At 39.6% G+C, this 144,179-nt stretch overlaps 1 long non-coding RNA gene across 1 annotated transcript; it reads right to left on the reverse strand.

The window, feature by feature from the left end:
• Nucleotides 1–13,703: 13,703 nt before the first annotated feature.
• LOC149198412 (uncharacterized) lies at nucleotides 13,704–14,516 on the reverse strand. Its single transcript, XR_016253210.1, has 2 exons — nucleotides 14,069–14,516; nucleotides 13,704–13,963 (listed from the first exon to the last, which is right to left on the reverse strand). It is a non-coding gene; the product is annotated as an uncharacterized LOC149198412 (long non-coding RNA).
• Between the last annotated feature and the right edge of the window lie 129,663 nt (nucleotides 14,517–144,179).

The following is a 144,179-nucleotide window of genomic DNA, read 5'->3' on the forward strand; positions in this document are numbered from 1 at the left end:
ACTGAAAAGCCTTTTCAACAATGGGGCCTTCACTTCATTGGAGAAATCCATCCCTCTTCCTCAGGCCAGCACAAGTGGATTCTAACAGCCACCAACTATTTCACCAAGTGGGTTGAGGCCATCCCATGCAGACAAGCCAATGACACCATCATTATCCAATTCCTTGAGTGCAATATCCTTTCTAGATTTGGCTGCCCTGAGAAGATCATTACCGACAACGCTGTTGCTTTCAAATCCAAAAGAATGATCAATTTTTACCATAAATTTCACATCACCTTAGGGCAGTCCACAGCCTATTATCCCCAAGGTAATGTGTTATAGACATTTTTGTGCCTTACAGCATTGAGCATGAAATGTCCATAATCTAAGGGATCCAAAGTCCCTAAACATGTTGTTCCTACCCCTAGAGGAACAAGGCTAACAAACCACAGCAATTCACAGAAGTTCTCCACCTGAAACTGCTCAAAAACAAGTCAATTCAGGATCATGTCAACTGCTCCACTGACCATCTGCGCTGAATGTCAATGGCTCCACTGGCTACCTGCGCTGAATGTCAACTCCAACACTGGCTACCTGCGCTGAGCGAGATTGGACAAGTGGCAGACTCATTCCTCAAGGTGTCAGAGCCCAGGAAGCTTCCAAAATGACACTTGCCCCAGGGAATTCGATTGGTGATGAGTAAGAGGTTCCAAATCTCCAAGTGGAAGCAAGAACCTCCAAGTGGATTCAAGAACTGAGAGAGGGAGAGGACACTAGTCAGATCTCAAGCTGACTCATCCTTTCTCCAAAACATCTATATATAGATCTCTCCTCCATGAGATCTAGAGGCTGGAATTTTGTTATTGCAAAGAATTGATGTTGGTTTGAGACTGGAATCATTGGGTGCTTAATGCTTTTAAGGGAGGTAAAGGTAGGAATTCCATTCTGCTGGGAAGGAGATGCTGGATTGGAGCCCTCTGGGTTGTATCTCTTCCTGAACCTTGTTATTTATCAATAAAGCTATCTTGGTTTTCTCCTATATACTGGTGTATTTGTATGATTGCATTAGTGTATTTGATTTACTTCTAATCCTGAATCATTTATGAATATGAATATTTGCCTTTGTGTTGTGTTCTTCTCTTGTCGCAAGTAGCTGTTCTCTTGTCGCAAGTAGCTGTTCTCTTGTGATCTCGCAGGAATCAAGTAGTTGTTCTCTTGGGCGAGCAAGGAGGCAAGTAGCTGTGAATACCCAAAGAGAAGAGGATCTAGATCGAGGGACAAACGGAAGACACCGGTAAGTCCATTGATCTCCCCTCTTTCACATTTCATAAAGGAAGAAACCAGAATAGCTGTATCTGTTTGTTGCTAAGGCACTGTCACACCTTAGGTGGATAGGATCATCCTGCATAGGCATTTTTCCCCACAACAAATTGGCGACTACGCTGGGGACATTTGTTTTAGTCATTTTATTTATGTTTACATCATTGTTTATTTCATAGACTCAACAGCAACAATCGAACTGCTTTTGCGAAGTAGACTGTTGCTGCCTTGATCCTTCACTGGATTTTGTCTATGATCTGAACAATGGACTCACAAATGATTTGATGATCCTTTGTGATAGATCTTAGTACCCTCTCAAAGCATCCCTCTGATTATACCTTGCTTGTGTTTCTGATTTGGCTTGAAACTGTTGATTTTTGAGCAATTTGTGACCCAGAACCCAGGAGAAACGAGAGTTTCTCCTTCAGCGCAACTGCTGTGAAGGCAGTCTGCATTTCAACGCAGGTCCCGTGAAGGCTACCTACGCTGAATGTCAAACCCACAGTGTTGAGGTTGCACTGAACCAGTTTGGCCTTGTGTAGCTGGGGTTCTCTGCTGTCTATTGCCCTGTTTTGATCTCTGTTTTTGCAGCCTTTAACCAGCATAGGTACCAGTCTCATAACCCCTTTTCTTTGCTTGAATTCTGCTTCCTTTGGTACAAAAAGAATGTAAGTGTTTTATGTGTTTGTGGCGTCATTTACAGTTTTCCTTCGCATGAGTGAAATAATCATCCTGTAGCCCTTGATTCAGATCTGTTGATTGTGATCTTAGGAGAGAGTTCATTGGTTGTTTGCAGTTGATTATACATTTGCTTTTGCTTATTGGTTTGAGTTTGTCTCTTTTAAGTGTCGAAACAAGTATTCATTTCGAAAGTCGCAAAGTGATTGTAATCTCTTCTACCCTTGTTGATTTCGAAAAAGTAAACTTGTTTGTACTTGTCATTTAAAAGCAAATTCAAAGTTGTACAAAAAGCTTTCTTTGTAGGCATCAATACTAAGAAAGCGGAAAACAAAAACCTGCATTGTGCATTTGCATTTTGATAAGTTTGCATGATTGATTTAGGAAGAGTGCCTTAGAGTGTGCTGATTGCTCTTTAAGAAAGATGATGTCTTTCTTTTCCCTTAGTAGCTAGGATTTTCAAAGTTGAAAAGATAATAAAGCTTGCTTATCATCTTAGACTGCATTTAGGAATTGTACCATACATCTCGTGGTGATCCTGAAAGGCAAACTTCTAAAAAGATCAACTTAAAATAAACTGAATGAACCTAACAACGCTTTGCAACATAACGTACAACATAGAGGTCTAGGCTAGAGACGTGTTTCGGCGTCGTTAAGCCTAGTGACTGTCGATCTCATGGAAGGTGGGTGATTCCTCCTGAGGGACGATAGTGCTAGTACGGATTGTGCTCCCACATACCGTCACGTATATATTGGGAGACCCCTATAGGCATATATCCTTTATCCTTAGGAAGCCGTGTCGGCCGCCCTACTGATCGCAATGCAGTGAACACAGCATTCACGAAGATCGACCGCCCGTACCTTAAAAAGTATTCTGCGGTTTTGCGAAAAGTTTGGCACACCCTCTGCCTAGAACTCCAGAGCAGTTTCTTTTGGCCTTTTTTAGACTCTATAACAGAAAAAGTCCATCCGAGCATTTGTCACTTCGGGCTCGTTAAAACATCGAAGGAGACTAGAGTCATCTTTAGCTTTTTCTCGACTCTTTAAAAGTGAAAAAGCAAGTTGTGTCTAAAGCGTCGTTAACAATTTATTTTAAACGGAACAATCACCCTTTATTCCCGCGTTGATCTTTAGGTTGAAAAGATGGAGCACACCAACCAAGGAATTCCCCTTGGTGGAAATCCTAGTCCCTTCTCCTCTTGGGGAGATGTTGGTGCGCCCCACAAGGCCACATTGTCGCTTCCAGGACTGACAATTGGCCTACTAGTCTGGCTCTTTTCAACCAATGTCATTCAGAGCACCACAATTCCTGAACAGTCGTGTCAACAGTTAGATCAGACAAGAATTTCCCACCAGCCTTCCACTTCATCTTCCTCTCCTCCTTCCTCTTCGCTTGATGGAACTGGTAGAACAAAAAATCGAGTTCCTAAGGAGAAGAAGGAGAAGAAGAAGAAAGAAAAGAAGAAGAAGGAGCCTAAGGCGACTGCGGGCAAACAAGTGTCATCTAACAAAAATCCACACACAGCACTCGTAAGGCCTAAATCGCCATGCGTCATATGCAAGGGAGACCATTTCCATAGAGATTGTCCCTGTATCCCCCGGATACTAAGGGACTGGTCCCCCCGTTTTCACAATTCGGTAGCATCGACCTCTGATAGCCATGTCGACTGCTCGCCGTCAACTAGTGGGAGTGAAGCCCCAGGACAAAGCGGGAAAGCTAAATTTCCCTGCAGACTGTGTGAAGGCAATCACGCCATCCACCGTTGTCCCTTCTTAGACGAGGCAAAAAGAGTTCTGGAAGATTGCCCGATTTTGCGAGCGCAACTTCCTCCTGGATATCAAAAACTCTTGCCAAGTCCCTCGCTAGTTGAGAACCCGGCTGACCTGCCCAGGTGGTCAGCCGAAGCACCTGTCATTGAAGATGAACCATCTGAATCCATACCTGACGAAAGTCTAAAGGTTGAAACGGCAGTTGACCCGGTTTTGCCTTCAGAGGCTCTATCTTCGAATGACACCATCAGAGAGGAGAATAAAGACGACACCGTCCAAATTCTCTTCATCAGCACTGACTCTGATGATCAAGGGGGCAATGCCACCATTCCTTTATCGCAAGAAGGAAGTTCATCAGAGCGATATCCGGCCATCTATTCGGTCCCACCACCAAGAAACCTAGTTGTGTCCTTTGACTGGAACCAACTAGGCAGACCCCGCTTGCCAGCTAGCATACCATTTAGAATTATTGTCCAAATATACAGAATGGTAATGGCTGGTACAGTTATTGATGAAGGGGCATCTGTGAGTATCCTTTCCTCTATTGCTTGGAAAGCGCTTGGTTCACCTGCGCTTTTGCCTGAAATGAGAAATCTATCAGGCTTTGATAAGGGAACCAGTCGCCCTTTAGGGATCCTCCCCAATGTGCCCATAACATTGAAAGGGAAGACCGCTCAAATGAACGTGATGGTCGTTCAAGGACCCTTGGATTATAACCTACTCCTTGGACGAGACTATATATATTGCATGAGAGCCATCGTCTCATCACTCTTTAGAGTAATGTGTTTTCCGCATGAAGGAATAATGGTCAAGCTCGTGGACCAACTTTCATTCCCCGGATCACACATCGCAAATAGTCATATACCATCCCTAAATGGTCTATTCACGCAAGAAGTGTCTCAACCCACGGTCCGTCCTCCTGATGAGCGCGAGTAATCCGGGAGGATATGAGTGGAACCCAAGGGGCATGCGTCCTGGCCTGCTTCGGCAGGGAAACTTTGGGTATAGGGTAGGTTTCCGCGGGAGAATATGACTAGTCCATACCCCGTCCGTCTAGGAAGAGGGTTGTTCTAGAATAAGATTCTTTTGTCAAAGTTATGTGAGTTGGCGGGCTACGTCACTCACCTTTGTCTATTTCAGTAGACACTGCCGAGGAAGTGTTTTGTTTGAAAGATTAACGAGACAATCTTTGAGTAACCTGAAAGAGGTAAGCCTCTCTCGTTAAAACAATTGTTTTGGCGGAAGTGAAGTAGAGGTAACCTTGAAATCGTACTCTATGCCTGGGGGCATGCAAACCTTTTGGAGTGCAAGCAAGGGGCGACTATTTATTTTTTAAATTTTTAGGACCTCTAACCCTTTAAACTCGTAGGATTAGCCGTTTCCGAACTTGCATAAAGAAAGGATGCGGAGCAAAGCTTAGTGAGATGAAGCTCCATAAAAAATAGAATCTTGATGAGACACTCTTATCATATGACTGGTATTAACGAGCAGTTTTAGCATAAATTTCATGCTCGTTAAAAAATAAACGCAAGATACGAGCAGTTTTAGCATAAAGTTCATGCTCGTTAAAAAATAACGTAAGATCCGAGCAGTTTTAGCGTATAGTTCATGCTCGTTAAAAAATAAACATAGGTTTGAGCAGTGTTTTGGCGCATTCAAGCTCGTTAAAAAATGAACCTATTCCGGTAAATAACCATTGTGTATGTAACTTTATCAGCCACTAAAAGCCTTGGTCGTTTTTGCACCGTCACCTCCACTTTTCATTTGGCCGATCGTTCACCTCCATATGATTGTTTACCCATTTTGAGGAACAGCTGCAAAGAGTGATTTCACCTAGCCATCCTTGTGACACTGCCGTGATTGGAAAATTCCAACCTGTACCTGGAATTAGCTGCTAACCCTGTTCATCACTCGTTCCTCAGAAGACGAGTCTTCTTTAAGCTCTTTTCAACTGACTTGTAAAATATGAAAAGATTGCCGAGTTTTGGCCTTCGAGCTCGTTAAAGCGACCGGAAGTGCTATCCCTCCTCTAGATTTTAATCTTTTTTGACCTGAGGGATTATTGCACAAAAAGATCGAGCGCTTGTTTGTTCGGCTCGTTAAAACTATCGAAAACTCATCCCTTCTATATTGTTTTATACTTTTTCGGACTTAAGGGATTAGATGACGAAAAAGGACTTTTGGAGTTAACTTTATGTACCTTTTCAGACTCTCTAAAAATGAAAAGGACCGAGTTATTTTTGTCGTTAGACTCGTTAAAATCACTAAATAGTGACAAACTTGTCTTTAAACGAGAACGAGTTTCACTATCGCTAGGCTCGTTAAAACATAGCGATGGGCTTGCCCGAAGGGCAGGTTATAGAACAAGCATATGTTATCCTCCTCAAGCTTGACAAAAATAAAGAGGTACTGGTCAGCAATGACTGGGGAAAATTGGGAGAAAATCAAGAAAACTTTGATGGTAGCAGGTCGCTCTTGAACATGACACTTTTCCTCCGTACCATAATCGGGTTGGGTTGTTTCAATCACCGGTCACATCACCATGGTCTTGCCATACCATCCATAATTGGGGTAATGCTACCGATCCATCGCATCAGTGTCACCATATGTTCAAGAGAAGTCGTTCAGAAAGAGTCAACCGGGTCCCATCCACTGCCATACATTATCCTTCATCCATTCATGACCGCCACCCTGAATCATATCTCACTGATTGTTTTCACCTCCATTAAAATCATTAGCTCTGTTCCGTGTCACTGATGTGGGATTCATTAAGGCCCTCCTTTGACGGATCGCTTCTTGTTGACATCAGCTCATTATCCAAGAAGTTGATCTCGGTACAACCCCTTCAGTACTTTGAAGCTTGCATGCCTCAATGGCAAGTTTCTCACTTCCGGCGACAGATATACATCAATGACCTTTGACCAGAAGATTTCGCGTGGTGTTCGACGCCAAGTCCTTTATTCACACCACGTGAATTGTACTGCAGTACCTTGAGGGTCATTATCATTATCGGTGATTCCTCTCGTGCTTGTTAACGGTTTACCTCATTGACCGGTAATCAAGGGATGTCTTTCCATGTTCGACTTCAGCACAATTCTCACATGGATCGACTTGTACTTAGAGTGAAGATCGAACGAGTTTGAAGACCCCGGATCTAGTTTCATCCATCTGGGCTGCAATATATATTCAGGAAAAATAAAGACATTTGACATGTACATCATTGCAGCAGATGATCATCCTACTCAAAGGATGATAATTTCACCAAAATTATCAGTCTACCATCAGACGATCGTCTGTTCTATGTACAAAAATGAATTTATAAAGCTGAGCATGGGAATGCCCACCTCAGCTCAGTATGAATCATAATGTATTGTATTGTATCTTATTACAGGTCTCCTTCCAGCAAATGGATGAACTTCGGACCCTCCTGGATAAAGCATTTCACCCGATAAACGGCCTCATACTTTAAGGGGCAACTGTTATAGACATTTTTGTGCCTTACAGCATTGAGCATGAAATGTCCATAATCTAAGGGATCCAAAGTCCCTAAACATGTTGTTCCTACCCCTAGAAGAACAAGGCTAACAAACCACAGCAATTCACAGAATTTCTCCACCTGAAACTGCTCAAAAACAAGTCAATTCAGGATCATGTCAACTGCTCCACTAACCATCTGCACTGAATGTCAATGGCTCCACTGGCTACCTGCGCTGAATGTCAACTCCAACACTGGCTACCTGCCCTGAGCGAGATTGGACAAGTGGCAGACTCATTCCTCAAGGTGTCAGAGCCCAGGAAGCTTCCAAAATGACACTTGCCCCAGGGAATTCGACTGGTGATGAGTAAGAGGTTCCAAATCTCCAAGTGGAAGCAAGAACCTCCAAGTGGATTCAAGAACTGAGAGAGGGAGAGGACACTAGTCAGATCTCAAGCTGACTCATCCTTTCTCCAAAACATCTATATATAGATCTCTCCTCCATGAGATCTAGAGGCTGGAATTTTGTTATTGCAAAGAATTGTTGTTGGTTTGAGACTGGAATCATTGGATGCTTAATGCTTTGAAGGGAGGTAAAGATAGGAATTCCATTCTGCTGGGAAGGAGATGCTGGATTGGAGCCCTCTGGGTTGTATCTCTTCCTGAACCTTGTTATTTATCAATAAAGCTATCTTGGTTTTCTCCTATATACTGGTGTATTTGTATGATTGCATTAGTGTATTTGATTTACTTCTAATCCTGAATCATTTATGAATATGAATATTTTCCTTTGTGTTGTGTTCTTCTCTTGTCGCAAGTAGCTGTTCTCTTGTCGCAAGTAGCTGTTCTCTTGTGATCTCGCAGGAATCAAGTAGCTGTTCTCTTGGGCGAGCAAGGAGGCAAGTAGCTGTGAACACCCAAAGAGAAGAGGATCTAGATCGAGGGACAAACGGAAGACACCGGTAAGTCCATTGATCTCCCCTCTTTCACATTTCATAAAGGAAGAAACCAGAATAGTTGTATCTATTTGTTGCTAAGGCACTGTCACACCTTAGGTGGATAGGATCGTCCTGCATAGGCATTTTTCCCCACAACATAATGGCTTGGCTGAGTCATCTAATAAGAGCTTGATTAATATCATAAAGAAAGTGCTAGAAGGAAACAAGAAGAACTGGCATAGAAAGCTCAGAAATGCCCTATGGGCAGAGAGACTTTCAACAAAGAAATCCATTGGGATGAGCCCTTATGAGCTAGTATATGGCATGGAGGCCAGATTTCCTTCATCCTTGGGCATCCCTACTATCAAACTGTTACAGGAGATCCAGGCTGAACCAAATGATATTCAACGAAGAATCAATCAGACCATTCATCTTCAGCAAACCAGAGAGCAAGTTTATGACAGAGCTCAGATTTTGCAAGAGAAGCTCAAAAATATGTTTGATAAAAGAGCTAAGGTGGAAGATTTCTGTGTTGGCAACAAAGTTCTAAGGTGGGACTCACGAAGAGAAGACAAGGGAAAACATGCAAAATTTGATTTTTTATGGAAAGGGCCATTCGTTATTTCTGATGTTCAGGGAAATAACACATATTTTCTCAAATCTGTAGAGGGCAGCACGGCTAAAGAAGGCCCTATTAATGGCCATATGTTAAAACATTACCATGATCCCTTTTAAAGGATATAATGCAGCTTTGTATATATCTCTTTGTACATTGATATTTGTATATATCAGCACTTTGTTTATTTTTTTGTATAAGCAGTCTAAGTATTAGAGAAGTAGCAGTAAAGCTTGCTAAGACACAGCTAATGCCACTATTCCATTTTTCAAGCTCTGTCTCTGCATGAATCTCAGAAAAACAGCAAGAGTATCATTGTCATATCACAAAAATTCATGGGAAAAAGAAATTGTTTGCAGTTTGTAGTCTTCAGTCAAATGGTATCAATAAGGGAGGAGCATTTTTTAGCTTCACATCATCAACTATTTCCAGATCAAAGGCTAAGGAAATACATCGGTTCTGATCTATGTTTTGGATCTATTTCAAAGGCAATGCTCAAGCAACATTGTATATAATATCAAGCACGCAGAAGAAAATAGGCAGTGCTATGTATTTCACAATATTTCAGTTGAGGAGAGGGCTGCTCACATTTTAAAATTTCACACTTTTAGCAGCCAGCACAAAGAAAAGGTTTCAATCTACAGCAACAATAGAAGATCAAGGCAGTCTGACCTACTATTCTTCGCTTTTCACAAGGAAAAGCCATCCCCAAGTGGAGCCACTGTTAGCCTCCTGTTGCAACAGGTGTTCATCTTTCATGATTGACAGTTTTACATGCCAAATATGTCATACTTTGCATGATGCAATGCTCCATATTTCCAGAAAGAGGTCAAAAAGAGACCATGAAAGTGTGCCAGTCTAAATGCCACTGTTATATTCCAAATTTTGATGAGTTAACCATTTTTGAAGAATTTTCTGTTAAGGGAACTCCAAACAACCAAATCTTGGTTTCCCTAGGTTTCAATTACTTTTTTTAGAATATAGAGAATGAATATCTATCCAAACAGTTTAATCTTGGTAGATTTGTAGATAGGTAGAGAATCAAAGGATCCCAACTGCTTAATCTGGGCCCTTGGCAGAAATAAGTGTAGATTTAGATAGGAAGGCAGTCAAAAGAAAAATTGCAAAGCAGGGTTTGCAAGTCTAAGTGCACCCAAACCAAAAAGAAGAAAAAATGCTAGGTAAGTAGGCTGGGTAAGGAGTTTTGAGGTTGCAGAATGTTGATCTGTGATCAATTTTGTGTTTCAAAGTGATATTGTATTTCAGATCACAGGTATAAGGCAGTTTTCATTTGGAGGAGCTCAAGCGAGGCATGGCTAACTCCCCTTTCTTCTCATTCCCCAAATCACTCACTAATTTTCCTGAAGAGGTCAAGATCTCCTTGATACCTCTTAGTTTCATCATTTTCCATATCATTTGCCTTGGTAAAGATCTGCTTTACTCAAGGAGTGTTCATACTTCCTCTATAAATCATTTTCCCCAAAATAGCCTAAGCTTCACACACTTAGTGTTTTCTTATCACTAGTAGTTATTATCATATTAACTACTAATTTTACTATGTAGCTCCCTATCTATCTTCCCTTCCCCTATTAAAACTATGTTAATAACTTCCCTATGTATATATCCCCTTCCCCTTGGCACTATAGCCATATGTTTCAAGTCCGGGAAATAATAGTCCATCTGGGGCTACTACTAACCATCCGCGTCCTAACTGGAGTTAGTCTGACATCTGGTCAGACTAATAATCATTCCCCCTTAACCCTAACCCTACAAATACCCATGTTCCGCCCTTGTCCTAAAGTTTTTCCTGTAAATATCTACCCCGCTCACTCATAACCGCGTAAACCCACTTTCCTAATGTTTAAACCCCCCTCCCCCGCCATATAATAAATTAATCAAATGTGCCATGGGCCCCGTCCATTATCCCTCCGCCGCCTCATCTATTCCGTCGGTCGTCAGATCTGGCGCGCCACAGATTAACGGTGGGCGGGTCTTGTCATCTCCGAAGCCGTCGATGGTTAGCGCCCGGGAGATGGGCGGTTTTCCCGTCGTACTCCCGCCACGTGTCACCCTCTCGACTGTGGCAGAGCCCCCTCTGCCGAAACTGGATACCGCTTCCCCCCCTCCTGCGTCAGCGCCACGTCATGCTGGCATCACCATCCCACGTCACCTCCTCCACCGTACTGCTGACATCACCCTGCCACGTCACTGCCATACTGGGACCCACTACTGACGTCACCATCAAAAAGTGCGAAAGGCGCAAATCACAGCCTAGTAAGCCCGGAATCAAAATCTAAGGCAGTTTTTCATGCGCGATTAGCACCTAGCACTAATTGTGCATGGCTACGGGAAATAGGCCAAAATGGAAAGCCCCTTTGTGACTCAGCCTCCAGCATGCCCGAAAGGCGCAAAATGACCAGAATTTCTTCGCGAAGCATTCAGAAAGGGGCAAACACAGTTTTTAAAGCAAGAGAGGGCCGAACAGCTGCCATGAAAGGTCGATGGGACAGTCTAAACTACTCAGAGGAAATTAAAGAGGCCAGGTTCAGCGTCAAAGAGTATCAGTTCAGCAACATCAAAGCAGGTGAAAATTAAAAACCTCCACCAAAGTTAGCAAAACAGTTAAGGCCATTTAAAAACTTATCTAGTCAGGATTAGTGCACATTAATGCCACCGAATAGCAGCAGAACTAAGTTAGAGGTGGAGATAAAAGACAAACCACAGTTATTACAGAAAGACTGCAATGAGCCACCCAGGAGAGACATTAACTCAGTCTGATACGGCTGCCCTCAGCACAGCTCAAAGATATTTTCATGCATTTATTTCTGGATAAGATTAGGTTAAAGTAATCGTTTTCTTTCAGACCTGTTTAGGTCGGCTGTAATAGATTAATTTTGGATAATTTTCCCTATTTATACCGAACCTCTGTATTGTTTAAAGGGTTGGTTGGTTGATAATCTTCATGAGAGACTCGCACTGTATATCTAATATGTTTCTCTTAATCAAAGATTGTTGAAAGCTTGGAGAATGGACTGTTTGATGTGTTGTTAATGGTTCTAAAGGATGAATTTGGAATTCTTGTGCTGCAATATGAATCAATAAGTGTTCCTCACCTCTGTTATTTCAATTTCATATATGCTCAAGTTACAGAACGAATGATTGGTTTAGAATTTGCTTAGCTGCACTCTATGCTCAATTTCTGTGGCTTCTTAATGTTTTTCCTCTTAATTTAGGCATAAATATGAATTCTTTTATGGCTCATGTTTGATTTATTTCACATATGAAACACTGTTATCTAGGAATTCTTAGCTGCTCCTAGATAGGGCTCATTTATCTTCCCCTTGCTAACCTGAATGGGAGATTCTTAATTGCCTCCCATTCCTTAGCCTTTCAATCCATCTCTTTACCTTGAATGATTGTTTCATATGCAGCTGTCTTGCTCCATTTTCCTCTCTTGTGACCAAGAAAACGCACCAGCAGTCTTACTCCATGACTCCATGCCCAATGGTTTGAAACTTACCACACTATGTTTTGCCTCTCTGCTTGAAAGCATCAATCTTCCCTCCAAAATCAAACAAAACCCCTTGAACTCAATCACTAGTCTAAAATCATCTTCAACAAATCTAAATCAGAAAGAGAGAGACCTCTCTGATTGCAGGTGGGCTAGAACCTGCAGTCCAAAGATTGGTTTGTGGTTACCTCGGCTGTATCCTTTCACGAGCTTAAGGACAACCTGAGTGATAACAACTACCATGTAATTTTTTAAATTTTAATTTAAATAACACTAATTATTTAGTGGGTAATAGACACATTCTATAATATTTTTAGTGGTGGTCACAAATTAAAGGTTGATATTTATTTCAAAAGTAGTTATGTCTTTCCTACTCTCTTAGATTATTTGTTTAATTAAAAAAAATTCCATATAAACATAAGTTGCTATTTTTTAGACATATGATATTAGTAAGTCATCATATTGTATAATCTATTTTCAAAAAAAGGAACAATGATTAAACAGAGTGAATCTCCATACCTAAAAATCTTGTTACATATTTTTTTTTTTAAATAGATATGTTTAATTGATGCAGGAGCATCCAGCTCGCCATGACCAGGTGAAGTCTCAACTAGGTTTGAAAGTTGTTGATCATCAGGATTGTTTTTTTCTCTAGAGTCATCAGGTAGTTTCTTTTAATTACTTTTGTTTATTGTCAGAGTCAGCATGTTAAGTTGCAATTAGTTATACATTTAGAATTACTGTGGACTGAACAGTAAATAGGAAATGGTTCGTTAATTTAGGGGAGAGATGACAAACTGCTTACTTAAGTTCTGTAGAATCAAACAGGTAGTAGTTATTAACCATAATAAGTTCGTTTAACTGAACCCTATGGCAGTTTTAATTAACTGTAAATCAACTGTAACAGAAGGATATACAAACAGAGGTGTAATACGAAGGGAGGGTTCCGCGAATCCGAATTGAAGAAATAAAAATAACATTACAGAGACAGGATTTTCTGCCATTGTCCATCCAAAAGTATTATTCATTGTTCATTACTGTAACTAAATTAATGTTTATGCAACAGTTTGATAAACGATAAACAGGGGAAGATCACGGACAGCGTGATCCTGTTGTTATTTGGCACACAGTTGGTGTCCAACCTGAACGGACATTCGCCTACGGAAAAGGGAATTACAGAAAGGAAAGGACGACCTGAGAATAGGACAAAACGACCACATAACAGAGACAACATTACACAGGAGACGACCAAACACAGAGGTACTTCCGTTACGCATTTTTTTGTATTATCGTGAATCAAATATCATCCATTGAAAAGAAAACTATTATCATTTATATTGTCAAATGAAACACATACATTGTTGGTTCTCATCTCCATAGAACAACCAAACCAAATACATAACTGTGACTGGCATTAGGGTTGAAACCCTCGACGAGGGTTTATATATATAACCACAAACATTCTTTCTACCGACGGCGTTGAAAACAACACAGTACAGCTACCAACAGAGACAAACTACAGTACAACAATAATTACAGACAAACTACGACAAGCCGAGGCCACTATCCTACAGGACTTTTCGTATCTCGAAAGCTGGAAGATTCAGGGCCTACCGAAAGGTTCTTCCTGTGGAATAGGAGACGGAAGCCCGCGCGCTCAAGTCGAAACCATAGACCTGTAGAGAAAACAAACCCGAAGGTTAATATACAAAGCGAGTTACAGGAAATAAGCCGGGGGCAATCATACCAAACAATCTGAGAAAAGAACTGTTGTAGCTTACCTGAGCGGACAGAGCCGAATTCGAGAAGTAGAATCATCACATATGGATTTGTAAAACTGCAGACCAAAGGAGCAATGTTGATAAGTAACGTTTCCAGTGGGAGGATAAATTGAAGCATGGAAGGGTGTTGTTACCTGTTCGAGCCGTCGAGCGACCACCAGAGTTTTCCCTGAGTCCATAACAGTCAGTGAATTCGTGAAACAGAGATTGACAAACAGTGAAAGATGCAAGTGGGTTATACTAGAACAGTAGAGCAATAGCCTGAAGCCATTCCTTGATGGGCAAGTAAATTTTCAACAATACAGTTACAGTTGAAATCATAGTAGCCAGGAACTTACCAGAGAAAACGAAGTCACATAAGCACGTCAGAGCCGGAGTAACACCAACACACCGGGCAGGAACGTCCATGAGTCCACAGCCGAGCTGAAGGGAGAAGGGAATGTTCATACACACCAGAAGACACCACAGCTAACAGAATAGTGACTGCTCGACAGAAACCCTCACCGAACCTTTCAATGGCAGAACCATCCAGAATAGTGAAAAGACCAAGCGATAAGGATTAAGAGTGAGGCGGGAACCAAGCCCGAGACGTAGGGTGAACATTTAATGCAACAATAAATCGCAACTGCAACCAACAAGAAAATATCCATGGACAATCTCCACGTAGATGAAGCCATTTAGTAATAGAGCACGTCATACCATGCGATCACATGGACCACCGGGCTAGTGGCTGGGTTGCACCAGAGTGGTATCAGAGCATTAGGTTGATTGAGAATATGGAGGTAGTGCGACGAGGATGAGGCCGAGGTGCTCGCAGATTGGCAGATGAAGGGTTGCGAGAGGAAATTAGAATCCTTGTTGCCCGTTTGGAGGCAGTAGAGGTAGGTAGGAGGAGAGATCCAGAAATGGGCGATGTCAACAAAGAGGAAGCGGAAGTAGCAGCAGATGGACCAAAGGGAGAATCTGCAGAGGTGAAACTACTAAGGTCTATTTTACTAGCAAGTAGTAAACCTAAGCTAGAACTTCTGACATACGATCGTAGCCTGTTTATCGATATTTTGCTGGATTGGATTAGCGAGATGGAAAAGTATTTTGAGTGTGAAGAAGTTCGAGAAGATGGTAGAGTCAAATTCGTGGCGATGAAACTGAAGGGACATGCAGCTCTATGGTGGGACAGTGTCTAGAATGAGAGGAAGAGAATGAATAAGATGCCGATTAAAACTTGGTCAAGAATGGTGGCCAAGCTGAAGGGCAGATTTATACCGAGGGACTATCAGATTGCATTACACAGGTAGGTACAGAATTTGAGACAGAAAGGATTGACCGTAAAGGAGTACACAGAGGAGTTCTACAGAGTGAATTTGCGAGCCGGATATATCGAAGATACAGCAGAAAGGACAGCCAGGTATGTTAATGGGCTGAGGATGGAAATCCTAGATGAAATAAGTATTTTATCCCCAAATAATACCGAGGAGGCATATCAAAGCGCAATAAAAGCGGAGGAAAAAATTACCAGAAGGCAGAATGCCCGGAGAGGACGAGGGGCCAACAGAGGGAAAGGCCAGTCCTATGGCAGGGGCCAGACTGCTAACAGCAGTGAGGAAGCTAGCAGTTCGAAGACATCAGGAACAGCAGATAGAGGAGACAGTACGAGGGGCGGCAGATCGTCCCAGCGCGGCAGAGGGAATGGCCGAGGAAGAGGGGCTGGTTATCAATGTTATAGATGTCATAAGTGGGGCCACCACTCGTTTGAGTGTCCAGAAGCAGATCCAGCTGGACAGCGGGGTGCGTATGTGGCACAGCCGGAAGAAACAGCAGCACTCCCTCAGGAGGCGGAGAATGCTCCAGAGACAGGAGAAGCTTTGGTGCTGCATAAAGTGCTATTGAAACCAGTCAATGAGGACACTGAACAGACACAGCGGAAAGCTCTGTTTAGGACAATTTGCAAATCACGAGGTAAGTGTTGCAAATTAATAATTGACAGCGGGAGTACCGATAATTTGGTGTCCATGGAAATGGTGGAAAAATTGGGCTTGAAACGCTTAAAGCATCCCAATCCGTATAGAGTTTCGTGGCTGCAAAAGGGCCACCAATTGCTAGTGGATGAACAAAGTGAGGTCGAACTTCAGATAGGCAGATATAAGGACAAAATTGTCTGTGACATCATGCCAATGGATGTGTGTCACATCTTATTAGGCAGACCGTGGCAATACGATAGGAAGGTAACACATGATGGAGTGATGAATTGTTATAAATTCGAGAAGGACGGAATCAAGCACACGCTTGTACCTATCAGAGAAGAGAAAGGAGCAGTTGAAACAGGTGAAACCAGAGCATTGCTGGTGGGTGGAAAACAGTTTTTAAAATAGGTAAAAGACAGTGAGGTAGGTTATGCAGTGGTCAAGAAAGCCAGGACAGTTCTGTTGCACACAGAAATATCAGACTTACCCATAGAGATTCAGCAAATGTTAGAAGAGTTTGCAGACATAGTTGTAGATGACTTGCCAGACAAGTTGCCCCCCAAGCGGAGCATTAGTCACCACATCGATTTCATACCCGGAGCTAGTTTGCCGAATAAAGCAGCATACCGAATGAGCCCTAAGGATAATGAAGAAATCAGAAAACAGGTGCAGGATCTGTTGGACAAGGGTTTGATAAGGGAGAGCTTAAGCCCTTGTGCTGTACCAACAGTCCTCGCTCCCAAAAAAGGAGGGGAATGGCGGATGTGCACCGACTCAAGGGCCATTAATAAAATTACCATCCAGTATAGATTTCCGTTACCGCAAATGGATGATATGATGGACTGTTTAAGTGGGGCAGCTTATTTCTCAAAAATAGATTTGAAAAGCGGATACCATCAGATTCGGATACGAGAGGGGGACGAGTGGAAGACGACCTTTAAGACAAATGAAGGGTTGTACGAGTGGCTGGTCATGCCGTTTGGGCTGAGCAATGCGCCCAGTACATTTATGAGGCTCATGAACGAGATGCTGAAGGAGTATATTGGGAAGTTTGTGATAGTTTATTTGGATGACATTCTTATTTTCAGCAGAACGAAAGAAGAACACCTTCGACACGTGCGTAAGGTACTAGAGAAATTACAACAGAACAAACTGCTGATAAACTTGAAGAAATGTACTTTTCTGCAGAAGGAATTAATTTACTTGGGGTTTGTGGTAGCAGAAAATGAACTGAAGATGGATCCGGAGAAGATAGCGGCAATAGTAAATTGGCCGTCTCCGAAAAATCTATTTGAAGTACGTAGTTTTCACGGATTGGCAAGTTTTTATAGGAAGTTCATTAAGAATTTCAGCGAAATTTGTGCACCCATGTTAGATACCATCAAAAAGGCCAGCCAGCCTTTTCGGTGGACAGAAGCAGCCGAGAAAAGTTTCCAGTTGTTGAAGAAGAAGATTGTTGAGAGGCCAATCCTGAGGCTACCAGACTTCCAGAAATTGTTTCAGGTACATTGTGACACCAGTGGGACAGCAATTGGGGCTGTACTCAGTCAGGAGGACAAGCCGGTGACATTCTTCAGTGAGAAACTAAACGAGAGTAGGGATAAATACTCATCATATGATAAAGAGTTTTATGTTGTTGTACATGCATTAAAACACTAGAGGAATTATTTATTGGGGAACGAATTCGTACTATTTTTGGATCATTCTGCACTACAATACGTAATGCAGTAGCACAAACTCAACCACAAACATGCCAAATGGGTAGAGTATTTGCAGAGTTTTAACTTCGTACTGAAGCACATTAGTGGGCAGGAAAATAAGGTGGCGGACACATTGAGTAGGAAGGCTTTACTTCTGTAGGAAATCACTATACAGGTGCTGGGTTTTGATCACCTATAGGATCTATACCAAACAGACACAGATTTCATAGAAGCCTATGAGGCATGCCAGAACCCTTTGGTGAGGAGAAACAGTCCTTGGTTGGACTACAATTTACAAGAAAAGTTGTTGTTTAAAGGAGGACAGTTGTGCATACCTGACTGTTCGATGAGGGAGAATATTATTCGCGAGAAACATAGTGGAGGATTGGCCGGACACTTCGGCATGGATAAGACCCTCGAGCAGCTTAATCACTTTTATTTTTGGCCAAAAATGCGACGAGATGTACAACGTTTTGTGACCAAATGCAAGGTGTGCCAATTGGCAAAGGGACACAGCCAGAACACAGGACTGTATGCACCATTACCCGTCCCAAGCAGGCCGTGGGATTCTGTTAGTTTGGATTTTGTCTTAGGTCTGCCGAAGACACAACGAGGATATGACTCAGTAATGGTAGTGGTGGACAGATTCTAAAAAATGGCACATTTTATACCTTGCCGGAAAACCAGTGACGCCACCCACGTGGCCCACTTGTTTTTCAACGAGATTATCAGGTTACATGGACTGCCCAAATCCATCCTTTCGGACAGAGACGTGAAATTCACGGGACACTTTTGGCGTACCTTATGGAAGAAGATGGACACACAATTGAGCTACAGTTCTGCATATCACCCGCAAACCGACGGGCAGACTGAAGTTGTAAACAGAAGTCTAGGAAACCTGTTACGTAGCCTAGTCGGAGAGAATTCACGGATGTGGGACCGGGTGCTAGCACAGGTAGAGTTCGCTTACAATGACTCGCCTAACCATAGCACAGGTTTCAGCCCCTTCCAGATTCTGTATGGCATGCATCCTCGCGGAGTGCATGAACTCCGGGATCTTGGACTGCAGGAACGATGAAGTGCGGACGGAGAAGATTTCACTAATGCGATGAGAGACTTGCACGAACAGGTGAAAATAAAGTTACAGGACAACAGCTTAAAGTACAAACAACACGCATATCTAAAGAGGAAGGAAGTGCAAGTTGAAGTGGGGGACGAAGTCCTCACCCACTTACGCAAGGAACATTTCCCTAGGGGTACGTACAATAAACTGAAGTATAAAAAGATAGGGCCTTGCAAAGTTTTGTGGAAGTTTTCAGCTAATGCCTACAAGATACAATTGCCACCCGGCATAGGCATCTCACCTATCTTTAACGTAGCAGATATGTTCCCGTACACGGCTGACCCAAAGGAAAAGGAGGAAGATGCACCCAGACAGTCTACACGGAGTACCCAGGAAGATGGAGAAGCTTGGAAGAGACAGATGCCTTACGTTCAACCACCCGAGATCGAAAGCATCCTCGAAACTCAGGTGGTTAGACAAACTCGACGGAAGGACTACATGCACTACCTGGTCAAGTGGAAAAACCGTCCAATCGAGGACAGTTCGTGGCTTGATGCCAGGCAGATCGCTCAAACAGGAACTTCGGTCGAGAAGCTCATGGGCCGGAGCCATGATCTCTTTTTGCCCCGGGAGCCTGATGCAGGAGCATCCAGCTCGCCATGACCGGGTGAAGTCTCAGCCAGGTTTGAAAGTTGTTGATCATCAGGATTGTTTTTTTTCTCTAGAGTCATCAGGTAGTTTCTTTTAATTACTTTTGTTTATTGTCAGAGTCGGCATGTTAGGTTGCAATTAGTTAGACATTTAGAATTACTGTGGACTGAACAGAGATGACAAACTTCTTAGTTAAGTTCTATAGAATCAAACAGGTAGTAGTTATTAACCATAATAAGTTCATTTAGCTGAACCCTATGGCAGTTATAATTAACTGCAAATCAACTGTAACAGAAGGATATACAAACAGAGATGTAATACGAAGGGAGGGTTCCGCGAATCTGAATTGAAGAAATAAAAATAACATTACAGAGACAAGATTTTCTACCATTGTCCATCCAAAACTATTATTCATTGTTCATTACTGTAACTAAATTAATGTTTATGCAACAGTTTGATAAACGATAAACAGGGGAAGATCATGAACAGCGTGATCCTGTTGTTATTTGGCACATAGTTGGTGTCCAACCTGAACAGACATTCACCTACGGAAAACGGAATTACAGAAAGGAAAGGATGACCTGAGAATAGGACAAAATGACCACATAACAGAGACAACATTACACAGGATACGACCAAACACAGAGGTACTTCCATTATTCATTTTTTTGTATTATCGTGAATCAAATATCATCCATTGAAAAGAAAACTATTATCATTTATATTGTCAAATGAAACACATACATTGCTGGTCCTCATCTCCATAGAACAACCAAACCAAATACATAACTGTGACTGGCATTAGGGTTGAAACCCTCGACGAGGGTTTATATATATAACCACAAACATTCTTTCTATTGACGGCGTTGAAAACAACATAGTACAGCTACCAACAAAGACAAACTACAGTACAGTAATAATTACAGACAAACTATGACAAGCTGAGGCCACTATCCTACAGGACTTTTCATATCTCGAAAGCTGGAAGATTTAGGGCCTACCGAAAGGTTCTTCCTATGGAATAGGAGACGGAAGCCCGCACGCTCAAGTCGAAACCATAGACCTGTAGAGAAAAAAAACCCGAAGGTTAATATACAAAGCAAGTTACAGGAAATAAGCCGTGGGCAATCATACCAAATAATCTGAGAAAAGAATTGTTGTAGCTTACCTGAGCGAACAGAGCCGAATTCGAGAAGTAGAATCATCACATATGGATTTGTAAAACTGCAGACCGAAGGAGCAATGTTGATAAGTAACGTTTCCAGTGGGAGGATAAATTGAAGCATGGAAGGGTGTTGTTACCTGTTCGAGCCGTCGAGCGACCACCGGAGTTTTCCCTGAGTCCATAACAGTCAGTGAATTCGTGAAACAGAGATTGACAAACAGTGAAAGATGCAAGTGGGTTATACTAGAACAGTAGAGTAATAGCCTGAAGCCATTCCTTGACGAGCAAGTAAATTTTCAACAATACAGTTACAGTTGAAATCATAGTAGCCAGGAACTTACCAAAGAAAACGAAGTCACATAAGCACGTCAGAGCTGGAGTAACACCGACACACCAGGCAGGAACATCCATGAGTCCACAGCCGAACTAAAGGGAGAAGGGAATGTTCATACACACCGGAAGACACCACAGCTAACAGAATAGTGACTGCTCAACAGAAACCCTCACCGAACCTTTATAGTGAAAAGACCAAGCGATAAGGATTAAGAGTGAGGTGGGAACCAAGCCCGAGACGTAGGGTGAACATTTAATGCAACAATAACTTGCAACTGCAACCAACAGTGAAATATCCACGGACAATCTCCATGTAGACGAAGCCATTTAGTAATAGAGCACGTCATACCGTGCGATCACGTGGACCAGCGGGCCAGTGTGGCTGGGTTGCACCATTAATTCATATATTAATAATAATAATTTAAAACAAATTACTTTTGTATTAATTTGTATTAAATTTTAGTAATATAATATGAAATATTTTGATATCTACTTAAAAAATTCATATACTATTTAATTTATTAAACTGTATTAGTATAATTATATTAATTAATAAAATTATAAGTAATGGGTAAGAAAACCATGTATTATAACGTTTACCAATTAGTAGATATATTATAATTTAAAAAAAAAGAGAGATTACGGTCGAAAACGAAATTTTAACAACCATATAAGTTGAAATATTATTCGCACATAATTAATACTTAAAATTGTAAAAGCATGCATAATAACAACAACCATATAAATTGAAATAACATTCATAATAATAATAATAACATTAACCATAACCATAACAATAACCATAACCATAGAAATAAATCCATGGAAACTATAACTGTAATGCATCGACAGATTCATGAAAACTAACGGAACCCATACCTATGTTGTTTCGCCAGGTTTCATGAAAATCATACCTGGTTTCGCTGGATACAGGAATGGCTCATCCAAAGTGAGGCTTTCTTAGTGCCGACTGTCTAAGGTAATTTCAATCTTATAAAATTATATAAAAGGTTATTGTTTAAGGTAGTTTAAAACTTTAAAATTTATATAAAAGGTTATGGTTTATTTGTTTATCATTAAGATTAATTTATGTTTTAGGAACATCACATTTTAAATTTTATATATGGTAGCACAATTACATTAATAAATGTGATTGATATACATAATAAATATATATTAATCATATTATTAAATGTGATTAATGGTTTATATCAATTACATGTACAATCATATTATTAAATGTGGTTGATATACGATGATAAGTCTCAATGAATGTGGATTTAATATTAATATTATTATTAATATTAATAAATATATAAATATTAATGTTACTATTAAGCACTTATAGTAATTATTATTATATTCTAATAACACAATAATATTATTGATATAATAAAAATTGATATTATTAATCAAACACATTAATAAGATTAGAAACCAAGGCATTATAAGCCTCAACAAATTATATTAAATACAAACAACTAATATTATCAACCCAAGGGATTATTATTATAAACCCAAGGAATTAATATTAAAAAACCAAGGGATTAATATTGAGAACTCAAGAGATTAATATTATAAACCATAGGGATTAATATTATAAACCTAAAGAATTTATACTATAAACCCAACGGAACTATATCAAACCCTAATATTAATATTATAAATCCTATCAATAATACTATACCCAAGGAATATGAACCCTTAGATTAATAAACCCAAGGGATTGATATTATAAATCCTAGGCACAAAGAAACCCAAGGGATTAATACTAAAAAATCAAGGAAATATTATTGAACCCAACATATTAATATTTTAAAGCCAAGGTATATATACACTAAAATAAATATTATAAACTCTAAAACAAACATGGTCAACCATGGTTGACCATGGCTGATTTTCATATTGAGACAATATATGTCACAATGTGATGTTGGACCATGGTTGACCATGGTTGACTATGATTGATTTTCATATTAAAAGAATATTTGTCATAGATGACCATGGTTGACAAAGGTTGATTTTCATATTGAGACAATCTTTGTCACAATGCAACGTTGGACCATGGTTGACCATGGATTGATATTGTAAACCCAAGGGAATAAGAAACCTAAGGGATTAATACTAAAACCCCAAGGGATTATGAACCCAAAGGAATAATATTAACCCCAAGGGATTAATATTATAAACTGAAGGTATATAAACCCTAAGATAAATATTATAAGGCATAAAATAAATATGGTCGACGATGGTTGATTTTCATATTGAGACAATCGTTGTCATACTGCGATGTTGGACCATGTTTGACCATCTTTGATTTTCATATCGAGACAATCTTTGCCACAATGCGATGTTGGACAATGGTTGACCAAGGTTGATATTCATATTGAGACAATATTTGTCACAATGCGAAATTGGATTATGGGTGATCATGATTGATATTATAAACCCATGGGAATAATACTAAAAATCCAAAGGATTATAAACCCATAGGAATAATACTAAAAATCCAAAGGATTATAAACCCAAAGGAATAATATTAAGGAATATAAACCCAAAGATAAATATTATAAACCTTAAAATAAACATTGTTGGCCATGGTTGACCATGATTTATTTTCAATTGAGACAATATTTCTCATAATGTGACGTTGGACCATGGTTGACCATGATTCATTTTCATATCGAGACAATCTTTAACAGAATGTGACAGTGGACCATGGTTGATTTTCATATTGAAACAATATTTTTCATAATCCAATATTAGACCATTATTGACCATGATTAGCTTTAAAAAACATACTTGATATCATAGTTAACCATAATCTACAATCTAAAAACATCACAATTTAACTTTATATATAAAATTAAAAATTCGTTATAATAAAAAATGTCTTACATTTACAAAACAAAACAAAACACAACACAACAAAAATTGTGTGTAAGTTTTAATAGTTGAGATGGTATAATTTAAATGTTTAAAAAATGTTTAATTTTAAAATTATTCACACATTTTAAAATATTATTTAAATAATAAAAATATAAAAATTAAGTTGGGAAAATATTACATATAAATATTTATATATAATTATTCTATTATTATTATATATTTAATGAAAATATTGATATTTTTTTTTATTTTATCAAAATAACAAATTTTAGTGTTATGTATCTAATTTATGTTTTAAAGTTTTGGTTAAGATTTGGTAAAATATTGTTTTGTTAAATTGTGTTTTTTTATTTAAAATGCATTTTTATTATATATATATATATATATATATAGATTTAGTTTCTTGAAAAACCTTAAAACACTTTAATTACAAAGAATTCACCACCCAAATTTATTATTTCACCAAATCTCCACTAAATTTTAAGATAAATATTTTTTCCCGTGGAAAATGTCATAATTTCCATTAATAAAGATGAAAATTACATTATGTATATGCATAAGCATTACTTTGATCTAGCACTGCCTGTCCAACCAAAAATGTAAGAAAATTGTGCATTCCTCCTCGCAGGGAGTACATGTAGTTCAAAAACACTTATAACTTATAAGTTTTTGTCCTCTTATCAGAGGATAAAGAGTAATCGATGACTATTTACATAAATATCAAAAAGATAACAAAAAATATATGTTTTTCATCAAAAAACTGAGTTAACAATGATTCATTTCCATGTTGCTCTTATAGTGCTTCAGGGTCTACGAATGGCCTGTGATAATGCTGATACACGACCCCATCCAAGTCTTCGCAGATCATCCAAGAGTTGTCGTCCCTGATCGCTGCTTCTTTGGATAGGTAGTCAACAGAGGTGTTCCACTCCATGTAAATGTGATGACAAGTGAATGAGTCAAAAAGCAAGACAAGTCTATGAATCTCATCCAGTATATGCCTCAAAGTGAAACCAGAACATGTATTTTTTTGTTGATCCAAATTATAACCAACTTTGAGTCACCAAAAAGGTGCAGGTTGGAGCAATGTTTTTGTAAAGCAAAAAGGATGATTTTTTTTGCAGTAATCAGCTCGGCCTAGTTATTGGTTCCCTGGCCTAGTCCCATTTGAATTTTGAAAAAATGGGTTTCGGATAAGTATAGAATCGGTCCCCCACCACAGCCTATCTCTTGAGCTAAACCATCGAAATAAGCCCAAGGGATTGTTTTGTTGATGACCTCTATCTCAACATTCCTTTTCTAGTTTTTTTGGGACTCTTATGGGATCATATGATAATCTGCTACGATTTTGTTATGTTTGGAGGGCCAATGTGGGACCTTCTATGTGAAAATAATCTCATTCCTGACTATCCAAATCGCCCAACAGATTAGCAGAGGCAGGTTTCTTTCCTTTCCTGATGTATCCCTCCACCAAGAGGTCCACGCCTCCTTTACTGCTATCTCGTGCCAGCTGAAACTGATGGAAAGTGTTGTCCATATGATATTCAAAATATCCTGTGCCAAAGGACAATCCAAGAAGAGGTGTTATGTGTCCTCGGTGTTGCTTCTGTAGAGGTGGCACCAGAACGATCCAATGAAAGATCGCTTCATCAGATTTGGCCCCGTATGGACCTTGTTATTTAAGATGGACTATATGAGCAGCTTTGTTCTAGGGGTAGCCATGAGTTTCCAGAGGAGGTTACATCTTATCTCAAAGTCTGGTGGCTTAAAAGGTTCCATAAGCACCAGGCATCCGGTCTTAGGTGCGTAGTAACCATGTTTTGCAAAATCCCAAATAAGCTCATCTTCCCCTTCCATGATCCTGATATGAGCCTCCGTTAGCATTGTAATGTAGAGGCTCCAAATTTGCTGCCACTGAATGGGAATATTTAGGGCTGCTCCTGATTTCCAGGCCTATTGTGCTAAGGAGGATCGCTCACTGTTTGCAATTTGACTGAGATTAGAAATACCCTGTTCAGCTAGATGGAGTCTTAGGTCTTCAGGGAGTTTGTGAGCGTTGCCACACCCCACCCATAGGTCCACTACCAGACACACATTTGATCCTGAGAGAACTCGCCAAGTCAACCTGTTCCTAATAAGGTCCTTTCCTTTGTTTACTGCTTTCAAAACGTTGGATATGTTCCCGTATGTTCGATGATCATGTTGAATCCAATATAGCGGGTTTATGGGGCTTATATTTTGAAGTTACTACCTTCGTCCAAAGGTTGTCTTTGTTGAGGAGCTGCCAACCCAGTTTTACCGCTAGCGCTTTTGAGAAAAAATCCAGCCTCTTAATTCCCCACCTCCCCCCCCCCCAAGCGTTTAGGTAGAACTAGAGTCTCCCATCTTGTCCAAGAAAAAATTCTACCTGTCTGGTTCCCCTTCCATAAAAATCTACAACATATTTTCTGAAGCCTGTCCAAGATGCCCCTAGGGATCCATGCTAGGGTAATCCAATAAACTGGGGTTGCTTCTAGGACCGCTTTAATCAGAATTAGTCTACCAGCTCTGGATAAGTATTTATGGTACCATATATTCAGGCGCTTCTCCACCTTTGTGATCAGCCAAATCCAATCTGCAATTTTGTAGCCAGATGGCTTCAGACGATATCCCAAATATCTCAGGCCTTCTTCAAATGGATAAGTGACAAAGGGGAATCTCCTGAGAGCAAACAACAACTCGTTTTGAGCACAACCGAGTGTAGACAAGGTTGATTTGGATTCATTTAAAACCATTCCTGTGGCCTTTTGAAAGACCCCCATGACTTGGTGGACAGCCGTGAGGTCACTCAGACTACCATCGAGAAAGATGAGGATGCCGTCCATAAACAACAGATGAGTCAAGGAAAGGGAATCAGTAACTTTTATGCCCTTTAAGCGCCCATTCCTGTGCTCTTCATGGATAAATCTGTTGAGGCCCTCCATGACCGAGAGGAACAAAAGTGGAGACAGGGGACAACCTTATCTGAGTCCCCTTTCTGCATGAAAAAGAGGGGAAGCCGAGTTGTTTATTAACACACATAAGGGAACATCAGTTATGCAGCTCATGATCCATTTGATAAGAGGATAGGGGAAGCCAATATGGGTAAGGAGCATGTAGAGGTATAGCCAGTTGACTCTGTCAAAAGCTTTAGAGAGGTCAATCTTCAGGATCATGCCCTTAGTTTTCTGGTACTGGACTGAATGGAGGAGCTCCTGAGCCGTCCCAATGGCCTCATGGATTTGTCTATTGTGCAAGAAGGCAAAATGCTCTTGGGAAATCTGGAGTGAGAGGACAGGCTTTAAGTGATCTGCAATGATTTGGGCTATAACTTTGTATATGCAGTTGCAGAGGGATATGGGTCTGAAGCCATCAAAAGAGGAGGGTTTGTCAGATTTTGGAATGGGGCGATGAATGTGGCCTTCAAACTGCCCAGGATCCTTCCTCTCTTTCTTCTCTCCTCGATAATTTGCAGGAGGTCCATCCCCAGCACCTCAAACAATGTCACATAGAATTCTAGGTCCAGCCATCCGGTTCCAGGCTCTTTTCTTTCTTCAAAATTTTTAAAGTATCTTCCAACTCTCTCATAGATACTTCTCCCACTAGCTCCTGTTCCATCTCCTGCTCAACAAACCTCGGGAAAAGTTGTACGGTTTTCATCACTTCAAGCCGGGAGGCATGAGGAGGAGCTTTATATATATTTTGAAAATGTGAGCAAGCTAAAGTAGCCAACTCTCTGAAGGATTAAACCGACCTTCCCTCCAAATCCATAAGTTCCCAGATCGTATTTATAGCCTTTCTACCATTTGCATGTTTATGGAAGAATTTAGTATTATCGTCCCCCTCCTTTAGCCAGATAGCCCTACTCTGGAGCCTCCAATTCACTTCTTTGTTTGAAAGAACTCAGGTTCTCTTTTGAAGCACAACACTGTAGGCCTCTTTCTATTCTTGGGTCCTCATGACCCCTGCTATGTCCTCCTCAAATGAAAGAATAGCCCTCTCCACCTCCTGGAGGGATAAGTCGTCAACCTCCTTTTTCTTCCGAGCCCAAGACTTCTATAGGATTTTCAATTCCTTCATATTGAGGAGGAAATTCTAAGTTATGCCCCCGATGCACCAGGGGGGTGTGCCTTCTAGAAGTCCGACACAAGCTTGATATATTCCAGATCTTGCAGCCAGGTAGAATTGAACTTATAAGGGGCCTTTGGCTTGCTAATGACGTCCTATATCTCTAAGTATATAGGCCTCTGGTCCGACAGCCCACCCAAGCTTACGCATTGTCTAATACAGTGTCCTCCATTGATTAGTCCTTCTTTAGTAAGAAATCGATCAAGCCTTCTAGCCAAACTGGGTTCCCCGACTCTGTTGTTCCTCCAAGTAGGCTATTTTTTTGCTGAAGGAAGGTCGACAAGCCTGTGGGACTCTAAGAGGTTCTCAAAAAGACCTGTCAAAGCATCCACCTAGGCATGATTGCCCCAGGATTCAGAGTATCCCAGAGAGAAATTGAGATCTCCTCCTATAATTACATTGTCTAGTAGAAGTAGAGACGAGCTAAGGAGAGGTATCCAAAAAGTCATCCTGTCCTGACAGGGTCCATACACATTGAGGATCTGAAATTCTGATTCTAGGGTTCAAGAGTATATGTCTGCTCCCAGAAAGCCTTGCCCTCCCCAAACGCTCAAAGTTTAATAGATCTATTACAAATGCCCAGGGATAAACCCCTTGACCTACCTAAGGCATCGAGAGAGTGAAAATACCATCCAGGGAGCCAAGAAGCAAGAAGGGAGGATACATCAGAAGCAGAGCCAAGAGATTCTTGAAGGAAAATGATGTCGACATGCTCAGAGGCAAATAAGCACTTGAGGGCTAGTTTTTTTTCTGGGCTATCCATCCCACGACAATTAAAAGAGAGGTGCTTCATGGGGGGGGGGGCGCGAGGATAGGGGCTTGCTCTGCTCTAAGAGCCCAATTTAAAGTTTTCTGCTTGCCAAAAGCAACCTCCTCTCCAGCTTGATGCATGGCTTTGGAGAGGTGGGAGGGCCACCCTCTAGACTTGGGGGGGGGCGAGGAAATGACCTCAAAGCCTATAGAATCAAACCCTTGAGAACACATCTGGGAGCAGAGGGGGTAACGGGGTTCGGGATACTCAGGGTCCGGGAAAGGGGAAAGGAATGCCTTCGAGAGAGAAGGCTTAGGGATAGAGAAAATGGGGGAGGGGCTATCGTGCATTGCTGGACCATGGGGGTCAGAAGAGAAGGTCTAGAGGGGGGGAGAGAGGGTGCGCAAAATGGGAGCTCCGGGGGAAAATTTGAAAAAAATGCCTAGAAAGAGAAGGCATAACATAAGTAACATTGGTAGAAATAACAGAGGAGAGGGAGAGAGAAGACATACCCATGGTGTGAGCATCCCCTATGGCCGCCCGTGCTATGGTTAGAGGCAAAGAGGGAGGCTAGAGAGGAGCCTACCCACACTTCTTCCTGTAGTCTTTCTCGTGGTCCTTGTACACATCGATCGGTTCTGGAGGGGCTTGAGCTTCCTTGATAGCAGATGGAGGATCCTCCTGTGGGGGATGGTTTTTTGGCACATTCTCCACCGGCGATTGCACTCGCTTGTTTACCAGAGGGAAATCTTTATACACGTTCCCCACTTGATGGTAGCGTCGACATCTGTATGGTATGCCCTTGTAATCCAGGGGTTGCTTCCGTGTGAAGGACCTCCATTGTATCATTAAATATTCTTGCAGACCGCATTGAGTGTCATATGAACTAGAATCCTAGCGAAAGCAATCTTTCTAGTGGACAGACATGACTTGTCTGATTCCATATATGTGCCGATTGAATTCCCAATACATCTAAAAATGTCCTCTGACCAAAAATGCAAGGGGAGACTTGAAATTCTTACCCAAATCAGCTCGACTCCGAGTTGCTCTGTGTCCGGATCGAAAAGGGAAAACCATCTCTTTAGCAGGACCGGGGCATGTTCAAAATGCCAATATGACGAGAGTACCTAGTTCATGAGGTCAAGCCTGGAGAATCTAAGGGAAAACCAACCCTTTACGAATGTTTGCACAATAGGAAGCTCTACCAAGTGGTTCCCCCAGACCTCCGAAAACCAAGATTTCCGTCGAGCCACGGTGCAATTGCGTCACCGTATTTTGCCAACCAGTTCCCTATCAGTAAAATCCATGGCCTCTCCCAGCCGAATGTCTTCCTCCAACCTGAGGAATGAGTCCACCTACTTTGTTCTGAAGCACTGCATCTTCTTTGCTCTCATATCCTCAGCTGTAGGGTTCCCATGAGCTTTTGAGATGCGCTCCTGAGTGGGGGGATTAACCGGGGGAGGGGTTGAAGCAAAGGGGAGACTTTCCGCAAGTGGGGGGGATACTAGTGAAACTGCGTGAGGGGGGAGGGGAAGTGCACGACAGGGTCAGAGGAGTCAAGGAAGCCAGAGGGGCATGGGGGGAGGGAGGGTTTACAAAAAAACTCGGGTGAGAAAACTATCCAGGGACCGGGGAGGGAGGGTTAGGGTTAAGGCAACCCGTAGCAAAAGCTAAGGTCACCGGGGACAGTGGGGTAGTTGAGAGTGACGGCTAGGTAGGAGGGTCATCCAGTAGGATGAGCTAGTGGTCCGGTGGTCCAGAGAGCACAGGGAGCCCAGAAATTGTCTCTTGAAAATCCTCGCCAAAAGAAATGGTCCCCAACTTAGCAGATCACTAAGTCATCCAGATGGAGTCCTCCACTATTTTCTCTTCCAAATAATCCACCATATCTAGGTCCATTGTTAACCGGGTAAAAACCAACACTAACTTCCTTGGTAACCGCTAGAGGGAGGAGCATCAAAGTGACAGGAAATGGCAAGGGAGGACAAAGGTCAAATAGCGAAGCCGAAGAGCAGGAACAAGCAATCAGGTAAAAGAAAATAGAGTAAAAACCCTGAAACCACCCATAGTAAAACATAGGAGGTCTGCACGTGCGGTGATGGGGATGTGTGCAATACTGGTACGAATAGCTACACCCTTCTATGGCGTCCACAAAGCAGCTAGCCATGATCACCTGCTACCCTAGCCTGGACCTCCATTTCCCACTCCATCCTAAACCTTTAAGATAAATACTTTTAAAAAATTAAAATATTAAACTTTAATATTTTTATTTCTTTTATTTATAACCTTACCCAAACCAATATACCAAACACTTTGCTTATAAATAAAACTGCCTAAATATTGATAAGAGTACTACTAGCCACTTAGATTTTTCACCTTATTATCTGGATTAAAGGAAAACAAATTCCCCAATTAAGAGAGTGACCAAAAATAGCACATTTATAATTATTCAAACTCCAACTAAGGCAAAGCAATTTAGTCAACGCTACCTGTTGGACATCTCATTGAGATATATTAGTGTTTTTAGGGAAAACATAGTGCGCCACTTATGGTTACCAAACTACCGTGTAGTATTTTGTGAATAATGTACGCATTTTTTTATTTCATCACAATTAAAAAATGATTATATTAAAATTATATAAATCTACTACTGTTGACCCACGCTTGAAAATATCTTGAAGGGTTGATTGATTCTTCATGTGTTGACTCTCACAACCAACCCGACAACTTTTAGCTTATGTTCATTCAATTTTAAATTTTTATGTGTGAAGAAAACTAATAAATTAATAATAACACACACTCACACTCATAAAGTAAATATTAGACATATATAGAGCAGACATGGCAAAAAAGGCCTCAGCCTTACAGTATTCCTCACATTCTCATTATTAATCAATCCAATGTACAAAGAATGATAATAGTACAAATAAATACATGAGGAATTTGGTCTCAAGATAGTATGTCTATCTTGGACACTATGGTTGAGAAAATATCTCAACAAAACACTAATCTAGGAGAACTAGTTGGAGAGAATATCTCATCCTAACTAAACTCCCTAGTTTGAGGAACTAACTCCTAATTCTCAATATTTGATTTATTTAATTATAATTTTGGATTTATAATTGTTTTATTATGAGAGTCAGGCTAACATTCCCCCCCTCAATGATAAATCCAAGTTCTCAAGTTGATCCTCAAAAACCATTTTCCTGAAAAACCACCAAAGCTGGATGCTAAAGAAACTATAATATGAAGATACCACGAGTCAGTTGCATGTCTGTTTCATCTCTGAATATCACTTGACAACTTCATCATGTGCCAAGCTGCAAAAGGATCCAACTGTCCTTTGCTTGAAATTAGCATCCTGTGTCCATTGACAAAATATTGAGAACGCCCACTGGTTGATGACGTCGAAAACTGCTCACTACAGCTTTTTTTGTTGATGCCCACTGGTTGATTTGAAGATTCCCACTGGTTGCTTCGCTGATGTTGTCGAGACTTTTAGTCTGACAACCACTGTCAATTTCATTGACATTTTCCCCCCTTTTTCAGCTAAAAGGAGAGACAATTTTCTTCAAATTATTTCTAAACTCTCCCCTTTAGGTGTAGGAGTGTTTCACTGGTCTACTCCCCCATTCAACTGCACGATAGTACCATCTTCATTTTTACTATTGGTTTCATTATGTGTGAGTGAATTCGATTCTAAAATTATACAATATTCTAACTGTGGATGACCATTCCCAAGGATCAATCCATGAATAATCAATCTTCAATCTGGTTGATTGTTGTTGTTTGCTGCATTATGCTGATGAATGATTTGACTCACCACAATAGTGACAAGGATGGAGATCAAAACACTAATCTTCCAGATGACCGGTTCTTTGACAATGAAGGCATATTGGTTTGACTACAGCTTCAGTTTGTGTGTATTTCTGTTTGTCTGCAACTTCAGTTTGTGTGGATTTCTATTTGTCTTCACCTTTCTCAAAACTAGCCGATGTGATTTGTGAAATATACCTTGCACTGACAAACTTAATGGGCCTTGATAATCTAGGATACGCAATTTGGTGTCATCTTTGACATTTCCTAAGCCTTGTTGATTTCTGTTACTTTGGATTTCTTCCCATGGCTTGATAATTGGTTTGGAAGGAAATTGAACTGTATCAGGGACCACTTCGACAGTTGAAGTTGGTTGGATCAGTGACTTGGAATCAACATCGATATCTTCATCTGTACGGATGAAAGACTTGGAAATATCACTCTTCTATTGCAACTCATCTCTTTGAAGTTGCGACTCCAATTGAAGAAACTGAATAATTTCATGTGTATGTTGAAGATGCACTTGAATATCAGCAAGAGTCATTTTGCTAATGTTCACCATGTTGTCAGCTAATGATAAAATCAAATTGTTAAGAATTTGGGACAGTTGAACGTGTGTCGCCATGTTAACTTTCTCACTTTGAATTCAGGCTCACTTGTATTGTTGCTTATTGTTGATGCTTTAAACACTTGCTAAAGTTTTATAGCTTGGTTACTGGAACTCTTGATTTCATGCTCTCTTGATGACAATCACTTGGCTTGAATGCTTCACTAACACCTTGCTTTATTGTTTGAATGACACACTTTCTTGCTTGGTTGTTTGAATGACATGCTTGCTTGCTTTGTTGTTGGAATGACATGCTCACTTGACTTATTGCTTATTGTACTTGCATTAAACACTGGCTTGATTTGATGCTCACTTGAAGAATAGAATACTAGAATTCACACTCATTTGATGATGGTTGCTTGCTAGATGACTTGCTTGAACTTGCTTGATTGATTACTGACACTTTGTGCTTTCTTGAATGTACTCGGTGAATGTGCTGATTTTAAAAAAAGGAAGGGTGTCGAACACTGTCGAAAATACACCCAAGAGACAAATGATGAGTTCAATCTTGATGACTCAGTTAAAGACTTACTTGACTGAATGTATTCACCTTAACAATTCAAATTAGGGTGTTGGTTACAACCGACAATGCACCTGTATAATTTAGTTAAAAAATGTTTATCTGCAAGTGATACAAAAAGTGTTGATGATGTTGATGTTGTCTTGACTTGAAATGCTTGATTTTGTAGCATCCTTAACTTGATTGCTTTGAATACATGATGTGAAATGTTCTTTCTTGGAAGATCATCTTATGACGTTGATGATGTGATGCTTTGTGTTTGTGTACTTAAGCTTGATTACAAGATCTTCATTAAGCATTCTTATACTTAATCTTGTGCATGTAGTTGTTTAAGCATAATACAAAGAGATAATTTGAACACAAGTCATGCACATGCATTCATTACACACAGTGTACCTAAGATCCCCTTTTTCATTTTCAGGCGGATCTAGGAAATAAGCACCACAAAAATTATGATTTTATTAATTACTCGAGTACATCATTCTTCAATGCCACAACTTTGTCATGGAAACTTCTCAATGAGAATGTCACACTTGCAAACTTTTGGAAGAAAATTGTCATCAAAAACTTCCTGCACTGACTCAATCACTCTCAAAGTAAAAGATTACTTTCAATTAAAACAATGAGTTTCTCTCAAACAAATTCACTTATCAATCCAAATACAAAAAATCATTTCACCTTATTACTCCATTACATAAAAAATTGCGAAATATACTCTTTATTTCTCCATTATATATATATATATATATATACCTTATAATCCACCTTATCCCTCCATTAGACTTTCAACATTCAACTTATCACTCCAACAAAAAACAAATTATTTAAAAAAACTATACTACCTCTCCACTAAAAAACTTGGTTGAATGTATTAAGGTTCACACTGCTAGCGTTTTGCTGCGAGACTGCCACCTCACTATAAATCGAAGATTCTGAGAAAATTTAACATGCTATATGGAAAGGGGTTTGAGACGCTTGCATCGAATCTTCTCCAGCGTAGCTGCAAAAGCAAGAAAGACCCGGAAGCAGCTCTCGTGGAGCAGAAGTGGAGAGAAAGGCATACTAAACACAATTTTACATAAAATGCTAAGCTTTTACGTACGATTTCATTCAAAGTCGAAATTTATTTCACTGGAGAAAGCATGCGGGGTGAACTTTCCAAAGGATTCCTCGACAATTATTTTCACACTCCAAATTCGAACTTTATTCTCCGGAACAGGTCGAAACGTTGAACCATGTGGCGCCTGCCGCACTGCCAGATTTATCTAGTCGTTCTTGTTCTTCTAGAGGTGTTCTCCAGATTGATTCCCAGTTATAGCACAAATGTCAGCATCCTTGACAATACAAGGCCACATGTCGTGAATATTGGTGCTCTTTTTGCATTTAATTCCATGATAGGAAGAGTAGAAAAAGAGTAACAAAAGACGCTCTGTAATGTATGATAACAGTTGGTTGTGAATTTCAATTTCCTTTAAGAATGTGCCTTTGTTACTGGTCATCAAATGGGGCATGCCGCTCAGTGATTAGAGCAGTGTCGCTTTTTCAACGTCGCTAAAGTGAAATAGAAATGGCTCGACAATGGAGACAGAAAAAATGTCTAAAACATCAAACACACATGAAAGGATGTACAAACAACTAACAAAACCCAGAGTAAAGTTTTCAGAGCAAGCCTTTCACACATTGATCCTGAGTAAACGGATTTAGTTGGACGTCGACCAAAAGTGTGCTCAGTAGACCTTGCCGTCTTTGCTCAGAAAATTTCTTTTGATCTTCTATCAACATCAAAGTTGTGTTCCCCATTACCGGAGTAGCCCTTCATAGTGATGTTATCATCAATAATTGCAGATTTGGAGGATTTCATGCCATTCAAGCACTGCAATTCATCAACAAGAAGTTTGAGCACCTTTACTAACGCACTGTACTGATCATCATAATACAAATTTATTTATTTTTTGTCTTGAAGACTTGAAGGTGAGGACCTCTTCTGTCCAGTCACGCATTCGATTCCCCTCTTCAAACTTCAATGCTCACTTTCCAGATCCGCTACAAACAGTACTAACTCCTCCCAGCCTGATTTAGCAAGAATGGTGACTCGAATTCACAGATTGAATTGTTGAATGATTGTCAATAAGACCACGTTTATCGCTCATTTAAACCGCATATATCAGCATATCAATTTTTGCTCTTGAATTTACCAATTCAAAGACTAGTTTGTCAGAATTGCTTCTGAATCTACTGGGAGTTAAGCCAGTGTTAGCTCCGATACCACATGAAGAAAACTAATAAATTAATAATAACACACACTCACACTCATAAAATAAATATTAGACATATACAAAGCAGACATGGTGGAAAAGGCCTCAGCCTTATAGAATTCCTCACATTCTCATTACTAATCAATCCAATGTACAAAGAATGATAATAGTGCAAATAAATACATGAGGAAGTTGGTCTCAAGATAGTACGTTGGACACTATGGTTGAGAAAATATCTCAATATCTCAACAAAACATTAATCTAGGAGAACTAGTTGGAGTGAATCTCTCATCCTAACTAAACTCCCTAGTTTGAGGAACTAACTCCTAATTCTTGATTTGATTTATTTAATTATAAATTTGGATTTATAATTGTTTTATTATGAGAGTGAGGCTAACAATGTGTAATCCCTAATTTCATATTATTATTTGTAAATAAGTCAACAAAAACATAAACTTAATTAATTTAATTTTTGTATATTTGTTAATTAACAAAAGCCATGTGATGGTATGTCATTGTTTATTTGTATACATGATTTATATACATTTGGTTTTTTGTTTGATCAGTTATAATGTTATGTGGGAAGAAGAGAATGAACCTATAATTCAAGTTCATATATACAAAGAAAGTTTAGACTTAACTAATTGCTTAAAAAAAAAAGTCAAGAATTTTGAAACTAACACCAAACTATTATATTTTACTTTCTAATTTCAAAGTATTGAATCTAAATTTCCAAGTGTAATTTTATAAATTGTTCTTAATTGAAGAAAAAACATGGCATTTTCATAATATTTTTTTTTTTTTTTTAAGTCCATTCTATTTTTTATTGGTATTTATTTACATGGAATGGGAAAACAATTTTTTGCATGAATTACTTTTAGTTATGTTTTTGCAAAATGACATTTGTGTTGTTTTTTTTGTTTAATTGTGTACTTATATTTATAGTTATTAGTTTGACAGATTTGCTAAAACAAATAAGCAAAGAACTAGAGAAATTTGACATTTGCTTCACTTTCCATGAAATCAAAAAACAAAAGTAGTGAGTGCAAAAGAGCATTTGTTGGTTATTAGTTTTTAGAAGTTGTATTGTACATGTCATAGTCTTACAAAAGGTTCATGTGTTGCATTGTAAAAATAATGTACATATGTTGTAATGTTTGGAATAAAAGTACAAAGAGGTAACTTAGTCTTAGGACATGGATTGTAGAGTTAGGAATAAAGGATTCTTGTTAGAGATGATACAATTTATTGGGAAAAGAAGAAAACTAAACTTGACGATAAGAATGAAATGCTTAGTGCTCCATGAAGTAAAGGGGATGGTTCATGAGATTACATGGCATAAGGAAAATATTCAGGTCCATTTTGAAATAATACAAGAAGTAAAATGGAACATAATTTATGCACTGGTTATAAGAACAAGGACAGAATAAAATGGGAGGTACAAAAAACTTGATCCAAAAGAAAAAGAGGCACTTGGAAGAGATGATGTGGATAGAGTGTGAAAAATTGGTGACCTGATTCCCTACTACAACAACTGATTAAATTTCTCCTACTTGTTAATTTATAAATCAAATTATTTACAGTGTTACAAAGTAAACATCACAATAAAATCTATTGCAACCTTCACAACATAAAATAATGCGGAAACAAAACACTGCACAGGAGAGAAATAAACACACACACAATTACACTGTTATTTTTGGACCAATGTCCCCGGAAAAATCCAACTTGGGAAAACCAGTGTAGCAGTTGAGGGTTTTATTATTATGCAGTAGTTTGTGAGTACAAATATTTAGATGCCCAAACTAACAATCTGATACATAGAATAAACTGGCAAAGAGGTAGTGAAAAAATATATCACACTATCAATAGCAATCTGACTCTGATCCAGGCTCTAGATGGCTAGCCCCATGCTGCTTTTTCACAGTCTCTACATGGGTTCACGTTGTTTCTGCATCACAACTTCTAGGAGTTGGCCACCCTTCTAACTGATCAATTTGTTGGCTGGAACTCAACTCTCTAGCCCTCTGGTATCACACCCCAGCATCCAGCACTAGATCTCGATTTCTCCCAGCAAAATTAGAGACTCCCTTTGAAGCACGGTGTTGCTTTTGTGTGGCACTGTGCTGCCTCTCTGAACCTCTCATTGCCTTCTCTGCCTTGCACTCTCCAAACTGGAAAAATCCCCTCCGGTCTATTATCCCTACTCCTCAAGGCAAGAAGATCACTCGATCTCTCTCCGACAACTCAGCACTGCTACTATTGAGAAATTCAATCTTTAAATCTCACTATCTAGGTGTGTTCTCCGAATTCCCATCAAGCTCCTTCGTATAATCTCTTGTTGGAACACCAAATTCCAAGATTAAAACATAATTAAAGGGTAATATTAACTGGGAGTTAATTGTCATCTTCTTCTTGAAGATTCGCACTAGATTTAATTAATACCCTTTAATTAATCATATTTACTAAATTTAGACTTAGGAATATATTAAAAATGATTAATTATTTTAATTAAACCGGGGAAGCTTTTTCGTTGATGATGGATGCAGTTGCTGCGCAGGTGCTTCGATCTCCGCCTTCGGCCGCTCAGGTTATGGTTTCTCCCTTCGGCACTTTTAACGGTGTTTACGACGGCCATGGCGGACAGGAGGCCTCTGTGTTTGTTCGTAATAATCTCTACAAACACATCGAAATGGAGAAGGTTTCTGCAGTTATCCTTCACGCAACATTCCAGTCCAGCATTCAGGGCAGCCGCAGCAAGCACAGCTCGGGATCCTTTTGCCTTCACAGCAGATCTGCATTCGCCATTCTGGTCTCGGCCGGACAGTTATCCGTGCGCTTTTGCCATGAACCAGAGCATGAGATCTCAACATTCGCATGGTCTTTGTTTGGATCTGGGGCAAACACTCGCTCTCCGAAACGCAGTCTTATCTTCAGATCTGACAGATCCGGTCACCCAGAAGGTAGAAAAGCCCATGCTCTGGCCAGATCCAGAGATCTGTACACATCTTGGCTCGGTCCTATTCCGAACCGCAGTCTCAAATCGCAGAGAAGGATCTGCATGGAAAATCTGGACAGTGCTGCCTGGAGTCTGGAAATCCCAAATTATTTTGCCGCCCCTACCAGATGAAGTTCAAACAATCTCAGAGAATCGGGGTTCGCATTGCCGTCAGCGAAGGACTCGCAACCCACTTCACGGATCTGCTACCTCAACCCTTGGGAGAATGAGGCAAGGAGACGGGACATTCACTTCAAGCATAAGAAGATATAAAATCCCCAGATCCGCTGCTGATCAATCAGATCGGGCTCTCATCAAACAGATCGGCCAAGATCTTGCAGGTCTGCTCCCCCGGATGGGAAATAGCCACGGCAGATCTGCTCTAGGAAGCTCAAGAAGCCCTCGCATGGGGTCAAGGCCCTTATCTGGATCCTTTCAGATTCAAATTTCTTAGCCTACAGGCAGAACCATCATGAAATGGGTTAGTCCTTCAGATCTGGTGCAGGAACTCAAACTGAATCTAGAACGCAGAATAGGGATCCCGTCAAGCCTTCAGCGACTTCTCTTTCAAGGTAAACAACTTGAAGACCCTCTTCCCCTCTCTGCTTACAGCATTTCCAGGAATAGCTCTGTGGTGGTAACCCTTCGTTTGAGAGGAGGTGCAGTGGGACAGTCATCCTCTACTCAGCCCTTCTCATACAAAGACGCAATTCACTCTGAGAACCCCAAACCCCCGAAAGCCCTTAAATCTAAGGCCTTCTTGGTTGAAAAGATTGAAGAAGTTCCCTCTGTTGAACTCATCCATGAAGATCTGGCATCCCAACTTCAAGAATTTGCAGAAAGAGCCATCATTTGCAGATTTAATGGATTGTGGCCGCGATCTCAGGATCTCTATGCATGGATCCATGCAAACTGGACACATCATTGTAAGATCTTTTTTTGTTCGAAAGGTTACTTCATTGTTCTATTTGATAACAGTAAGCATTATGAAAAGGCCTTAGCAGAGGGCCCTTGGTTCATGGGAATTGCAGGGCTCTTCTTGACTCCTTGGTTCCCAGATTTTGATCCAGCTACTACAGTCATTACCAAGACACCTGTATGGATACGGCTTCCAAACTTACCTGCCCACCTATGGAGTACTCGTGTCTTCAGAGCTATAGGCGACACCTTGGGCAGCTTCATTAGTGGAGATTTATGGCGGGAATCCAAAGGTCTCTACTCATACGAAAGAGTATGTGTGGAGTTAGACTTGAGCAAAGGACTTCCAGAACAAATCAATCTCAAGATAAACGAATTTGTCTGGACCCAGACACTGGATTACGAGAATACTGCTTTTCGGTGCCGCCATTGCCACCAATCTGGGCATTTGCAGAATACATGCCCAACTCGCCCGGCAAAAAAGAACAAGGCCAACGACTCCAAGCCCAAGTCCAAATGATGGGCTCCTTGCTCTCCTCCTCCAGTAGTGGATTCTGATTCCTCCAGCTCTGAAGATGAAGATAGCGATGAAGAATTGAATCAGGCCCCTCATTTCGTGGTCCCTTCCACCGATGGTCTGGCGCCTTCCTCTGACTCAGCCACTGCTCAGAAACGTGTCCATTTGTCCTCCTCCTCTGATTCAGAAAAGGAGGGCTCCCTTGTGGAGGACCCCAATCTTCAAGTTGTTATCGCTCATCCACCCCAAAATGGTTGGGTTGAAGTCAAAAAAAGGAAAGGGGAAAAGCTTCGTGTTGAAGCCTCTACCCTTTCAGGGTAGGAATCAATGCTTCTTTAGGCTCCCAATGACTTGTTGTAGCTCCTTGCTTGCTTTACTCCTCCGGAACCGAGGTTGATAGTCCTATCATTTCCGGTTGCTGGTTTCCTGTCTCTCTAGAATGTATCCTCTTGTACAATATTTTTTGCTTAATAGAATTAGTCTTAATTCAGAAAAAAAAAATTAAACCATCTCTAGGTGGAATTTACCCGAATTTTTTCTGGGTCTTGCAGAATGCATGTGTCTTAGATTCCTTGAAAAATATCGAGACTAGATCACATCTAATGCTACATAAATAAACACTCCCTCTTAGCGAGTAATATGCTCTATAGCTACAACTCACTGAAGCATCACTTTGTCTTTGCACCATCTCTTGTTGCGCTGCTAATGTCTGGCTCTACTAACATCAAGTATTGTGCAAATTTGATTGTTGCATCTGTGTTGCTATTGATCGTTCTAAATTGCTACCAACATTGTGTCTGCACTGCAACCTTCTCCAGCTATTGTTGCTGTAATTGCAAAAACTGCAATGGAAAAACATCCAAAATATTGAACCAACTGTGGTTAGTATGATGCCTTTGTCACCTGAGTCTTGACTTTTGCTAGACTCTGCATTGCCACTAAAGCCTATGCATAGCTACTGACTCTACTCTGTGCCATCTACACTACTGTCAACTCTACTTTGTGGTGCCTAGTATCTGACCTGCTACTAGCTACTACACCTATCACTCTAGCACCTAACTGCACCAACTTCCACTGATCCATCTTGCTACTGAATGTCTTGGGCTCCCATAGCAAGGTATTGATTCATGAGGTAGACCTCCTTGAGAATAATGCCCATCATGTAGCTATCAGGGGCTACAAAACCAAATCACCTCACCTCACCCCTAGATGTAACTCAGTGATCATGGCAAATTCTTCCTCCATTATGGAGGACGAATCGTTGATCTCACCCGATGCAGATTGTTGATCATGTTTCTCCTGACATTAAGTGTTGTACTGGCCAAGCTCACCACACCTGAAGCACTTAATCTTTGAAATTTCCTTCTTCCTCTTGCGCTTCTCTTACTGCCCCTTAAATGCGAGGGATACATCTTCCTCCTCCTTTACTTGCTTCATCCCACTACTACTACTAGCACCACTGGTGGTGCTTTTCACCAGATCTCACCTCATCTCTTCCTGTTGCAGATCAACCCACACACATTCCCAATCTGGAAGTGTCTCCATGCCCAGGATACTTTGTATGAAAACTTTTCATTCTTTGGAAATGTTGTTCAGAGCTAATCGCACAAAATTTGTAGGTTGGGGAGTTTTCCCATCTAAACCCAATTGATCTAGGACATCCTGAAGCCTAGTAAGGAAGGGGTCTATATGCTCCCCTTTCTACATCCTTGTGCATTTTAGCTTCTCCTCAAGATACATCTTCCGCTGCTCGGAAGATCCTTCATACAATGTATCTAGTGCTTCCCACATCCACTGGGAAGTATCTTTGCCAACTATATGAGATACCACATGATCGTGAACCCCATAGAGAATCAACCTCTTAGCTTTTGGCATCTATGCATCGATGAGTACAACTAACACATTATCGATATAAGTTTTGAGATCATGCTCATCTAGAAGGCAGGAAATTCTAGCCTTCTAGATCACATAGTTGGAGGCTCAATCCAACTAATCTTGATCTCTCAACCTAGTTGATGCCATCTCCCTGAAAATGTCGAACTCCTCCTCTTCTCCTTTGTGCAGCAACTGTTGTTGGGAAAAGTATCCAATTTGGAATGCCCCTATCCCACTCTAAGGTGTGATAGTGCCTTAGCAACAAACAAGGAAAACTATCTGAGTATTCTACTTTATGAAATGTAAATGGAGAAGAAGGATGTAACTAACCTGTGTCTTTCGCTAGCTTGTCGATCCAGTCACTATCCTATTTTTTCTTATTTCCCACTACCTGCTCCTTTACTGGTCTAGCTTCACCAAGTTCCTGCAAGATCACAAGAGAGGAAAACTACACAAAAGACATAGATTTGCATTCATAACTAGTTTAGAATCAGATATAAACTAAATATGCAAATATAACAAAACATCATTGATATAAAAGCATATAGGAGAAACTCAAATATCTTTATTGATATGATAAGAAAGTCCAAGAGGAGATACAACCAAGTGAGTCCCGATCCAGCATCTACCTCCCAGCAAAGGAATCCCTTCCTCTCCTCCAACAAAGCATAAATCACCCAATGTACTAATCTCAATCTCAAACCAACAGCAATTCTCTGCAAAGTACAAAATTCCAGCCTCCTGAACCTCTGGGTGAGAGATCCATATATAGATGTAAGCAGAGAGGATGAGTCAACTTATGTTTTGACTTGTGGCTTCTCTCTGTCAGTTCTTGCTTCCACTTGGAGGTTGAGAGCCTCTTACTCATCACTTGGTCGAATTCATTGAGGCAAGTGTCATTGAGGAAGATTCTGGAAGCTTCCAGGGTCTTTCCACCTCGTTGAATGAGCTTGCCATTTGTCATTTCCCGCTCAGCGCACCTTGGTAGTGCATTTAGGTGCGTTGCAACGCACCTAGCTAGTGTATTGGGGTGCACTGCAACGCAGGCAGCTAGAAGAGCTTCTGAATTGATCCTGAATTGACTGTTTCTGAGTGGTTTTTGGTGGAGAACTTCTGGGAGAAGCTGTCATTGGTTGACCTTGTTCCTTTAGGGGTAGGAACAACTCTTTTAGGGACTTTGGATCCCTTGGATTATGGACATTTCATGCTCAATGCTGTAAGGCACAAAAATGTCTATAACAGTTGCCCCCTAAAGTATGAGGTCGTTTATCGGGTGAAATGCTTTATTAGGAGGATCCGAAGTTCTTTCAATGCTGGGAGGAGACCTGTAATAAGATACAATACAATACATTATTTTTCATACTGTTTTCATGATCTAGCTGAGGTGGGCATTCCCATGCTCAGCTTTATAAATTCATTTTTCTGTACATAGAACAGACAATCGTCTGATGGTAGACTGATGATTTTGATGAAATCATCATCCTTTTGGTAGGATGATTATCTGTGCTGCAATACTGTACATGTCAATGTCTTTACTTTTCCTGAATATATATCGCAGCCCGGATGGATGAAACTAGATCCGGGGTCTTCAATCTCGTCCGATCTTCACTCTAAAGTACAAGTCGATCCATGTGAGAAATGTTATGAAGTCGAACATGGAAAGACATCGCTTGATTACCAGTCAATGATGTAAACTGTTAACAAGCGCGAGAGGAATCATCGATAATGATAATGACCCTCAAGGTACTGCAGTACAATTCACGTGGTGTGAATAAAGGACTTGGCATCGAACACCACGCAAAATCTTTCGGTCGAAGGTCATTGATGTATACCTGTCGCCGGAAGTGAGAAACTTGCCATTGAGGCATGCAAGCTTCAAAGTACTGAAGGGGGTGTTCCTAGATCAACTTCTTGGATAATGAGCTGATGTCGACAAGAAGCAATCTGTCAAAGGAGGGCCTTAATGTATCCCAAATCAGTGACACGGAACGGAGCAAATGATTTTGATGGAGGTGAAAACGATCTGATGATATATGGTTCAGGGTGTCGGTCATGAAAGAATGAAGGATAATGTATGGTAGTGGATGGGACACGGTTGACTTCTCTGGATGACTTCTCTTGAACATATTGGCGACACTTATGTGATGGATTGGTAGCATTTACCCCAAAGATGGATGGTATGGCGAGACCATGGTGATGTGACCGGTGAATGAAACAACCCAACCCGACTCAGGCACGGAGTGGAAGTGTCATGTTCAAGAGCGACTTGCTACCAATAAAAGTTCTTTGAGTTTCTTCCCAATTTTCCCCAGTCATTTCTGACTAGTACCTCTTTATTTTTGTCAAGCTTGAGGAGGATAACATATGCTTGTTCTATAATTTTCCCTTCGGGCAAACCCATCGCTATGTTTTAACGAGCCTAGCGATAGTGAAACTCGTTCTCGTCTAAAGACAAGTTTGTCGCTATTAATCTTTTTAACGAGTCTAACGACAAAGACAACTCGGTCCTTTTCATTTTTAGAGAGTCTGAAAAGGTACGTAAAGATAACTCCAAAGTTCCTTTTTCGTCATCTAATCCCTTAAGTCCGAAAAAGTATAAAACAATACAGAAGGGATGAATTTTCGATAGTTTTAACAAGCCGAACAAAACAAGCGCTCGATCTTTTTGTGCAATAATCCCTCAGGTCCAAAAAGATTAAAATCTAGAGGAGGGATAGCACTTCCGGTCGCTTTAACGAGCTGGAAGGCCAAAACTCAGCAATCTTTTCATATTTTACGAGTCATATGAAAAGAGCTTAAAGAAAACTCGTCTTTTGGGGAACGAGTGATAAAATGGGTAGCAGCTGATTCCAGGTAAGGGTTGGAATTTTCCAATCACAGCAGTGTCACAAGGATGGCTAGTGAAATCACTCTTCGCAGCTGTTCCTCAAAATGGGTAAACAATCAAATGGAGGTGAATGATCGGCCAATGGAAAAGTGGAGGTGACGATGCAAACATGACCAAGGCTTTAATGGCTGATAAATTTACATTCACGGTGGTTATTTACCAAAGGATAGTTCATTTTTTAACGAGCTTAAACGCGAATTGAAACACTTGCTTGATCTTATGTTTATTTTTTAACGAGCATGAAATATGCGCTAAAACTGCTCGATGATAAGTTTGCATGCCCCCAGCATAATAACGCAAATCGAGGTGCATAAATTTGTTTCATTTTTTAATGAGGTTGACACAGCAAAAGAACTATCCTCATGACTCCTTGTTTCATTTTTTAACGAGGTTGACACGAGATAAGAACCGTCCTCGGAGTCCAAATCCATTAGATATAGAAGGTTTCATATTCCACTATGGCCACTTCCGCCAGATTACTCGAAGGCGGTAGGGCAAAAGTTCCCATTAAGGCAGGGTCTTTTAGGAGACCTACTCCGATATTTTGGAGCAAATGATTGCTTCCATGGATCATTGGAATGCTTCCTGTAACTTGTGAACTGTTGGGGAGAAATGTTTGTTGGTTGACGATTGTAATTCCTCCTTGGAAGGGAAATGCAATCTTCCTGAAGTAGGTCGACACAACTGCGGCCATGGCATATATCCAGGGTCTTCCCAATAGGATGTTGTAATCAAGGTTTCCATCGATTACTTCAACATCAATTTCTATTGTTTTCCCTCCTAGTTCAACTTTCAAGTTACTTAAGATACCATATGGTGTATATGTCCTTCCGTCGAATGCTTTTAATGTCATCGAAGATCGCGACAAGGTTGGAGATCCTAAAGTTTTCCAGCAACTCATCGACATAATGCATGTAGATGCCCCCTCATCAATAATTGTTCGATGAACAGTTTTGTTGAGGGCTTTCACTTGAATAAGGAAAGCTAGTTGAGCTGGTAACTGAGGGTAATATCCTTTATGATCAAAGGCCACAAGATTGGAATCCATTGGGTCAATCCCACCTATTGCCGATAATAAAGCTTGCTCTTGGGAGAGGCAATTTTGCGGTACCTCAATTGTCGACATAGCGGACGGCGATTGGGCCAGGTCCTCTATTATATTATAATTCTGTGCTATTTTTGCATGAGGATTAAATGTCGATTTGTGCACTACTCCCTTTGGAAACTTTATCATTTGTTCAGGAATGATGGGTGGCACAACTTTGGTCAAAGTTGTTGTCGAACTACTAGGTTGTTCATTAGCCTTGTTATTCGACACCTGTGGATTCCCGTAATCTTTATTCTTTGCCAAAGCATCATTTTGCTGCTTTGACATAGACAACATAAGCACTTGGGATCGGGAAGCATTTTGATTAGCAACCAGTTTGGTTCCCGGGCTTGGAAATGGATCAGTCAAAACTGCTGAGGTTTTTGAACTCTTAAAGAGTTTCTTAACTTCAGCTATATGTGGACAATCTCTCGTCCAATGATCCTCATCGCATATATGACACCCCACAAGGGGTTTCCTTTTTCTCCCTTTCTTTTTCTTCTTGCCCCTGGTTGCTTCAGTTGTTTGCCCTTGTCGGTCGACACGGCATTTACTTCTGAGGCAAGAAGTTCCTCATTTGCATTTTGACTAGAAATCTTACAGGCCTTTTTAGATGTAGCCTTTGTCGATTTCGTGTATGTCGCACCAATCACGCCATCGATGGCATGAGAGTCATTGTTTGATTTAGGAGGAGGAGGAACTGAGAATTCCGGTCTAGGGGCGTCAGGTATTTTATCGTAGAGCATGCCGGACTGAGTGTAAATCAAGTCCAAATATTGCGCACGAGCGATAACTTGCTCTTCTGTGACGACTCCCCCTTTTGCCACATCTTCCGTGATGGAAGGCAGTAATGACTTAATAAACCATTCAGCTAAAAGCTGATCGGGAACATACGTTTTCACCATTCTACGACGACGTCGCCATTCATGTATATGATCAGATATGTGAGTGGCCGTCGTTTGTTTGAAGTTGGTAAGAAGTTCGGTTCCCGTTTCGTACCTTATTGGTAACTGAAAATGGGTTAAAAAGGTTGTGGCTAAGGTACTGAAGTTGTTGAACGAAGCTCTAGGCAATTCGATGTACCATTTTGCTGCTGGACCCGTTAACGTCCTCTGAAAGAGGCGAAGTCTTATCGAATCATCATTTAGGGTGTTTGATTAACACCACAGATGAAATGTCATCACATGATTCGACGGATCTTCACCCGGATTTCCATTAAATTTGGGAATATCTGACAGAAGTTTATACGAAATCGCTGGCCACCAAGGGGCATAAGCAATTGGATCATTCATCAGCCGGTTTACGTCTGGTAATTCTAGAGTTGCTACAAAGGGCAATTGTTGATTCAGGTTAGGCGAAGCATACCCAGGATAAGATGGAATCGCCTGAGCAATGGGTCTTTGCATACCAGCATAATGTATTTGATGTTGGCAACTTTGACAAGGTTGATGGGCACAACCATTATAATATGGTTGTTGATAACCGCTTTGGAAATGCGGTTGCCCAATACTTACAAAGACTTGTTGCTCAGGTCCTTGATATGATTGCTGGAATGGCGGTTGTTGAGATTGAACCAGCCCTAGTTGTTGGACCATTTGTTGTTGTCCAATACTAAATGATTGACCAAGATGAGGATTCATAGTACTTGTCTGAGCCTGAGTTGCTCCAGATAAGGAGGCACTAACCTGAGGTTGTGATTGAGTTGTTAAGACAAGAGGCTGTTGTATTGCAACCTAAGAAACTTGGGGTTGACATACAACAGGTGACGTTTGTACTTGCAATGCAGTCACCATAGCAGGTATAGTGGGAATATTCGACGCAGGGTGGACTAGTTGCATTGAATATACAACTCTTGGTTGCTGAGGCAGTATTGGTACCCAACCACTGGATGTAATTCCAGTTTGACCTGAACTTTGTTGTAAACTCCCACATGGTTGTTCTCCTGGAGGGAACAATGAAAAGGCATACTACCCTCCATATGGTGGCAATCTAGTACTTAAAGGGTAGATTGGCCTTTGAAGACACATTGGATCAATTTGTTGAGTTTCAACATAAGAAATATCAGATGATAATCTGGATGAAGAAATAGGAACTAACCATGTCGTCGAAGCAGTCCCTGATTGGACTCCGGCTTGTTGTTGATAACTTGCCGGGACAAATGGTATACCATTGAACATTGTTGGAGTAGCAGTAGGAGGCTGTGCCACTGCTGTATCGGATGACACAGTCCTGGATGTCGACGGTTGTTCAGACATATCTAGTCTATCCAAAATATTTTCTAGCGATTCTACAAGAACTTGCGATGAAGTGAGACTAACTTCAAAGATCAACGAGGGAAAGGTGATGATTATTCCATTTAAAATAAATTTTAACACGCTTTGACACAACTTTGTTTTTTCAGTTTTAAAGAGTCGAGAAAAAACAAAAGATGACTCTAGTCTCCTTCGATTTTTAATGAGCCTGAAGTGACAAGTGCTCAAATGGACCTTTTCCGTTAAGGAGTCTGAAAAGGAACGAAAGGGACTGCTCTGGAGATCTAGGTAGAGGGTGTGCCAAACCAATCGCAAAACTGCAGAATACTTTTTAAGGTATGGGCAGTCAATCTTCCCGAATGCTGTGTTCAGTGCATTGCGATCAGTAGGGCGGCCGACACGGCTTCCCATGGATAAAGGTTTTATGCCTATAGGGGTCTCCCAATATATACTCGACGGTACGTGGGAGCACAATCCGTACTGGCACTTGTCGTCTCTCAGGAGGAATCACCCAACCATCAGTGAGGCAACAGTTACCAGGTTTTACGACGCCGGAACACGTCTCTAGCCTAAACCTCTATGTTGTGCGTTAAGTTACAAAGCGTTGTTAAGTTCATTCAATTTATTTTAGGTTGATCTTTCTTAGAAGTTTGCCTTTTTGGATCACCACAAGATGTAGATACAATTCCTAAATGCAGTCTAAAGATGATAAGCAAGCTTTTATATCTTTTCAACAATGAAAATCCTAGCTACAAGGGGAAAAGAAAGACACAATCTTTTCTCAAAGACCATAGAGCACACTGTAAATGCACTTTTCCTAAATCAATCCATACAAACTGTCAAAATGCAAATGCACTTGTGCATGTATTTGTTTTCACTTTCTTAATATTGATGCCTAAAAAGAAAGTTGTTGTACAAATTTGAATTCGATTTCAAGTGAAAAACATAAACAAGCTCCTTTTTCGAAATCAAAAAGACAATTACGACACTTTATGATTTACTTGTTTCGACACTAGAAATTCATAAATTCAAACCAAAAGACAAAAGTAAAAGCGTAATCGACTGTGAACAGCAAACAAACTCACTCCTAAGATCAAAACGACACTTACGACAGGTCTCGATCTAAGGGCGACAGTATGACTAGTTTACTTTTGTAATGGGAAACTGCAAATGATGTAACAAATACACAAAAACAAATATAGTTTCTTTATACAACTGAGGCGGAATTGAGGAAAAGAAAAGGGGTTTCAGATAGGTACACACACTGATAACAGGCTGCAAAAACAGAGATACAACTGAGCAAAAGGAAGCAGGGAACCACAGCTGCACAAGGCAAAGGCTGATCATCGCACCCCCAGAATAGAGAAACTAAACTTTAGCGCAGGTAGCCTTCTCGGGACCTGCGTTGAAATGCAGAACCTCTTCACAGAGTTTGCGCTGAAGTAGAAACGAGAATTGTTTCTGGGTTCTGGGTCACGGTTTGTAGTTTAATCTACGGTTTTTGGCCGGATAAAAGCTATCAATTAGGTACAATTAGAGGGATGATTTAAAGGAGGACTAAGATCTATCACAAAGGGTTGTTAGAGCACTTGTGGATCAGCTGTTCAGATCATAAATAGGCCCAGCGAATGGACTAGAGTAGCAGATCTCTACTTTGCATTTGTAAATGGAAAATGCAGTTCGATTCGGCACTCTTGAGTTTATAAGATGAACAACAATAGAAACACAAATAAACTAACAAGATACTTTCCCCAGCGGAGTTGCCAATTTGTTGTTGGGAAACGTATCCAATTCGGAATGCCCCTATCCCACTCTAAGGTGTGATAGTGCCTTAGAAACAAACAAGGAAAACTATTTGAGTATTCTTCTTTATGAAATGTAAATGGAGAAGAAGGATGTAACTAACCTGTGTCTTTCGCTAGCTTGTCGATCCAGTCACTCTCCTCTTTTTCTTGTTTCCCGCTGCCTGCTCCTTTACTGGTCCAGCTTCACCAAGTTCCTGCAAGATCACAAGAGAGGAAAACTACACAAAAGACATAGATTTGCATTCATAACTAGTTTAGGATCAGATATAAACTAAATATGCAAATATAACAAAACATCATTGATATACAAGCATATAGGAGAAACTCAAATAGCTTTATTGATATGATAAGAAAGTCCAAGAGGAGATACAACCAAGTGAGTCCCGATCCAGCATCTACCTCCCAACAAAGGAATCCCTTCCTCTCCTCCAACAAAGCATAAATCACCCAATGTACTAATCTCAATCTCAAACCAATAGCAATTCTCTGCAAAGTACAAAATTCCAGCCTCCTGAACCTCTGGGTGAGAGATCCATATATAGATGTAAGCAAAGAGGATGAGTCAGCTTATGTTTTGACCTGTGGCTTCTCTCTGTCAGTTCTTGCTTCCACTTGGAGGTTGAGAGCCTCTTACTCATCACTTGGTCGAATTCATTGAGGCAAGTGTCATTGAGGAAGATTCTGGAAGCTTCCAGGGTCTTTCCACCTCGTTGAATGAGCTTGCCATTTGTCATTTCCCGCTCAGCGCACCCTGGTAGTGCATTTAGGTGCGTTGCAACGCACCTAGCTAGTGTACTGGGGTGCATTGCAACGCAGGCAACTAGAAGAGCTTATGAATTGATCCTGAATTGACTGTTTCTGAGTGGTTTTTGGTGGAGAACTTCTGGGAGAAGCTGTCATTGGTTGACCTTGTTCCTTTAGGGGTAGGAACAACTCTTTTAGGGACTTTGGATCCCTTGGATTATGGACATTTCATGCTCAATGCTGTAAGGCACAAAAATGTCTATAACAGCAGCTTCCCAGCTATTCACACTCCCTTTTGGAGTGATAAACCCCACACACAGCTACTACTGCTCTGCTAGGAAAATTCGAACTTATCGGCTAGAATTCTCTCAGTGTGTGATCTTCCTTCCTCCTAATTCTATTTACACTAGAAAACCATTGCAAAATATGCATCCCAGCTGAAGATCTTCTTTGCAAAGAAACTATTTCTACTTCCCTTTGCCTCTGGTGATCTTCGATCTAGAAAAACTAATTCTCTGTCGAATCACTCAGAGAAAAAATTTCCACAAAAAACTGACCCTCCTAGCCAAGGAAATACACTTCCCCTAAGGGTTTCAAATTGTTGCCTAGGCAGAGTTTCGAACTTCCTCCTCTCTTCTACAACTGAGCTCTCTGGATTACGATATGTGCTCTGAAACCATGTGAAAAATGAGTGACCCGATTCCCTACTACAACAGCTGATTAAATTTCTCCTACTTGTTAATTTATGACTCAAGTTATTTATAGTGTTACACAGTAAAAATCAAAATAAAATCTACTACAGCCTTCACAACATAAAATATTGTGGAAATGAAATAGTGCACAGGAGATAAATAAAAACACACACAATTACACTGTTGTTTTTGGACCAATGTCCCCGGAAAAACCCAACTTGGGAAAATCGGTGCAACAATTGAGAATTTTATTATTATGCAGTAGTTTCTGAGTACAAATATTTAGATGCCCAAACTAAAATCAGATACAGAGAATAAACTAGAAAAGAGGTAGTGAAAAAATATCTCACATTGTCACTGGTGATCCGACTCTGATCCATGCTTCGAATGGCTATCTCCACGCTACCTCTGCGCAGTCCCTGCGTGGCTCACACTGCCTTTGCATCACAGCTTCTAGGAGCTTTTCCACCCTTCCAGCTAATTGATTTGTTGGCTGGAACTCATCTCTCTGGCCCTCCGGTCTCACACCTCAACTTTCGACAATGGATCTCGATGGATCCCAGCAAAATTACAGACTCACTTTGAAGCATTACATTGCCTATTCGTGGCACTACGCTACCTCTATGAACCTCTTGTTTCCTTCTCTACCTTGTGTCACACGGAATAAGTCGATCTTGCGGACAAGATAGACCTTCCTAGAATCTTAAGAAGACCTAATGACAAGCAAACCAACCAGACACTATCTTTCTCTAAATATGCTTTTATAAACAATGGAAAAAAAGTGTTTTTAGGGCCTACCTTAGGTCCAACGCAAGTTTATGGATGCCCTCACTCCTTCGATCCAAATGAGCTCCTTTGTCGCGAATATGAAAACACAAACAAGGGAAACAAATTAAATAGCACCTGAAAAGCAAATTTCATAAAACATATTCAACATGAAAGTCAAGGAGTCCATGAATCAAATAACATGAGATACTTGTTGAGGAAAATGAGTTTGATTGTATTAATTCAAAATAAGAAGAACTTTACAACCTATGCCTTGACGTTGTACAAGCTCCTCCCAGGGTCCAGCAAGAAGTCTCCTCTACTTTGACAAGTTTCACTCACTCCCCAATGAAGCCAAAAAGGTATGTGATCTCTCCTCTTAAGCTCAACTAGGAATTCTTGATTTCACCAGCATTTACCCTCAAAAATGTTTAGCTTCTAACCTCCCTAGAAACCATCCCAATGCTTGAATTTATAGTGCAATGGAGGGAGGTTACAAGGTCCTCCTTCAGAGGGATAAAGCCCTCCTTCAAAGGGATAGCTCCTCTCATCAAGGGATTAGCTCCTTCTCTTTTGGGATGCATGAACCACCTCAGAGCGAACAATCCACGTCAAAATTCCTTCTATAATCTTCTAGAATTAACCCAAGTGAGTTTTTTAAGATAAAACTTGCATCTTTTGACTTTCACAGGGGTCCGCACCCACACCTTTAGGGACAGAGCGGGCAGGTCCGCAGTTTTTGTAAACAGAAGGTGCGGGACCGCAGGTGACAGTGAGAGAAAGTGTGGAACCAGAGTTTCATTGATTTTCAATGTCTTTCTCCCATTTTCAAAGGTTGACTTGAAGATCTGAGGTCTGAGACTTGCTTAGGAGGATAGTAAAAGTGATGATAGACCCATACTGACTGCAAATAATCATGGTGACGATATTTTTGTGTAACAGATTGCCCCCTAAAGTGCGAAGTCTGTAGTAGATGAGGATTTCATTGATCATTTAGGAAGAGTGAAGTACTTTATCATTTCGAGGATCATCTTGTGGAGAGCCCGGTTGGAACCTGTAAAAACATTCAATGCAAGATATATATATGAGATCATATCATCGCTGAGGTAGGCATTCCCATACTCAGATCAAAACTGACTAGAAAACTAACTACTGCTCTGATACAGGAATGATCTTGTAAAACATCACAAGTATAGACTCATGTGGACACAGTATGGAAGCAACCATCTATTTATGAATAGTCCATTATATAATGAATACAAAATTCCTCGCAGCCTGGATTGTGGAAACTAGCTCCAGGGTCTTCATTTCTACTTCCCGAAACAGTACGATTCTATCCATGCGAATGAATGTGTTGATGTCGAACATGGTAGAAACCACTTGATTACCAGTCAATGATGTAAACTGTTAACAAGTGTGAGAGAAACCACCAGTGATGTCAATGGCTCTCAAAGTACCCAGTACAATCCATGAGATGCGAATAAATGTGTTGATGTCGAACATGTCACAAAATCCTTTGATCGAAGGTCAATGATGCAACATGTCGTCAAGGGCGAGAAACCTGCCATTGAGGCACGCAGATCTCAAGGTACTGACGATTTCTAGATCATCTTTCTAGATAATGAGCTGATGTCGATAGAAAGTGATTCGTCGTAGGCAATCCCACAACACGAAACCATAGATCAAGTCGAAGAAATTTAGTTGCAAAGATTGACTCAGGGATGGTCAAGATGAATGATAGATATTTTGCAGATGAATGGCTTATTGGCAGTGACCTCTTGAACACATAACGACACGACTGATGGTTTGGTGACAATTGACCCAAAGTTAATACCCAGAAACCGGCTGAAGACTTTCAATGTGGTTTGATCAACTGTTAGGCAAAGGATTTCCCAACCCAGGGGAATAAAAGTGTCGTGTTCAAGAGTGGTTACAAAGTATGACAAACAGGCTCATTTTTCTCTCTTTTCCCCCACCATTTCTGGCAAGTACCTCTTTATTTTTGACAAGCTTGAGGAGGATAACGTTTGCTTGATTATAAGCTCATCCTTCGGATGAGTCCAACTTAGTTTAAATTAGAACCCTAAGAAGGAGTGGTTCGTTCCTGTTTGTAATTGAATAGGTTCTTTACTATGAAATTTTAACGAGTCCAGTATAGGAGAAACTCGGCGTTTTTCAATTTTAGAGAGTCTGAAAAAACTTAGGAAGACTCCAGGGTTGACCTTTTTCGTAAATTTGTGTCTCCCAAGCCTGAAAAAGTAAAAAATAATACTTGAGAGAACCGCTTGATCTTTTACGACCAAGGAGTACTTTTCGTCATTAGTGCCCTTGACCCAAAAAAGTAAAAAAGCGATCAACGACACGTCGTTTTATAACCAATATCGAATTTGAAACGACAAAAATCCGGTAATATTTTCATGTTTTTACGGTCGGAAAAGAGCTATAAGTGGACCGTCTTTTAATTCCATTGTAACAAGTTTAAAAGAAACACTCGGCGATCTTTTCATGTTTTAGGAGTCAGAAAAGGGCTTAAAGGTGACTCTAAATTGTTTTCCTCGAAAATGATAGATTTTGCCTGAATAATCCTTTATCCTGCACAAAAACACAAACATTACTCATACCTGTTTGAAATGGATAAAAATTTCGTAAAAATACCTTTCCAAAGTGAAACATAAACAAATTTACAATTTATTTACTCAAAAAACTTATAAAAAGGACCTTCTTCAATTCATTTTTACCGTTCAAGTTTTGGGTGAGAAAATAGTGCTTTTGCTCAGAAAACTTCCCATGAAGATTGTGGAAAATCCAACCGTTGGAATCGAACGTCGTCTTCTCCAGGTAATCCACATCATCCTACTCTTCATTTTTAACCGTTTCAATTTTTGTTTTAGTCATTTATTTCATTTTTGGGAGGGTTTTTAGGCTTAAAACCCGCGCGCGGGGGCCCGCAGGTTTACCACTGCTGGCCTGCGGACCCCGACTTTTTCTCCATTGGGAAAAAGCTCGGGGTCCGCACCTTCCATGTAGACAAGGTGCGGTCCCATGCACTGTGTCTAACCCAGAGGGTGCGGTCCACGTCGCAAGGGTTTTTAACCCAAAAATTCTCAAAAATGGACCAAATAAAATAATTTCTAGCAATTTAATTTATCCTTATACTTGATGCAGAGTACATCATTCTAGATTGGCGTGAACAAGAGCATGAGGACGTAGATGCTGCCGCATGGAATCATCAGCCTTCACTTGATGCTTTGAGGGCATGCGGCTTGTACAAATTCTAGGCCATTCCTGGCATGAGGGCTCAGGTGGATTTCTTATAGTGGTTGGTTGACAGATGGAGCATACAGGACCAGTGCTTCTTCATTGGTGGCCACCAGCTCGAAATCGAGCCGGCAGACATATATTTCTTGACTAGTTTGCCTAAGAGAGGCAAAGACTTGACTCTGTTTGGGGCTAGTCCAGGTGGCCAGTATGTCGATAGCCTCCGGCTAGAGTACTGCAACAACCAGGCTAGAGACAAAGGGATAGACATAAAGACCATATCCCATCCTGAACTCATGGTGATTGCGTTTACTGTCACCAGACTTTGTGGGGCTACCGCATTACATATTGCCACCGGATCCCAGATGCGTATGGCAGTTGATTGCTTCCGAGGCACCATCTTCAACTAGTGCGATGTCGTGTTGGCCAATCTGAAATTCCAACTGACCAGGGCCAAAATCGGACAACTAAAGACCTTTGGTTATGGGGCTTTGGTTGTGAGTTTTGGCCTGGAGAGGGTTCCTATGTTGATCCCGCAGCACCTTACTGTTGGAGCTGGGCTTCCTCGAGAGCCCAAACTGATGCGATGGGTCACAGTTATGACCCGTCACCTGGACGAGAGGACAGAGGTTGCTCAATTCAGAACTGAGTATTTCCAATGGCTGGAAAACCAGGTCTTTTCTATTCAGGACTTCCCTTACACTGGGGTAGATTTTCGTGGTGACCAAGACATGGCTCTTACACTAGGAGAGCAGTGGGATGACTCAGGTAAAATCATTTTCAACATTTTTCCTACTTCAAATTTTTTATTATTTTTCCATCGTCTCAAAACTGATAGCAAAAGTTTCAAATGCAGATGTGGGTCCATAGTGACCAGCTGCTCTCCGGCCTTACGAGAGGAAACAACCAGTTGCACCCACGCCAGCCCCACAAGATGACTCAGCAGAGGTTTTGGACGAGTTGGAGGGTCATCTCGAGCGCTTGACAGGAGATATTCCGGAGACCACTATAGATGACATTCCTCGTTGACTTCAGCGCTATGTGATTGGGGTCTCGGGACCTTTTAGGAGGTTCCTTTGCAAGGTGGCCCGTGCAGTGGTTTCTTATAGAGATCATCACCAGTGATAGGATGATTACCTATTGTGGGCACATATGACATTTTTGTTTTTTGTACTTATCATTTTTTCCGATCATAAGGTGTTTTTCAACCTATGATTGAGGACGATGTATTTTTTGACACACTCCTATATATATCACTATTACCGGCTTATCTTGTAAATCATGTTATGGAATGGTTTTAAATTTACGTGTATGATTATTGCAAATGTCTATTTAACATTTGAGAAGCAATTGCATTTGCTAATGTATTTAAAGATCTTGGAATATGCTGATATTCAATATAATCAAATTCACGTTCCAAGAGACGCACTCTCAAAAATAATCTTAATAACACTGGATTTCTAATGGCATACACTCTATTAAGTTGTAATACAATGAGTTTAGAATCTAACCTCACTATCAAACTCCGAATCCCAAATGAAATATATTCAGATAATAACTCAATCACTGCACTATACTCGACAATGTTGTTCGTTGTTTGACCGAGGCTAACCCCATGCATAGATACTAACTCGTCAGAGGGCGAATAGATAACCCAAGTGTTGGCATTATGATTCAGGTGTTGTCCTTGATGGCAACCCATTCAGGTGATAGATCACTATTCTTGATGATCAGCTCTCTATTTTTAAGAAGGACGCAGGCAATATGTTCAGAAAGTGCGTCCTTGCAGGTATACCATGCAGAACCCGCGTCCAGGGACGCAGGCCAGCCGTTCAGGGGGTGCGTCCACCCAGTGCACACATTTCAAGACAGAGAAAAGCACGTGGGGGTTTCTTGTGTGGTTTCTAGCCGACGGTTTTGTGTTTCTATGGTGTCGGCTCGTGGTATTGTTCCATGTTTTGGGGAGGAGCTTGCCTATATAAAGCAAAGGAGTTCATTTGGATTAATCATGTTTTTGGTTGAACATCTTATGAGGGTAAGATCTGGTCTAGATCTAAACAAGGCGAATCTGATGGACCGAGATCTCTTCGGCTCTTGCTCGGATCTGTAGATCTGATTTTCTGGGTTACTTCTAAAGTCTTGAAATCATCTTTGCCCAGAGGGACGCAGGTGCAGTGAGGGTTCAGGTGCGTCCGGGACGCAGGAGCGAAGCGTTTCAGGTGCGCCGGACGCAGGTGCAGGAAGGGTTCTGGTGCGCCGGGACGCAGGCAGTTCAATAGACTCAGTGCGAGGGACGCAGGCTAGCAGTTGAGCAGAGTGCGTCCGGGACGCAGGCTAGCAGTTGAGCAGGGTGTGTCCAGGGACTCAGGTCAGCAGTTGAGCAGGGTGAGTCCAGGGACTCAGGCTAGCAGTTGAACAGGGTGAGTCCGGACTCAGGCTGGCAGTTGAGCAAGGTGCTTCCTTCTCTTAAAATCCTTGTTTATCATTGTTGTGTTCTGGGTTTTGGTCCTATTATTGTTGATCTGGTTACTACAGTTGATTGGGTGATTCTCTTACTCTTGATGATCAATTAATGCTTATGGATCCAGTTTGAAAATTTATGAAAAGTGGTCCTTGTATGAAAAGAAGTAGGGGGTTGTAGCTCCCTTCCAGGAGAGACTGGAAAACGAGAGAGAGTTGTAGCTCTCTGCAGGTTGCAGCCTGCGTACTGGTAAAGGACTGCACCAGTACAAAATCATTGTAAAAGAATTTCTAAATTGAAAGAAGATAGAGACATATTGCAGCAGGTGGTTTTCTCCCACATTGGGTTTCCACCTTACATCTTGTGTTCTTTGGTGTGACTGTCTATTTTCTTTATTCATGCTCATTATTTTATGGTACTGATATGCAAGAATAATTCAAAAGATCAAATAAGGAAGATTTGTTAAATTGCTAGATAATACTGATTCACCCCCCCTCTCAGTATTATTTCCAACAATTGGTATCAGAGCAGGTCCTTCAGAAAAGCTTGATCGCTTGAAGGTAGATCGTTCATCATGAGCAACTACGAGAGAGAAGCATCAATCAGGCCACCGGTTTTTGATGGGACAAACTTCAATTATTGGAAGGTAAGAGTTACTGCATATCTTCAATCTCTTGGTACAGAAGTTTGGGACATTGTAGAAACAGGCTATGCTTTTCCTTCAGCTACTCCTACAGATCCAGCTGAGAAAAAGAAGTATGAAACAAATGCAAAAGCAGTCAGTACTCTATTAGGAAGTATATCCCAAACAGAATTCATGAAGGTGATGCACTTCAAATCAGCAAAAGAAATATGGGACAAAATGATCACAAGCTATGAAGGAGATGAACAGGTAAAACAAGCTAAACTTCAAACTCTCAGGATTCAATATGAGACTCTCAAGATGTATAATGATGAAAGTGTGGCTAATTATTTTCTTCGGGTAGATGAGATTGTTAATTGTATGAAAAATTTGGGTGAAGAAATAAAAGAGTCTATAGTAGTTCAAAAGATTCTAAGATCATTATCTCCCAAGTTTGAATCTAAAGTATCTGCAATAGAAGAAAAAGAAAATCTCCGTGTTCTCACTATGTCTCAGCTACATGGAATTCTAACTGCTTATGAAATGAGAAAGGGAGGTCCATCAGACAGAAGGGAGGCTGCTTTTAAGGCATCAGGCAAAGAAGATCACTATGAAGCAAGCCTTGTTCCAGAAGAAGAGGAAGAAGAATCAAATTTTGTCAGAAATCTTCAAAGGGGTTCTGGAAGGTTCAGAGGTAAGCTACCTTTCAAATGCTTTGCTTGTGGAAGAGTAGGTCATTATGCTGCAAAATGTCCTTATAAGGATAAAGGAAAGGAACCAGCTAGATGGAACAAGAAACAAAGTGCAAATAAGAAAAGCTACTACACCCATGAAGATAGTGATGGCTTATCAAACAGTGATGAAGATGAACAAGGTAATAAATATAGGTTGTTAATGGCATTTGAAGATGATGATTATGAGGATGCTGTAGATGTGGATAACCTTTATGATGAAATTACTAGACTCAAGAGATGTATAGAAGAAAAGAACATGATCATTGATACTCTACAATTTCAAATTGATGAAAAGGAAAAACATCTTGAAAAATTAGAAGGTGAAATTGTTGGTCTTAGAAAAGAAATTGAGAAAACAAAAGCTATTAATCTCAAGTTTGTCAAAGGATCTGAAACTTTGGATGAGATTATCAGTGTGCAGCGGTCTCCACTAAATAAGACAGGTCTGGGCTATAATGGAGAAACTTCTCAAGCATCCACTTCAAAAAGTTATCTTGATGCAGCAAGAAGAAATGAGCAAAAGCACAATGAAGATCATCAGGTAAAGCAGGGACAAACTTCAAACAGAAACTATCAGGGGCAATCCAGCTTAAGGGTGAACAAAAGCCACAACCAGCCACAGGTAAAATCTTCCCAGTTTGGTTCAAGAATAGATGAAAATAGAAATTACAATCAGTTGGCTAGTAGATTCAATAACCGCAGAAGCTTCTTCAATGGACAATGCTTTTCTTGCCATAACTTTGGTCACAAAGCAGCTCAATGTGTTGCGTATAAAACAATCATGACTAGGGAAGCTCAAAAACAAAGAAGTATGACAGGGATTACAAAAAAGACCTATAACAGCTTTTCGGCTCTTGAAAATGAAGTTGAATGTTCTATTTGCAATAATTTTGGTCATGAAGACTTTGAATGCAGAAGCAGGTTTCAGGAAAGAAAAGAACAAGAGCGGAAAAAGGAACAAGCCTCAGGAACCAAAACATGGAGAATAAAGGAACCTCAAACAGAAAGATGTGGGATAGCATTTTATGCAGAAGGACAGGAAAATCTATGGTACATTGACAGTGGATGTTCGAAGCATATGACAGGTGATAAAGAAAAACTTGAGTCTTATTCTATTTTAGAAAAGGGAAAGAAAGTCTCTTTTGGAAATGATACTCCTGCAACTATAAAAGGAAAAGGTATTGCTCCTTTAAAAGAAGATGTTAAGGCTGGAAATGTTTTGTTTGTTGATGGATTGAAGCATAATCTACTAAGTGTCAGCCAGATGTGTGATCAAAGAACCGAGGTTATATTCAGATCAAATGGATGTCTTGTTCGTGATCTTGATACAGGTAAAACAGTTCTCAAAGGGAAAAGAACTCCAAATAATCTATACATATTTGAAGAAGGACAACAACAATGCTATCTAAGCAAGGATGAAGAGCACTGGTTATGGCATCGAAGGTTGGGACATCTAAGCTTCTCTCAAATAAGGAAAGCATGCAAATATCAGGCAGTTCGCGATCTTCCAGATATCAAAATTCCTGACAACACCATATGCAGATCATGTCAGTTTGGAAAACAAACCAGGACTAACTTTCCAGAGAAAGAAGGATCAGCTAGCATGCCTCTTGAGCTAGTACATACAGATGTATGTGGACCGTTCAGGAAAAGAACACCTAGAGGAGAGGAATACTTGATATTATTTATTGACGATTTCTCCAGGTTTGTTTGGTTAGGACTTATGAAGCACAAAGATGAAGCATTCGAAAAATTCAAATCCTTCAAAGCCTTGGTTGAAAATGAATCAGGTCACAAAATTAAGTGCCTCAGATCCGACAGAGGTGGGGAATTTACTTCAAATGAATTTTTCGATTTCTGTGATGAACATGGGATAAGGAGAGAATTATCTACAGCTAGAACTCCTCAGCAAAATGGAGTTGTTGAAAGAATGAACAGAACAATCCAACAAATGGCTCGTGCTATGCTTGATGAATCAGGAACTCCCGCGAATTTCTGGGGTGAAGCTGCACATGCTGCGGTTATTATTCTTAACAAGACAAATGTTCGGGTGAACAGCACTCAAACTCCTCATGAGCTCTGGAGTGGTAAAACTCCTTCAGTAAAGCATTTCAAAATCTTTGGGAGCAAATGCTATATCAAGAATACTGAGGAGCAGCTTGGCAAACTTGATCCTAGAGCAGATGAAGGCATTCTTCTTGGCTATTCTCCACATAGCAAAGCATACAAATGCTACAATAAAAGACTTGGCAGAATTGTTGACAGCATTGATGTAGTGGTTGATGAGAAGGGATATATTCCTAGGCAAATACATCGTGAAGACATCGAAGAAGATGAAAGCTACCCTCAAAGACAGAATGATGAAGAAGAAGAACCTCAAGAAGAATCTCAAAAAGAACCTCATGAAGACGCAGAAGAACGAACAAGAATAGAAGAAAAGACTCCATCCAGATATGTTCAGAAGAACCATCCAGAATCTCAGATCATGGGACAGAAAGAAGCAGGTATACAAACTAGAAGAACAGTTGCAGAAGCTTCAAGTTATTTGGCATTACTCTCCTCTACTGAACCACAAAATGTGAAAGAGGCATGCAAAGATGAATGTTGGGTGAAAGCAATGGATGAAGAACTTGAGCAAATCGAAAAGAACAACACTTGGGAGCTGGTTCCTAGACCAAAGGATAAGAATGTTATCGGAACAAAATGGGTCTTCAAAATTAAATTGAATGAAAATGGAGAAGTAATTAGAAACAAAGCGAGACTTGTTTGTAAAGGGTATGCACAGCAAGAAGGAATAGACTTTGAAGAAACTTTTGCTCCTGTTGCAAGACTTGAGGCCATCTGAATGTTCCTTGCTCTCTCAAGTTTTCAGAACTTCAAAGTATTTCAAATGGACGTAAAATCAGCCTTTCTGAATGGAGACTTGGAAGAAGAAGTGTACATTGAACAGCCAGATGGGTTCATTCTTGGAAATGATCCAAATCTTGTATGCCGATTGAAAAAGGCTCTCTATGGTCTCAAACAAGCCCCAAGGGCTTGGTACTACCGGTTGGACAAATATCTTCATCAACAAGGTTTTTCAAAAGGTTCAGCATATAGCAATCTATATATAAAAGTTGAAAATGACAAATTGCTAATACTTGTTGTGTATGTAGATGACATTATTTTTGGCAGCAATGAAGAAGCTATGAGTCAAAGCTTTGCCTCAGTCATGCAGAAAGAATTTGAAATGTCCTTGCTAGGAGAACTGACATACTTCCTTGGTTTGCAAATCCAACAAAAGGAAGGAGGAATCCTTTTATCTCAAACCAAGTATCTCAAGAAGATTTTGAAGAAATATGGCATGGAAGATGCAAAACCAGTATGTACACCCATGGTCACAGGATGTAGTCTCAGTGCAAATGATGAATCAGCAGCAGTACATCAAACAACCTACAGATCTATGATTGGAAGTTTACTATATTTGACAGGTACCCGACCGGACATCATGCATGCAGTTGGAATAGTTGGAAGATTTCAGGCAAATCCGAAGGAAACTCATCTTCAGGCAGTGAAGAGAATTTTCAAATATCTTCAAGGGACTCAAAATTATGGCTTATGGTATCCTAGAGATACAGATCTCACTCTTCATGCTTATACGGATGCAGATTGGGCCGGAATCGTGGATGACAGGAAAAGCACAAGTGGTGGTGCGTTCTTTATGGGTTCTAGACTGGTATCTTGGTTCAGCAAGAAACAGAGTTCAATTGCCTTGTCTACAGCTGAAGCAGAATATGTTGCTGCTGCATCTTGTTGCACCCAACTCCTTTGGATGATGCAGACTTTGCAGGATTATCAAATCACTTGTACACCTCCAATCCTTATCTTATGTGACAACACAAGTGCAATCAGCATCTCAAAGAATCCGGTTATGCATTCAAAAACCAAGCACATACCAATCAAGTACCATTTTCTCCGGGAACAAGTACTTGAACAGAAGGTCAAGTTGGAGTATGTTCCTTCTAAGGAACAAGTTGCTGATATTTTCACCAAACCGTTGCCCAGGGACACTTTTGAATACCTCAGGCAAAAGCTGGGGGTTGTTGATGCATCATCTTATTGTTAAACATCTTCTTATTGGTGGTATAGGCTCAGGGGGAGCACATAATGCATTGTTGGCATTATGGAGAAGGAGATCTTGGAAATAGCTGCAATATGTCTCTATCTCTTTCATGGTGGTACGTTGCTGCAGATCAGGTTCATAGGGGGAGCATGAGCGTAGGGGGAGCATACCCTTTGCCCTTGATGTCAAAGGGGGAGAATGAAGCTGAAGATCATGAGGTTGCCATCAAGTCCAAAGGGGGAGATTGTTGGCATTATGATTCAGGTGTTGTCCTTGATGGCAACCCATTCAGGTGATAGATCACTATTCTTGATGATCAGCTCTCTATTTTTAAGAAGGACGCAGGAAATATGTTCAGAAAGTGCGTCCCCGCAGGTATACCATGCAGAACCCGCGTCCAGGGACGCAGGCCAGCCGTTCAGGGGGTGCGTCCACCCAGTGCACACATTTCAAGACAGAGAAAAGCACGTGGGGGTTTCTTGTGTGGTTTCTAGCCGACGGTTTTGTGTTTCTATGGTGTCGGCTCGTGGTATTGTTCCATGTTTTGGGGAGGATCTTGCCTATATAAAGCAAAGGAGTTCATTTGGATTAATCATGTTTTTGGTTGAACATCTTATGAGGGTAAGATCTGGTCTAGATCTAAACAAGGCGAATCTGATGGACCGAGATCTCTTCGGCTCTTGCTCGGATCTGTAGATCTGATTTTCTGGGTTACTTCTAAAGTCTTGAAATCATCTTTGCCCAGAGGGACGCAGGTGCAGTGAGGGTTCAGGTGCGTCCGGGACGCAGGAGCGAAGCGTTTCAGGTGCGCCGGACGCAGGTGCAGGAAGGGTTCTGGTGCGCCGGGACGCAGGCAGTTCAATAGACTCAGTGCGAGGGACGCAGGCTAGCAGTTGAGTAGAGTGCGTCCGGGACGCAGGCTAGCAGTTGAGCAGGGTGCGTCCAGGGACTCAGGTCAGCAGTTGAGCAGGGTGAGTCTAGGGACTCAGGCTAGCAGTTGAACAGGGTGAGTCCGGACTCAGGCTGACAGTTGAGCAGGGTGCTTCCTTCTCTTAAAATCCTTGTTTATCATTGTTGTGTTCTGGGTTTTGGTCCTATTATTGTTGATCTGGTTACTACAGTTGATTGGGTGATTCTCTTACTCTTGATGATCAATTAATGCTTATGGATCCAGTTTGAAAATTTATGAAAAGTGGTCCTTGTATGAAAAGAAGTAGGGGGTTGTAGCTCCCTTCCAGGAGAGACTGGAAAACGAGAGAGAGTTGTAGCTCTCTGCAGGTTGCAGCCTGCGTACTGGTAAAGGACTGCACCAGTACAAAATCGTTGTAAAAGAATTTCTAAATTGAAAGAAGATAGAGACATATTGCAGCAGGTGGTTTTCTCCCACATTGGGTTTCCACCTTACATCTTGTGTTCTTTGGTGTGACTGTCTATTTTCTTTATTCATGCTCATTATTTTATGGTACTGATATGCAAGAATAATTCAAAAGATCAAATAAGGAAGATTTGTTAAATTGCTAGATAATACTGATTCACCCCCCCTCTCAGTATTATTTCCAACACCAAGCTGTGGAAGAAATGTTTTGTGTATTACGACAAGCACCATCAGCAAAACCAATGTATCTTTGGAGAGGCATCGACATCTGCAATATCAAGAGTAAAACCAAGATAAGCAGGAATAATGACGAAAAAACACTCTCTAAGCTAAGCACACTGTTTAAACTAAAACATGCCAGCTACAAAGAAAAAACTATCTTAACTAAAAAATCTCCATACCCATTCTTTAAGCATAATACCTCTTCAAGTAAAGACCATTTCTGGGTTTACCCAAAGAGTCCCCGTCAAAGTCTACCAATTCATAGGCCCCTTTTGCTAGCTTTCGCTTGACAACATAGGGACCATGCCACATAGGAACGAATTTTCCAGCGCCTAATTTATCATTAGCTTGATCGTAAACTAAGACTAGATCTCCTTCCGAAAAATTTCGAGGGGTCACATTTCGATCATACTGAGCTTTCATGCGTTTTGCGTGAGTCTCAATCGCTAATGCAGCATCACGTCGATTCTCATCTAATTGAGCCAAGTATAACAAACGCTTTTCCTCTTCGGAAGTGGCTGGAAGTAACTCGATGGCCATTTGCAGTGACGGTATTTTGCATTCAATGGGTAACACAACTTCCAAACCATAGACTAGTTGGAAAGGAGTGAACCCTGTTGATGTTTTTGCTGAAGTTCGGTACACCCAAAGCGCTGAAAATAGCATGTTATGCCAATTTGATCGATGAATCCCAATGATTCGTCGAATCATGATAACTAAAACTTTGTTGATGATTCAACCAGACCATTAGCTTGTGGATAATAAGGGGTTGAACTATCGTGACATAAACCAAGCTGGCCTGTAAGTTTGGTCATCACAACATTTCGAAAATGACGCCCATGATCAGTGATTATCGCTTGCGGGACACCAAACCTAGCAATTATATGATTGAACACGAAAATTTTAGTTGTCTTGCCGTCTGCCTCAAATGTAGGCATCGCCTCGTCCCACTTGGTAAAATAATCTACCGCAAGGATGATATACGCATGCCCCCCGGCCGAGTGAGGGTTACATGTAATAAAATCGATACCCCATTTGGCAAAAGGACCAACAACAATTATAGGGTGGAGAGGAGCAGGTGGAGTGCGCATCTTTCGATCAAAAATTTGGCAGTTGTGGCATTTTCGTACCACCGTAATACAATCTTTAAATAAAGACGGCCAGAAGTAGCCAGCGCGCAATATCTTTTGGGCTGTGGCATACCCAGACATATGACCACCACATGCTCCAGAGTGACAGTCATTTAGAACCCTTTCAGCTTCCTTGTGAGTTAAGCAACGTCAAAACACAGAGTCTGCCCCACGGCGATAAAGAGTATCTCCAATAATCCTGAATTGTTGGGATTGGAATCGTGTTTTCTGACGTTCTGACCTTGAAATTTCTGGCCGAAAGGATTGGGTCTGGAGATAAATGATGATATCCCCATACCATGGATCTAAAGTGCTGATTAGAAACAAGGATTTGTCTGCAATGGGCTCTTCCGCCACAGTTTCCGTGTCAGCACGCGGGAAGTCACAAATTAACTCCGCAAAAACTAAATATTTCTTAGACTTAGATTTCTCAAATTCCAAATCGAACTCCTGCAGGATCACAATCCATTTAGAGTACTTTCCCCCTAGGAATTGCTTGGTCAAAATATAGATCATAGGGTTGCAATCCGAAATTACTGTAGTTTTACGTAGTAAAATGTAGTGACGAAAACGTTGGACAGCTTGAACGGCTGCCAATGCCAATTTCTCCACATGTGAGTATTTTAGCTCAGTTGGATTTAAAGTTCGACTAAGGTAATATATCACATGTTCAGTTCCAGATTCATCTTCCTAAACTAAGACCATTCCAATGGTGGAATGAAAGGCGGCGAGATACAAGAAGTAATCTTGGTTGTAGTTGGGAGGATGCAATAACGGTGCATGGGTCAACGCGTGTTTAAGTGCATCAAAAGATTTCTGAGCTATCTCATCCCAATAGAATGGAGTATTCTGCTTCAACAATCGGGTAAAACCCTTTGTAACCTCAGCGTAGTTAGGAATGAATCGTCGTAAAAAGTTTGCTTTCCCCTGCAAACTTTGGAGTTGGCGAAGACTCGAAGGAGGAGGCAATTTGACGATAGCTTCGACCTTCGAGGGATCAACGCGAATGCCAACTTTTGAAACTACAAACCCCAGCAATCGACCCGTTTCTATATAGAAAACACATTTGTGTGGGTTCAACCGAATCCGATAATGCCTACACCTCATAAAGATTGCTCGTAAATTGACGAGGTGATCAGCTCGATGTAATGAATGAGTAGGCAAGTCATCGAGGTACGGTTACACAATGTGCTTGATGTCATGAAACGCATAAGACATCGCCCTTTGAAAAGTTGCTTTGGCATTCTTGAGCCCAAAAGGTAATTTGCAATAAGAAAATGTCCCCCATGGACAAATGAAAGCCGTTTTTGGTTGATCAGCAGGTAGAATATTGATTTGATTGTATCCAGAAAAACCATCCATGAAAGAGAATATTTCGCTGCCGGCACAATCATCAATAATTTGATTGATATAGGGAGTTGGGTAATTGTCCTTTGGACATGTAGGAATTTACAGGGTAAGTTCCTCAGACAGAACAGCAAAGGACACCGCTCACAACCAGATCACAGATCAATACACCAGTATTTTTGACGTGGTTAAAACCCTCAAAGAGGGAAACAGTCCACGGCCTGAGCCAACGCCGCCACTTCAGGAAATTTATTAATAAAAGAATGAAAATTTACATATGTTTCTCTCATGCACGGATTACCCTACAAATGACCCTCCATGCGCTTTAAATAGAAATCATGGACCAATCGGGTGTCAAGCCACGGATCAAGTGTCGGTAATACCGAGGAGAGAATGAACCGTCGGATCACTACATATCGTGATCGTCAGATTGTAAGTTACAAAATGTACAAGGTAAAGAAACACACTTTACCTAACTCTATACATAACTCTATACTAGACCAAGTTGCACTTAACTACTTCCTATGTGTCGGAATATCCTAACATCCCCCCTTACGAACAACTTGGGATAGGATTGAAGGATTTACAAATATGACACAATAGGAGAAGGAAGGAGGCACTAGAGCCTATCCCCCCTTAGTGACAACTTCCTGAACTCCAACCATAAATCGAAGTTTAGTGAACTTCGCCTCTGTGAGAGCCTTTGTAAAGATGTCTACAACTTGATCATCTGTTGAACAATATTGTACTTCAAGAACATGGTCATGAATGAGATTTCTGATGAAGTGCATGTGCAGTTCAATGTGTTTGCTACGCTGATGTTGGACTGGATCTTTGCATAGCTGAATGGCACTTTGATTATCACACCAAAGTGTAGTCGGATGCTGTTGCTGAAAGCCAAACTCTAACAGGATCTAACAAAGCCACAAGGCTTCCTTACTAGCTTCTATGGCACCACGATACTCTGCTTCTGCTGATGAAAGAGAAATGGAACCTTGTTTCTTGCAAGCCCATGTAATAGGTCCTGAACCAAGAGTGAACACATAACTGGCAGTAGACTTCTGATCATCAAGGGTCACCAGCCCAATTGGAATCAGTGAAACCAACTGTTGGCTAGTTGATTTGTTTATTGATTAACAATCAAGTACCACATTAAATTGTCAACCTGGGAAAGTCTTTTATTTCAAAGGCTACTGCGTACTGTATGTACTTAACTCTAAAAGCATTAAAAAGCTATAGTATACGTAATTCTCACGTTATGTGATAACAGTGTACTGTAAGGATAAAATGAAAGCAGTCAAATTAAGATGACAAATCTGAAAAGAAAAGTGATGGATGCTCTGTTATCAGAGGATCAGGACCCTATCCTCCAAACAAGGACGTTCAGCACCTGCCCCTGTAACCAGATTGCTAACACACACTGCAATTCTAATTCACCGGTGAAGCATAGTTTCAAACGATTAACAAAACAGAGTGCCAGCAAAAAGGAAACTATCAGAGATAATGCTACAGAATCCAAAACAGAGTACCAGCATAAAGAAATTACAAAACACACTTACACACTTGACAGAAAAGTAAATGGGTGAATCTTGTGAGGAAGGTGGGCCCAGTCCCTCTCACAAGATTCCCCAGAACGCAAATACTAGATTAGATGCTTAGAACAGTCTTCTATTCATCTGCCAAAAGATTCAATTACAATGAGAGTTCAGACTTTGCTATTGTCTTCCAAAATTCCCTTTACAAAACTATTTTTCTCCCCCTTTTCCAATGTAGATGTCTCCTCTTTATAGAGGAGACATCTATTACAATAGTTTATCACAGTTCATTCAGTTAGATCTTTCTGTCAAAAATAAGAGTTACAGGATACGGTTACAATAATGTATTCTTTCTTGGGCTTCTTGCTGTTACAGCTGGTAACCGACCTTTGACCATCTTCTTGGGATCCTTGCCTTATCCTTCGCCGTTTCCCCATGGTTGTTGGTTTAGTAAACCCGTGCTGTTTCTGATATTTTAGCAATTGTGTTTGCCCTTTCTGGACAGTTGTTGATCATGCTGTGTCAGCGCGGAATTCTGGCCATCTTCAGATAGTTGCCGTTTGTTGTTTCCAGTTGTTGCAAAATATCATTCCCCCGCTTTAGATAGTTTCCGTTGCTGGATGTAGCAACTGCGTAGTTGTTGCTTCTGGTGTTGCAGCAACTGCTTAGTTGCTGTTTCTGGTGTTACAGCAACTGCGAATTGTAATTCCTGCAGACTTTAGATAGTTCCACGGTTACTTGGCACTTAGTTAGCTTTTCCAAAGATAAATATAAAGATAATCATGAACATGTAATGAACAATTAAACATATAGATATGCGGAGAATTACTTCATACCTTGGGGTGATTAAGTCATCATGTAATCAAGGCTTACAACTATTGAACTGAAAAAGGATAATATTATGGCCAAAATATAAGGTCAAAAATGGTCAATTCTGAATCCTAACATCCCCCCAACTGAAGAGATTGCATGTCCTCATGCAATTCTTACTCTGAGTCTGAATCGGAGTACTGGGATGAACAGTGTAGATTACTGAGACAATAGTTATAGGAAGTGGCATAAAACTTATCTCTGAACCCACAGACAGTCTGTATTTGCCTCCATGCTGTTGCTTCTTCCTTTTTGGATGATCCAAATTGACCCCTGTATTGTTCACCAGATAACCATAGAAGTGGAAATTTAAATCTGTAGCCAATCCAATTCTCAGCACAGTATTGCATGCATATAACATAGTAAGGTACTCTTGAGAGTGCTGCCTGTAAATTAGGTGGATTATAAGGGTGATATTCCTGCCTCTCCTTGGGGCAGTTTTCCCAGAACAAGTTATTTGCCTTGACAACCAAGGGTGCCTTAGTTCTCACATAGTGTTGACAGTCTCTCAGGACCACTGCTTGTAGTTGCCTGACGTGGTCCTTCATTTCAGGATCACTTATCATTCTCTGATGTTGTGCAATGAAGGTGGCTGCGTTCTGAGGTTCAGCCCTAATCCACAGAAGGCAATTCTGCTCATTATGTTGAGCTGAGGTAAAAGCGTTCTGCCATGTAAGTTGATTTGCTAAAAAGGAGATGAAAGCTCTCAGCTGTATGTCGCCAACCACAGGTAGCATATTCATGTTTCTTTCTTCGGTCATGGCTTCATTATGGAGATACAATTCGCATAACAAATTTTGATCATTTTTAGGTGCCTCTGCAAAGGTTTGCATAAATTGCTCTGATGTAACTACCTGATGAGGTCTACCTTCTTTGACAGCCTTTATCTGTAAAAATGTGAGTCTTTCCCTCAAAAATGTTGCATAATTGAAAGAGGGTTTCCTTGTGGCAAGTATTCTTTGGAATAACTCAAACATCTGGGACAATCTGGCTTTTAGTTCCTTAATTTCTTTGTACTGGGCTCTGCACTGCTCAAGTGCTTCCCAGTTCTTATATGCATAATTGAACCAGGTCCCCTTTTGCTGTTGGAACGCTTTGCCTTGAGACAACTCATATTCTCTCCACCATTTTCCTTTTAGTTCTTGAAAACTATCTGTTTCTGTGCATGCATCACTAACAGAGGGAAGTTATGTTTGTGTAAAGGCATCAACAAGGGTAATCTGCTCTGTGATAATTGGAGTAGGCCGGGATGATCCAATGTCTTCCTTTCCATTTCCAGCTACTGTTTCTTCTTCATGTTCTATATTCTGTACTGATTCCTGTGTATCTGCTTCCTCTTCTTGTTCTGTGGCGATTTGGGTAGGCCGGGGTGAGTCTATATTTTCTTCTTTATTTTCTTCTGTTTCCATGGCAGTTTGAATAGGCCTGGGTGAGTCCATATTCTCTTCTTCATTTTCTTCTTTTTCCATGGCAGTTTGAATAGGCCTGGGTGAGTCCATGTTTTCTTCTTCGTTTTCTTCTGTAACCATTTCTTCCTCTTGGGTAGGCCGGGGTGAGTCTATGCCTTTTTCCTCATTTCCTGCTGTAACTTCTTTTTCTTCTCGTTCCATGGCAGTTTGAATAGGCCTGGGTGAGTCCATGTTTACTTCTTCATTTTCTTCTGTAACCATTTCTTCCTCTCGTTCCATGGCAATTTGGGTAGGCCGTGGTGACTTTTTCTCTTCTTTATTCCATGTTACCTCCTGCATAGTTTCTGGAGAACTTGCTGGTTCTTGTGTTTCAACAAGTTCTTCTATTTGTTCCCGTGTAGTTTCTGGAGAACTTACTTGTTCTTGTGTATCAGCAAGTTCTTCTATTTACTCTGGTGCAGTTTCTAGAGAGCTTACTGGTTCTTGTGTGTCAATAAGTTCTTCTGTTTGCTCTGGTGCAGTTTCTGGAGAGCTTATTGGTTCTTGTGTGTCAGTAAGTTCTTCTGTTTGCTCTGGTGCAGTTTCTGGAGAGCCTGTTGGTTCTTGTGTGACAACAGGTTCTTCTGTCTGCTCCTGCACCTTTTCTGGAGAGCCTGTTGGTTCTTGTGTGACAACAGGTTCTTTTTTCTGAGCGGAGGGTTGTGGTGTTTCCATCTGTGTAGCAACAGGTTCTTTTGTTTCAACCACAACAGCAGGGTCTTCATTCATTGGTTCTACCACTATCTTGTATCCTGCTTGAGTATATATGTCACCACAACTGGTACACACATATTCATTGTCCTTACTCTTCTCTGCTGCAGATGCTACTCGTGCTAAAATATGCAGGCTAAATTCATTTTGATAGGCTTCCTTGACCCTTATAATTTCCTCCTGGTAGTCCTGAATTTGATCTTTTAAAAATTCAATTTCTTCCTACAGAGCCGATATGGTGGGCTGAGCTTGTGGAGCAGCAGGTTCCAGTGGAGGCAGAGGTTGTGTTTCAACATTAATTTGATCCCTTATACCCTCGATAGGTGGTTCTTGTGTCTCACCTGGGGTAGTGGTTGTTTCTTGTGTTGCAGCTTCTTGGCCAATATTACCTTGGGTGTCGGCAACTGGTTCTTGTGTGTCAGTTGCCTTAAAATATGATGTCACGAAACTGTGAACACTCTACATCTCAGCCTCCGAGGGTGAGGGAGAGGAATTTCTAGGGCTGGTGGCAATGCGGGTTTTTAAAGTGATGGGTGGTGAACTGGGAGGGGTGTGACTAGGAGATTCAGCTATTGCAGACGACCAAGTCCTTTGCTTGGGTAGAGAAGCAGGGAATTCTGACATTTTTCTTTTCAGGCTGGCTTTCTTTAAGATAGGGACAGTGGCAGAAATAGTAGTTGCTTTAGCCGAAGCCCTGGTTCTTCTTCTTTTTGGTGGGGTTTCAATTTTCCTCTGCATTTTTCGTTTGAGCAGGGTAATAGGGATATTATCATCAGATTCATCGGTAGAAATACCAAGTATGGGAATGGATGGATTGGTTCTATTAGGGGATGGGGTTGTTTCCGCGGGTATTTCTACTGCTGATTGTTCATTTTCAGCAACTTGTGGGGGTGTTTGCTGGAGGACTTCTTTGGGAATTTGTTCTGGAATGTCGTCTGCTTGCTGAGGGATTTCTTCAGGTATTTGCTCAGGAATATTTTCTGTTTGCTGAGGGATTTCTTCAGGTATTTGCTCAGGAATATCCTCTGTTTGCTGAGGGATTTCTTCATCTTGCTGAGGTATATCTTCAGCTTGGTGAAGAATTTCCTCTTCTTGATGAGGGATTTCACGTTCTGGCTGGGGAATTTCTGCCTCCTGATGGGGATTAATGGGGGGTGGAGGGTTATTTAAAGCGAGGCCTCTATTTATCAGCAATTGAGCTAGACGATGGTGTTTTAAGGAAAGAAGCGGACGCTTTGCGTTGACAGTGTAACGTGACATATTTTTAAGACATCCCAATAAATAATATGGCATATTTATCAACCGACCATTCTTCAAATGATTCAACAAGATGAAATCGTGCTGGTAAATTACCTGGTACCGGCCTTCGCACGTCAGGTATTGCTTCACAAATTCAGCAACGTTCGGCCACGGTTGAGGCAATGACTGAAGTGCTACACCTTTGCCCTTCGGTTCCACCTGCTCGCCTGGTTGAAGAAAATCCTGCTGCGCATTAAGGATCAAGTGCTTCCTACTGAACCATCGTATGCCATTAGCTGGTAGTCCGGTAACTTGGGCTATGAATTCCTCCGTGACTGGGATTTGGACTCCTTGAACAACAGAAAATCCTTCTGTTAAATTGCATGCAAACTCGAGGACTTGCTGCGCGTCGAAGTCTGGAAGTCTCCTGAAGTAGTCTAGCCATCCCGCTTGCAGAAAGATTTGATAAACTTCGGGATAGAGCTCAAGAAGTGTTGTTGTGCCAGGTTCATGTGTGATGAGATTTCCTCCCATAGCTGTTGTTTCAGTGAATTTCACAGTTCAGAGCCGAGTTTCCGAATTCAGTTCAGAGTAAACCATTGCAAATGGCAACATGCCATGATAAGGTGACTTTTACATATTACCGGGAGAGTTAAGGGCGGCGGCAGTTGGCGTAGTATGCAATTATGAAAGCGCTTTGGTAATCCCCCCCCTTTCTATGCGTAAGTGATATGATTGGAAGTACAATTATTTGGTAGTCCTATCAGCTTCTCCGCATTAACTATTATTTAATGTCCATACATAATCATGCGTACCTTTATGTTTTACCTTTTTGGTTGCTGCGTCAAAAAGTCTTGTCTTATCTTTTGCTGGATCATAATGATTACCGTGGATCTAAGAGAATACCGGCGATTTTTTATAATAATGACGGGAAGTGATAGTGGAGTATCGTAATCATCACAAGAAGTGGTGTATTTTATAAAAAATTCGTTTCTTGGGGCTGAAGTGGAGAGACTGGTGTTTTTATAAATGAGAGAATTGCTAAAAAGGTATTACGGGATCGGGAAGTGGTGTTGCAGCAACGGGGTTTGGTGTTGCAGCCACTGGAAGTGATGTTACATCATCGGGAAAAGATGTTGTAGTAACGTGAAAAGGTATTGCGGCAACGGGAATTGGTGTTGCAGCAACGGGAATTGGTGTTGCAGCAACAGGAATTGGTGTTGCAGCAACATGAGTGGTGTTGCAGCAACGGGAATTCCAAGTCCGCAAAGTGATTCCTTTAAAGCTTTCATTCTCAGCTATTTTCCACAGCTCCAATATGCAAAATACTGAAATATAATATGGTAACCCTTGGCAGGGATTATTAGTAATTAAAAAGAATATCTATCCTAAAAAAATGCATAAATAAATAGAAATTTAAGTGCTTTGAGGAACAGCAAGTTCCCCTGGAAAAGAATATCGTTTAATTGCCATGCAAGTGGCTTTAAAATCTTCTTTAGAAACAGGCCTCTGATATAAATGGAGTCGATAGCCATTCACTAGTAGTGGTGTTCTGCTTCCATCAATTGTTAAAAGTCTAACTGTCCCATTTGGAAAAACAACATCCACTTCATAAGGCCCTAACCACCTTGTTCTTAACTTACCTTGGAAATTCTTGAAACGGGAGTCATAAAGTAGAGCCCAGTTACCTTTCTGGAACTTCTTTTTCTTGATGGTTCTGTCATGCCACCTGCTTCTTTGTTGTTGTATCATGGTTGTTTAATGGATGGCATCCAGTCTTTTCTCGTCCAATTCTTGAAGTTGCTGTAACCTGGCTGTCTGTGCATCAGTTAAATCAAGGTTAATAGCTAAAGCAGTTCTTAAAGTTTTGATCTCAAACTCTACAGGGAAAATAGCATTCTTTCCAAAAACTAATTCATAGGGTGAAAAACCTGTAGTATTCCTCCAAGTAGTTCTATAGGCCCATAATGCCTCGGGCAACCTTTGAAACCAGTCCCTTCTATTCTCCTTTTATTGTTTTTGTTAAGATGGCTTCTATGACTTTATTGGTACTTTCTACCTGCCCATTTGCTTGGGGGTGATAAGGTGTAGTCATTTAATGCTTAATATGATATTTCTGGAGCGTATTTTTGAAGCCATGAGAGTTGAAAGGAGGTCCTCCATCTGTGACTAATTCTCTAGGCAGTCCAAATCTAACAAAGATTTCTTCAAATAAGAATGTTAGTACTTCTTCTTCATTAGCTTTAATGAGTTCCTTAGCTTCTACCCATTTAGTCATGTAATCTGTGCATACTAATATGTACACTCTTTGATTGGATGGAGGATTAATGGGACCTATGAAGTCTAATGCCCATTTCTCAAAAGGTTCAAGAATTACCTGGGGATTGAGTGGCATTTCATCCCTGTGATTAGGCTGGCCCATTCTTTGACAACTATCACAGGCCTTGACATATTTTCTAGCATCTTTGAAGAGTGATGGCCAATAATAACCCATTCTGAGTACCTTGTGTGTTGTTCTTTTATCTGCAAAATGTCCTCCACAAGGGCCATCATGACAAGATTTTAGTATATCATAAATTTCATCTTCACCAATGCACCTTCGGATTTCCGGATCGATTCCTATATGGAAAAGACACTCGCTTATCCAGCTGTACCTAGCACTTTGCTGAATGATCTTTCTTCTTTCCCTGTGTGATAGGTGTGATGGTAATTTTCCTGCAACTAGATAATTGGCAATGTCTGCATACCAAGGTGAGTGAGCAGATACTGCAAATAAATATTCATCAGGAAAAGAATCATCTACTGGAGCATTTTCATCAGTTTTTAATCGAGAAAGGAAATCAGCAACTACATTTTCTTTCCCTGGCCTATCTACAATTGTGATGTCAAATTCTTGTAATAATAACAACCATCTGGTGACTCGGGCATTTGTAACTGATTTATTCATCAAATATTTAATGGCCGAGTGATCAGTATGCACAAAAGTAGTGTAGCCAGTAATATAATGTCAAAATTTATTGATAGCATAAATAACTGCTAAAATTTCCTTCTCAGTTACTGTATAATTCAATTCAGCTGGTGTCATATTCTTACTGATAAAATAAATGGCATAGGGAAGATTATTTTCTTCCTGACCCAAGATAGCTCCAATTGCAGTGTCTGAGGCATCAGAGGATATATGAAAGGGTAGTGCCCAATCAGGTCCTCTCAAAATGGGAGCTGCAGACAACTGATGTTTGATTTCATTAAATGCTTTTTCACAATCATCAGTCCACTTAAATTCAGCATTCTTTGTTAATAACACAAATAGAGGAGAAGCTATTTTGGAAAAATTCTTAATGAATCTTCTATAGTATCCAGCATGTCCTAAAAAGCTTCTTACATCAGTTTGTGTTTTAGGGATAGGGAGGGTCTGAATTACCTGTATTTTAGCTGGGTCAACTTGAATTCCTAGGAATGAGACAAAGTGACCCAATACAATGCCTTGATTCATCATCATATGACACTTTTCAGTGCTTAAGGCAAGGTGTGCTTCTATACACCGCTTAAGTACTTTTTCAAGATTCTGCAATGCATCCTCAAAATTCACTCCATAAGGAGTAAAGTCATCCATAAATATTTCTACTGAATCATTTAGCATATCAGAAAAAATCCCTATCACTGCTCTTTGAAATGTTGCTAGAGCATTACATAGTCCAAATGGAAGTACCTTGTAAGCAAAGGTCCCCCATGGGCTAGTAAATGTGGTCTTGTCCTGGTCTTGGGGTGCAATCTTAATCTGATTATATCCACTAAACCCGTCCAAGAATGAAAAGAATTTCTTACCTGCCAAATTATCCAATACCTGATCAATGAATGGTAAAGGAAAATGGTCTTTCTGGGTGGCTTTATTCAGTGCTCTGTAATCCACACATACTCTCCATTTGCCATTTTTCTTGGGTACAATCACAATTGGGAAACCCACTCACTATCAGATATAGGATATATAAATCCTGCATTCAAGAGTTTTTGAAGTTCCTCCTTCACAATTTCCCTTAGATTGGGATTCATTCGCCGCTGGGGTTGACAGACTGGCCGGGATCCCTCTTTAATATAAATATGGTGAGTGCATAGCTCAGGGGAGATCCCTTTCATATCTGTATAGTCCCATGAAAATGCTTCTTTATTTTCCTCGAGTAACTTTATTAACTGTTGTTTTTCATTATCAGTTAAGTTAGGATTTATATTTAATGTTTTTCCAGGCTCAATTTCTATTGTTGTACTTTTGGAGGGGTTGCCTACTGTTGTCTGAAATAAACTTTTATCTTTCAGGTTCTGCTGAGGTTCAAATTCTAAGATTGCAGTGAAGTGATTATACATTTCCGGACTGACCGAAGAAGGTTCAGAAATGAAGCTGCTGATTAATTCATCTTCGGTAGAGTCTTTGAAGGTTAAGGCTTGTCCGATAGTCAATATAGGTTGGGTTTATTCATCCTCATAATCTACCCATACAGAATTGTCATTATTAATCATGGGTGTAGCATGAGGATAGAGGGTAAGCTGTTTGGTTTCCTGCCCATTAGAGATGGTCATTGATCCTGATCTACAGCTGATAAAAGCATCTGCTGTAGCCAGCCAAGGTCTTCCTAGAATCAGCGGATGACCCCCCAACTTTGTTTTAGTTTGTAACACCACAAAGTCAGCTGGGTAATTCCAGGATTCTACAGAAATTATTAAATCCTCAATGACCCCTTCCGGTTTAATTGTAGAGCGATCAGCCAATTCTAGGATGGTTGGAATTTCCCTAATAAAGTTTTTTAATTGAAGCAATTGTGCTATTTCAAGTGTCATAATATTTATTGCAGCACCTAAATCTACTAGAACTTTAGAGACAAAAGTTTTTCCAACCTAGATTGTTACTGTAGGGTGACCAGGGTCACCATATTTCCCAGGATGATCTTTTTCTGTCATTAAAGCAGTTAGTTCTCCCATCACATGAACTATGAGGGGGTCCTTCGCTTTTCTTCCAGGTTTTTTTATGCAAATATCTCTAACAGTCCTAGCATAAATGGGAACATCTCTTAATGCTTTCAATAATGGGATTTTAACATATAAATTTTGTAGCTCGCCTAGAAGGTTAAAAGCAGGTTGCTCAAGTGTTTTAGTGAGAGCTAGTCGTTCAGGAAATGGTGGATCTGCTGTTTGATCATTGTTGTTAGATGTTGCCTCTATTGTTTCAGTATTAGCTGATTTTTCTTTTGTAACTTCCTCTTTATCAGAGTCAGTAATGTCATCAATGATTGGTTCAACAATTCTCCCTGAGCAAAGATGGATATCGTTACATTGCATGGGGGAGACAGAATGATTTTAAATATCAATTGCTTGCAAGGCTTTATTATTTTTTGGGTTAGGATTGGGTTGCACAGGCAGATGCGGTCTAATTGCTTGGTTATTTGGAGGATTATTGGATGGTAAGGAAAGAGACTGTTGATGTTGAGGAAATGGCATCTGTTGGTCTGCCCAGCCTGGGTTCTATTGATTAAAATACGGTTGTTGGGGAGCCCAAGGATTCCATATGGTAGGATCAGGAAAAGGAAGATTTGGTTGCTGCATAGGTGGAAAATTCATTGTGTTAAAGGGTGGGTACTGCATTTGGTTCATGGGTGGGTAATTTGTTTGAAAAGGAGAGTGATTATTCCAACGACTAAATGTTGTGTTAGAATTCATACCTTGTCTTTGTGGCCACTGCCTCCTTTGTGTCATCAGGTACACTTCTTCAGCCTCTTCTTCAGTTGACTGCAATGCTGCTTTAATTCCAGGCAGGGAAGGGCATTGTTGGGTCTCATGGTCCTTTTCACAGATTGTACAGATTGGCACCTTATCTAGTGGGCATTCCCTGAGTGGGTGTTTTTCTCTGTATTTGGAACAAAAAATAGCTAGGGCAGCTTCTGCTTCTGCTTGTTTCTTTTTTACCTGCAGAGCATCAATTTGTGAAGCAAAAGAGCTTAACATTTCAGTTTTAAATTCTTCTAATAAATTACCTATTTCAGCCCTTGTTGCTCCTCCACTTGCTGACTTATGAACCCTTGAATATACATTGCCCTTGCTTTTTGATCTGCTCACTGCTCCTCTTGAACATCTCATGCAGAGGTTAACAATTTCATCAAATGGCTCTTTAGAAATGTCTCCTTTTCCTAACATATTCAACATGTCCAAGCAGTCATCTCGGACCCCTTTCAGCAATATTGTTTTCAGAATATCTTTACTCATGTTAGGGTGGTCAGACCGCTGTAAATTATACTGCAGTCTTTCCACAAAGTCTTCCAGATTCTCATCCTCCTTCTAAACTATTTTAAATAATTCTTCTTTCCTTTCTCTTGTCCGGCAGTAATCCTGATATTTGGCCAGAAAGATTTCTTTCATTTGATCCCAGGTAGTGATTGCCTGACCTCCTAAGCTCATAAACCACCTTAACGCATTCCCTTTCAGTGTTGCTGGGAACAGTTTTAGTTTCTGATTAGGGCTCACATAATCATAACTTCTACATAGTATGTCGAATTCAAAGAGGAATTCATCTGGGTCTTCAGAGGATAACCCATAAAAGTTGGGTAATGCTGAGAGTGGAATGTTCTTCATGGGGTTTGCTCCTCTTGGGAGCTCCCCAATAGGGAATTCCAGGGTAGAGAGTGAATTTTCCCCTCTTCCTTTTGTTCTGTTATCCTCCATTGGTCTTTTTCCTGAATCGCTTGCTTTATCTTCTGTATCTTCAGGTTCTTCAACCGGTTCCTCAGTATATTTTGGTACTTCCAGCTTTCTTTCAGGTCCTAGTACTTCCTCTGTCTGTCGATCTGTCTGTGAGGAATGCTGGATCTGAGGCCTTCGGGAACTCGTCCTCTGTGATGTCTCGGCTTTGGAGATTATTTCGTCAATAAAGGTTTTTCTTCAGGGAAAATTTTAAGAACCCCCCCAAATTTATATGTATAATAAATGGGCGAATCTCCATGGTATATAGGAAAAATGGAAGGCGATTTTATCAATAATATAATATGTATATATAATTTTTTGGCGAATCTCTCACCAGGCATGGCGAATATTTTACTCAATTATAAAATCTTGTAAGATCTTGGTATTACCATGGGTCAATACCATGGGTTATCATAAACCTGGAGCTTAAAAATTACTATTAGTAATCTATAAAAATTAATAAAATTAATAGTTGATTTTTATTTTAACCAAGCTAAAATGTTTAACATACGTTAAATTACAACATCCATTTTTACTCTTGATCCACCCCCGAGAGGGATCAAATATTTTTTCACTCTATGCTAGTTTGCATATCATGATATTTGATACCTCTCGTGGGTTAGTAGATCTAGAGTAAATATGGATCTCTGTTGGTTTAATTCCCCCATTTAAATAGGCTACATTCTAGGTGAATACCATGGGTCAATACCATGTGCCATTTTGGTGAATACCATGGGTCAATACCATGTGCCTTTTTTATTTTTATTAATACTAATATTAGGGTTAATAATGGTTTTTTTCATGGTATTAATAACAATCTAGTCCATGGTATTTGTCCCATAGTATTTTTCCCATAGGTTTCACCTAAATATAACGCATTTTTTTGGTGTTCCTAAACATAAGGTGACTTATGGACTAAATATAAAAAAAAAAATTATTTGTTTACCATACCTCTCGTTTATTTATATTTTTATTAATTTACCATACCTCTTTTACAAATATGGTATTTGGCCCATAGGATTCACTTAAATAAAACTTCTTTCTTGAGCCTTCATAAATAGAATGAGGGTTATGGACTAAATATAAAAAGAGGTTTTATTTATTTACCGTACGTATAGTTTATTTATATTTTTATTTATTTACCATACCTTTTGAGTAATGTTTTATTTATTTACCATACCTCCACTTTACCTATATTTTTATTTGTTTACACCCTTACATGTATATAAGGTGACTTATGGAGTAAATATAAAAAATGTTTTATTTATTTACCATACCTCTCATTTATTTATATTTTTATTAATTTACCATATCTCTTTTATAAATATGGTATTTGGCCCATAGGATTCACTTAAATAAAACCTATTCTTGGAAATGGGCGAATGGATTCACTTAAATAAAATCTATTCTTGAAAATGGGCGAATGGAAGGTTGTAACTCCTAATTTCAAGGGCTAAATTTACCTTTTTTACCCTCTCCCTTAAAATAAGGTGGGCTATTTGAGGTGATTTGTAAAAATGTACTATGATACAAAGTATTCGCCCACTAAAAATTTAAAACCCCTTAATTTCGCCAAAGGGCGAACATTCGCCCCTAAAATTTTCTATGTTTTTCTTCCTCCTCCGCCCTTGCCGCCTGTGAAATTAGGTTTCTTGCGTCCTCTCATGCACCTGTTATTCTCAAAAAGAAATCATCAATGATTTTAGGAATCTCTAGTCACCTTCCCCGGCAACGGCGCCAAAATGTTGGCTAGTTGATTTGTTTATTGATTAACAATCAAGTACCACATTAAATTTTCAACCTGGGAAAGTCTTTTATTTCAAAGGCTACTGCGTACTGTATGTACTTAACTCTAAAAGCATTAAAAAGCTGTAGTATACGTAATTCTCACGTTATGTGATAACAGTGTACTGTAAGGATAAAAATGAAAGCAGTCAAATTAAGATGACAAATCTGAAAATAAAAGTGATGGATGCTCTGTTATCAGAGGATCAGGACCCTATCCTCCAAACAAGGACGTTCAACACCTGCCCTTGTAGCCAGATTGCTAACACACACTGCAATTCTAATTCACCGGTGAAGCATAGTTTCAAACGATTAACAAAACAGAGTGCCAACAAAAAGGAAGCTAGTAGAGATAATGCTACAGAATCCAAAACAGAGTACCAGCATAAAGAAATTACAAAACACACTTACACACTTGACAGAAAAGTAAATGGGTGAATCTTGTGAGGAAGGTGGGCCCAGTCCCTCTCACAAGATTCCCCAGAACGCAAATACTAGATTAGATGCTCAGAACAATCTTCTATTCATCTGCCAAAAGATTCAATTACAATGAGAGTTCAGACTTTGCTGTTGTCTTCCAAAATTCCCTTTACAAAACTATTTTTCTCCCCCTTTTCCAATGTAGATGTCTCCTCTTTATAGAGGAGACATCTATTACAATAGTTTATCACAGTTCATTCAGTTAGATCTTTCTGTCAAAAATAAAAGTTACAGGATACAGTTACAATAATGTATTCTTTCTTGGGCTTCTTTCTGTTACAGCTGGTAACCGAACTTTGACCGTCTTCTTGGGATCCTTGCCTTATCCTTCGCCGTTTCCCCATGGTTGCTGGTTTAGTAAACCCGTGCTGTTTCTGATATTTTAGCAGCTGTGTTTTCCCTTTTTGGACAGTTGTTGATCATGATGCGATAGTTGCCGTTTGTTGTTTCCAGTTGTTGCAAAATATCATTCCCCCGCTTTAGATAGTTGCCGTTGCTGGATGTAGCAACTGCGTAGTTGTTGCTTCTGGTGTTGCAGCAACTGTGTAGTTGTTGTTTCTGGTGTTACAGCAACTGCGAATTGTAATTCCTGCAGACTTTAGACAGTTCCACGGTTACTTGGCACTTAGTTAGCTTTTCCAAAGATAAATATAAAGATAATCATGAACATGTAATGAACAATTAAACATATAGATATGCGGAGAATTACTTCATACCTTGGGGTGATTAATTCATCATGCAATCAAGGCTTACAACTATTGAACTGAAAAAGGATAATATTATGGCCAAAATATAAGGTCAAAAATGGTCAATTTTGAATCCTAACACCAACCAATAGAGGAGCTGCTTCGGCACTGTAATGAATCCCAATCTGAACTATACCTCGACAAGTATGGGTTAGATACAGAAGTTTTCCTACAAGTTGACGGTATAAGGTAGCATCAACTTCAGGGGAAGTACAAGTGACTGAAAGTTTGACTCCAGACTCGAAGGGAGAAGGGGTTGGCTTACAGTCTTCCATGTGAAAATGGCGTAGAATATCACAGGCATACTTGGACTAGGAAAGGGAAATACCCTCCTTGGATTGCAAGACTTGAAGACCGAGAAAATAATGTAAGTGTCCTAAGTCTGCCATTTCAAATTTTTTTTTAAGGCTGGACTTCACATGGTTTATAAGGTTTGGATCACTACCGGTAAGGATAAGATCATCAACATAAAGAACAAGAATGATAAGTGACTTGCCCACTTTCTTGGTGTAGACAGTATTGTCAAAATGACACCTAGAAAAGCCAGATTCTAAAAGAAAGCTATCCATTTTGGCATACCAAGCTCGAGGAGCTTGCTTGAGACCATAAAGGAATTTCTTAAGCCGACATACAAGGCTGGAGTCTGTTTTTATGAAGCCAATGGGTTGTTCCATGTAGATTTCTTCAGGAAAGTCCCCATGCAAGAAGGCAGATTTAACATCCATCTGATGGACTTCCCATTTGAACGAGGCAACAAGGGAAAGAACAAGGTGGATAGAGTTCATTTTGGCAACAGGGGAGATGGTTTCAGTGTAGTCAATGCCTTCAATCTGTGAAAAACCTTTAGCAACAAGACGAGCTTTATGTTTATCAACTTTCCCATCTGGTCCATACTTGGTTCTGTAAACCCATTTGCATCTAAAAATTTTTCATCCCTTTGGTAGAGGAACAAGATCCCATGTATCATTTGCCAATAATGAATGATATTCTTCATTCATAGCTGCTTCCCAATCTGGATGGCCTGAAGCTTCTACAAAAGTGTCAGGATCATAATTTACTGGAGCTTGAGCCAGTAAAGAAGAGGCTCTGTCAAACTGAGAACGTGTGCGTCGTTGACCTGTAGGATCACCAGCAAGATCACCTGCTGCATCTCGAGTAGAACGAACCAATTTTGGAAGCTGAGGAGTTGAAGGAGGATCCTGAGATGGTGGGGGAGGATTGTCATCCTCACTTTCATCATCTGAAGAAGAAATGTTTTCAAAAGTAGAAGAGATAGGGAGAGGTGGCACATCTGCCGGACTAGGCTCGCAGGCCGATAGATTTTCATCAAATTTTACATCTCTTCTAATGATAACATTTTTGGACTTAAATGGAATAAGTCTATAGTGTTTGAGATCTTCAGAATATCCAACAAAAGTACATTTTTCACTCTTAGGTTCTAAAGCTTTATGCTTTTCATCTGGAATATGGGCCCACGCTTCACTTCCAAAAACACGAAAGTGACTTACATCTGGTTTGATTGAGCTCCATGCTTCTTCTGGAGTGATATTCTTTAAAGCCTTAGTAGGAGTGCGATTTATTATGTAATTTGCACAGTTAATTGCTTCTGCCCAAAAACTAAGACGAAGTCCTTTAGATTGTAGCATACAATTAGCCATTTCCTTTACGGTGCGATTCTTCCTTTGAGCTACACCATTTTGTTGTGGAGTATATGGAACAGTATGTTGCATTTGAATTCCATTCTCAGTGAAAAAGTTGATGAATGTGTTTTTAACATATTCTCCGCCATTATCAGATCTTAGCTTAAGAATTTGATGTCCAGATTGTTTTTCAACAAAGGCTTTGAAGGCCAAAAATGTGTTAAATACTTCACTCTTGAGTTTTAAGAAGTATACCCAAGTGCGTCTGGAGAAATCATCAATGAAAGTTAAGAAATACTTGCAGCCAGAGAATGAAACAACAGGAAGTGGACCACATAAATCACTATGCACAAGCTGTAAAGGGGCTGAGGCGTGCCAAGAGGCACATTTTTGAAAACTGTCCCAATGATGTTTTCCGAGTACACATCCGGAACAAACACCATCTATGCAAGATACCATAGGAAGACCTGTCACCATATTTTCTTTACATAGATGCTGAAGGGAGGGATAGTTTAAGTGACCAAATCGCTCATGCCAAAGTTTGCTCACTTCATCATTATGAGCAACAAATACTGAGGGAAGATTTGATGACCCAAAGTTGTGAAACTTATACAACCTTGTAGAATCATCAGCAGTGCCAGTAGCCAAAATCTGTTTAGGATCTCTCAAGTCCTTGATTACAACATCATGAGGTGAAAATTCAACGATTTTACCTTCACCTGAATGAGTTATCTGATATACAGATAGAAGGTTGCAGGATAAGGTTGGAACACATAATACATCATTAAACTGACCATTATCTAGATGAACAGTTCCAGTCCCTACAACACTAAGAGATCTATCATCACCAACATATATATTTTTGGTGTTACAATCATTTAAAGAAGAAAACATGGCTTTGTTTTGGCCATGTGATAAGAAGCTCCAGAATCAATGAGCCACTCATGAGAAGCAGAGGAAGAAGATACATTTAATGCATAGCTAGACCGAGATGCTTGAGAACCACATGCAGAAAGTGCCATTCCTGAAGATGAAGTTGAAGTTGAAGATTGCCCCAAATGGATGTTATGATTCTTCATTGCTGCTTCCAAGGCTTCCATCTTCTTAAAGCATTTTGATTCTAAGTGGCCATCTCGATTACAAAAATTGCAATGTCTATCAGTCTTCTTCCCTTTGTTTTTATTTGTCTTATCATTTTGTTGAAATGATTTTTCATTTTGGGGCTAAAATTGCTTAGGACCCTTGTTTGGTTTAGGACCATTCTTTTTAGGATATGACTTATTAGGATTCTTTGAATTTGGTTGCTGCTGGGCGGCTAACGCTTTCTTGGAAGAGTTTCCAAGATTAAGAAGACCAAGGTGTAAGAGTTTTTCTTGTTCTCTTATTAAAGAATCACAAAAAGAGTCAAAGGAAGGGGACTTGTAGTCTGTTCCTTGAGAAATGAAGGCTTCTCTTGTAGAATGGAAGGTGGAAACAAACACAGAGTAGGCTGGTCCCAACTTAGTAAGAATGGAATAGATAAGGTTACTATCTTCTTTCTTAACCTTAACACCTTCCAAGAGATATCTAAGGGTCTTGAACTTGGACAAGAAATCTTCAATACAAGAAAAATTATTAGGGTCCAATGTAAGCAACTCATTTTCAAGTTGATGGGCTCTAAGTTCATTTTTAATCCCAAAAAATTTATTGATTTGTTTCATTGCTTCATCAAGAGTATCAAGTTCTGCAATATGGAATCTAAGATCTGGAGAAATAGACATCCCTATCAATCCACGTGCTTGATCTTGCCTATTTTCCCATTTAGCACCCTTATCTTCATCCTTTGGTTTCTTTTCTTGGCCTAAGGCTATTCTGTAGAGACCTTTACTTCTAAGTAAATCCTCAATGTAGGACAACCATTGGAAGTAGTTGGTGCTGTCAAGGGTAACTTGGTATTGACTTTCCATTTTAACAGAAATTTAAGCTAAAGATGCTGAAACTAAGTGTTCCAATGGATAGATCTCGAAAAATTAGGCTGGTTTAAAAAAAACGGCTCTGAAAACGGCTTCCGAATGAAGAAGTTATGGCTTTTTGAAAAAAAGTTGTTGAAGTTGCCGATGAAGTGCGGGAATGTGCCAAAATGAAAAAGTCCGCCCCCACAAAATGGAGACTTGAACCCAAGACCTCTACTCTCTTAAATTAGCTTTGAACCAATTGAGCTATACAAAAAATGAGAGAGAGAGAGAGAGAGAATATTTGGATCACCAACGGACGCGACCCTAAAATAGCTTTGATACCATGTAGGAATTTACAGGGTAAGTTCCTCAGACAAAACACCAAAGGACACCACTCACAACCAGATCGCAGATCAATACACCAGTATTTTTGACGTGGTTAAAACCCTCAAAGAGGGAAACAGTCCACGGCCTGAGCCAACGCAGCCACTTCAGGCAATTTATTAATAAAAGAATGAAAATTTACATATGTTTCTCTCATGCACGGATTACCCTACAAATGAACCTCCATGCGCTTTAAATAGAAATCATGGACCAATCGGGTGTCAAGCCACGGATCAAGTGTCAGTAATACCGAGGAGAGAATGAACCGTCGGATCACTACATATCGTGACCATCGAATTGTAAGTTACAAAATGTACAAGGTAAAGAAACACACTTTACCTAACTCTATACTAGACCAAGTTGTACTTAACTATTTCCTATGTGTCGGAATATCCTAACAGGACAGGTTCAATTAATGTCCCTATAATCGATGCATATTCTTATTTTTCCCTATTTTTTGTTAACCGGAACAATATTCGATACCCAATCCGTTAACGGGATCGGATAAATGAAACCTGCTTTGAGTAATTTTTCAAATTCTTCTTTAATTGCAGCAACTTTTCTTGGGTGAATCTGACACAAACGTTGCCGGACGGGTTTAGCGTCCGGGTAAGTCTTGATCTCATGAACAATAATCGCGGGATCAATTCCTGGCATTTCCTCATAGGACCAGGCAAACACGTCGCGGAATTCTTGAAATAGGGCCTTATATATCTTAATTTTGTCATCTGTACACAAGGCACCTATATGAATGTTCTCAACAATTCCGGGCTTAACCAAAATGTCAATAGGGATAGTTCGAGAGATGTTTTCTGAATTTAACTCTGAATTGGGATGTTTCATTGGATTCTGAGGTTCCTTGACATATTCAGTTGTAAAAATTGATGAGAAATCATTTTCAAAACGATCATTCTCGGGTAGAAACGAAGATCTGTGATGGAGATCTTCCCATGGTAAATCATCTACACATAGGATTTCACGAATTTGCTCATCAGAGTGAACAAGTTCAGAAAACATGATTAAATCTGAGTTTGATATGAAAAGTGATTCCTCACGGACCACATTCATGAAGTCAATTTCGGTTGAAGATGGGTCGGTAAGCGATTGCACGGCCTCATACGCAATTTCATATGGACTCAAAGGCATGACATCACCAAAAGAGTCTATCTCAGATTCAGAAGGAATGATCCAAGGATCATCATAAACAATGGTGTCTGATGTAATCATATGAATGGTTGCAAATGAAGACGATGCGTTGATCGGAGGAAAAGGAAAAGTTCCCAGTAAACCGACATCTTTAAGTAGTCCTACTCCAACATCATTATATGGGATAGTCGTTTTACAGACATGCTGAATACTCTCAGAAGAGGTTGGGTCAGATGAAAAGTAAGCCAGCTGGTCTATTGTTATGATCTTCCCATTATGTGGAAACTTTATTACTCGAAAGACCGATGAAACGACCGCTGTCATAGCATAAGACCAACTTCGACCCAAGAGAAGGTTGTAATCTAGACGGGAATCAACCACCTCCACATATAGACTAATGGTTTTTCCTTCAACCACTATAGGAAAATCCTATAGAATGCCAAAAGGATGAAACCCATGGCCATCAAAGGCCTTTAGAATCATCGGGGATTGATTTAGCGAAGGAGAACCAAGCGATCTCCAACACTACATCGACATAATACACGTTGAGGCTCCCTCATCAATTACAGTCCGATGAATAGGCCTGTTTTTTACTATCACTGGAATCTGGAAAGCCATTTGATGAGGCAAACGTGGTGTACTATTTTCTAGATTGAAAATTATTAGGTTCGAGTCCTGAACGTCAACAACTCCTATTGCCAACAAAAGTAATTTACGTTGTGCTGGACATGATTGCAGCACTTCCAAAGCCGACATTGCCGAGGGTGAAACAGCTAAATCCTCAACAATGTTATAATTCTGAGCCACTCTCGCATGTGGATTGAAAGTTGACTTTCGAAGTATACCCTTGGCGGGCGGTTTGATTACCAAGTCTGGATTAGGTTTCTCGATCTGTAGTGGATCAAAACCGGGAGCTGAGGTTGATGGATTAGAATGAGAAGATTCTGCTTCATTACCATCAACAGGACTTTTACTACCATAATCTTGCGATGGAGTCACAATCCTAACATGGGACATCATCAGTATGGGTTCTTCACTGGCACTCGAGGATGAACCTATCATCTTGTTGTCTTGAGCTGGAAAAGGATCTTTCAAAACAACAGGAGTTTGGGAACCTTTGACAATCTTCGCAACCTCTGCACGATGAGGGCAGTCTCTTGTAAAATGTTCATCATCACAAATGAGACAAGGATAACGAGGTTTGCGCTTTTCATCATTGGATTCTGATTTTTTAGGTTTCTCCTTTGAATTTTTGTCCGTTTTATTCTTCTTCTTTCCTTTCATCTTCCCACCGGATTTTGATTTAGCTGTAGATGACTCTACAATGTGAATATCGGCGGAAATCTCTGTAGAAGAATCTCCTGTTGGGGAATCAGGAAAGGTTATAATAGGAGAAGAATTCTTGGAATACTTCTTCTTACTTTTAGTGTTAACCGTACCAATCATACCATCAGCGGCATGAGATCCCGAACGAGCTGCAACGATTTGATTTTTCTTGGGAAGATCGGGGATTTTCTTGTGTAACGTACCTAACTGAGTATAGACCAAGTCAAGGTACTGTTCTTGAGCAATTACTTGCTCCTTAGTAACAACTTCGGCTTTAGCTACATCTTTAGTGATCTTTGGCATCAAAGATTTTACAAACCACTCGGCCAAGATCTAATCTGGAATAAACACCTTCACTAAACGTCATCGATGTCTCCACTCATGAATATGATCTGAAATATAAGTAGACGTCGATTGTTTTAACGAAGTTAACAATTCCGTGCCATTGTCATATTGGACTGGCAACTAAAAATGAGTTAAAAATGAGGTAGCTAACTAACTAAAATTATAAAAAGTGCCTCGCGGTAACTCAATGTACCACTTGGCCACAAGGCCAATTAGAGTGCGCTGGAAAAGTCTAAGACGGATCGAATCATCTGAAATGGAGTTAGACGCACACCAGAGGTGGTAAGTCATCACATGGTTCGACGCGTCCTCTCCTGATTTACCTTCGAACTTAGGAATGTCATTGGGCAACTTATTCGGCATTGGCAGCCAGAACGGAAGATAATTAATGGGATCGTTCATTAGGCGCGACAAGTCAGGTAAGTCCAAAGTTGCGATAAATGGTAACTGACGATTAGGGTCCCTAAAACTCTGGGTCACGAGACTAACCCCAGGAGGAGGATATCCAGGATAACTAGGAATAGGAATTGCGTTTGGGATATTGTATCCTCCCGGAAAACCAGGATTAACCAGACCATACTGGGGTTGTTGAGGTTGTTGATAAGTGCACCCAGGGTACGGTTGATACTAATAGACTGGCTGTTGCATAGCAGGACCGAATTGTTACTGTCCCTAGTATGGTTGATAAGTAAATTGTGATTGACTTGTGACAACCGTACTTGAACCAGGTTGTCCTACAGGTATCTGAACTAAAGTTTGAATCGTAGATCCAGACGGTGGTAAAGATGTCTGAGGAGTAGATACAAGAACAGTAGAAACCAGAGCTGTCGATACTCCAGAAGTAGGTGGGGTAGATTGAATAGATGTTGCGGCAGTTGTAGTAGTCGTTTGAGGCGGAGTACGAGGCGTACTAGGTCTAGACTGAGAAACTACCGAAGGTACAAAAGTTTGAATGTTAGACTGGACTAGTTGTTGGGGTGTACTAGAAACTAAGGGTTGTCCAGTTTGAGATGACAACTATACATTTGGCTGCAACACCTGTTGAGTTTGTGATGGATCCCACACTATATTCATTCCGGGGTATTAACCCATAACATGTTGAGAATATTGAGGACCATAACCGGGTTGAGGGTAGGATTGATAATTGAAAGGTACATTTCTCGTTCCTTGAACATACATTTGACCAGAGGGTGGTTGAAAACCTTGGTTCGAGTGCTGACCTTGGGGTTAATACCCTTGAGGCACGTACTGATACTGGGGTTGACCTTGAGGTATAAATTGATACTGGGGTTGACCTTGGGGTACATATTGAGTCTGGGGTTGACCTTGAGGAACGTACTATCCCGTAGGTATGTATTGTCCTTGAGGTTGCCCCCCAGGCGATAATTGAGGCTGCCCCCCAGGCAGTAGCTGGCCACCTTGAGGTTAAGGATTGGGAATAGAACCTGACATCATAAGAATGTCTTCTACGCTCAACGGCTTAGTACCATTGCTTCCAGTTAATAACCCTTTCTCAATGGGTTGAGGAGATGCTCCCGAAAAAGTACCAGAAAGGGACTGATACCCAGAGGGAACAGAAGGACCTCTGTACAAAAACGATTAGGGCGATTGAGTAAACATGGACGACTGATTCGACATATTTAACGAAGGATATTAACCTCTAGGTGTTGGGTGATAAGGAGCATGAGGTGGTGAAAAACTTAACCCCGGGTTTTCTAAGAAATTAGTCAAAGAAAGATACCAAGTACTGCTCCTAGGTGGACTATAAAAAATGGATTCACACTCCCTTAGCTCAATAACAAGTTGATTTTCAGGGATAGGGATGCCTACTTCTTCTTCCAGAGTAGCAAGTTATTCAATAGCAATAAGTCCAGAAGGAAGATCTTGGGTGATTACTCTTTCTACCCTAGGTGAACCAGGACCACTAGAAGCTGGAGAAACAAACCCGGATGTCGTAGCAGCAAATTCACTTTCAGGTTCAGATATTTCAGGTTCCTCACCTATCTCACTAGTAGATGAAAAGCTACCAGTAACTTCGGAAACATACATTGACTGTGGATTATAATCTGCCACTAACGGTTGAAAATCAGGATGTACTATTAAAGAAGATTCTCCTTCTTCAGGTGACCCAACTCTACTATCTCTAGGAGTTACGAGGACATTCAAGCCTTCAAGCTGGCTCGGTACTTCCTCAGGAGGTTGACCCCAAAGTCTACGGGACTTCTTCAGTAACTCAGCCACGTTTACAAACTCAGGAGGTTGGCCCCGAAGTCTACGGGACTGCCTTGGTAATTCAGCCACAGTTAAAAACTTTTAACTACTTCACATGCAAACAAAGTAAAATCTCAATGAAAAGCACCTAAAGTCTCTAAAGAACCAAACAAATTTGAATCACACACCTAAAGAATCTAGGAGATCAAACACACACAAACAGTAACTTTCCGTACTGAAAACACTAGTTGGTGATGAAATCCAACGTCGTAGAGTTCAATACAGAAATGGCGGTTGGAACAGTTACCCCGGCAACCTGCTTAATGAATAGACTGGCACAAGTTCCCCCACTTAACTGTCTCGAGTGAAGAGAACCCCCCAGAAAATCCAAGTGAGTCTAGCCAATGTCTGCTCCAGGTATAGTGGGATCTTCCCACCACTGTCACCTTAGGAAGAATCCTAAAGAATATGGCCACTAAGGTTACCAACTGAAACAAATATACCTGGGGGAACATTCTACGATCTGATACGCACGCAAGGGCAGAGTAGCAAGCTCAATCCCCTTGAAGGCTCCTTGACATAATCCAAGGTTTACCAACAAGTGACCCCAGGCTCCTCGACAATGGTTAATCCGAGGTTTACCGTTTTTAATACGTGAATATCTGGCGTCGTTCCCAATGAGGAAGGATTGATTCCCACACTGGTTCAGACACGATCTCGTGCTTCTCCTTTAAGAGGAGCTTTCCCAGAGCATAAATGCAACAATTGGATTTCTTCCCTACCACAAGATACAACTACTTGTTTGTTTTTACTATCTTGGAGAGTTAATTACTCTCCTACTCCAAGACACTAGCCTAAGCTAAGTTGGTGTATCAGAGCCCTAGAAATAAAAATGTTACTAGATGAATTTTACTTTAAGCGTTATTTTTTATTGGTTTTTGCTTTAGTCAAAAGGTGCGGAGATGAAACTCGTGGTATGAAGATTCGACTCAAAATCACTAAAAATGCACCTAAGATGATTTAAACAATCTTTTTCTCTTCAATGAACTTCTAACTAAGAAAGAGTTTGAGAATGCAAATACTTTGTAAACACAAATTTTTCTCAATCAAACAAATTTAAAGAAGAGATTTTGCCTTTTCCAATGCACTCGAAACGAGACAACTAGTTATTTCACAAAAATTTCCCTTTTTCGTTTCAAAGCACTCAACCACTACAAAAAACAAACTTTTTCCAAAAGAGATTTTTTTTTTTATATTTTTCATAAAACACTCAAAACTATGGAAATGACTAACTTTGAGATCTATAAATTATAAAAACCTATTTGAAGTCAAAGCCTACTAGATGTCTTTTTTAAGGATGTTTTACTTAGCTAGATGTGAGCTAAGGACCAATTTATGCAGAATCACAAATAAGTCAAGAACAACCAATTTTGTTTTCTTTTTGAAAATGAAAATCCAAACTTTTAAACACAAGCTTTTCGAAGTTTTGTAAAGAGAAAACTCAAAGCGGATTCCTCAACAAGGGGAGATTTCATAAATGGTCAGACTCATAAGAAGGTTGGTAGACACTAAGGTGATCTGAAGTCCCTACAGCTTCTAAGCTCAGAGCCACTACACAACCAAAATGAAAAACAAGCCCAACAAGCAAAACTCCTAGGAATTTCACCTAAAACCCTAACACTAATGAAATCAACCTAAGGAAAGCTTCTGACAGGTTATATGCAAGTCTGGGCAGTGGATAACAATTTCTGAACAAAAACTACGCTGACTAACAGAGGAAATCTTAGGTTTTTCAAAATTTTGACAGGGTCCGCAGGCCCACAGTTAACACAAGTGTGGTCCCGCTCTGTGCTAAAAGCCAAGATGCGGATAGGTACGCACTGTGTCAAACGGCTAGGGTGCGGTCCTCTCCCAAAGCTATGAAAAACAAAAAATAACCCTGGATCTACAAACTCTACCCAATTTTACACACAACAAGCCAAAAACAGAAACAAAAACACAGTTTCTCAGGTCAAAGTAAAAATAAGGAAAACAATCAAGTCCCCAGTATGGTCACCATTTTGTCACACGGAATAAGTCGATCTTGCGGAGAAGATAGACCTTCCTAGAATATTAAGAAGACCTAATGACAAGCAAACCAACCAGACACTATCTTTCTCTAAATATGCTTTTATAAACGATGGCAAACAAGTGTTTTTAGGGCCTACCTTAGGTCCAATGCAAGTTTGTTGATTCCCTCACTCCTTCGATCCAAATGAGCTCCTTTGTCGCAAATATGCAAACACAAACAAGGGAAAAAAATTAAATAGCACCTGAAAAGCCAATTTCATAAAACATATTCAACATGAAAGTCAAGGAGTCCATGAAACAAATAACATGATATACTTGTTGAGAAAAATGAGTTTGATTGTATTAATTCAAAAGAAGAAGAACTTTACAACCTGTGCCTTGACGCTGTACAAGCTCCTCCCAGGGTCCAGTAAGAAGTCTCCTCTACTTTGACAAGTTTCACTCACTCCCCAATGAAGCCAAAAAGGTATGTGAACTCTCCTCTTAAGCTCAACTAGGAATTCTTGATTTCACCAGCATTTACCCTCAAAAATGTTCAGCTTCTAACCTCCCTAGAAACCAGCCCAATGCCTGAATTTATAGTGCAATGGAGGGAGGTTACTAGGTCCTCCTTCAAAGGGATAAAGCCCTCCTTCAAAGGGATAGCTCCTCTCATCAAGGAATTAGCTCCTTCTCTTTTGGGATGCATGAACCACCTCAGAGCGAACAATCCACATCAAAATTCCTTCTAGATTCTTCTAGAATTAACCCAAGTGAGTTTTTTAAGATAAAATGTGCACCTTTTGACTTTCACAGAGGTCCGCACCCACACCTTTAGGGACAGAGTGGGCAGGTCCGCAATTTTTGTAAACAGAAGGTGCGGGACCGCAGGTGACAATGAGAGAAAGTGCGGAACCAGAGTTTCATTGATTTTCAATGTCTTTCTCCCATTTTCAAAGCTTGACTTGAAGAGCTGAGGTCTGAGACTTGCTTAGGAGGACAGTACAAGTGATGATAGACCCATACTGACTGCAAATAATCATGGTGACGATATTTTTGTGTAACACCTTGCACTCTCCAGAACTGGAAAAATCCCCTCTCGTATACTATACCTGCCCCTCACTAGAAGAAGATCACTCGATCTCTCTGCAACAAGTCAACACTGCTCTCTTGAGCAATTTGATCTCTAAGTATCACTATCTCAGTGTGTTCTCCAAGTGCCCATAGAGCTCATTCTTGTAATCTCTCGTTAGAGCACCAACGACCAAGATTAAAACATAATCAAAAGATATGATCAATTGGGAGTTGATCCTCTTCTTCTTCTAAAATATTCACACTAGATTTAATTAATACCCTTTAATTAATCACATTTCCTAAGTTCAGACTTAGGAATACATTAAAAATGAGTAATTGTTTTAATTAAACCATCTCTAGGTGGAATTTTCCAGAACTATTTTAGGGTCTTAGAGAATGCATGTGTCTTAACCTCTCCACAAAATCTCGAGGCTAGATCACATACAATGATACATAAATGAACATAGAGTGCTAGCTTTAGTTTTATTATAGACAAAAAAGATAAATGTTGTATGATTACAATTTCCAATTAATGGGTTATGCTACATTGTCATTGTACTAGATATGGATAAATAACAAGTGGAACATGTGTTGTTTTGAATATATCTGTTATACAATTGTGAACTAATATTTTCTTAATTTGTATATTGATTGTGGTTATGATTGTTATCCATGATATCTCCTAGAAATAATTTTTAGTTTGATTAGTCATTTTAGATAAGGTTTTCCACCACTGCTCTTTGCATCTATCTACTTCTTTTCTGAAAGAGGTTACTGTGCTTTGCATTTGAATATTTAAGGAGGAAGAACAAGTCTAGTTTAAATTGTTTTGGATAAATTCTCTAAAACCCATTTCTTTCACTCATCCTTTGTCTTTCAACTCTAGCCGCAGTTACCCATTTCCAACTCTAGTCGCATTAATATTTCAACTCTAGCTATGTTTCCCCATTCCCCTTTGAAATACTTTAAAACATTAATAAAACATATTATAGTCCTTTAAAGGCTTAGGACCCGCAAAACATATTGCTATCGGCCCTTCCCTTTTTCAATATAACACCCACCCATCTCCCCTTCCCTTTTGTGGTTGCAATATTGCATATCGCAAGTCCTCCCCACTGATTACAATATCGAATAAGTTTCATCACCACTCCTCCATCGATATCACAAAGTTCTTTCCCCCCTTTCCGATTGTGATAAGTCACGTTGACGAATTACGATAACTCCTCCCCCCGCCGATTGCACAAATCATAAATCCTCCCTCCATTGAACTCCCTTCCGACTTGCGATTGCGAAGGACTCGAAAAGTTATGTATTATGGTTTTGAGAAATTTCAAGTTCGACATATTGGGAAATCACCACAAATCAGTGTTAAAGGCTCCTCCTCTACTTTACAACAGAGATACGGTGAAACACCCTTCCGGATGCGATGATTTATGTGACATGTTGTATTAAAGTTTCACAACTCGATAGCCAGTGAATATTATGAAACATGGTAAAAAATCCCTCCCCTGTATTGCGATTGCGATACCAATCACGCTCGAATCAGCAGGCCCAGGTCAACGAGCATTAAAGCGTCCATTCCACCTCCACTCAAAGGATAGCGAGAGTATTTGCAGTAGAAAAGAGCACAGTGAGGCACTTACAACACATTTTAATCAGCAAACAACACAATAGGGTTCGAAGGGACAGATGTTCTGAATTTCAACAAATACAGTGCCAACACTTCAAGAAATTTTCCTAAATTATTGTAACAATTAGATAGGTTCTGTTTAGGTGACTCCTATTTGTATTCAAACTCCGTTAAAACAGAAAATGCCTATGAAGGCTCAATGTTTTAATCTAATAGGATTAGATCTCTTAGTTGTTGATCAAATCTAGCCTAGGTGGAAGATTTTGTTAAGGAGATCCCACTCTATATATGTGTGGTTTCTTGACTTTCACAAGGGGGATCGATGATGTGAGAAGACCACATTTTGTATATTTTTCAGTTAATACAAATATAATTTTCAGCAATACTTTGTTCTAACTTGAGATTCATTTTTGGTTTCAGTTCCATCCTAGGATGCTCCTATGTTGTTATCAATTTTCATAGCTTATTTGATTACTTGGAATTCAATGTTATATTACTCCAACTTCCTTCAATTTTGTTGTGATTAATGTAAATTTCCATATTCACATTAGTAAACCAAAAATGCCTCAGTTTCCACAAAACAGTGTTGTTTCTAATTGATTTTCTTTAATTGACTCCATGCCCAATGGTGGTTGTCCTCACACTCTTTCAACTGCAAAATCACACAAAACACAGAGTTAGCCATCAGTATTTTTGAGCCTATCATATTCAAATTTTTAAGTATATTGGGAGAGCCCTCTCAGATTGGAAGGGCTAACTTCCAATCAAAATTTAGTTTGAAATAGTTACACTGGGTTGAAGTTTGACACAGCCCAACCCTTTCCAGCCTAGTGATAACATTTTGGTGCATTTTCCAGGAGTCGAAAAGCTCCTTTTCCCTAATTTTATCTAAGTCTCTTCATTCTGATTCTTGAGGGTAATAGGAATCAAAGTTTTCTTAAGGTTGTGATATTACCCTAGTGACTCCAATTTCAAAAGATCCAGAAGATCAAAGCTTCATGGTGACTCCACTGCTTGAAGATCAGTAGCTTGAAGAAGTTCCAAGATGAGTTCTATTATAAGAAGAAATCCCAGGTATGCTCCAATGGATAAATATCATATCTATGGTTTTCTAAATCCTATGCCTTGTGTTGATTGGTCAACCCATCTTCCCATATTTAAAGATGAAAAGGAAAATGATGTTGGTCTACATTTGGTTAAATTCCATATACATGTATGTAGACTGAGGGTTGAGTTTCCTGAGGATTGTCTCATGAAGATGTTTATGGCTACCCTTGAAGACAAAGCTAGAGTATGGTATGAAGGGTTTCCATCAAGAAGCTTGTGTTCTCTTAAAGATTTCCATAGAATATTTTTTGGACAATATGGGAAGTCTCATCCTTCATCACCACTGTTTCAAGACTGTTGTAATTTTTGGAAAGGTTTCATTCAATATCTCAAAAGTATTGATGATGATGTAGAATGTATGGATGATGAGGAGATGTTAGAGGCACTTTATGAATTTTCTTCTCAAGCTAGTTATCATGATGATCAAGAAGTTTTCCAACAAGAAGATGTCTCTTCTTTAGTTGAAGACAAAATAGATCAACAATATGATAGTCAAGTATTACATGAAATCCATGAGGATTTGTAGCCTTGCCAATCCATATGCAGTGAAAGGTATGAGCCAAATCATTCAAATTGTTTTTTAGCCCATTCCTTTTCTAAGATTTTATGTCAAGAAGATACTCCTCAAGATCAAGTTGTTTAAAATACATGAATGAAAATTCCGTTAATGATGTTGTCTCGGTTGAAGTGCATGAAAGTTCACTGTTAGGGAAACCTAAGTTACAAGAAGAGTTGAATATACAGGTTTTACCTATTCTATTTGAGGATCATCAAAATGACATGAATGAAATGCATAAAGTTGTTTTTATATGAGTTGTTAATGTTCAGACTCAAGATGACATTCCTCAAGAAAAATTACCAAAGGTCAAATTAGAATTATTTGATAAGCTAAAGATTAGTTTTGATGCACACAATATGGATGTCATGTTTGAAGATGTTCAAGGATGTATGGATATTTTTTTTAATATACATGGAAGGGAAGACAAATCTATTGTTGTATTTTTATTTCATGATTTTCTTGGAAATTAAGACACAAGACGAAAGAGGTCATCAGTTATGAATAAATTCAGTCCTCATGGTTTTACTCATCAAAAAGGGGTGATTTTTCATGATTATCAAGATCATTTGGTAAGTCTATTCCATTCCTTAGTGAAGGTGGATTTTATTTCATTTATAAGCTCAAGTGATGCATTTAGTTTTTATTCTGAGTTGTCAGTGGATGATCTACTACTAATTTCATTCAAGCACAGTCAAGAAGCTCGGTGTTGGATCAACTCTTTGACTGGTTATACCTGAGGTTTCATGTCACTTGAATTAAGCAGGTAGATTTTCAAATGTTAGAATAGGATTATTGGTGTATAAATAAACTTGTTGGGCAAGAATTTCCTTCAGCTTTAGGAAACATTTTGTAGTTGTCAGTTTCAGTTTGTACAACATTTTGATATCATATTGTAGCAGTAGTAGTTGGTTTTCAGTTGGTTTGCAGTGTGCTTTTTAATTTTCAAATTATGGTCAGCACAATGATTAGGCGACTTGTTTGTTGGTTCTTTGTTGCACCATAGTGGCGCAACATCGCCATTGGAGACATTGTTATCCTTGATAACTCCTAGAAAAAAAATTTAGTTTGATTAGTCATTTTAGATAAGGTTTTCCACCACTTCTCTTTGTATCTATTAGTTGATTTTCTGAAAGATGTTACTATGCTTTGCATTTGAAGATTTAAGGAGGAATAATAGGTCCTGTTTAAATTGTTTTGGAGAAATTTTCTAAAACCCTTTCTTTCACTCATCCTTTGTCTTTCAACTCTAGCTGTAGTTATCCATTTCCAACTCTAGCTGCATTAATATTTCAATTCGAGTTGTGTTTCCCCATTCCCATTTGAAATAATTTAAAACATTAATAAAACATGTTGCAGTCCTTTTAAAGTCCTGGTACCCGCAAAACATATCACTATCTCCCCTTCCCTTTTTCAATATAACACCCGCCCATCTCCCCTTCCCTTTGCGATTGCGATATCGCATATAACAAGTCCTCCCCACTGATTGTGATATTGCATAAGTTTTGTCACCACTCCTTTTCCAATGTCAGAAACTTCCTTCCCCCTCACCGATTGTGATAACTCCTCCCCTTGTCGATTACGATATTGCAATTGGGGATCACACAAATCATAAATCATTCCTCCACCGAACTCCCTTCCGACTTGTGATTGCGATGGACCTGAAAAATTATGTATTATGGTTTTGAGAAATTTCAAGTCTGACATATTGGGAAATCACCATAAATCAGTGTTAAAGGCCCCTCCTCTGCTTTGCGATAGTGATATGGTGAACCACCCTTCCGAATGTGATAATTTATGTGACATGTTGTATTAAAGATTCGCATCTGGACAATCAGTGAACACTATGAAACATGGTAAAAAAGTCCCTCCTTTGTTTCGTGATTATGATACCAAACACGACCGGATCAGCGGGCCTAGGTCAAGGAGCGTTAAAGCGTCCATTTATCCTCCACTTAGGGGATAGTGGGTATTTTCAGCGTATACCCAAAAACACAGCCATCAAACAAAATGCAGAGAGAAAAGGACAGCGAGACACTTTCAACACGTTTTAATCAACAAACATAACAACAAGATTCGAAGGGCCAAATATTCTGAATTTCCACAAATATAGTGCCAACACTTCAAGCAGTTTTCCTAAATTATTGCAATAGTTAGATAGGTTCTATTTAGGTGACTCCTATTTGTATTCAAACTATGTTAAAACATAAAATCCCTATGAAGGCTCAATGCTTTATTAATCAAATACGATTAGATATCTTAGTTGTTGATCTAATCTAGCCCAGCTAGCAGATTTTGTAAAGGACATCTCACTCTATATATGTGTGGTTTCTTGACTTTCATAGGAGGTATCAATGATGTGAGAAGACCACATTTTGTATATTTTCCAGTTAATGCAAATATAGTTTGCAACAATCCTCTGTTTTAACCTAGGATTCATATTTGGTTTCAGTTCCATCCTCTCATGCTCTTATGTTTATCAGTTTTCATAGCTTATTTGATTACCTGGAATTCAATGTTATATTGCTCCAACTTCCTTCAATTTTGTTGTGATTATTGTAAATGTCCATATTTACATTAGTAAACCAAAAATGCCTCAGTTTCCTCAAAACAATGTTGTTTGTAATTGATTTTATTTAATTGACTCCATGCCCAATGGTGGTTGTCCTCACACTCTTCCGCCTAGAAAATCACACAAAACACAGAGTTAGCCATCTGTATTTTTGAGATTATCATAGTCAATTTTTTAAATATATTGAGAGAGCCCTCTCAGATTGGAAGAGCTAACTTCCAGTCAAAATTTGGTTTGAAATAGTTGTTAGTGTCGGTATCTTCATCCCTCCATCAATGATCAAATTCTCATTTTTCATGCATTTTAGGTGTTCTATCCGATCAGTTTCATTCCATTAGGTCATGGATCAACTGATGGAATTGGTTCATTATCAAATTTCCCTCATGGCCTTTACCTGTTGGCCTATTTTCACAAGTTCAGGTCATTTACAGTCATTTTTTGTCATTTACATTTCTAAAAGCCATTTTTAGGGTTTTAGGTCTCATTAAGTCTAGGGTTTGCCACCATGGTCTTCAAAAGCTCAATAAGAGGTCAGTAGGCACATGAGGATGTCTAATAAGTTCATAAAATCACAAATTTTACGGATGATTTGCTCCATAAAGGGTTTTTACCTCAAAACTCTGTTTTGAGGTGAAAACAGAGTTTTTATATTTCATGTAAAAATTTTATGTAATTTTATTGTTTTCATATGTAATAAAGCATCATCTACATCCCTTGGTCACCTTGCCAAACTCCAACACCCCAGCTTCTGTAAATGAAACAAAAGCATCAGTCCATCAAATGACAAAAAAGAGCCAAACTACAAAAACAGGGTTTTTAAAAGCAAAGTGAAAGGGAACTTTAGAAAGTGGGTTTTTTCTAAATTAAAAATTAGAGTCCACGTGTATATAAAAGGATCCTTTGTGTTAGAATACATCATTTTGTGCTAAAGTGAGAGAGAACAAGAATAAAAATCGCGCTTTGAGGATAAAGATGGAAAGTTGCAGCAAGTTTCAATATTTTTCCCAGCGCGACGCACCTGCCAAGCACTATGCACCGGATGCAGGTTTTCCAAAGGGTTTTCAATGGACACTACACACCTGCCAAGAACTAAGCACCTGGGTTTTGGCGCGGCGCACCTGTCAACTGAGCTAAAAAAATTCATGCCATCGATTTTCTAAGCCTCTAAATTTGTAAATATCATCTCTTCATGTAAGTACACCCTCCCATTTGCCATAGCAAGAGAATTTGTCATCCATCATAATGATTGGTAAAAAATCAAACCCTAGTTTCTTCAAAGTTGCCTTCACAAAACTGTCTAGGGTTTTGTAGTTTTTGTCATTCTTGTTGTTTTTACTCCCTTGTATGATTTTCCCACATCCCATCCCCCTCCACTAAATTTCCCTAATTCTCTTCCCCTTTCCCTCTCCCATTGACACTCACCTTACCCCTTATCATCAAACCCTAAGCCCTATATCTAATTCCCACTATTCCCCAAAAAATCTAATTCCCCTTTTCCTGAACCCTATCATTCCCTAAAGACCCTACAGCCATCATCAAAACCCTCCTTTGCATTTTTATTATTATTCAATCCATCAAATCCCAACAAAGAAAACAACAGTCACTTATACTTAAGAAAATCTCGTCATACTCATCATTCTACATTCTACATTTGAAAATATGGAAACAAATTCAGCTTATGAAAGGGATGAGGAAACTGTGAATGATTCCTCCCAACAGATCCATGCACCAAGAAAACCACATAAGGGAGGAAAACACATCCAGGAGGAGCCCACCACACTCACAAAGTTACTAGCTTGCCCTCTTGCAGTAACATGTTTTAAACATCAGTCTTGCTACCCGTTTCGTGAGATGGTGGAGAGGGTGAAATACCACCATGAACTTGCCAGACTATTTTTCCTTCATCTTCACAATGGCCAGGTGAACTTAGCAGGTGTTTCCTTCACTTTGACACCTAAAACCATAGCTGCAGCAACAGGTATTCCAAATGTGGGTGAACAATGGAACAAAGGACAGCTTGTGGGCAAAAAGCATTATGAACCTTATGTCAAGGCTAGTTATCAAACCAAATCAGTAGGGTATTTCCTTTCAGATACTTACAAGACACTTATGTTCCGCTCATGAAGCTCATTATCAAATATTTCACCTATGAAGGGAGGTTTTCTCACTTGTACACTTACCATGTTAGATTATTGATGCATTTCACTAGAGTGAGGATGATGAACCTCCCCTATTTCATATGTAGAAATATTGAGAAGATGACTACATTGGTGCAAAGGAAACCTCTTCCTCAACAGTTCAGTAGCCTTTATCATTTTTCATTGATCAAGATTGTTGTTTTGCATCAGCTTAACTTGTTGAGTATTTCATGGGATACTTTCATTTCACATGAGGTTTTCAAAGCCCTCAGGTGACCCCATCAGTGTTTCAAGAGGAAGGAGGTCCATCAAATCACCCAGAGGTTCATGAGACTCAAACTACAGTTGTTCCAGTATTTGTTACATATGAAAAGGGTACAAGGAGACTATTTGCAGCTGCAAAACGAGTATTATCTCCACCAAGGGTGGAAGGGGTCTCGTTCTCTTCACCAGACAATAGGAAAATGCTATCTTCACCCGAGGTGAAAGGGGCTTTGCCTTCTTCTTCAGCAGAGTAGGTACAGGACAAAGGAAAACAACCATTGCATGATGAAGGGCCTTCTGAAGGCCAAGACAGAGATTTCATTTTGGTTGAGGAAGAGGACACTGATTTGGCCTCCCAAAGCTCAAAGCTCAAGGATGAGATCATCAAGGAGAAAGAAGCTGAGATTCAAAGCCTATCACTTGACCTTGAGAGGGCTAAATGGGTCATTAATTACCTTGAGCAATAGAATAAGAAATTGGAGGACAAACAAACAATCATGGAGCTACAAAATATAAGGGAAAACCGGCAATTGGCAAACAGAAGGAAAATCAAGCTAACTTCACTAGAGCAAGAAATAGAGACCGACCAAGAATCATGGTTGGAAAGGGTTAATATCCACTTTGAGAAGTTTTTGGAAAAGGCTAATAAGGAGAAGAAGATGTTGTGACACATGGCTTATCACTATTTGGCTAAGAACAACATTTGTAAAACAAGGATAAGGAGCCTAAAGGCCAAGTTAAGAAAGACTTTGAGGAGCAAGAAAGAGCAAGATAAGCTCAAAATCCTGGCTGAAGCTTCATTGGCCCAGCATAGCACCTGACATAGATCACTCATGCCAAATTTCAAGAAATTTGGTGAATTTTTTACATTTTTGAATTTTTTCAGGGAAAAAAAAGGTTTTTCCGATAGGTGCGTAGCGCCACCGGTGCTTGCTTTTGATAGGGACCTCCATTTGAAGAAAAATTAGCATTTTTGGATTCCTTATGAAAATTTATGTATGCTCATAAATTACCAGAAAATTTTGACAAGTTTTGGACCTCCAAAAGGGCCAAAAACACCCAAAAAATGCCCTCTCTGCCACTTTTTGGCCACACAGGAAGCAGTCTTGGGAGATTGCAATTTTGGAGGGGCAAATGGACTCCAAATCAAAAAATTCAAGTTGTCCCAGAAAGTAGACTCATAGGGCTTTCCAACGAGCTATCTTGCACCTAATTTTGACCTCAAGAAGCCCTCCAAAAGAAGCTTCGAAAATCACTACGCACAAAAAAATGGTGCTACGCACAGAACGAAAAAGTGCCATTTTTTCTCAAAAACTCTGTTTTTCGCCTAGTTTTCTTCTAGTTTGACTTTTTCTCTCTTATGGTAAAATTCATGATGTTACATGATGTAAGTTGATGTACCATGATATAAAAATGATAAAATTTGACTTGATAAGTTAGATACATCAGTTGTAGATGGTTTAGAGTTGAATGAATCAATTTCCTAGGTTTTAGAGGCAAGTTGTTCCACTGCCTATTTTTGTGTTCCTAGTTTAGATATGGTTGAAACCGCCCTTCTTCTCATGGACTCAACCCCTAAAGACTAGCATGGGTGGTTTTTCTCCTATATCTTGTACTTTCTTAGTCATTTGTCAAGGTTGGACACTTGTGGATGCATTGAGCTACTTTATACATCACTTCTGCAGTTTGGCAAGGAAATAAACTAGGGTTTTGCATCATTTTGTTGGATTCTTGTGGTAATGTGAATTAGCATTGTTTTATTCTCTGTAATTTAATTGATCTTATGTTTATGTGTGCCATCATCTCTCTCTTTCTGCATAACTAAATGAATCAAGTTTAAAAGGGTAGAATCCATTGGTGTTTCAGTGCTCTGCTTTGGGGTTTATTTAGTTTTACATGTTTTCTACTTTTTGAAGAAGACTCATGACTTTTTCATGCCCTCTCCAGCTCCTCGCCAGTATTTAAACTCACGATTACACTCATTTCAAAGTGCTAAAACACTTGCCTACCTCGCCCCACAGAAACCTCTAGAAATCTGTGTTGATTTCCTGGACCCAAAGCTGCCTTCCCTATCTGATCCAGAAACCAACCATTAAAATCAATAAAATTCCTCTGAGAAAACATACCTAGCCTAAAATTAATTTTTATATCAGTCATCTCAAGCCTTCCTTGATAAATTTTCATTGATATTGACAAGGAGAGAGCCCTCACCCGACCTGGTAGGGCTAGCTACCACGTTAAGCGTGGTTTGATGTTACCCTAGACCTATCTTCCTTTAGCCTGAGGTAGATTTAGGCCCTAACATAGTGGCAACCATACTGGAGAATGCAGTTTTATGTTCCTTAGCAAAAAGTAAGGAGTGTAAGGGGTGGAAGGGGTGGAAGGGATCTCATTCTCTTCACTAGACAACAGGCAAATGCTATCTTCACCCGGGGTGAAAGGGGCTTTGCCTTCTTCTTCAGCAAAATAGGTACAGGACAAAGGAAAACAACCATTACATGATGAAGGTCCTTCTAAAGGCCAAGACAGAGATTTCATTTTGGTTGAGGAAGAGGACATTGATTTTGCCTCCCAAAGCTCAAAGCTTAAGGATGAGATCATCAAAGAGAAAGAAGCTGAGATTCGAAGCCTATCACTTGATCTTGAGAGGGTTAAATGGGTCATTAATTACCTTGAGCAACAGAATAAGCAATTGGAGGACAAACAAACAATCATGGAGCTGCAAAATATAAGGGAAAACTGGCAATTGGCAAAGAGAAGGAAAATCAAGCTAACTTCACTAGAGAAAGAAATAGAGGCCAACCGAGAATCATGGTTGGAAAGAGTTAATATCCACCTTGAGAAGTTGTTGGACAAGGCTAATAAAGAGAAGAAGATGTTGCGACACATGGCTTATCACTATTTGGCCCGAAACAAAATTTGTAAAACAAGGATAAGGACCCTAAAGGCCAAGTTAAGAAAGACTTTGAGGAGCAAGAAAGAGCAAGATAAGCTCAAAATCTTGGTTGAAGCTTCATTGGCCTAGAATAACACCTAACATACATCTCTCATGCCAAATTTCAAGAAATTTGGTGAACTTTTTGACATTTTTGAATTTTTCAAGAAAAAAATAGGTTTTTCCGGCAGGTGCGTAGCACCACTGGCGTTCGCTTTTGATAGGGACCTCCATTTGAAGAAAACTTGGAATTTTTGAATATGCATGCTTAGAAATTACTGGGAAAGTTTGACAAGTTTTGGACCTCCAAAAGGACCAAAATCACCCAAAAATGCCCTCTCTGCCATTTTTTGGCCACACAGGAAGCAGTGTTGGGAGATTGCAATTTTGGAGTGGCAAATGGACTCCAAATCAAAAAATTGAAGTTGTCCCAGAAAGCAGACTCACAGGGCTTTTCAACAAGCTATCTTACACCTGATTTGGACCTCGAAAAGCCCTCCAAAAGCAGTCTGGAAAAAGCGCTACGCACAGAAAAATGGCGCTATGCACAGAATGAAAAAGTGTCAATTTGGCTCAAAAACTTTGTTTTTCACCTAGTTTTCTTCTAGTTTGACTTTTTCTCTTGTATGGCATGTGACATGATGTAAATTGATGTACTATGATGTAAAAATGATAAAAATTGACTTGATAAGGTAGATCTGTCAGTTGTAGGTGGTTTAAAGTTGAATCAATTAGTTTCCTAGGTTTTAGAGGCAAGCTATTCCACTACCTATTTTTGTGTTCCTACTTTATATATGGTTGAAATTACCCCTCTTCTCATGGATTCGATGCCTAAAGGATAGTATGGGTGGTTTTTTTCCTATATCTTGTACTTTATTAGTCATTTGTCAAGGTTGGACTCTTGTGGATGCATTGAGCTACTTTGTACATCACTTTTGTGGTTTGGCAAGGAAATAAACCAGGGTTTTGCAGCATTTTGTGGGATTCTTATGGTAATATGAATTAGTATTATTTTCTTATCTATAATTCAGTTGATATTATGTTTATGTGTGCCATCATCTCTCTCTTTCTGCATAACTAAATGAATCAAGTTTAAAAGGGTAGATTCCATTGGTGTTTCAGTGCTCTGCCTTGGGGTTTATTTAGTTTTACATGTTTTCTACTATTTAAATAGGACTCATGACTTTTTCATGCCATATCCAGCTCCTCACCAGTCTTTAGACTCACCATTACACTCATTTCAAAGTGCTAAAACACTTTCCTACCTCGCCCCACAAAAACCTCTGCAAATCTGTGTTGATTTCCTGGACCCAAAGCTGTCTTCCCTATTTGATCCAGCAATGAACCATTAAAATCAATCAAATTCCTCTGAGAAAACATACCTAGCCTAAAATTAGGTTTTATATCAGTCATCTCAAGCCTTCCTTGATAAATTTTCATTGAGATTGACAATGAGAGAGCCCTCTCCCACCCTGGTAGAGCTAGCTACCAGGTTAAGCGTGGTTTGATGTTACCCTAGACCTGCCTTCCTTCAGCCTGAGGTAGATTTAGGCCCAAACATAGTGGTGACCATACTGGGGAACGTAGTTTTATGTTCCTCAGCAAAACGTATCAAGGTTATATCTGATTGTTGATGGTGAACAACGATCAGACACCGGAAGGTTGAAATCATTCACCTGGCGATTCCAGTGTTGAAAACTCCTAAGGTTCAGAATTTTATGTCGACTCTTCTCTTCAATCACCAGTAGCCTTAAGAATTTCTTGGTGAATTCATCATTATCAAAATGGATTTGCGAGATTGAAGGTATGCTCCCATGAGCCGAGATCACATTCTAGGGTTTCCAAATAAAATTCCTAAGGTAGATTGGCAAAGGAATTTGCCTACATTTAAAGATGATGATAGATGTTATCACTTAAGAATTTTAATGCCAAAATTTCTCATACTAGCTTGATGGTAAAGATTCGGTTCTAGTCCAAGTTTGAGTTTTTGTTTGCCTTAGAGTCTGAGTCTTAGGAGTCCACTATGCATTCTCATTCACCACTGGTCTCATAATTCACACAATTTCCATGTGTCAACTCTGTTCAAAGGTTATTATGTGCTACAAAGCTCCTTAGGTAATTTTGTAGTGCATAAGTCAGTTTTAGGTGTTTTCGCAGCGCAACTGTCTAGGTGATTTCGTGATGATCCATAAAAAATCTCACTCAGCTGTCATATTTATCAAAATTCTCATCATTAGGTCATTAGCTGTCTTGGTATGCACAGGTTGCAAGTTTCAAAAAAGAAGCAAAGAAAAAAAATACATTTATGAACTCCAAAGTTTTATTATGAAAGGGTAGTCAACTTCCAGGAGGTCTCTATAGCAACTGAAAGCCTATTTTGGGAAATGGAAAGAGGTTTTTATTCCTAACAGACTGAAATAGAAAAACCTCCTTCAGTTTCCTCAAATCCATTACGATATGAGAGAAATTAATAACCAAAGTTGCGCTACGAAACTGCTGTAGGTGCAGTTTTTCATCTCCTGTTTTACACCTGTTTTTCAAAGACACATTCTGGGCGGTAGGTAAGGTGTTTCAAAAAACCAAGATAGATTTTTGTTTAGCATGGATTGGTTCACAAAAGCCTCCTTCAGTTTTTCTAAATACGTTTTTTGTGAGAAGTTATGAGCTCTGTCCCAAGCCCTATTTTTCAGCCAGAATAGAAGCTTATATCTCATGTCATCTTCACTTATTGGCAATGCAAGAAAAAGGAAGCAAGGCATCATGATTCAGTTCCAGAAAGGGGTTGGGAAATAAATCTAGATCAACTTCATACAATTGCAGACAGCAACACAGTGGCAATGGTTGTTATCAATCCAAGCAACCCATGTGGCACCACTTTTACCCATGATCATTTGGTTAAGGTTGCAGAGACAGCTAAAACGTTAGGTTTGTTAATAATCTCAGATGAAGTATATGCTCATATTGTCTTTGGTAAGAAGCCATTCATTCCAATGGGATTCTTTGCATCAACTATATCAGTAATTACTCTTGGGAGCATATCGAAGAAATGGATGGTTCCTGGTTGGCATATTGGTTGGTTTGTGACATGTGATCCAGATGGTATTTTGAGGAAATCTCAGATAACTGAAGGCATTATTGCAACCCATTTAATTGACTAGGCATTATATAGGTTTGTTGCTGCAGCTGTCCAGAATCCTATGTGTAATCTCTCATTAATGGTTGGCACAACAAATGATTGGTGTTATGTGGAATCATATGAAAAGAATGGGGTCCATATATATATTCAGTTTGAAAAGCTCCAAGGCACATGAGAAGGAAATTTCAAGATGAAGAAGCTCAAGACAGTAAAATTTGGCATGTAAGCTGTGTTTTTGAAATTACACAGCAGTTTCGCAGCGCGCTGCGAAACCCCTGTAGCAGCCTGTTTCAGCATAAAAAACTCTGCTTTCTGCGTTTACTAGTAAACTTCCAGAAGGGGTTCTGAGCAGCTGAAAACTAAATTTTGAAAACTGAAAGAGGCTTTTATTCCTAACATGCTGAACTACAAAAACCTCTTTCAGTTTCTTCAAATTCGTTCTGAGGAGGGAAGAATTTATGGTTAACCTTGCGCTACGAAACTGCTGAAAGTCAAGCTTTGTCTACTGATTTTAGCAGTCTTTTTCAAGATCATTTTTTGGTTACAGGAAGACGTATTTTTGAATGCTGAGGGAGGTTTCTCTTCATAAAATTTCCAGCTACAATAACCTATCTCACTTTATTCATAAGTGTTTTCAGTTGGGATATACTAAGCTTTCATTGAGACCCTAATTTCCGAAAACGGATTTTTCCAGTTTGCCACGTGTTTTTCAAGGACAGTTTCTGGACAGCTGGAGAAATGTTTTCAAAAACCAGGAGAGGTTTTTGTTGTAGACAACATGGGATAGAAAAAACTCCTTCAGTTTCGAAAAATGTGTCATGGATGAAGAGATAAAGGCTCTGTCCCACGTGCCATTTTCAGGGATCTAAACCTAAAAACAGGGAAACATGTTCCCTAATTTCTAGGGTTTGTCATCAGCAGTTGGGTGACCACGTGGGAGGCTTCATCAAATTCGACTTCATGGAGTTTTAGGTGTCAAATAATGCTTTAAATGCTTGGATAAGGTTGTTGAATCATGATAAGGAGTTACACTCCTAGTTGTATTAGGTCTCTAGGACTGCTAGTTAGGTGTCATTTGCATTTAATAGTTAGTTTTGAGTGTCATTAGGTGTCATAGTAGGATGAATTCGAATTCCCCTCATGCTGGAGGAGGAATCTCAGTTATGTAAAGAGCTCTATATATAGCAGAAGAGCTGATGTACAAAGGGTTGGAAATTTTTATGGAAAACTTGTATTTGGCATATGTATGACTCATTTTCAATAATACATGCTTGACTTTGCTTCTCAGGATTCATGAAGGGTTTTTCATGTTCAGAATATGTGATGTTGTCCTTTTTCTTAATTCTTACAGTGGTATGGATGTATAATCACTCAGAATTCACTGAATGTGCTCTGACTTCCTGTATACATGCATAGACTGTGTGTCCCATATGAGTTTATGTTCTGAATATTTAAACGTTGAATGCCCTGACTTCCATGTAAGGTTGAGTTCATTGTTATATTGAGGTGTTGTTGACTCCATAAGCCCAATGGATAGTTTTGTTTAATGTGTTTCCACCATTCATATTTTTCATACTTGTTTCATAGAGTTAGCCATCTAATCTTTATCAAAATCATTAACCTTTGAGAGAGCCCTCTCAGGTTGAGGAGGCTAAGCCTCAGCCAAAAGTTGGTTTGAAAGAGTTACATAAGGTCTTCCTGATCAGCAGCCTATCAGGGGCACGATTTTGTGATAACAATAGGAATGATGTTGCTTTACATCTGGTTAGATTTCACATACATATTCGCAAGTTGAAGGTTGATTTTCCAGAAGATTGCTTGATGAAGATATTCATGGCCACTCTGGAAGGTGAAGCCCGATCTTAGTATGAAATTTTGTCGCCTTCTTGTATTTATTGTTTAAAGGATTTTCATACCATGTTCTTTGAAAGGTATAAAGAATCTTATCCATCATTAAATTTAGTTCAGAACTGTTGCAAACATGTTTATAGTTTTATTGAAAGTGTTGAGAAAGTCTATGAAAATGATGACTTCATGGACAATGAGATCATGGAAGCCCTGTATGAAGATCCATTTCAGCAGCATAAAGATGATACTTATCAAGATGTGCAGGAAAATTTGCAGCTAGATCAAGATCTTAATACAATGGAAAATGATGAAAGAGAAGGTCTTACTTCCGATCTGCTCATAGAATATGACAGTATGCAGGGAAATCAAGTTTCAATTTTAGGATGTGATAAATTCAAGTCGGCTATTTTAGATTTAGATTCAGATCGTGATGATGAAGACAACCTTGTTTTGAATCCCATGAAGAAGAGCTCTATTGTTGAGATCATCTGGAATGAAGAAGATTTATTGACCCAAGTGTTTTCATTTCATTAGAACAAAGCCTTCATGAGGAGGTAATCCAATCCTTTTATGAAAAACAAGATGAAATCTTTGTTCAAGTGAAAAATCTTATTTCGATAACTCAGTGGTAAATGATAATTTGCTTGCCATGTCATATGAAGATGATCAACAATGTTTTCAAATTTTAGAAGACCAGGGAATTAAGGACTGTCATTCAGGTTTTTCATGTTTTGAAATGTTATTTCAAGAAGACAATAATCACTTGAGCAAAATAAAACAGAAAGTATTATCTCCTCTGTCTGAAAATGAGATAGATCGACTCCTGAAAGGTCCTGTTACAACCCAAGCTAATGCAGGTCTGCAGTGTACGCATGGTCAAGAAGGTGTTGTTGAAACTTCTTCTTCTTTTGAAAATGATGACAATTTTGAAATTAGATTTATAAATCAGCGAACAGATAATATTTTCTTTCATGAAGATGATAACGCTGTCATGTTTGATAATCTTGAAGAATGTTTTCTGTTTGAGAAAGGCTTAGACTACGAAATTGAGGAGTATGAGCCCGAGAGAGAGAGAGTATGTCAGAATTCAAGTCAGAGTTTCTCATGGTCGAGGAAGTTACAGCTAACACTCAGATGGCATAAGCTTATACCTCTCTATGCCTTCCTATCACTCGGTAATCAGTTGTTCTGTCAGATCATAATGAAGGGGGTACTTGTAATTTTGCTGCTGGATCTCAAGACAAGCTAGTGCTTCAGGATTTTCAAGATCCCTTCGGCATTCTTTTGCAAGCAGTAGAGAAGATAGAGGTTTCCTAGTTCGTTAGCATAATCCTTGGTTTTAGTTGTTATTGTGAGTTGCCTACATGTACATCGTTCTACCTGCTCGGAGAAAGTGAGAGCAAAATTCCAGTATGTAACCATCTGTTGGATTGGTTACATTGGAAGGCCCACTTCACATGATTGTACATATTTCATCAGTAAGCAGGTGGTAGTCATCATGATTTGAAGCCTTAAAATCTCAATAGACTATTGCCATTAAAAATCTTTGTAAGTACTTGTTTCAGTTACGTAAGTCTTGAGTCATTTTTTATTTTCATTAGTTTCGAGAAAGTTTCAGCTGTTGAGTGTCTCGTTTCAGCTTTTGAGTGTCTTGTTTTAGTTTTGAGTTAGTCTTAGTTGAGTCAGTTTAGTTTTGAGTTTTGAGTCAAGGTTTTTGTTTTAGTCTATTGAAGTTATTGACTCCATTTAGCCCAATGGAAGAGGCACTGTCTGCTTTCCAGAGATCTGAAGTTCTTGGCACCTCCAAGGAGCTACCATCCCCATTGGAGCCGTTGTTATTGTTGGTATCTTCATCCCTCCATCAGTGATCAAATTCTATTTTTGCATGCATTTTAGGTGTCCCATCCGATCAGTTGCATTCCATTAGGTCATGGATCAACTAATGGAAGTGGTTCATTATCAAATTTCCCTCATGGTATTTACCTGTTGGCCTATTTTCACAAGTTCAGGTCATTTACAATTATTTTTTGTCATTTACATTTGTAAAAGCCATTTTTAGGGTTTTAGGTCTCATTAGGTCTAGGGTTTGCCACCATGGTCTTCAAAAGCTCAATAAGAGGTCAGCAGGCACATGAGGATGTCTAATAAGTTCATAAAATCACAAATTTTATGGATGATTTTCTCCATAAAGGGTTTTTACCTCAAAACTTTGTTTTGAGGTGAAAACAGAGTTTTTCTATTTCATGTAAAAAAAATATGTAATTTTATTGTTTTCATATGTAATAAAGCATCATCTGCAGCCCTTGGTCACCTTGCCAAACTCCAGCACCCCAGCTCCTGTAAAAGAAACAAAAACATCCAAGCATCAGTCCATCAAATGACAAAAAAGAGCCAAACTACAAAAACAGGGTTTTTAAAAGCAAAGTGAAAAGGAACTTTAGAAAGTGGGTTTTTTCTAAATGAAAAATTAGAGTCCAAATGTATATAAAGGGATCCTTTGTGTTAGAAGACATCATTTTGTGCTAAAGTGAGAGAGAACAAGAAGAAAAATTGTGCTTTGAGGATAGAGAGGGAAAGTTGCAGCAAATTTCAAGATTTTTCCCGGCACAACGCACCTGGGCACTGGCGCGATGCACCTGCCAGGCGCTACGCACTGGGCGTAGGTTTTCCAAATGGTTTCCAATGGGCACTATGCACCTAGGCATTGGCGCGACGCACCTATCAACTGAGCTAAAAAATTCATGCCATCGATTTTCTAAGCTTTTAAATTTGCAAATATCATCTCTTCAAGTAAGTACACCCTCCCATTTGCCATAGCAAGAGAATTTGTCATCCATCATAATGATTCAAATGGTAAAAAATCAAACCCTAGTTGCTTCAAAGTTTCCTTGACAAAACTATCTAGGGTTTTGTAGTTTTTGTCATTCATGTTTTTTTTACTCCCTTGTATGATTTTCCCACATCCCATCCCCCTCCACTAAATTTCCCTAATTCTCTTCCCCTTTCCCTCTCCCATTGACACTCACCTTACCCCCTATCATCAAACCCTAAGCCCTATACCTAATTCCCACTATTCCCCAAAAAACCTAATTCCCCTTTTCCTAAACCCTATCATTCCCTAAAAACCCTACAGCCATCATCAAAACCCTCCTTTGCATTTTTATTATCAGTCAATCCATCAAATCCCAAGAAAGAAAATAGCAGTCACCTATACTTAAGAAAATCTCTTCATACTCATCATTCTACATTCTACATTTGCAAATATGGAAACAAATTCAGCTTATGAAAGGGATGAGGAAATTGTGAGTGATTCCTCCCAAGAGATTCATGCACCAAGAAAACCACATAAGGGAGGAAAACACATCCGGGAGGAGCCCACCACACTCACAGAGTTACTAGCTTTCCCTCTTGCAGTAACATGTTTTAAACATCAGTCTTGCTACCAGTTTTGTGAGATGGTGGAGAGGGTGAAATACCACCATGAACTTGCGAGGCTATTTGTCCTACATCTTCAAAATGGCTGGGTGAACTTAGCAGGTGTTTCCTTCACTTTGACACCTGAAACCATAGCTATAGCAACAGGTATTCCAAATGTGGGTGAACAATGGAACAAAGGACAGCTTGTGGGAAAAGAGCATTATGAGCCTTATGTCAAGGCTAGTTATCAAAAGCAAATCAGTAGGGTCTTCCTTTCAAATACCTAAAGGACACTTATGCTCTGTTCATGAAGCTCATTATCAAATATTTCACCTGTGAAGGGAGGTTTTCTCGCTTGTACACTTACCATGTTAGATTATTGATACATTTCACTAGAGTGAGGATGATGAACCTCCCCTATTTCATATGTAGAAATATTGAGAAGATAGCTACATTGGTGCAAAGGAAACCTCTTCCTCAACAGTTCAGTAGCCTTTATCATTTTTCATTGATCAAAATTCTTGTTTTGCATCAGCTAAGCTTGTCGTGTATTTAATGGGATACTTTCATTTCACATGAGGTTTTCAAAAGCCCTCAGGTAACCCCATCAATGTTTCAAGAGGAAGGAGGGCCTTCAAATTAGCTAGAGGTTCATGAGACTCAAACTATAGGTATTCTAGTATTTTTCACTTATGAAAAGGGCATAAGGAGACTATTTGCAACTGCAAAACGAGTATTATCTCCACAAGGGGTGGAAGGGGTCTCGTTCTCTTCACCAAACAACAGGAAAATGTTATCTTCACCTGGGGTGAAATAGGCTCTGCCTTCTTCTTCAACAGATCAGGCATAGGACAAAGCAAAATAGCCATTGCATGATGAAGGGCCTTTTGAAGGCCAAGACAAAGATTTCATTTTCGTTGAGGAAGAGGACACTGATTTGGCCTCCCAAAGCTCAAAGCTCAAGGATGAGATCATCAAGGAGAAAGAAGCTGAGATTTGAAGCCTATCACTTGACCTTGAGAGGAATAAATGGGTCATTAATTACCTTGAGCAATAGAATAAACAATTGGAGGACAAACAAACAATCATGGAGCTACAAAATATAAGGGAAAACCGGCAATTGGCAAAGAGAAGGAAAATTAGGCTAACTTCACTAGAGCAAGAAATAGAGGCCGACTGAGAATCATGGTTGGAAAGAGTTAATATCCACCTTGAGAAGTTGTTGGACAAGGCTAATAAGGAGAAGAAGATGTTGCGACACATGGCTTATCACTATTTGGCCCAGAACAAAATTTGTAAAACAAGGATAAGGAGCCTAAAGGCCAAGTTAAGAAATACTTTGAGGAGCAAGAAAGAGCAAGATAAGCTCAAAATCTTGGCTGAAGCTTCATTGGCCCAACATAGCACCTGACATAGATCACTCATGCCAAATTTCAAAAAATTTGGTGAATTTTTGACATTTTTGAATTTTTCAGGGAAAAAACAGGTTTTTCTGGCAGGTGCGTAGTGCCATCGGCACTCGCTTTTGATAGGGACCTCCATTTGAATAAAACTCAGTATTATTTGATTACTTATGAAAATTTATGCATTCTCAAAAATTACTAGGAAATTTTGACAAGTTTTGGACCTCCAAAAGGGCCAAAAACACCTAAAAAATGCCCTCCCTTCCACTTTTTGGCCACACGGGAAGCAGTCTTGGGAGATTGCAATTTTGGAGGGGCAAATGAACTCCAAATCAAAAAATTCAAATTTTCCCAAAAAGTAGACTCACAGGAATTTCCCAAGAGCTATCTTGCACCTGATTTAGACCTCATAAAGCCCTCCAAAAGCAGTTTGGAAAAATTGCTACGCAGAGAAAAATGGCACTATGCACAGAATGTAAAAATGCCAATTTTGCTCAAAAACTCTGTTTTTCTCCTAGTTTTTTTCTAGTTTGACTTTTTCTCTCTTATAGTCAAATTCATGATGTGACATGATGTAAATTGATGTACTATGATGTAAAAATGATAAAAATTGACTTGATAAGGTAGATACATTAGTTGTAGGTGGTTTAGAGTTGAATGAATTAGTTTCCTAGGTTTTAGAGGCAAGTTGTTCCACTACCTATCTTTGTGTTCCTAGTTTAGATATGGTTGAAACCACCCCTCTTCTCATGGATTAGACCCCTAAAGGCTAGCATGGATGGTTTGTTGCCTATATCTTGTACTTTCTTAGTCATTTGTCAAGGTTGGACTCTTGTGGATGCATTGAGCTACTTTGTACATCACTTCTGCAGTTTGGCAAGGAAATAAACTAGGATTTTGCAGCATTTTGTGGAATTTTTGTGGTAATGTGAATTAGCATTGTTTTATTCTCTTTAATTCAGTTGATCTTATTTTTATGTGTGCCATCATCTCTCTCTTTTTGCATAACTAAATGAATCAAGTTTAAAAGAGCAGAATCCATTGGTGTTTCAGTGCTCTGCCTTGGGGATTATTTAGTTTTGCATGTTTTCTACTGTTTGAATAGGACTCATGACAATTGCATGCCCTCTCCAGCTCCTCACCAGTCTTTAGACACACCATTACACTCATTTCAAAGTGCTAAGACACTTGCCTACCTCACTCCACAGAAGCCTTTACAAATCTGTGTTCATTTCCCAGACCCAAACCTGCCTTCCCCATCTGATCCAGCAACCCAATTATTAAATTTAATCAAATTCCTCTGAGCAAGCATACCCAGCCTAAAATTAGTTTTTATATCAGTCATCTCAAGCCTTCCTTGATAAATTTTCATTCAGATTGACAAGGAGACAGCCCTCTCCCGACCTGGTAGGGCTAGCTACTAGGTTAAGTGTGGTTTGATGTTACCCTAGACCTGTATTTCTTAGCCTGAGGTAGTTTTGGGCCCTAATAATAGTTACATTGGATGGAATTTTGACACACCCCAACCCTTTCCAACCCAATGATAACAATTATTATGCATGGGCACATATTTTCTTATTGTCTAGGTAAATCCTCTCTACAGATAGAGACGATCCCTCTAGCCCAATGAGTGGGTCTAGCAACAAATGAGACAATATACAAGACACTAAATTACAATCGAAATTAGAGAAGAGGAAGGAGACCCACCTTGCTCTAATGCTATAATGCAGTCCTTTGTTGAAGATCTTGATCGCTTTCTCCTCAGGCTCAGTCCTTATTGCTCACAAAATTTGAATACCTGCACAAGAGGCCAAAGACACAACAAAGCATAAAAGTGTGACAATTATAATCAAATGTAATCCACTTAACATATTAAGGAGGATTAAGATAAATGAAGCATTGACACAAACATTTATGGAAAGTGAAACAACAAATGTATATACTAATAAAAAAAGAGGAAACATACAACCTAGGCCTTGATGTTAATATCCCTACTTGAGTGAATGTCCAAGTCCAATATCAAGCTCTTCAAGCACTCCTTCTTTAAGCCAAAGTGAATATCATGTAGGCACTATCTTAACATAAGGGTGCAAATAATTAGAGACCAACCATTTGGGAATGGAGGGGAATGAATATATAGGAAGGGAGAGGGATTTAGGATCTCACCAAAGATAGGGGAAGGTTATCATCTCAAGGAGGAAGCTAATAGGGATAATATCAAAGGGTAATATTGGGATAATTTGACCACATCCACAATGAGCATCATCCAGCTTGTTATTCTGGAAGCCTCTAGATCACGAAGCTTTGGAAAAACTTTCCTTTTATGGATCAGCGCGAGTATCCAGGCCAAATCCATGTTGGTAGCACGAGACTCACATGGTGCAACCTGCCCTCAACACGAGTGGGCAGTGTCACAGTCTCACGGACCTAGAAATTAGGGTTTTGAGCTCATTTTATCAGGAAAGGCTCAAGACATCTTTTCATTAGTTCTTTAGGGAGGATCTGGACTACATATCAATATGGGTACACTGCATAGTTGTTAAGTTTTGGGTAATTTGAGGTATGACACAAGGAAGTGCAGGAGGTGTGATAAAATACTATATAACATATTTACCCTAAAGCATGAAGGCAGAACAGGGAGTGATGGCTGAGATTATTTATGAACTATTGCAAGGATGAGAATAAAGACCATCAGGAGACCTAAAAACCAAGGACGCGTATACATATACATATCTGATATCTCTGTCATATATAAAAAAAACATGAATCCACAGTATGGACACAACCATCCAGATAGAAAGGAACATGTGAAAAGATCCATGATATGGGCATAGCCATTTGAATGAAAAGGATCATCTGGAATTGTAAGATCCATGGTATGGACTCAACCACTCGATATAGAAATTTAATCATCATCATAGATATGAGGTCCCACGGTATGGTCACAACCATCCGTATAGAGGAAACATGTATACACTCATGAATAATACATAAATCCACGTAGCCTGAGTCATATCAGACAAAAATCAAGGTCTTGCATTCCATCCCAACCCGATCAAAGTATGAATTCTAACATGTGAATGTATGTGTCGAGGTTGAACATTCTAGAAAATCACCTGATTACCGACCAATGATGTGAATTGTTAACAGGCACGAGACAAACCACCAATAATGACAATGGATCTCAAGGTACGACAGTACAATCCATGAATGTGAAAATGAAGCTGAAGTCAAACACTCATGGAATCATTTGATCGAAGACCAATGATGAAAACTTGTCATCGAATGTGAAGAACTTTCCGTTAATGCATGCAAGCTCTAAGGTACTGAAAGGGATTTTCTAAGTCATATTCCTGGATAATGAGCTAAAGTCGACAAGAAGTGACCCACCAAAGGAGGGCCATAATGAGTCCCTCATCATTGACACGAAACAAGGAAAAAGTGGAATAAATGAGTATAATCCAAGACTGTGACAAAAGGTTAGACAATGTACAGGTAGTAAACTGCAGATAAGACTTCTCTTGAACATATCGGCGACATGACTCTGGAGTGTGGAAAAATTTGACTCAACATAAGACCAAGGGTCGTGATGATGAAGTGGAACTATCAGATGAGAGGAAAAATGGATCACCCAAACCTGGAAGGACAAGTGACTGAATGAGGATATCCCAAACCGGACATGAGAAACAGATGAGTGTCATGTTCAAGAGTGACATGCTGCCTATATAAGAGATGTTTCACTTTCACTTTTTCCCCACTATTTCTAGTGAGTACCCCTATTATTTGTAATTGCAATCTTGAAGGGGATAGCATATTCTTGTCGTATAAGTTCATTCTTCGAATGAATCCATCCTATTAAGTTTTACGAGTCCTAGGAAGGAGAAACTCAGTCCCGTCATAATGACAAGTCTTTCGTCGTTTATTTTTTTACGAGTCCAACGGAAGAGTAACTCGGTGTCTATTTCATATTTAGAGAGTTTGAAAAAGAGATGAAAAACAAAACTCCATCTGGTCACTTTTCATAATTTGTGCCTCAAACCTGAAATGGTAGAAAAAACTATTCGAGAGAAGCTCTTGACCATGTTGACCAAGGTGTTCCTTTTTCATAAATAGTCAATACTAGCCCAAAAAATGGGTAAACGTATACTGAGACAACGCCAATTCATTTAATTTAACGAGTTTGAAAAGACAAGTACTCGGCGATCTTTTCATCTTTCAAGAGTCAAAAAAGAGCTTAAAGATCACTCCAGGGGGGTTCCTTTTTTTTTTAACAAGTCAGGAACAGACATAAACCAAAACTCATTGAATCGGTCAAGAATGATCAATTTTACCACCAAAATATCTTGTAAACTGCACAAGGACAACCACACATCACCGATATCGAGAAAAATAATAAAATATTGGTAAAAATGTATTTGAAAACTTATAAATAGACAAAAAGTAAAAAACATTTTACCACTTCAATTTGAGTAATTTGTAGAGTGCATTTTACCCTATTTTCTCTTATTCTTCAGGCAAGCAGTGTGGTAGATCCAGGGCACCATTTCGTGAACCATCAGTTGTAGGCAAGAGCTCTTCTTTTTCACTTTCTTTTCGTACCATTTTTTTCACCATTTCATAGAAGTTTTGATCGTTTAAGAGGATTATTTTGTGTTTTTATAATCGGGAGCGATCAGAGCGAGCCTGATCATTGGCTCCATGCTGATCACCCCTGAGACCAAAAGACCATCGTGCTGCCAGGGTGAAAATAATTCGAATAGTCGTGCTATGCGCAGAGCGAAAAATCAAATGAGAAATCCTCCGTCTTAATTGGTTTTTTCAAAAACATTATCTATTAAAAGGCTTATAAATATTTTTTATGGATTATTTGCAGGAGATTTCGATGATTATGGCCATCGAATGGAAAGAGAGTGACCACGAGGCAAAATACCATCAAGTTGCCCAGAGCGAAGCATGTGTTAACACTTTGAGGGACTATGGATTACTTAAGTTCTTTCAGACCCTGTGACTCATAGCTCAGAATGAGTTGCTAGAGTATCTCATAGGATTATGGGATGTTGCTTGTGAGATCTTCATTATTGGAGATCAAGAAATGGAACTAGAGATATATGACATCTATTTCATCACTGCATTGTCTACAAGGGGAGAGAGAATCCAACTCTCTGAAGCTCGTCCTGGAGGAGGGAGCACCAATACACTGATCAGAAGGCATTGCCCTGATGCAGAAACAACCATTGACAACCTACCCTTGAGGATGATTCTACATACCATGTTTAGTGTAGCTGGGGCTCAAGCATTGCATGAGGCAAAGAAATATCAATTCCAATATGCAGTGGACTGTCTCACTCCAACATTATTCAGTTTGTGTGAAGGAATTTTGGTCAAAAGAAAAAGATAGTTGACCAAGTGCAAAACATGATGCTTGAAGAAATTTTGGTTTGGATCAATCTTAGTCACATTCTTCTTGGAGCATGTGCCTCTGTTTCATTAAAAATGGGTAGAGGTGGATGATCCAGCTCCAAGAGATTTGAAGTTACTCAAGCGGAGTGAGATTATGCCTCAAGGTGGAGGAGGTCAACAAATGCACTTCCCTCTAGCGTTTTTTGGTTGGTTATGCCAACAACTTATCGCGGTTGATGAATATGTCTATGTAGGCATAGACTTCAGAGGAGACTCAAATATTCCTCTACCGCCTGGTGCACAATGGACCGATGCACATAAATACTTGTTTTGGGAATTTTTCAAGTTTTATGATTTTTTTGAAGTGTATTTGAGAGTTTTCTTATGATAATGTTATAGATGTGGGACCAGAAAGACCTCACGGAATTTCTCTGATAGCTCAGCGAGTAGCACGCCAAATATAGAAAAATGCTCCATAAGAGGAAGGAGAGACCCTGTAGTGGAGATGGAACAAAACCTGGAAGTCCTTACTCGGGGGATTCTAGAGTATGCTACTACAGACGACGTGGCATTGCGGTACCAAAGGCACACAGTGGGAGTATCTGCGAGACTTCATCAGTTGTTAGGCCGAGTGATTAGAGATGTCTCATGCTATCATGAGCATCATGTGGGTGAATAACCTATTCCTAGTCATATTATCTGCATTGTTGTAGACTTTGAAATCCATGTGTCTTAGAACACTATTTTTTGAGATTTTGATATAACAAACTTTGACAGATTCGATATATATATATATATATCTATATATATATATATATATATATATATATATATATAGATAGATAGATAGATACACATACACACACACACACACACACACACACAGATACACACACACACACACACACACACAGATATATATAGATATATATATATATATATATATATATATATATATATATATATATATATATATATATGCATGTTTATATTGTCTACCTATGTGTTCGTATATCATGACGATGTGTTCGATATTTTACAAGTGACACAAATTTCTATCTAAAAGATAATTTTCCAATGCATCTTTTAACGTATTTATATTTTGTGGAATGTATTGATACGTAATATAATCAAAGTTTCTTTCTAGTAATCGAACACGTAGATACATGCACAAAATTTGTGGATTTCTTACTGAATAATGACCATTTAATTGTAGCACAATGAGTTGTGAATCTAACTTAACAACCAAATTTCTAATTCTGAGAGCAACTGCTTCTGATAACAGTTCAATAATTGCACTGTACTCAACAATATTATTAGTTGTTCGTCCCAGGCAAATACCTTGTAAATTGATCAACTCGCCATTAGGGGTGAAGAGTGCCCAAGTTGCAGAAGATAAGTCTGTGTGCTACAACAAGCACCATCAACAAAACCAACATAATGGTTTGACGACATTTGCGAACCGAGTGGAACACAAGGTAAGCAGAGGAAACATGTCTGCAAAGAAAATAATCACACCAAAAAATCAAAATGCACACTAATGAATTCACACACTAATGTACAAAAGTAATTATACGGAAATCACGCATAATACTTTTTCAGATAAAGCTCATTGTAGGGTTGTGCCAATGCATTACCTTCATAGTCAACCAACACATAAGCGCCATTTTGCAAAACACATTTAACAATGTATGGCCCATGCCACATAAGTTCAAACTTCCAATCTCCCAACTTATCGTTGGCTAGCTCATACAACAATACCAAGTCACCTTCAGAAAAAACTCGTAGAGAAATAGTTTGATCATAATGAGATTTAACTCATTTTTTCTATGCTTTGATAACCATTGCAACAATACGATAGGTTTCATCAAGCCTCTCGAGATAAAGTAAATGTTCATCTTTAGGTGAGGTATCGGGGAGTAGTTCGATAGTTAGTTTTAACGAAGGAATCTCACATTCGATAGGGAGTGTCGCCTCTAAACCATATACCAGCTGGAATGGACTGAAACCAATGGGTGTCTTAGCTGAGGTTCAGTAAGCCCAAGGATCTAAAAACAACATGAGATGTTAGCCTTTTTTATGCTTCCCAATAATACGTTGAATCATAGTAACTAAGACTTTATTAACCGCTTCAACTTGGTGTTGGGTGTAAAGCATGATTATCTTCTTTATTCCAAGGTATTGCCACATCGAACCCCAGTTTGTAATTTTATAGAAACTCTTCCTGTAAAATGTGCACCACCAGGCAGGTCCTAGGGAGCTAAGGCAATTATTTGGAGCCCCCCCTGATGGGGAATCAGGGGCAGTGCCCCCGAAGCTAAAAATAGATGAAAAATTGCCTTGTAAAATTTTGTAATTTTGTAGTCAATATGGGTCATTCATTAGGTGGAGATCTGACGTTAGAAGTAATGTTTAATTTAGGGTTTTTTTCCCTACAAGGAAACACCTTGCTATATATGAGGGAATTTTATTGTATCTATGTAGATCTGTCTTCTGAGTGAGAAAGAGAGAGGAGATTATGTGAGAGCAAAGAGGGAATTACAGCGGATCTGTTGTAGGTTGTATCTCTTCATTTTGCTAGATAATATAAAAGGAAGGATTGGTAGTTTCTCCATGGACGTAGCCCAAATTGGGTGAACCATGTATATTTGTGTCTCTCTTGTTTTATGTGTTTATATTTATGCAATATATTTTATGTGTTCCATTGCTCTGTAATATATAATTTTATAACAACTAGTATCAGATTTGAAGGTCTATTTGGTTGAAAAACTCGTAGGAGAGAAGGGTTCCTAGTTCGAGTGGGAGCAATGGCAGAAGACAATAGGTTTAGGCTCGAAACATTCAATGGCCAAAACTACCAGTTGTGGAAGATGCAGATGGAACATTATCTATATCACAAATATATGTACCTACCATTGAGCAGAAAGACAAAGAAGCTGACGAGTATGACAGACACAGAATCGGATATTCTCGTCAGAAAGGAACTTGGAACAAAACGGCTATGCCTAGCGGCGTTGATAGCCTTTAATATTTCAAAGGAAACAACAATAGAGGGTTTAATTTCAGCATTGGCCAAACTATATGAAAAACCCTCGGCCTCAAATAAGCAATTTGTTGTGAAGCATTTATTTAATATGAAGATGTCAGAAGGTGGATCTGTTGTTGATCATTTAAATGAATTTAATATAGTTACTAGTCAGTTAAGTTTTGTAGGGGTAACTTTTGATGATGAAGTTAGGGCTCTATTATTTCTATGCTCATTTTCCAGAAAGTTGGAATGGTTTAGTTATGGCCATTAGTAACTCTACCTCTAGATCTAGTACTTTAAAGTTTAATGATGTTGTCGATGCAATCCTTAGCAAGCAAATGTGACCAAAAAGCTCCGGTGAGACATCAGTGTATAGACATATTTGGGCACTGCAACCCCAATCACATATGTCCATAAAACAAGGGCTTCTAAGTCCCTAAAAGTGTTGTTTTATACCCTAAAGGAGCAAGGTCAGTTGATTACATCATCTCCCAGAAGTTCTCCCTAAAAAACTACTCAGAACTGGTCAAAACTGGACCATACAGGCTGCTCAGTGCTAAGGGTGAGATGCATCTCACCTGCCACATGCAAAAAGTGTGATGCATACTGAAAAGCCCTTCTATGGGGTACGATGAGTGAGAGCAGACAAATGGCAAAGGCAGTTGGCTAGGTGAAAACCCAGAGAATCTTCTAGAAACTTCCCATTTGACACTTGCCTCTCTGAATTCGCCCATGGATGAATAAGAGATCATGAATCTCCAAGTGGAACCAAGAACTATCAGAGAGAGGAAACTAATCAAAATCTCAGAAGTTGACTCACCCACATACAAACATCTATATATGGATCCCTCATCCTAGAGATCTAGAGGGTGGAATTTTGCATTTTTGCAATGAAGTGTTGTTGGTTTCTCTGTGCAACATTGTTGTGTGATCTAAGCTTTTCATAAGGTGAAGAGGGCTTTCATGCTGGGAGGATGGTGCTGGGTCAAACCAATGGGTTGTAATCCTCTCTTCTACTACTTCTATCAATAAAGCTATTTGAGTTTTCCTCCATATATTTGTGTATCTCTGAATCTTGTCTTGATATATGCATTTGTATGGTTAATATATATCTGATTCTATATTTCTTATGGTTATAGATCTCTATGCTTTGATGGTATCATGCTGCTTTGACTCTATAGGTGTTCTTTGAAGCGGGACAACTGAGGAAAGAGCGATGGATTTTTGTCAAAGGGGAAAGGAAACAAGCAAGGAGCCAAGCAAAAGACTGAGATTGTTACTCTCTGCTTCTTTCTCATCTATCTCTCATAAAGGAAAACACAAGTAACTTTAGTGTGTTTGTTTCTAAGATAGCTACCTATCTTAGTGGGACTAACAGCTCTAAATGGACACTAGTTTTCCCGATAACAAAATGGCACCTCCACTGGGGACTGAATAGCTTGTTTGCTTGTTTATATTAGCTTGCTTCATAAACTACAGATGGAGCCTGAAGTTAAGCCAGCTAGCCTTCGAACTGCTTTTTCCATGCAACTGCAAAGTAGATAAACGTTGCTTCAGTCCATCTCTGGGTTTTGTTTATACTCTGAACAACCAACTTGCAAACATCCTAAGTGCCCTGGTGGTAGCTTAAGTAAGCTCATTAGATTAGCCCCTATGCTTTGTACTTACTGACTATCATTAGCTCAGCCTAAATCCCTGAACTAAGCTGCAAACTGTGACCAAAAACCAAGTTAAAGTCTCGCCCCTGGACAATCGCACTGTCTCCTTTTGACAGTCTGGATGCATCGCACCTCCCATGTGCAATAGGTGAGATGCATCCCTATTTCCTTGTGTTAAAGGTGCGATGATCAGATGAGACTATTTCTGCCTCCAGATTTTGCTTTTTCTTCATTGTCTTCAGCTTTATTCAAGAGTTTTATTGTTTGTGATCAGTATACCACTGTTGAAACTCCCTTCCTTTGCATTATTTAGTCTCCATTGTACAAAGAATTGTGAATGTTTTTATGTATTTTTTGCCATTTACAGTTCTACTTTACAAAAAAGTAACTTAATCGAACTTTCATCTTTTGATTTGGAAGTGTCGCAAGTGTCGTTTTTAGTCAAAGAAAAGAATCCTAATCTTTTTGATGGTTGATTACACTGTTACTCTTGTATTTGATTTGAATTAATAGTATTTCAAGTGTCGAAAGCAATTTCCAAATTGAAGTTGAAAGTTTCGCTCTGAGCGTTCCTTTCATTTTTTAAATTCAAAATCGCAAAGTGTTGTCTTAGCCTTCCTTTCGTTTTTTGAATTCGAAATCGCAAAGTAGTATTCCTTTCATTTTTTGAATTCGAAATCGCAAAGTATCGTCTTAGTCTTCCTTTCATTTTTTGAATTTGAAATCACAAAGTGTCGTCTTCGTCTTCCTTTCGTCTTTTGAAGAGAAAATTGTCAGTACTATCGCTTTGAGAGAAAAGATAGTTCAGATTTGTACTTAGCATTCTTTTTTTTCACTCACACATTAAGAAAGTGGAAAACAAATACATGCATGTGCATTTGCATTTAGACTGCTTGTTGATTTTGATTTAGGATAGTGCATCTACTATGTGCTCTTTGCTCTATGTTGAAAGAATTTTGCTTCTCTTTCCTTAGTAGCTAGGATTTTCATTGCAAAAAGAAGAGTAAACGACTGTTTATCATCTTAGATTGCATATTTAGGAATTGTATATCTACATCATGCGGTGAACCTCAATGGAAAATTCTTAAGAAAGATCAACTGTAAAATAAATTCAACGAACATAAAAACACTTTGGAACCTAACGCACAATATTTAGAAGTCTAGGCTAAAGACGTATTTTGGCATCGTAAAGCCTGGTAACTATTGCTTTCATCGTAGGTTGGGTGATTCCTCCTCTTTGAGACGACAAGTGCCAATACGGACTTGTGCTCCCACGTACCGTCGAGTATATATTGGGAGACCACAATAGGCTATATCCTTTATCCTTAGGAAGCTGTGTTTGTTGCCCTATCGATCGCAATGCACTGAAGACAACATTCAGGAAGATTGACTGTCGTACCGTAAAAATTATTCTGCAGTTTTGTGATTGGTTTGGTAATCCTTCTGTCTAGATTTCCAAAGTAGTCTCTTTCATTCCTTTTCATACTACTTAAAATAAAAGGTCCATCTGAGCACTTGTCACTTCAGGCTCATTAAAAATTAAAGGCGATTAGAGTCATCTTTAACTTTTTCTCGGCTCTTAAAAATTGAAAAAGCAAGTTGTGTCAAAGCGTATAAAATTCATTTAATACGGAATCACATATTCCCATTTTTATTTTGATTTGATCAAGTAATCTACAATCGTGGAAGAAAGTCAATCGAAACCCTGTCGTTCGCGGAGACTAACGAGTCAACTGTCTTTGACCCCGGAACGAAACCATTCCGGACCAAGCGAACTCGTTTAACTAGGTCAAAGTCTCCTAGTTTGTTTGAAACTTGTGTTTCAACATCCTCATAGACTCCAGTTACTCCAACCATTTTTGGTATCCTTGCCTCTACAGAAGAAGTTCCACAGTCACAAAAGGACATTAGAACTGATCCTAGTGTAACGATAAACACTTCTATTCCTGAACCGACTCCATCTAGGGCTGATTTGGAAGGTGTCACCCCTCCAACATCTGTTGCTACAGAGTCTACATGTTCTTTGGCACCAGAAATATTTTACGAACCTGACGATCTACCTCTCCCACCTGGATTGATTGCTATAGAAGCGATTGTGGAGGATCTTCCATCCAGTACCCCATTGCATTTTGGAACTGGGATCCACCTATATCCTTCTACTTCAGAAGTTAGTCTTCTTTCATCACAAGTTCCTGTAGAATTGCTAGGAAATCTTTTGGATAGACTCGATATATCTGAACAACCATTGACATCTAGGACTGTGTCATCTGACACAGTAGTAGCTGAACCACCTGCTGCTACTCCAACAATTTTTGCTGGTATACCATTGTCCCAACTAGTTCTCAGCCACTAGATGGAGTCCACTCAGGGACTGTTTCGACAGTATGGTCTGTTCCCATTTTTTCATCTGGAATCTCTTGTGTTGAGTCTCAACAAAGTGATCCTTCACAATAGTATCAATTTGGGTAGTCCAGCTTTCAAAGGCCAATTTTCCCTTTGAACACTTGATTGCAACCATATGGGAGGTAGTATGCCTTTTCATTGTTCCCTTCGGGAGAACAACCATATGAGAGTTCACAATAGAATTCGGGTCAGGCTGGAATCACATCCAGTGGTTGGATACCAATACTGCCTCAACAACCAAGGGTTGTATATTCTATACAACCGAATCAACCTGTGTCGAATATTCCCACTACACCGGCTATTGTGACAGTGTCGCAAGTACAAGCACTGCCTGTTGTATGTCAACCTCCAGTCTCTCAGGTCGTAATACAACAACCTCTTGTCTTCGCGACTCAATCGCAACCATCGATTAGTGGATCATTAACTGAAGCGACCCAGGCTCAAATGGGTTCTATAACCCCCCATCTTGGTCAAGCATCCAGTATTGGGCAACAACAAATGGCTTCACGACTATGGCTGGTACAATATCAATAACCACAATTCCAACAAGCTTACCAAGGACCTGGGCAACAAAGCTTTGTAGGTAATGGGCAGCCGTATATTCAAAATGGTCAACATCAATCATATCATAATGGTTATGCCCATCAACCTTATCAAAGTTATCAGCATCAAATACATTATGCTGGTATGCAAACACCCACTACTCAGGTGATCCCATCTTATCCTGGGTATGATTTGCCAAACCTAAATCAACATTTGCCTTTCATTGCAACTTTAGAATTACCAAATATAAATTGGCTAACAAATGATCCAATTGCTTATGCCCCTTGGTGGCCGGCGATTCCTCATAAACTTCCGTCAGATATTCCTAAATTCAATGGAAATTCGGGTGAAGGTTTGTCGAATCATGTGATGACCTTTCATCTGTGGTGTTCATCCAACACTCTCAATGAGGATTCGATTAGGCTTCACCTTTTTTAGTGAACGTTAACTAGTCCGACAACAAAATGGTACATTGAATTTCCTAGAGCTTCATTCGATAATTTTAGCACCCTTGCCACCACCTTTTTAACCCATTTTAAGTTACCAATAAGGTACGCAACAGGAACGGATATTCTTACCAATTTCAAGTAGACGACAACCACTCACATATCTGATCATATTCATGAGTGGCGATGTCATCGTAGAATGGTAAAAACATATGTTCCTGATCAGTTACTAGCTAAATGGTTTATTAAGTCATTGTTACCTTCTATTACAGAAGATGTGGCTAAAGGAGGAGTCGTCACTGAAGAGCAAGTCATTGCTCATGCGCAATACCTAGACTTGATCTATTCTCAGTCTAGCACGCTCTACGAGAAAATCCCTGATGCTCATAGACCAGAGCTTTCCGTTCCTCCTCCTCCTCCTAAATCAAACAAAGAGTCTAATGTCGGTGATGGCGTGATAGGTATGACTAGTACGAAAACCACAAAGGCTACATTGAAGAAAGCCCGTATGGTTTTTGGTCAAAATGCAAATGAAGAACTTCTCGCCTTGGAGGTTAATGTCACGTTGACCGACAAAGGCAAAGAATTGAAGCAACCAGGAGGCAAGAAGAAAAAGAAAGGGAAAAAGAAGAAGCAGGATGATTAATCTCCTGAAAATTCTTCTGCAAACCCTTCTGGGCAAAGGAAACCTCCTTCAAGGTGTCAGATATGCAATGAGGATCATTGGACGAGAGATTTTCCACATAAAGCTGAAATTAAGAAATTCTTTAAGAATTCAAAAACTTCAGCGGTATTGACTGATCCATTTCCAAACCCAGAAACCAATCTGGTTGCTAGTGACAATGCTTCCCCATCCCAAGTGCTTATGTTGTCCATTTCGAAACAGCAAAATGATGCTTTGATATCGACAAGGAATAAAGATTACGGGAATCCACAGCTGTCGAACAACAAGGCTACTGATCAACCTAGTATTTCGACAACAACTTCAACCGAAGTTGTGCCACCCATCATTCCTGAGCTAATGATAAATTCGCCAAAAGGAGTAGTACAAAAATTGACATTTAATCCTCGTGCCAGAGTAGCACAGAACTATAATATAGTAGAGGCCCTAGCCCAATCATTGCCCGCTTTGTGGACACTTGAAGTACTGAAAAATTGCCCCTCCCAAAAGCAGGCTCTATTATCAGAAATAGGTGGGATTGACCCAGTGGATTCCAATCTTGTGGCCTTTAATCATAAAGGATATGAAATTCAGTTACCAACTCAACTCGCTTTCGTCATTCAAGTGAAAGCCCTCAACAAAATTGTTCATCGAACAATTATTGATGAGGGGGCATCTACATGTATTATGTCAATGAGTTGCTGGAAAACTTTAGGCTCACCACCCTTGTCGCAATCATCAACGACGTTAAAATCATTTGATCGACGGACATACACTCCATACGGCATTTTAAGTAACTTTCAAGTTGAACTGGGGGGAAAACAATAGAAATTGATGTTGAAGTTATTGATGGAAACCTCGATTACAACATCCTACTAGGAAGGCCCTGGATTTATGCTATGGCTACTGTTGTGTCAACATACTTCAAAAAGATTGCATTTCCTTTCCAAGGAGGAATTACAATCATCGACCAACAAACCTTTCTCCCCAACAGTTCACAAGTTACGGGAAGCATCCTGATGATCCACGGAAGCTCTCAATTGCTTCAAAATATCAGAGTAGGCCTACTAAAAGACCCTACATTGATGGGTACTTTTTCCCTACCGCCTCCAAACAATCTAGCGGAAGTGGCCACGATGGGAACCTACAATATGGTATCTTCTATTTAGAATATGTCCAAACACGATGTTAGCGTGGATCATCACCAGGTATTGCCTCCAAGCCCAATAGAAATATTGTGGCAATCAATGTTCTTGGCATGGGCGACAAACCCAAATCAACGCTCATCGAGCGTTTTGGCAGATATGTCTAAGGAATATGGTACCTCTTCAAATCCTTGGTCGCATGTACATTCTACAGATGAAGGAATTGTTCAGTCAATGATGATAGAGGGGGAACCATGGGAAGATTACCACTATCGTTCCCATCTTCTGAATTACAATGAAGATTGCTCCAGCGACCTTAATCATCCTTCAGTTTTTTATTTTCTATCAAATACTGTAAATATGGTGGATTCTGAGAGAAATCTGTCCAATATTGAAGAAACTATCACCATAAATATCTCGACCAAACCAAATGTTGTAGAGAATATTCATGTCAGCAAATATTGTTCTTCTTCAAAACTGGAAGTATAATACGCTCTCTTTCGTGAGTTCAGAGATGTCTTTGCATGGTCATATGAAGAAATTCCAAGCATTGACTCGAGCATAGTTGAACATGAAATTAAGATGTATCCAGATGTCAAACCAGTATGACAATGGCTTTGGTAGGTGCACCCGAAGAAAGTTGCTGCCATCAAAGCAAAAGTTGAAAAACTTCTCCATGATGGTTTCATTTACCCGGTTCCTCTAACTGATTGGGTATCGAACATTGTTCCTGTGATGAAAAAGCAAGGAACAATTAGAGTGTGCGCCGATTACAGGGATGTAAATCAAGCTTGTCCAAAGGACAACTACCCTACACCCTTCATCGACCACAGGACCAGTTAAAGACTGCATTTATTTGTCCGTGGGGCACATTCGCGTACCGCAAGCTACCTTTTGGTTTAAATAACGTAGGGGAAACCTTTCAAAGGGCAATGAATTATGCCTTCCATGACATCAAGAACATTGTTCAACCATAGCTCGATGATCTTCTGGCTCATTCACGAAAGCAGACCGATCATCCGCAACATTTGAGAGTAATATTTCTACATTTCCGACACTACAAGATATGACTCAATCTGCACAAATGTGTGTTTTGTGTCGGTCTCGGTCATTTACTTGGCTTTCTAGTTTCAAAGGACGAGATTCACCTCGACCCGTGTAAGGTTCAGGCAATCATCAATCTGCCTCCACCATCAAATTTGCTTCAAATTCAGAAACTCCAAGGGAAAGCAAACTTTCTGAGGAGGTTCATTCCAAATTACGCCAAACTTGCTAAAGGTTATACACGTCTGTTGAAAAAATAAGTAACCTTCAACTGGGATCAAGTTTCGCAAGCTTCCTTTGATGCTCTAAGGGAATCCCTAATAAAAGCATCATTAATGTATGCTCATGATTATCAAAAATACTTTAACCTGTATCTGGCTGTGGCAAATACGACCATTGCAATGGTTTTAGTTCAAGAAGACAATGGAATCGAACATCCTGTCTATTATTTAAGTCAAAACTTAAATGATATAGAAAGCAAGTACTCCTATGTTGAACAGCTGGCTCTCGCAACTGTTCACGTAGTACAGAAATTTCAACACTATGTACTCTTTCAAAAAACTACCATTTTGTCAGATTGCAACCCCATGACTTACATCTTGTCGCGATAGTTGCTTGGGGGAAAATATTCAAAGTGGATAGAAATTTTGCAAGAGTTTGATCTGGAATTCATAAAATCCAAATCAAAGAAAGCTTTGGTTTTCGTTGAGTTACTATGTGACTTCCCATCGTCGTCCAATGATTCAACATCCAAAGCGACAATCGTGGATGAATATTTGTTTCTGGTATCTTCAAGCGATCTGTGGTATGGAAATATAATCATCTATCTCCAAACCCAAACATATAGGTCTAATACCTCTCTCTCAGAACAACGATGTACTCGATACCAAGCAAAAGACTACATGATCATCGGTGATACACTTTACCTTCGTGGTATCGATACAGTTCTGCGAAGGTGTCTCACCCATGAGGAGGCCGAAAAAGTCCTAAATGATTTTCATTCAGGCGCATGTGGGGGGCATCAATCTGGTTATGCTACGGCACAAAATATTTAACGAGCAGGATACTTCTGGCCAACAATGTTCAAGGATTCAAATCTTCGACTACAAAACCAGAATACCACCCGCACCTCTGCAGCCAGTAGTTGTTGTTGGGCCATTCGCCAAATGGGGCATAGATTTCATGACATGTAACCCTACCTCGGCTGGGGGGCATGGGTATATTATAGTCGCAGTTGACTATTTTACGAAATGGGCCAAGACGATGCCTACATTAAACAACAATGGCGAAACGGCTGCTTTTTTCTTTTTCAATCATGTAGTCTCCAGATTCGGTGTTTCACAAGCTATAGTCACAAATCATGGATCACATTTCCGCAATCACATGATGGTTGAAATGTCTACCAAATTAGGACTTTCATATGGCAGCTCTACTCCATATTATCCACAAGCTAACGGGCATGTTGAAGTGATCAACAAAGTCCTGAAGTGCATGCTGAAGTCCATAAATGGAGTTGGCACCTAATCCTGTACTCAGCCTTATGGGCATACCGGAAATTGGTGAGAAATGTGACCAGGTTTACACCCTTTCAGCTGGTGTATGGCCTGGAAGCGATCTTACCAATTCAGTGCGAAATTTCGTCCCTCAAGCTCGCAGTCGACCTTCTCCCCGGAACTTCAGAGGAGGAGACTCGTTTCTTGGAATTAATCCAACTGGATGAAACCCATTGTGAAGCTACCTTGGCTAACGAAGCACATAAGAAACGAGTCAAGGCGCAGTTTAACAATAATGTCAAACCCTGTGTCTTCTCAGAAGGCAACCTGGTCTTACTTTACGACCAGGAATCTGATAAATTGGGAGCAGGTAAGTTCCAGTCTTTGTGGATGGGTCCCTATATTGTTAAGTGTGTATTAGCAAAAGAAGCCTACGAGCTAGTATATTACGATGGGATTCCACTGTCGCAACCCCGAAACGGGTTGTACCTTAAGCGTTACTATGCTTGATTTGGCGTAATAACCTCTTCATATGCTTTTGTTACATTTTTGTTTTCGTTAAGAGTGATCATTTTGGTTAGGTAATCTACTTTTTCATTTTGTTGTAGATGTCGAACCTATTGGAATCATTTGTTGGATACACTGACGGAGAAAAGTTTCAAATGGGGCAAGCTCCCTAAAAATGGAACCTATCGATGAGACATCCTTATTATACGACTGGCACGAGCAGTTTTACATGAAATTCAAGCTTGTTAAAAAATAAACCTAGCAATGAGCATATGTTCCACCATAGTTTAAGCTCATTAAAAAAATGAACCCACCTCCAATAAATAACCATTGTGATCACATTATTAGCAACTTTTGAGCCTTGGTCGTGTTCTTACCATGACCTCCACTCTTTTTTAGCTGATCATACGCTTCCATTTGATTGTTTACCCCTTTTTAGGAACATCTGCAATGAGTGATCCTATTAGCCATCTTCTTTTCACAGTCGTGATTGAAAAAGTTCCAAACCTTACCTGGAACCAGCTGTTATCCGAAAACATTAGTCGTTCCTCAAAAAACGAGTCTCCTTTAAGCTCTTTTCATCTAACTCGTAAAATATGAAAAGATTGCCGAGAAATTGGCCTCTCCAGCTCGTTAAAGCAATTGGAAGTGCTATACCTCCTCTAGATTTTAATCTTTTTGGACCTGAGGGATCATTACACAAAAAGATTGAGCGTTTGTCTTGTTCGGCTCGTTAAAACTATTTAAAAGTCATCCCTTTTGTATTGTTTTATACTTTTTCGGACTTAAGGGGTTAAATTATGAAAAAGGAATACTGGAGTTTCCTGTCCGTCCTTTTTCAGACTCTCTAAAAGTGAAAAGGACCGAGTTATATTTGTCGTTAAACTCGTTAAAACAATAGCGACAAACTTGTCCATGCAGGCAAGAGCAAGTTTCACTGTCGCTAGGCTCATTAAAACATAGCGGCCGGTTTGCCCGAAGGGCAAATTATAGAACAAGCATATGTTATCCTCCTCAAGCTTGACAAAAATAAAGAGGTATTGGTCAAAAATGACTATGGAAAAATTAGGAAGAAAACTTGAAGAAAATTTATTGGTAGCAGGTCGCTCTTGAACATGACACTTTCACTTTGTGACCATGATTGAGTCGGGTTGGGTTATTCCGTTCACCGGTCATATCACCATTGGTCCACCGTACCATCTATTTTTGGGGTTAACGCTACCAATTCATTTTAGTGTCACCGCTATGTTCAAGAGAAGCCGCCCAGAGAATTCACCAACCCTGCTTGTGTCTCATCCGCTGCAATACCTTCACACTTCATTCTTTCATGACCACCACCCTGAACCCTGTATCATCAGATCGTTTTCACCTCCACAAAATCATTTTCTCCATTCCGTGTCATAGATGTGGGATTCATCAATTCCTCCTACGACAGATCACTTCTTGTCGAAATCAACTCATTATCCAAGAAGTCGACCTAGGAACAACCCTTTCAGTACTTTGAAGCTTGCATGCCTCAATGGCAAGTTTCTCACTTCCTGCGATAGGTTTACATTAATGGCCTTCAACCGAAATATTTTGCATGGTGTTCGACATCAACTCATGTATTCACACCACGCGAATTGTACTGTAGTACCTTGAAGGTCATTATCATTATCGGTGATTCCTCTCGTGCCTATTAACAGCGTACATCATTCGCTGGTAATCAGACAATGTCTTTCCATGTTCGACGCCAGAACATCTTTTCACATGGATCGACTTGTACTTCGGGAAAAGATTGAATGAGTTTTGAAGACCCCGGATCTAGTTTCATTCATCCGGGCTGCGATATGTTCAAGAAAAATAAAGACATCAAATGTACATCATTGCTGCACAGATAATCATCCAAGCCAAAGGATGATGACTCTACCAGAATCATCGGTCTGCCACACAGAGAGTTGTCTATCCTTTGTACATGAGAATGAATTTATAAAGCTGAGCATGGGAATTCCCACCTCAGCTAGATCATGAAAATATTATGAATATAATGTATTGTATTGTATCTTATTATAGGTCGCCTTCCAGTTTGAAAAACCTGAGATCCTCATGATAAAGCATTTCACCTGACATCTGAAGATTTACAACCTCATGCTTTAGGGGGCAACTGTTATAGACATATTTGGGCACTACAACCCCAATCACATATGTCCATAAACCAAGGGCTTCTAAGTCCCTAAAAGTGTTGTTTCATACCCTAAAGGAGCAAGGTCAGCTGATTACATCATCTCCTAGAAGTTCTCCCTGAAAAACTACTCAGAACTGGTCAAAACTGGACCACACAGGCTGCTTAGTGCTAAAGGTACGATGCATCTCACCTGCCACATGCAAAAAGTGCGATGCATATTGAAAATCCCTTCTATGGGGTGCGATGAGCGAGAGCAGACAAATGGCAGAGGCGGTTAGCTAGGTGGAAACCCAGATAATCTTCTAGAAACTGCCCATTTGACACTTGCCTCTCTGAATTCGCCCAGGGATGAGTAAGAGATCATGAATCTCCAAGTGGAACCAAGAACTATCAGAGAGAGGACACTAATCAAAATCCCAGAAGCTGACTCACCCACCTGCAAACATCTATATATGGATCCCTCATCCTAGAGATCCAGAGGCTGGAATTTTGTATTTTTGTAAGGAAGTGTTGTTGGTTTCTCTGTGCAACATTGTTGGGTGATCTAAGCTTTTCATGAGGTGAAGAGGGCTTTCATGCTGGGAGGATGGCATTGGGTCAGACCAATGGGTTGTAATCCTCTCTTCTACTACTTCTATCAATAAAGCTATTTGAGTTTTCCTCCATATGTTTGTGTATCTCTGAATCTTGTTTTGATATATGCATTTGTATGGTTAATATATATCTGATCCTATATTGTTTATGGTTATAGATCTCTATGCTTTGATTTTATCATGCTGCTTTGACTCTACAGGTGTTCTTTGAAGTGGGACAACTGAGGAAAGAGCAGTGGATTTCTGTCAAAGGGGAAAGGAAACAAGCAAGGATCCAAGCGAAAGACTAAGGTTGGTACTCTCTGCTTCTTTCTCATCTATCTCTCATAAAGGAAAACACAAGTAACTTTAGTTTGTTTATTTCTAAGATAGCTACCCATCTTAGTGGGATTAGCAGCTCTGAATGGACACTAGTTTTCCCAATAACAATCAGGTAATGCTTTGATTGCAGAAACTATAGGAAGAAAAATGGAAAGAGGAAAGAGCCCAGGATATCGTAGTAAGTCAAGGAAAGGAAGATCCAAGTCCAGATCAGGGATAGTGTGCTGGAAATGTGGGAGGAAAGGACACTTGAATAAAGACTACAAGTCTTGTAAGGGAAAAGAAGGAGATGCGCAGTAAGAAAAAAATCATGAAGCGAATGTGACAGGTGATGTGTTGCAATATGCTTTTATTCTTTCATTAGAAAATATTATTGATGCATGGGTGGTAGATTCAGGGGCCTCATTCCATGCCACATTTGATAGGAAACATTTTCATGATTATGTTCAAGGAGATTTTGGAGAAGTTCAATTGGGTGATGATAAACCCTGTAAAATCATTGGAATGGGTACAATTTTCATAAAATAACAGAATGGAAATCAATGGCTATTGAAGGAGGTAAGGCATTTTCTAGATCTGAAGAAAATTTTAATTTCAACAGGGTTGTTGGGAGGTGAAGGTTGTGTGACTACTTTTACAGATAAAACCTGGAAGGTCACTAAAGGAGCCCTAGTAATAGAAAAAAGGAGAAAAGGTTGGTACATTGTATTTATGCAATGGTATTTCTAATTTTGTTAATGCTTTAACATCTATAGGAGAAGATACAACATTGTCACATCATAGGCTTGGGCACATGAGTGAGAAGGGGACACAGTTTTTTCACTTGAGAAATTCGTTGCCAGGTTTGAAGCATGTTGATTTAAATTTACGTAAGAATTGTGTTTATGGAAAACATAAGAGAGTCAGATTCCTCAACATTGGGAAAGAAAAGAAGAGAGAAAAATTAGAGCTTGTGCATACAGATGTATCGGGACCTGCTCAAGTATCATCTCTCTATGGATCTCATTATTAAGTTACTTTTATTGATGATGCAACTAGAAAAAACCTGGATTTACTGTATTCGAAATAAATTTGATGTATTTGATACTTTCAAGAAATGGAAAGCTTTGGTTGAAAATGAAACAGGAAAAAGGTTGAAGTGTCTCAGATTAGACAATGGAGATGAATATTACAGCAAAGATTTTGATAGGTAGTATTCAAAGAATGGAATTCACAGAGAGAAGACAGTTCCAGGAACACCATAAGAAAATGGTGTGTCAGGAAGGATGAAAAGGACAATCATGGAGTGTGCAAGGTGCATGAGATTGCATGCAGGATTGCCTCTACAATTTTGGGCAGATGTTGTAGATATTGTTGTTTATCTAATAAACAAAGGGCCTTCAATTTCCTTGGATGATGGTACTCCAAAGGAAGCATGGGCAAGTAAAAAGGTAAACTACACATTTTTAAAAACTTTTGGTTGTGAAGCCTTTGTCCACATTAATAAATAAATAGAACGAAGCTTGAGGCAAAATCAAGGAAATGTACCTTTATTGGATATGGTGTTAATGAATTTGGTTATCAATTTTATGATTATGAAATACACAAAATCATTAGGAGCAGAGATGTCATATTCAATTAAAAGTTTTTGTATAAGGATCATATGCAGGAAAGGAAATAGGAAAAAGAAAACAAAGAATACACAATGCTTGATGAGACCATAGGAAAAGTGAAGGTGTCTGAAAATCATAATGATCAACAGGTAGAACAACAACAGCGACAAGCACTTCAAACACCTAAAAGTGGTGTTAGAAGATCTACCAGGATAAGTAGACCCCCTAAACAATACTCTCCTTCATTATATTATGTATTGTTGACTGATTCTGGTGAAAAAGAATGTTATGAAGAAGCAATGCAGGTAGAAACTAGGAAGAAGTGGGAGAAAACCATGAAAGAAGAGATGGAATCCTTAGCACATATCTAGACTTGGACTTAGTCAGGTTGCCTGCAGGTAAAACAGCATTGCAGAATAAATGGGTTTACATGTTGAAGGAAGAAGATGGAGGTAGAAAAAAGTATAAAGCTAGACTTTTGGTGAAGGGGTTTGCACATAAAAAGGGTATAGACTTTGATGAAATATTTTCTCCTGTTGTTAAAATGACTTCAATCAAAACTATTTTAAGTCTAGTAGCAGTTGAAGATTTGCATCTTGAGCAGTTAGACGTAAACACAGTGTTTCTCCATGGGGATTTGAAGGAAGAGATATAAATGTAGCAGCCACAAGGATATGAGGTAAAAGGGAAGGCGAAACTAGTGTGCAAGTTGAAGAAGAGCTTGTATGGCTTAAAATGGGCTCCAAGGTAGTGGTATCTAAAATTTGACAGGTTTATATCTGAACAAGGTTATACTAAATTTCACTCTGATCATTATGTTTATCTCAACAGGAAAAATGATGGTAGCTATATTAGATTGTTATTGTATGTAAATGACATGCTTATTGCAGGTTCTAACATGCAGGAAATAAATGTGCTCAAAATAAAATTGGAAAACTTGTTTGCAATGAATGATTTGGGTGCTAGAGACAGGAAGAATCAAAAATTAACATTGTCTCAAAGTGAGTACATAGAAAAGGTGTTGAAAATATTTAATATGCAGAATGTAAAACCTATTAGTATACCTCTGGCTAGCCATTTCAAACTAAGTAAGGAGCTGTGTCCTAAGACTTAGAAAGAAATGGCTTATATATCTAAAGTTCCATATGCATCAGTAGCTAGAAGCTTAATGTATGTAATGGTCTGCACAAGGCTTGATATTTCACTTGCAGTGGGAGTTGTGAGTAGATACATGAACAATCCAGGAAAAGAACATTGGATGGCAGTGAAATGGATTCTTAGGTATTTGAGAGGTACCACAAATCAAGCATTATGCTTTGGTGGTTCAAACATTTCTCTACAGGGATACGTTGATGCAGATATGGCAGGTGATAGAGATAACAAGAGGAGCACAACAGGGTATGTGTTTATTGTAGGTGGAATAGCAGTCAGTTGGGTTTCAAAACTGCAAAGTGTTGCTGCACTCTCAACAATGGAAGCAGAGTATGTTGTTGCTATAGAGGCTAGTAAAGAAATGATTTCATTACAAAGATTTCTGAATGAATTGGGCAAGAAGAAGTAGTTGGGAAAGTTATATAGTGGCAGCCAAAATTCCATACATCTTGCAAAGAACTCTTCATTTCCTTCCAAGACTAAACATATACAGTTCAAGTGCCATTTCATATGGTTAGTGTTAGAATATGGATAGTTGAAGCTAGAAAAGATTCACACTAGCTAGAATCCTGGAAATATGTTAACAAAAGTTGTAACCAGGGAGAAACTGAGATTCTACTCAGTTCAATTGGTCTTCAAGTATGATGAAGAATATGAGAAACAACGAGGTCCAAAGTGGAGTCAACGTCCAACAAATGGAACAACGGTGGAGTTGTTATAATCAGTCTCCAAGTGGGAGATTTTTGGGTGTGGAGCATGATTATCTTCTTTATTCTGAGGTATCACCGCATTGGACCCCAGTTCATAATGTGGCAGCAACACCACCCGTAAAATGTGTGTCACCAGGGAGGTCCGGGGGGGTGACAATGATTATTTGGAGCCCCCCCCGGCAGGGGATCAGGGGCAGCACCCTCCAAAGCCAAAAATAGATGTAAAATTGCCTTGTAAAATGTTGTAATTTCATATTCAATCTGGGTCGTTCATAAGGCGGAGATCTAACAGTAGAAGTTATTTTTAATTTATGGTTTTTTTCCCTAGAATGCAACCCTTCACTATATATGAGGGAATTGTATTGTGTCTATGTATATCTATATTCTTAGCGAGAAAGAGAGAGGAAATTGTGTGAGAGAAAAGAGGGAATTACATCCGATATGTTGTAGGTCGTATGTCTTCATTTTGCTGGATAATATAAAAGGAAGGACTAGTTGTTTCTCTGTAGCCCAAATTGGGTGAACCACGTATATTTGTGTCTCTCTTGTTTTATGCGTTTATATTTCTGAAATATATTTTATGTGTTCCATTGCCTTGTAATATATAATTTTCTAACACTTTTCCATTGGACTGTGGGTAGTAAGGATTTGAGTTTTCATGATGCAGACCTAACTGAGCAGTAAGCTTTGCCATCATGTACTGACAAAAATGGGATCTATGATCAGTGACAATGGATTGAGGGACCCCAAAACGGGCTATGACATGGTTAAAGAGGAATTGAGCAGCAGTTGTACCATCAGCATTATATGTGGGCATCTCCTTGGCCCATTTAGTAAAATAGTCGACGGTGACGATGATATACCCATGCCCCCCAGCAGAGTGATGGTTACAAGTCGTGAAATCTATTCCCCATTTATTGGATGGGACTATGGTAACAACTAGGTGTAAGGGTGCTAGCAGGGTACGTTGTTTATACTTATATATCTGACATTCATGGCACTTTTGAACTTCCAAAATGCAATCTTTGAAGATAGAAGGCCATAAATAACCAACACTAACGATCTTCTAAGTAGTGGTATTTCCTGACATGTGACCACCACATGCCCTAGAGTGGAAATAATGTAGGACTCCTTCAACCTCTTCAAGTGTTAAACATCTACGAACAACAAAATCAACTCTGACACGGTACAACGTATCACCAATAATCTGATAAGGTTGAGACTGATGTTAGATGTGGCGTCAGTCAGATCGAGACATCTTGGATTAGAAATTTTGGGTCTGAATATAAACAATAATATATTTATACCATGGGTCGAGAGTACTAATGAGAAACAAGGTTTCATCAGGAAACTTCTTAGTAAAATCAATGGAGGTGTTTGCAGAAGGAAAGACGCAAATCAATTTGGAAAAAACTAATGATTTCGTTGATTTGGCGACAATAAACTCCAAATCAAACTCCTGCAAGATAACAATCCATTTAGATCATTTCCCCCAAGAAACTGACAGGTCAGAATATAAGTCATGGGGTTACAGTAAAAAATCATTATGGTCTTCCATAGAAGAATATAATGGAGAAATTGTTGGATAGCATGAACTGCTGCCAAGGCGAGCTTCTCAACATGAGCATATTGAGTTTCTGTGTCAATAATATTTTGACTCAAATAATAAACTACATGTTCATTGTCATCGTCATCGTCTTGGACTAGTACCATTGCAATAGTACTGTCAGCCGCGTCCAAGTACAAGAAATAATCACAGTGGTTATTGGGGGGATGCAATAAAGGAGCACTAATGAGTGTTTTCATTAGAGAATCAAAATATTGTTGAGAAATTTCATCCCAAATGAATGGGATCCCCTTCTTGAGTAAGCAAGTAAATCCCTTGGAAAGATTAGCATAATGAGGGACAAAACGACGAAGAAAATTGGCCTTCCCTTGCAAAATTTGCAATTAGTGCAAGGATGAAGGGGGGGTAGATTAACAATAGCCTCTACTTTTAGAGGATCTATTTGGATGCCTTATCTAAACACAAAAAAACCAAAGAGCTGACTAGATTTGATGCAAAAGACACATTTATGCAGATTGAGATGAATATAATAGTGTCGACAATGTAGAAATATTGCTCGAAGGTGATCCAGATGGTCACGACGCTTAGCAGAATGAGATGGTAATTCATCTAAATAAATTTGAACAATGTGTTTAATATCATTAAAGGCATATTAAATCACTCTCTCAAAGGTAGCACTAGCATTTTTTATGCCGAAAAGGAGCTTCTTATAAACAAAATTCCCTAATGAACAAAATGAAATTAGTTTTGTGTTGATCAATGGGTAATATGTTAATATGGTTATAGGAAAAAAAACTATCCATAAAATAAAATATCTCACTCCCAGCACACTCATTAGTGATCTAATCAATAAAGGGAGTGGGATAATTGTCTTTAGGACATGCATGGTTGATATCGTGGTAATCAACACAAAATCGAATGGTTCCCCGCCTTTTAGTGATGCATATGATACTAGAAATCCAGTCTATAATTTGTGATGTTGCTAGAGAAACTACAAAGGTAACCACCAAAACCACTTTGGAAGCTGGGATCTAGCCCTACCAGCTTCAGAGAAGGATCTCTTTGTAAAATTTAGATTTGTTTTCTTTGAGATCGTAGGCTAGTTATGAAGTTTAAGGTTTGGTTTTTGAATTTATTTGAATTATATGGTTGGTTGATGTTTAGATTACCATTGGGTTATTGAGTCTGTTCCTTAAAGCATGGATCAATTTCAGTATTTTCAGATAGATTTCACAGGGTGAGGTAGCCAAACTGATTGGATTCTTTAATTTTAAGTGAAATGAATAAGAAGAAGAGAAAGGATTTAAATTAAGTAAAGAGAAATCAAGAATTATTTTACTTAATATTAGATGAAAACATTAAAATTATTCAAAGCTAGAATCAG

Source organism: Pinus tabuliformis, chromosome 2_1 (genome assembly GCF_031772625.1).
Source record: "Pinus tabuliformis cultivar Carrire ecotype Pingquan chromosome 2_1, CPIR1, whole genome shotgun sequence".
Classification (NCBI taxonomy): domain Eukaryota; kingdom Viridiplantae; phylum Streptophyta; class Pinopsida; order Pinales; family Pinaceae; genus Pinus; species Pinus tabuliformis.